General features: G+C 42.9%; 2 protein-coding genes across 3 annotated transcripts; one reads left to right on the top strand and one right to left on the bottom strand.

The window, feature by feature from the left end:
- Window positions 1-20,783: 20,783 nt before the first annotated feature.
- On the top strand, window positions 20,784-45,883 carry gpr161a (G protein-coupled receptor 161a). 2 transcript variants are annotated; one of them, XM_039014818.1, is made up of 6 exons: window positions 20,784-20,998; window positions 24,527-24,935; window positions 26,874-27,607; window positions 28,413-28,520; window positions 29,338-29,457; window positions 44,642-45,883. In XM_039014818.1, exons 2-6 carry the CDS (start codon window positions 24,571-24,573, stop codon window positions 44,917-44,919), a joined length of 1,605 nt encoding a protein of 534 aa, XP_038870746.1. In that variant the 5' UTR covers window positions 20,784-20,998; window positions 24,527-24,570; the 3' UTR covers window positions 44,920-45,883. The 2 variants fall into 2 exon arrangements, with proteins under 2 accessions (XP_038870746.1, XP_038870747.1); XM_039014819.1 differs by lacking the exons at window positions 20,784-20,998; window positions 24,527-24,935 and adding an exon at window positions 26,619-26,732.
- A 4,714-nt stretch (window positions 45,884-50,597) lies between these two features.
- On the bottom strand, window positions 50,598-129,499 carry LOC120063983 (DDB1- and CUL4-associated factor 6-like). Its single transcript, XM_039014294.1, has 18 exons — window positions 129,087-129,499; window positions 103,757-103,818; window positions 93,598-93,690; window positions 89,208-89,393; window positions 88,903-89,016; window positions 88,530-88,665; window positions 86,850-87,061; window positions 83,607-83,700; window positions 82,814-82,936; window positions 82,189-82,506; window positions 73,310-73,535; window positions 68,815-68,927; window positions 68,172-68,574; window positions 60,864-61,002; window positions 57,917-58,073; window positions 52,086-52,174; window positions 51,554-51,659; window positions 50,598-51,114 (listed from the first exon to the last, which is right to left on the bottom strand). The coding sequence occupies exons 1-18, from the start codon at window positions 129,175-129,177 to the stop codon at window positions 51,056-51,058; spliced, it is 2,721 nt and encodes a 906-aa protein (XP_038870222.1). The 5' UTR covers window positions 129,178-129,499; the 3' UTR covers window positions 50,598-51,055.
- Window positions 129,500-141,557: the final 12,058 nt, after the last annotated feature.

Below are 141,557 nucleotides of genomic sequence, written 5' to 3'. Positions count from 1 at the left end.
GTCCTAGATGATGGAGGTCAAATGTACCCCTTTCCCCTGAAACACCCACAACACTTGGAGATTTGAGATGTTGGTTAGAGATGCCTTGCCCTATAAAAAACACTCACATATTTTGAGTTTGCTATTCACAAGAAGCATTGCCTGATGTGAACCATGCCCTGAACAAAAGAGATCTCAGAAAACCTAATATTAAGAATTGTTGACTTGCATAAAGCTGGAAAGGGTTACAAAAGTATCTCTAAAAGCCTTGATGTTCACCAGTCCACGGTAAGACAAATTGTCTATAAATGGAGAAAGTTCAGCACTGTTGCTAGGAGTGGCCGTCCTGCAAAGATGACTGCAAGGAGCACAGTGCAGAATGCTCAATGAGGTTAAGAAGAATCCTAGAGTGTCAGCTAAAGACTTACAGAAATCTCTGGAACATGCTAACATCTCTGTTGACGAGTCTACGATACGTAAAACACTAACAAGAACGGTGTTCATAGGAGGACACCACGGAAGAAGCCACTGCTGTCCCAAAAAAACATTGCTGCACATCTGAAGTTTGCAAAAGTGCACCTGGATGTTCCACAGCGCTACTGGCAAAATATTCTGTGGACAGATGAAACTACAGTTGCATTGTTTGGAAGGAACACACAGCACTGTGTGTGGAGAAGACAAGGCACAGCACACCAACATCAAAACCACATCCCAACTGTAAAGTATGGTGGAGAGAGCATCATGGTTTGGGACTGCTTTGCTGCGTCAGGGCCTGGACAGCTTGCTATCAATGATGGAAAAAATTAATTCCCAAGTTTATCAAGACATTTTGCAGGTAAATGTTAGGCTATCTGTCCGCCAATTGAAGCTCAACAGAAGTTGGGTGATGCAACAGAACAACGACCCAAAACACAGAAGTAAATCAACAACAGAATGGCTTCAACAGAAGAAAATACGCCTTCTAGAGTGGCCCAGTCAGAGTCCTGACCTCAACCCGATTGAGATGCTGTGGCATGACTTCGAGAGCAGTTCACACCAGACATCCCAAGAATATTGCTGAACTGAAACAGTTTTGTAAAGATGAATGGTACAAAATTCCTCCTGACCGTTATGCAGGTCTGATCCGCAACTACAGAAAACGTTTAGTTTTTAAATCCAAGGGTTCACATACTTTTTCCACCCAGCACTGTGAATGTTTACATGGTGTGTTCAATAAAGACACGAACACGTATAATTATTTGTGTTATTAGTTTAAGCAGACTGTGTTTGTCTATTGTTGTGACCTAGATGAAGATCAGATCAAATTTTATTATCAATTTATGCAGAAATCCTGGTATATCCAAAGGGTTCACATTTTTCTTGCCGCTGTATATAAGATACCCCTCTTCTTCCTTCATGTTTCCTTCCTAACATTCCAACACCACTCTTTGAGAGCTTACTATGCCCTCTATTGGTGGAATTGTACATTGACGCACAAATATATGAGAGATATGAAAAAATATGCACATCCAACTTATCAGGAGCAGGACAGAAAAACGTATCAAAGAAAAAAGGAATGCCCGCAACTGGTATGCTCCCAATGTGATTTAATAAGACACACAAAAAAGACAACGATTCGATCCAAGTTGGCTCTTTGTCAAGTCAAACACCACTGTGAAACACACCCACTTAAATAACATTTCGAGGCATTTACATTGGGTCAATTGAATACATCCAGTCAATTGAATACATACGATACATTAACGTCACAATAAATATTACAGACATATAGACATATGGAAAAACCATGAATACAAGTAATATAGGTGTGCAATAAATATTAAAAACAGGTGAGACAAATGCATCAATCATTTTGCATACAATATTATATAGGGACATTTTTTTTTAAAGCCACCCCCTGAGAGCAGGACACATTTTATTAAACCACATGGTGCTGTCTAGTTTGATCATGGCTATATCTCCATTTTTTTAATTTATTAACCTTTATTTAACTAGGCAAGTCAGTTAAGAACAAATTCTTATTTACAATGACGACCTACCCCAGCCAAATCCTAACCCGGACGACACTGGGCCAATTGTGTGCCGCCCTATGGGACTCCCAATCACGGGCGGTTGTGATACAGCCTGGAATCAAACCAGGGTCTGTAGTGACACCTCTTGCACTGAGATGCAGTGCCTTAGACCGCTGCGCCACTGAGGAGCTCAATGGTTCATACATTCTTATGGTTCATTCATTCTTCAAATTGAAGAACCCCTAAAGGAACCCCTATAGGTTCTTAAAAGAACCCCTTTCTTCTTCAAAGAACCCCTTTTAATGGATCCTCAAAGAACCTTTTGAAGAACCTTTTGGAGTTCATTTTTGAACTGCCCCCCGTTATTATTTTTATTAATGACAATAATATGCATAACAATAACAATAACACAATATTTTAGTTCTCAGTGTTTATTAGGATTTTAGTGGAAAAGCAGAATAAAAATATCTAAATATGAGGTAAACTCTCAGTAGAGCCCCAAGTCCAATGGGTTTATCCTCTGGCATGTTGATGTTAATGTGTTGATGTTCTCTGTATCCATAGCCAGAATGATTTTGCAGTGATGGTGATTGAACAGTTTTCCTGTTTTATTCATCAGAGGTGTAGGGAGGGTGAAGAATAATTGTCATTATACAGATGATTAACAAAATATCCACATGACAGTATTCATACATTGGTTTTTGTGGTGAATGTGAATGAAACAGTAAGGTGTTGGTCCATTTACTCTGATGTGATGTGTAATAGTCTGGACATACAATGTCTGGACCTACAATGTAATGTAGGTCCAGACAAGGCGAAGAGTGAGTGGGCAAAGTAGCTGATACGTCAAAGTTACATTGTTTACAGTGAATAGAATAGAATGTTAGAAGTCATGATGTAAAAATAGGACCTTTAGAATGTTGAAGACATCCCATGAAAGTGGATTACCTTGAATAAGTTTAATAAAAGTTTAATAGTTTGTTTGTGTTGAACAAATGTTATGGTAGTTGAGGTAGAAATAAATTACTTGAGCGAAGTAGCGAAATATTACTCAGCGAAAAGGTTGAGTAAGTTAGAATTTTGTCCACAAATGTACTCATATTTCTATTATATGTAAATCAAATCAAAGTTTATTTGTCACGTGCGCCAAATACAACAGGTGTCGACCTTATAGTGAAATGCTTACTTACAGGCTCTAACCAACAGTGCAAAAAAAGGTATTAGGTGAACAGTTTATGATTAGTGAATGCCATAATGTAGTTATTTTGTGTGGCAGTTAAATCACATATTTCAGCACAAATTACTACACTCAGACTACCACCACAGAATATGTCAACTGTAATAATAGAGTACAAAAGACAAGGAGGCATTGGTGAAGTTATACATAAATAAAACATGTTCATGAAGTCCTCTCTGGGCTGGAGAGGATAAGTGGGAAGAGGGACCAACTGGCCAGGGCAGCCCTTCCCTCAGAGCACCTATGCCCCCGAGGGGACACAGTCAACAGAGCATAACATACATCTGAGTTTCATTATTTAAAATGCAAATAACAGATGTTTTAACATGAACATGTGTTGACCATCAAAATGCAATTCTGCTTTCACAACACATCACATTTTCCTCATGGTATTCCGCGACCATTTTCTCAACTCCCCCCGAAAATCTCTACAGCAGCCGCCATTAAACGTTAATTTACAAACACACGCAACAACTGTAGTTTAGACATTTTCGGTCGAATTAGAGTTGTGTAGCCTATTCGGTTGAGTCAGTATGTCTTTATTTACTCCACACAAATGTTTGAAATCAAAACAAGGTAGTCTCCAATCCTACTTCCACGTTCAAGTCAAGGAATGAAAACTCCTTGGTTCTAGTGGGTGGCGAGCACAGAATTGCACATCAGCGCCGCTAGCTGGATGGGGGTTTACTAATGTGCAATGCAGCCTACAGACCAGTACTAAAGGTAAACGATAACTACATGTAAACAAACAGTGGTAGGTTAGTTTAGTGGGTTGGAGTGAGCGGTGTGGCATAATAAGTCTTATGTGCTCCCCCATTATTATAATTTGAAAGTTCGGAAAGGTTCCATGGCAGTTAGCTAAATTAGGTGATGCGGTTACTAAAACAGCTGTACCTCTTGATTGGTAGTAGATCATTCTGCTCTGATTCCAGATTTAAATAGCAGAGAAGTAGACCAAAAGTAGTTGATGCGATTACTAAAACAGCTGTAATTTTTGTCCCATTAATAATTAGAATATGTAAGAAATCTTGAGTTGTGCTTTGCCTTCAGCAAGTACACCTAATAATACTATGAGAGAAAATCCAGAGTTGTGCTTTGCTTTCAGCATAATATATATATATGTGATAGAGACAAGTACAGCCACACGACATCTAAAAGGACATACACCGACAAATGATCTATGCATCCATCCAAGACCACATGCATCTATAGAGATAGAACAGTTCTGTGCCATTTAACTAGGTTTCCATACAATTGGCAACAGATTTTCAGGCGAATATTCTAAAATCTTTATAAAAACAATATGTGCATTTTCCCACCAGAGATGTGTTTCCATCAAATTGACTTGTTGGGGATACCGAATAAATGTACCGAATAAAAAAGACAAGTAAAATGAGTTTCAAATCACATTTTCAAATCTACTGATGATTTTGTCACAAATTGTTTTTGCGTTATATAGCCTATTTGCAACTTTTTTTTGCTGCTCCCACATGATATAGTAATGATAAAAGTGTACACCACTGAAAGTAGAGACTGGGTAGAAACTCGTAGGGTGTTTAATATAATTTTGGTGGGTGCTATGCTGGTCGTAAGGTTCCAAGGCCACAATAAAACTAAATTATGAATGAGAATGTCATGGTACTTTTAGTGCCAAATTGGAGAATAGTTTGCCTCACTTTGGCTCTGCCCCTACCTACATATACTCATTGTATTATTTATGTTGCTGCTAATGGGTTTAGGGATCGTTTCCTTGACACAGATTGAGCCTAGTCCTCGACTTAAAAACTAGAACAATGGAGATAATTCATTGAAAGGGCTTTTTAGTCTAGGACGAGGCTTAATCTCAGTCAGGGAAATCTGCCCTTAGTGTACTCAAGGGTACTCTTTACTTTCATCTAGTTGTTTTCTAGACATCTCCTGCTGCAATGTATATAGTGTTGCATATGATTGTATCTGTTTTTGCCATTTTACGGTTGTTTTGCTCGGTTCTTGAGAGTATACTATATACTAACACTACATTTAACACGTGTTCTAGTAGAGATACATTTATAATAGACTAGTGTGGCAAAGGGTCAGAAACCTTCCGGTAAATTTCCTGGATTTTTCCAGAAATTTTCCATTGGGAAGTAAAGCCCGGGAATTTTGAGAAATATGCTTAAATTCATCAAAACAATTAGCTTATAATAGGGAATCTTTTTTTTGTGGGATACACATCAAATTCTAGGTCTTGTGGCTTATTTTGGTTTAATTCAATGGAATTGCAACCCTCTGCATGCACAGTGCATTCTTCCATCACATGTACAGCTGATTATCAAGATCTTGCACACTAATGAGATGCTATTGAGCCCACACTACTACACTGAGCCAAGGACTACATGCTTTCTGGTAAGTTTTGATAACAATACTTGGTGGGGTGAATATATTTTATATGACATACATGATTTTTTGTTAAGTAGTAAATAGTAGCCTACAGAAAAGTGTGTTTAAATTATTTCTAACTTGTTAACAATTTCTGCTAGTTAGTTTTTGCTACCATGTGGGTTTTAGCTTGCTTGAGCCTGCTAACTAGATTCCAAGATGGCGTAGCAGTGTGGACGTGTTTGCCGTTGTGTCGTGTAAATTTGATGTTTTTTCCGTCTTTTTTGTATATATTTCAATCTCTTTTTCCATTTTTAAATTAAATATACATTCCGGCAACCCGCCTCACCCAATGTGATATGGATCTGCTATTTTTAGACCTTAAAGCTAGAACCTACATCAGAAGCTAGCCATCAGAAGCTAACCAGCTAATTAGATACTAGCTATTGAGTCATTGTTAGCCACTGCTAGCGGCCTTTACCTTTAGCTCAGACTCCAGACGCTTTTAGCCTGGATAATACCTGCCAGTCTGCACAGCGTGATATCAACCCTGAGCATATTGGACTGCTTTTCTCCACTCGGCTACACAGCTGATGCCTCCCGGACTCTTCACTAACACAACTAGAAGCCACTACATCACCAGATTTCTGCCGTAAGCTCTGGACTTTTGCATCGGATAATCGCAGCTAGCTAGCGGCTACCAAGTGGCTATAGTGGCTAACGCACTTGTCCCGAAGCTATCACCAGTTAGCCTCGAGCCAGGTGCATCTCCGGGCTAGCAAACAAAATTACTCCAGCTACAATTGGCCTGGACCCTTTGTCGACACGGAGCCCAGCCGATCCATCACGATTGGTCTGCTGACGTAATTCCGTCCGATGTGCCCTCAACCGGACTTTGCCGGACGTCCTTCAGCTAGCCCCGTGCCTGTTAACTTTATGAACACTGTGTTTCCCGCTTGCTAGCGTAGTAACAACTACCTAACGGCTTCCCTGTTTCATCTATTGCTGTTCGCTGGACCCTACAACCACTTGGCTACATAGCTGATGCCTGCTGGACTGTTCATTAATCACGCTACTCCATTTTGTTTATTTTGTTTATCTGTCGGCCCCAGCCTCGAACTCAGGCCATGTGTGTAGTTAACTGACCCTCTCTGCCCATTCATCACCATTTTACCTGTTGTTGTTGTCTTAAGCTGATTAGCTGTTGTTGTCTTACCTGTTGTTGTCTCAGCTAGCTCTCCCAATCAACACCTGTGATTGCTTTATGCCTCGCTTTATGTCTCTCTCTAATGTCAATATGACTTGTATACAGTTGTTTAGGGTAGTTATCATTGTTTTATTTTACTGCGAAGCTCCTAGTCCCACTCAACATGCCTCAGATAGCTCATTTTCCCCACCTCCCACACATGCGGTGATCTCACCTAGCATAACTAGTGCCTCCAGAGATGCAATCTCTCTTATCGTCACTCAATGCCTAGGTTTACCTACACTGTACACTCACCCTACCATACCCCTGTCTGTACATTATGCCCTGAATCTATCCTACCATGCCCAGAAATCTGCTCCTTTTATTCTATGTCCCCAATGAACTGGATGACCAGTTTTGATAGCTTTTAGCCGTACCCTCATCCTACTCCACATCTGTTCCTTGGGTGATGTAGAGGTTAACCCAGGCCCTGTGTGTCCCCAGGCGCTCTCATTTGTTGACTTCTGTAACCGTAAAAGCCTTAGTTTCATGAATGTTAACATCAGAAGCCTCCTCCCTAAATTAGTTTTACTCACTGCTTTAGCACACTCCGCCATCCCTGATGTCCTTGCCGTGTCTAAATCCTGGCTTAGGAAGGCCACCAAAAATTCGGAGATTTCCATCCCCAACTACAACATTTTCCGTCAAGATAGAACTGCCAAAGGGGGAGGAGTTGCAATCTACTGCAGAGATAGCTGCAAAGTTCTGTCATACTTTCCAGGTCTATGCCCAAACAGTTCGAGCTTCTAAGTTTAAAAATGAATCTCTCCAGAAATAAGTCTCTCACTGTTGCCGCCTGTCATAGACCCCCCTCAGCTCCCAGCTGTGCCCTGGACACCATACGTGAATTGATTGCCCCCCATCTATCTTCAGAGTTCGTTCTGTTAGGTGACCTAAACTGGGATATGCTTAACACCCCGGCCATCATACAATCTAAACTAGATGCCCTCAATCTCACACAAATGATCAAGGAACCCGCCAGGTACAACCCTAAATCCGTAAACATGGGCACCCTCATAGATATCATCCTGTCCAACTTGCCCTCCAAATACACCTCTGCTGTTTTCAATCAGGATCTCAGCGATCACTGCCTCATTTCCTGCATCCGTTATGGTTCCGCAGTCAAACTACCACCCCTCATCATTGTCAAACGCTCCCTAAAACACTTCTGCGAGCAGGCCTTTCTAAATCGACCTGGCCCGGGTATCCTGGAAGGATATTGACCTCATAAATAAGCATTCCCCTTTCAAAAAATGTTGGTTTTTGGTTCACTCCAGACCTGACTGCCCTCGAACCGCACAAGAACACCCTGTGGCGTACTGCACTAGCATCGAATAGTCCCCACGATTTGCAACTTTTCAGAGAAGTCAGGAACCAATACACACAGTCAGTTAGGAAAGCAAAGGTTAGCTTTTTCAAACAGAAATTTGCATCCTGTAGCTCTAACTCCAAAAAGTTCTGGGACACTGTAAAGTCCATGGAGAATAAGAGCACCTCCTCCCAGCTGCCACTGCACTGAGGCTATGAAACACTGTCACCACCGAAAAATCCACAATAATCGAGAATTTCAATAAGCATTTCTCCACAGCTGGCCATGCTTTCCTCCTGGCTACCCCAACCCCGGCCAACAGCTCCACACCCCCTGTAGCTACATGCTCAAGCCTCCCCAGCTTCTCCTTCACCCAAATCCAGATAGCAGATGTTCTGAAAGAGCTGCAAAACCTGGACTCGTACAAATCAGCTCGGCTAGAAAATCTGGACCCTCTCTTTCTAAAATTAGCCACCGCCATTGTTGCAACCCCTATTACTAGTCTGTTCAACCTCTCTTTCGTATCGTCCAAGATTCATAAAGATTGGAACGCTGCCGCGGTCATCCCCCTCTTCAAAGGGGGTGACACTCTAGACCCAAACTGTTATAGACCTATATCCATCCTGCCCAGCCTTTCTAAAGTCTTTGAAAGCCAAGATAATAAACAGATCACTGACCATTTCGAATCCCACCGTACCTTCTCCGCTGTGCAATCCAGTTTCCGAGCTGGTCATGGGTGCACCTCAGCCACGCTCAAGGTCCTAAACGATATCATAACCGCCATCGATAAAAGACAATACTGTGCAGCCGTATTCATCGACCTGGCCAAGGCGTTCGACTCTGTCAATCACCGTATTCTTAAAGGCAGACTCAACAGCCTTGGTTTCTCAAATGATTGCCTCGCCTGGTTCACCAACTACTTCTCAGATAGAGTTCAGTGTGTCAAATCGGAGGGCCTGTTGTCCGGACCTCTGGCAGTCTCTATGGGGGTACCACAGGGTTCAATTCCCGGGCTGACTCTTTTCTCTGTATGTATCAACAATGTCGCTCTTGCTGCGGTTGATTCCTTGATCCACCTCTACGCAGACGACACCATTCTGTTTACATCTGGCCCTTCTTTGGACGCTGTGTTAACTAATCTCCAAACGGGCTTCAATGCCATACAACACTCCTTCCGTGGCCTCCAACTGCTCTTAAATGCTAGTAAAACTAAATGCATTCTTTTCAACAGATCGCTGCCCACACCCGCCCGCCCGACTAGCATCACTACTCTGGACGGTTCTGACTTAGAATATGTGGACAACTACAAATACCTAGGTGTCTGGCTAGACTGTAAACTCTCCTTCCAGACTCAAATTAAGCATCTCCAATCCAAAATTAAATCTAGAATTGGCTTCCTATTTTGCAACAAAGCCTCCTTCAGTCATGCTGCCAAACATACCCTCGTAAAACTGACTATCCTACCGATCCTCGACTTCGGCGATGTCATTTACAAAATAGCCTCCAACACTCTACTCAGGAAACTGGATGCAGTCTATCACAGTGCCATCTGTCTTGTCATCAAAGCCCCATATACCACCCACCACTGCGACCTGTATGCTCTCATCAGCTGGCCCTCGCTTCATATTTGTCGCAAGACCCACTGGCTCTAGGTCATCAAATAAAATAAAATGTATTTATATAGCCCTTCTTACATCAGCTGATATCTCAAAGTGCTGTACAGAAACCCAGCCTAAAACCCCAAACAGCAAGCAATGCAGGTGTAGAAGCACGGTGGCTAGGAAAAACTCCCTAGAAAGGCCAAAACCTAGGAAGAAACCTAGAAAGGAACCAGGCTATGAGGGGTGGACTGTCCTCTTCTGGCTGTGCCGGGTGGAGATTATAACAGAACATGGCCAAGATGTTCAAATGTTCATAAATTACCAGCATGGTCAAATAATAATAATCACAGTAGTTGTCGAGGGTGCAGCAAGTCAGCACCTCAGGAGTAAATGTTAGTTGGCTTTTCATAGCCGATCATTAAGAGTATCTCTACCGCTCCTGCTGTCTCTAGAGAGTTGAAAAAGCAGGTCTGGGACAGGTAGCACGTCCGGTGAACAGGTCAGGGTTCCATACCCGCAGGCAGAACAGTTGAAACTGGAGCAGCAGCACGGCCAGGTGGACTGGGGACAGCAAGGAGTCATCATGCCAGGTAGTCCTGAGGCATGGTCCTAGGGCTCAGGTCCTCCTCCGAGAGAAAGAAAGAGAGAAAGAATTAGAGAGAGCATACTTAAATTCACACAGGACACCGGATAAGACAGAAGAAGTACTCCAGATATAACAAACTGACCCTAGCCCCCCGACACAAACTACTGCAGCATAAATACTGGAGGCTGAGACAGGAGGGGTCAGGAGACACTGTGGCCCCATCCGATGATACCCCCAGACAGGGCCAAACAGGAAGGATATAACCCCACCCACTTTGCCAAAGCACAGCCCCCACACCACTATAAGTCTTTGCTAGGTAAAGCTCTGCCTTTTCTCAGCTCACTTGTCACCATAACAACACCCACCCATAGCACGCGCTCCAGCAGGTATATCTCACTGGTCATCCCCAAAGCCAACACCTCATTTGGTTGCCTTTCCTTCCAGTTCTCTGCTGCCAATGATTGAAACGAATTGCAAAAATCGCTGAAGTTGGAGACATATATCTCCCTCACTAACTTTAAGCATCAGCTATCTGAGCAGCTTATCGATCGCTGCAGCTGTACACAGCCCATCTGTAAATAGCCCATCCAACTACCTACCTCATCCCCATATTGTCTTTATTTACATGTTTTTGCTATTTTGCACACCAGTATTTCTACTTGCACATCATCATCAGCACATCTATCACTCCAGTGTTAATTTGCTAAATTGTAATTACTCTGCTACTATGGCCTATTTATTGCCGTACCTCCTTACGCCATTTGCACACACTGTATATAGATTTTTCTATTGTGTTATTGACTGTACTTTTGTTTATCCCAAGTGTAACTCTGTGTTGTTGTTTTTTGTCGCACTGCTTTGCTTTATCTTGGCCAGGTCGCAGTTGTAAATGAGAACTTGTTCTCAACTGGCCTACCTGGTTAAATAAAGGTGAAATTAAAAAATTTAAAATAAACTGAGGAGTGTTAATTCACCTGTTTCCATACATGTCTAATTTTAAAACATTTATCTTACAAAGGAGTTGTTTAATCTAACTGCTTAACTATTTATCTGTACTTGGAATTGTATTTGTTGTTTATTTTACTCATTTTTTTCTAATCTTTACAGGAAAATGCCACGGGCACTATCTGGTGTGTGGAGACATTTCGCTGCAGCTAATGTAGAAGGTAATGCTGTGTACATTTGCAAATACTGTGCCAAATCATTTGTGAAGAATGCAACAAAGATGCAGAATCATCTGGCCAAGGGCATAAAGTCCCTCTACTTCTATTCAAAATGAAAATTATGAATCAGACACCTTATCGATAGCAACAGCTCGTGGTCCTCCTGGAATCAGAAGTTTTTTTCACGCAATGGAGGAACGTAGTCAGAGAAATGCTGATGAATGTCTTGCTCAAGCTGTGTACGCAACTGGTTCACCTCTGATGCTCACAGGCAATGTGTATTGGAAGAGATTTCTGAATGTTCTTCGCCCAGCATACACCCCTCCAACCAGACATGCTTTATCTACTAATTTGCTGGATGCAGAGTTCAACAGAGTTTAAGTGAAGGTCAAGCAAATCATAAAGAAAGCAAACTGTATTGCAATCCTCTCTGATGGGTGGTCGAATGTTCATGGGCAAGGAATAACTAACTACATCATCTCCACCCCTCAACTAGTATTCTACAGGAGCACTGACACAAGGGACAACAAACACACCGGTCTCTACATTGCAGATGAGCTGAAGGCAGTCATCAATGACCTTGGACCACAGAAGGTATTTGCACTGGTGACAGACAATGCTGCGAACATGAAGGCTGTGCTGCTCATGTATTGAATCTGCTCCTCAAAGACATCATGGCACTGAAAACAATGGATACACTCTACAAGAGAGCCAAGGAAATGGTTAGGTATGTGAAGGTTCATCGAGTTACAGCAGCAATCTACCTCACCAAGCAAAGTGAGAAGAATAAGAGCACCACATTGAAGCGGCCCAGCAACACCCGTTGGGGTGGTGTTGTCATCATGTCTGAGAGTCTCCTGGAAGGGAAGGAGTCTCTCCAAGAAATGGCCATATCACAGTCTGCTGATATGGACATCCCCATCAAGAGGATCCTCCTAGATTATGTATTTTGGGAGAGAGTGGTAAGCAGCCTGAAACTCCTGAAACCTATAGCAGTAGCCATTTCACAGATTGAGGGAGACAATGCCATCCTGTCTGATGTTCAGACTCTGCTTGCAGATGTAAGAGAAGAAATCCATACTGCCCTGCCCACTTCATTGTTGCTCCAAGCAGAGGAAACTGCAGTTCTGAAATACATCAAAAAGTGTGAAGACTTCTGCCTGAAGCCCATACACGCCACAGCGTACATGTTGGACCCCAAGTATGCTAGCAAGAGCATCCTTTCTGGTGCAGAGATCAACTAGGCCTGTGGTGTCAACACTTCCGTGTCTCACCACCTTGGCCTGGATGAGGGCAAGGTTCTTGGCAGTCTGGCGAAGTACACTTCCAAGCAAGGGCTTTGGGATGGAGATGCTATATGGCAATCGTGCCAACATATCTCATCAGTCACCTGGTGGAAGGGACTTTGTGGATCTGAGGCTCTTTCCCCTGTTGCCTCTATCATCCTCCAAATCCCACCAACATCAGCCGCCTCAGAGCGCAACTGGTCCTTGTTTGGGAACACACACACCAAAGCACGCAACAGGCTGACCAATACAAGGGTTGAAAAATTGGTGGCCATCCGGGCAAACTTGAGGCTTTTTGAGCCTGACAACGAGCCATCCTCAACAAGGTTGGAAAGTGACAGTGAAGATGAGACCTCAGAGTCTGATGTTCAAGAGGTGGACATTGAGGAGGTCCAGGGAGAAGACATGGAAGCCTGAGAGGAAGACAACCAAAGCTTTAGTTTCTATGTTGAAAACGTTTTTGGGAGATGTGATGGATCATTGGGGATCATTCAATATTCCCTTTCTTTTGTTGTTCAGTGAAATCATCCCATGTCAACTTATTTAATTAAAGTTCAATTCGTAACTAAATAGTTAAAAAAATATATATATTGGAACAATTTAATCATTTGCAATTATGTCTACTTATGATAAGGTAAAATGTTTATGTTTCTGTCTCCATATGATTTGGAAAATGTATCCATTGCAAAAAAACATTAATATCAATTTGCATATATTTCCGTTAATTCCCATATATTTCCGTTAATTCCCATATATTCCCGTTAATTCCCACGGAAAGTTCCCACCTCTGAATATTCCCCGAAATGTGCAAACCTAAATATGACTTGTACTGTCTACTTTAAAAAAAACTCTGTCAGTATGATATCTAGTGGCCTTTTTGGGTACTTCCAATTATCCACTGGTGTCTGATTATCCCTTGCTCTTTGTGTGGCCTAGTCTGCCCACTATTGTTTGTGGAGATACACTTGAAAACAAAAGATCAGGATTGAATGCATTGAGTTGCACATTCTACATGTTATTTTGGCTACTAAAAAATATACACTGAGTGTAAAAAATATTAGGACCACCTGCTCTTTCCAGGACATAGACTGACCACATAGACTGACCAGGTGAAAGCTATGATCCCTTATTGATATCACCTGTTACATCCACTTCAATCAGTGTAGATGAAGGGGAGGAGACAGGTTAATAAAGAAGGATTTTTAAGCCTTGGGATAATTGAGCCATGGATTGTTTAAGACAAAATATTTAAGTGCCTTTGAATGGGTTATGGTATTAAGTGCAAGGCGAACCTATTTGGGTGTATCAAGAACTGCAACGCTGCAGGGTTTTTCACACTCAACATTCCCGTGTATCAAGAATGGTCCACCACCCAAAGGACATCCGGCCAAAATGACACAACTGTGGGAAGCATTGGAGTCAACATGGGCCAGCATCCCTGTGGAATGCTTTCGACACCTTGTAGTCCATGCTCCAACGAATTGAAGCTGTTCTGAGGGCAAAAGGGGTGCTTCTCAATATTAGGATGGTGTTCCAACTCAGTGTATCCACAATAGGAGCCTTAAAACAGCAATAAAACTACCACTGCAGTGGTATAATATCATGTAAAGTGTGGTTTCAAGTAACTAGGGGCTGCAAGTAGCCTAGCAGTTAAGAGTGTTAGGCCAGTAACCAAAAGGTTGCTTGCTCAAATCCCCAACCTGATTAGGTGAAAAAAAATCTGTTGATGTGTCCTTGAACACGTAACTCTAATTGCTCCCCCTTAAATCGCTCTGAATAAGAGTGTCTGCCACATGACTCAATTATAATATTAATTTTCTAGTGCAATTCACGTCCATCCAAAAATGATGAAAACACACACACAAAATTATGAAAACACACACACGCTCTCATCATTGACCACACGCTTTTACCATATTGTATTGAGAACGGAGACCTGGTCATGATCTTCAATCTGCCCTCCTCAGGCATTGAGAATGCACGCCTACATCATCCATAACATTTATGTGTAAGTGAACCCGGTAATCTCTTTGTTGGTTCTGCCTGTAGGTTCGTAGCCTGGCTGACGCGACCCACATGACCACACAGCGAGGCAGAGTTGCAACTCATTGGTCTGGACAGGAGGCAGTTTGTTAATGCAATATTAGTTCAGAAATTGTGCAGACTCATTGATTGCTTCTTTTCAAATGTATTTATTTTTTCTGGGGGTTGAGACCTCTCAGTTGTATTGGAAGGGGGCGGCTTTCGGGGGCTGTGTGTGGCTGTGCCTGCGAGTGTTTAAGTGAAAGACATGAGGAGAACCAACCAGTAAAAACACCACCACCTTCATTATCAATGCATCGTGCTGACAACATCAAAACAGCCTTTCCATACTCTGAAGTCAGGAGGACTTAGAGTTTAGGGGCTCTATATTAACAAACCTAACGGATCTAAGGGTAGGCGCTAGCGCTATAGGTTCTAGGCTGTCAGAAATATTTTAGCTATTTTCACTATCAAAATTATTGTCACACTTGCTGGCGTTGGCTCGAAAGGGCTGGGTTTTGATTAATAAAAAGTTGTGGGTGCGTCCCTCATTGGCTTGGCCCCACGCTGGCTTATTAGAATGTGCTCCAATGGTGAAACGTGGTTGATTCATGTTGTGTATTTAGGATCTTTTATGTATTGCCTTGGAATCAACTCCAATTCCAATGTTATTCCATTATAGAACAATGTGGACTGCAAATGGTTTCAAGTTAACATATTTAGCAAAGATAGGTCTACATTTCGCTTTGCTTACAGAAACGAAATAACGAAATGTAGACCTGTCTTTGCTAAATATGTTAACTTGAACCCATTTGCAGTCCACATTGTTCTAAGTAATTGCATGGCTTCAATAGCATTCACACTGATATACAGTGCATTCAGAAAGTATTTAGACCCCTTCACTTTTTCAACATTTGCGTAGCCAGGCGCTAAAATACATCTTGGTTCTATTTGTGACACTTCACGCGCTGCAGGTCCCGGCTCGCTTGTGGAATTTCTTTCCTTCTTAATGCCTTTGAGCCAATCAATATTTTATATTAGAGATTTTTGAAATAGCCACCCTTTGCCTTGATGACAGCTTTGCACACTCTTGGCATTCTCTCAACCAGCTTCACCTGGAATGCTTTTCCAACCGTCTTGAAGGAGTTCCCACATATGCTGAGCACTTGGCTGCTTTTCCTTCACTCTGCGGTCTGACTCATCCCAAACCTCCTCCTCCGTGCTTTACGGTGGGAAATACACATGCGGAGATCATCCGTTTACCCACACCACGTCTCACAAAGACACGCTGGTTGGAACCAAAAATCTCAAATTTAGTCTCCAGACCAAAGGACAAATTTCCAATGGTCTAATGTGCATTGTGGATGTCGATTAAGGCAGCTCCCTGCACCTCTCTGATTCAGAGAGGTTGGGCTAAATGCGGAAGACACATTTCAGTTGAATACATTCAGTTGGACAACTGACTAGGTATCCCCCTTTCCCTTTTCCATTGCTCGTGTTTCTTGGCCCAAGCAAGTCTCTTCTTCTTATTGGTGTCCTTTAGTAGTGGTTTCTTTGCAGCAATTTGACCATGAAGGCCTGATTCACACAGTCTCCTCTGAACAGTTGATGTTGAGATGTGTCTGTTACTTGAACTCTGTGAAGCATTTATTTGGGCTGCAATTTCTGAGGCTGGTAACTCTAATGAACTTATCCTCTGCAGCAGAGGTAACTTTGGGTCTTCCATTCCTGTGGCGGTCCTCATGAGAGCCAGTTTCATCACTGCATTGAAGAAAATGTTCGGTATTGACTGACCTTCATGTCTTAAAGTAATGATGGACTGTCGTTTTCTTTGTTTATTTGAGCTGTTCTTGCCATAATATGGACTTGGTCTTTTACCAAATCGGGCAATCTTCTGTATAGCCCCCCCACCTTGTCACAACACAACTGATTGGCTCAAATGCATTAAGAAGGAAAGAAATTCCACAAATTAACTTTTAAGAAGGCACACCTGTTAATTGAAATGCATTCCAGGTGACTACCTCATGAAGCTGGTTGGGAGAATGCCAAGTGTGCAAAGCTATCATCAAGGCAAAGGATGGCTATTTGAAGAAACTCAAATATAAAAGATGTTTTGATTTGTTTAACACTTTTTGGTTACTATATGATTCCATATGTGTTATTTCATAGTTTTGATGTCTTCACTATTATGATACAATGTAGAAAATAGTAGAAATAAAGAAAAAATTAGTAGGTGTTCTAAAACTTTTGACTGGTAGTGTAAATAAGGTATTCCTGGTTTTTATTTTTTATAAATTTGCACAAATGTCTAAAAACCTGTCATTATGGGATATTGTGTGTACTGTAGATTGATGCGGGAAAAAAATATTTTATAAATTTTAGAATAAAGCTGTAACGTAACAAAATGTGGAAAAGTCAAGGGGTCTAAAAACTTTATGGATGCAGGTGCATCCTGATTCCATTGATCATCCTTGAGATGTTTCTACAACTTGATTGGAGTCCACCTGTAGTAAATTCAATTGAATGGACATGATTTGGAAAGGCACACACCTGTTTATATAAGGTCCCACAGTTGACAGTACATGTCAGAGCAAAAACCAAGACATGCGGTCGAAGGAATTGTCCATAGAGCTCAGAGACAGGATTTTGTTGAGGCACCAAAAAATGTCTGCAGCATTGAAGGTCCGCAAGTACACAGTGGCGTCTATCATTTTTAAATGGAAGAAGTTTGGAACCACCAAGACTCTTCCTAGAACTGTCCGCCAGGCCAAACTGATTAATCGGGAGAGAAGGGCCTTGGTCAGGGAGGTGACCAAGAACCCAATGGTCACTCTGATAGAGCTCCAGAGTTCCTCTGTAGAGATGGGAGAGCCTTCCAGAAGGACAACCATCTCTGCAGCACTACACCAATCAGGCCTTTATGGTAGAGTGGCCAGACGGAAGTTACTCCTCAGTAAAAGGCACAGTATAGCCCACTTGGAGTTTGCCAAAAGGCACCTAAAGGACTCTCAGACCATGAGAAAAATATTCTACTAAAGGACACCAATAAGAAGAAGAGACTTGCTTGAAACAAGAAACATGAGCAATGGACATTAGACCGGTTGAAATCTGTCCTTTGGTCAGATTTTTGGTTCCAACCTCTGTGTCTTTGTGAGACGTAGAGTAGGTGAACGGATGATCTCTGCATGTGTTGTTCTAACCATGAAGCATGGAAGAGGAGGTGTGATGGTGTGGGTGTGCTTTTCTGGTGACACGGTCTGTGATTTACTTGGAATTCTAGGCACACTTAACCAGCATGGTTACCATAGCATTCTGCAGTGATACACCATCCCATCTGGTTTGCGTTTAGTGGGACTATCATTTGTTTTTCAACAGGACAATGACCCAAAACACACCTCCAGGCTGTGTAAAGGCTATTTGACCAAGACAGAGAGTATTCGAGTGCTGCATCAGATGACTTGGCCTCCACAATCACCCGACCTCAACCCAATTGAGATGGTTTGGGATGAGTTGGACTGCAGAGTGAAGGAAAAGCAGCCATCAAGTGCTCAGCATATGTGGAAACTCCTTCTAGACTGTTGGAAAAGCATTCAAGGTGAAGCTGGTTGAGAGAATGCCAAGAGTGTGCAAAGCTGTTATCAAGGCAAAGGGTGGCTACTTTGAAGAATCTAAAATAGATTTTTGATTTGTTTAACACTTTTTTGGTTACTACATGATTCCATACGTGTTATTTCATAGTTTTGATGTATTCACTATTATTTTACAATGTAGAAAATAGGTCAAATAAAGAAAAACCCTTGAATGAGTAGGTGTGTCCAAACTTTTGACTGGTACTGTATGTGGGATAATAGCGGACGAAATTGCCACTCCTCTTTGCCACATCTTTAATTTAAGCCTACTAGAAAGTGTGTGCCCTCAGGCCTGGAGGGAAGCTAAAGTAATTCCGCTACCCAAGAATAGTAAAGCCCCCTTTATTGGCTCAAATAGCCGACCAATCAGCCTGTTACCAACCCTTAGTAAACTTCTGGAAAAAATAGTGTTTGACCAGATACAATGCTATTTCACAGTAAACAAATTGACAACAGACTTTCAGCATGCATATAGAGAAGGACACTCAACAAGCACAGCACTTACACAAATGAATGATGGTTGGCTTAGAAAAATGTATGATAAAATGATTGCGGGGGCTGTCTTGTTAGACTTCAGTGCAACTTTTGACATTATCAATCATATTCTGCTGCTGGAAAAACTGATGTGTTATGGCTTTACACCCCCTGCTATAATGTGGATAAAGAGTTACTTGTCTAACAGAACACAGAGGGTGTTCTTTAATGGAAGCATCTCAAACATAATTCTGGTAGAAGCAGGAATTCCCCAGGGTAGCTGTTTAGGCCCCTTGCTTTTTTCAGTCTTTACTAACGACATGCCACTACCTTTGAGTAAGGCCAGTGTGTCTATGTATGCAGATGACTCAACACTATACACGTCAGCTACTACAGCGACTGAAATGACTGCAACACTTAACAAAGAGCTGCAGTTAGTTTCGGGAATGGGTATCAAGGAATAAGTTTGTCCTAACTAAAAGCATTGTATTTGGGACAAATCATTCACTAAACCCTAAACCTAAACTACATCTCGTAATGAATAATGTGGAAATTGAGCAAGTTGAGGTGACTAAACTGCTTGGAGTTACCCTGGATTGTAAACTGTCATGGTCAAAACATATTGATACAACAGTAGCCTATAACAAAGCGCTATTCTGCATTCTTAACAACACTATCAACAAGGCATGTCCTACAGGACCTGGTTTTGTCGCACCTGGACTAATGTTCAGTAGTGTGGTCAGGTGCCACAAAGAGGGACTTGGGAAAATTGCAGTTGCCTCAGAACAGGGCAGCACGGCTGGCCATTAAAAGTCCCCGGTAGAGCTAACATGAATGACATGCATGTCAATCTCTCATGGCTCAAAGTGGAAGAGAGATTGACATCATCATTACTTGTTTTCGTAAGAGGTGTTGACAAGCTGAAGGTACAGAGCTGTCTGTTTTAAATACTAACACACAACTCGGACACCCATGCATACCCCACAATACATGCCACCAGAGGTCTCTTCACAGTCCCCAAGTCCAGAACAGACTATGGGAGGCGCACAGTACTACATAGAGCCATGACTACATGGAACTCTATTCCACATCAGGTAACTGATGCAAGCAGTAGAATCAGATTTAAAAAGCAGGTAAAAATACACCTTATGGAACAGCTGGGACTGTGAAGTAACACAAACATAGGCACAGACACATGGATACACACACGATAACATACGCACTATACACACACATGGATTTTGTGTTGTAGATATGTGGTAGTTGAGTATGGGCCTGAGGGCACACACCTAGTGTGTTGTGAATTCTGTAATGAATGTATTGTAGAGTATTTGTATAACTACCTTAATTCTTCCAGACCCCAGGAAGAGTAGCTGCTGCCTTTGCAGTAAATACAAATGTGATATTTCAATGTTTTATTTTTAATACATTTGCAAAAATGTCTAAAAACCTGATTTTGCTTTGCCAGTATTGGGTATTGTGTGTAGATTGATGAGGGGAAAAAACTATTTAATCAATTTTAGAATAAGGATGTAACGTAACACATTTTGTAAAAAGTCAAGAGGTCTGAATGCTTTCCGAATGCACTGTAGCCAATATGCTGTGATAATGTATTAGGCCTACTTACTGCTCAAATGTCATTCCTACAGATATAAACGTTAACGAAACTAACCAAATGTGTAGACATAGCCTTATCCGCTAGTTAGCCTATTTTTTATTACAGCAACAAACATATTGTTTCACTCGTCGACGTAGGCTATTTGTATCATGTTGAACGTGAAAGCAAATGCAACTGTCTTGCATAAAAACTATCTAAGAACGAACTAACTCAAGTAACACCCATAACAGACCACCCACATACTGAGAAGGGGGACCCGCCAGCAAGGACAGAGAAGACTGAGTTCATTCAGTAAAGGCTAGTGGAGGACGCCATTGAAACCGAGACCTGACAGACTTGAAATTTGTAGCGAAAGGATAACTATGAAATGGGGAAAATTCAACAACTATTTCTACGTTGAATTAAAGTTGTAGTGCCAAGGAACACAACATTCGTTGCCAGTTCGTAGGAGATGACGGTCCTCAACGCTGTTCTAGAGGTGAGAAGATAATAGTAGTGGAGGTGGGGTCTGCCAGGACAATGGAGAAAGTTTAGCTAGCGAGTTAGTAGAAGCTAGCTAGAAACAGGGTCAAAGGGGGACGACGGTATTCAAAACCTTTAAATATTAGAAATTGTGTAAGTAGCTAGCTAGGCCTTTATAGGTTATTGAAGCGTATGTATGTTGTCATTTGTAACAATGAGTGAACAGTGTCTGTGTCAATCATGCGAAACTCGTGTTTTTTTTTTGTCTACGTTAACCCCTCCCCCAGTGCTGTCTGTATAAATAATTATTTTACAAACTCCAAAAACAACTGAACGACCTTTTCTTGACAGCAAATGTAGTTAAAGTAGTACATCTGGAAAGTTTTGGGTTTAATATTTTAAGGGGTGACCTGAGCTGTTAGAGTTTTGTTGACAGTAAATAACTAGGCTGCAGCTATCTAATTCATAAACGCTAATTATCTTTACTGCCTATAGCCAATAGTATCAAAGATTTTTATAACTAACCCAAGATGGACCGTAGTCTGTAATTTCCAATGGGAGCAAATGAGTCAGTGGGCAGAACAAGCAAGGAGGTGGGCGAGATCCTATTGGTGCGTTGTAGCATGTATTTCCGTTAGGAAGTGCATATCTGCAGTAACTCGATTCGCCCTTGCATTCCTTAAAAAAAAAAAAAAAATGGGCAAAGGGTAAAGTCTACAAAAGGTAGGCGACTCTGTTCGTAACATATTCTATTTTTGGGACCAGACAACTTTATTGAACCCAAACGTTTCATTGATGAGCATAATGTCGGCCAAAATCTCTCGCTCCATTTTCTCCCACTGCCAGCCACTGGGCTTCCTCTCATCACCATATATGGTGGTGAGTGGAATCGCCAACCGGATGTTTCAGATTTCTCCATACTTCAGATTTATACATTGGGTGAAACATCTGGCTCATTGTTCGAGCTGTGATAGTATCTTCGGTCCATGCGAGTTTTGTTAACAGCCTCGGCGCTCGGTAAGGTTTTGGAAACATAAGGAACGTACCGTATATCAGCGATGAATCATTTTCAAAAAACAAAAGGTTAAATTACTACACACATTTTATAGGGTTAGGGTTCCCACATGGCAGTGTTTCAGCGTTTGTTTACGGAAGACCGAATCAACTACCTGTGTTCATTGCCCATCTGTCTCCGAACACCTGTGTGTAAATGGAAGACGGACGCCACAAACGTGTTGTCACTGAAAAACACAGTCGACTTCAACAGTGTTAACCGGTTAATTGTATAATTTGCATTTGTGGAATTATTTTGATGTGGTATCGAAATAGAGGGCTTTATGTTTCTAGAACTGTACCGCAATTGACAATCGATTCATGTTTAGATGGAGTATTTTGCTGCCAGAGCCAATTCGCCTCTAAACAGAACATGTAAGGTCCTTGGACATAAGCAGTAACGTTAGTCTCCTTTAGTTCACTATTAGGCTGTAGCTTACTCTGAAAATTGTAAGCCTAGCTTACTCTGTAAATTGTAAGCCTAGCTAATGCAACACGTACAAAAGTAACTTGTCTAACTACATAGACTCCCGCTGGCACTCCCTGTATATAGCCATACAATTTTATAACTAGGTATTATTTTTAGGTCACGGAATGAAGGAAAACAGTTTCATCTAGTCCACAGGGTGTGTAAGTTTATTCTGCATTCCAGCTGTGCAAGTCTGGATCTCTGGTCTGGACTCAAGGGATCAAATCCTTATCTTGTTGTCTTTGCTGTCTGGCTGTGTTTCCATGCCATATTATCCCATTTAATGTAAGAAACCACGGCCCGATAGCATCACTGGGGGTGAGCTCCCAGCCATCCCAAAATTGCCAAAGACTGTTGAATAGCTAACTACTGCCTCCCTCACCCACAAACCATCAGCACTGACTCAATGTTCATCCACAGGTATTTACCCACACAGACACGCACCTACACTGACACTTAGTATGCCAAACATTAGGAACACCTTCCTAATATTGAGTGTCCCCCCCAGAACTCTACAAGGTGTCGAAAGCATTCCGCAGGGTACTGGCCATGTTGACTCCAATGTTTCTCAAAGTTGTCAAGTTGGCTGCATGTCCTTTGAGTGGTATAACATTCTTGATACACACGGGAAACTGTTGAGCGTGAATAACCCAGCAGCGTTGCAGTTCTTGACACAAACCGGTGAGTCTGGCACCTACCATACCCAGTTCAAAGGCACTTAGATCTTTTGTCTTGCCCATTCACCCTCTGAATCACACAATCATGTCTCAAGGCTTAAAAATCCTTCTTTAATCTGTCTCCTCCCCTTCATCTACACTGATTGAAGTGGATTTAACAAGTGACATCAATAAGGGATCATAGCTTTCACCTGGTCAGTCTATGTCATGGAAAGAGCAGGTATCTTTAATGTTTTGTAAACTCAGTGTACACATACACACACTCATCACCATGCACACATCCACTTATGCTGCTGCTATATTGATTATTATTATCATTCATATTTATCTTGCTACCAGTCACTTTTTACCCCTGTTTACATGTACATAACTACCTCAATCACTCCATTACCCATGCACATTCTGATAATGGTACTGGCACTGACCTGTATATAACTGCATTCTCAATTTTTTTGCATTTCTCGTGTTTTATTTAAAAAAAAATATTACTGCTCTGTTGGGATGAGCTCGCAAGTAAGCATTTTATTGCCTGGCTGCCCAGACTCCTTTCTCTGGCCAAATGCTACGCCACAGACATTCGTTTATTCTCTGCAATGAGTCTGGCTCTGAATACCTGCACGACCCTTCACCGAATGTAAACACATTCCTGGCCGTCTGATTGGTCCAGAATCCGATGGGTTGGACCAGAGACAGAACACGCGTGGGTGTGGTGGTTTGAAAATATTTGATTGGCTTTGATACTCTGATTGTTTAGAGACAATCCAATCGCTGATGACTTACAATTGTACAATGCCCCTCGTCTTAACAATAAACAACTTCAATGATGGCAGTCTCAGACTAAAGTATGTAGCGAACGACAGAGCAGCTGAAGAATTTAGTGTGAGTCTTCAGGCTAAGCATTTCACTGTTTTACACCTGCTGTAAGCTGTGCACGTGACAATAAAACGTTGAAACCTGAATAAATCTAACTAGACTACAGTATTTTGTACTGTTACGTTGGGCACATTCGTGTAATTAGATTGACAAATGTATAAACAAACATGTATAAATGTCAGTCCAGTCAGTCTCTCTTTGTTTTCAGTTTAGTGAACTAATCTGGCTTCTCTTCTTCCCCATACATATACAATGTGCATAGCTTACGCACTAGCTAAACAATGAGAGCAAGGGGGAGAGAGAGTGTTTGTGTGTGTCCTAACCTAACCATTAGAGGATAAAATGCAAAACTGACCTTGGGTCAGTCTGGGAAAACTACATTTGAACCCTTGAGGCTTCAACCCCGACTAACCTCAACTCCAAGCCTGTGGTTGTGTGCAGTTCATTCTAACCCTATCTTCTCCCCTCCTAGTCCCCCGGTATGCCCTGTCTCCTCCGGCAGCCCAGCGTCTCACCATGAATGCTAGCGGGAATGTCTCCACTGCGGGAAACGCCACAGCTGCGTGGGACGCTGGTGGGGGCCCGGTGGTGCTGGAGTCAGTGTTCATCGTCACCATCGCCCTCCTGGCCTGCCTGGGAAACTTCCTCATCGTGGCCACCCTGTACCGCAGGCCCTACCTCCTCACACCCAGCAACAAGTTTGTGTTCAGCCTGACCCTGTCCAACCTGCTGCTGTCAGTGCTGGTGTTACCCTTTGTGGCGGTGAGCTCAGCGCGGCGGGAGTGGGTGTTTGGTGTGGTGTGGTGCAACTTTACAGCCCTGATCTACCTGCTCATCAGCTCGGCCAGTATGCTCACCCTGGGGGCCATTGCCATTGACAGGTCAGTGATAGTACCCCTACACTAGGATGGCTGCTTGCAAGGTACAGTATGTTTGTTGGGGATGTTGTGCTGGAGGTGTTCACTTTGGACCCGTTCCGAAATGGACCTGTGGTTTTCCCACCCGGATCCGATATGCATAAATACGTTTTTAAATATAGAGACCCGTTCTGTATATACCTGATCAGATCCAGACCTGGCCCGATCCAAGCCAAGTGAGGGAAGCAGCAGATAAAGCACGAGAGGAGGGAGAGGTGCTGCTCTAGCAGGCGGGGGAGGGGCCATACTGTCAGCGAGTGAGACGGGAAGAAGGGAGAGACGAGAGACAGCAACCATCCAACAAGCTGACTCGCACTATAGTAGACTAATAGGTGCCATATCTACACTGAACAAAAATATAAACACAACATGTAAAGTGTTGGTCCCATGTTTCATGAGCTAAAATAAAAGATCCCTGAAATTTTCCATATACACGAAAAGCTTATTTCTTTCAAATGTAGTGCGCAAATGTATTTAGATTCCTGTTGGAGAGCATTTCTCCTTTACCAAAATTATCCATCCACCTGACAGGTGTGGCATATCAAGAAGCTGATTAAACACCATGATCATTACACTGGTGCACATTGTGCTGGGGACAATAAAAGGCCACTCTAACACAGATGTCTCAAGTTTTGAGGGAGTGTGCAATTGGCATTCTGACTGCTGGAATGTCCTCCAGAGCTGTTGCCAGAGAATTGAATGTTAATTTCTCTACCATAAACCGCCTCCAATGTAATTTTAGAGAATTTGGCAGTACGTCCAACCGGCCTACCAACCGCAGACCACGTGTGTGGCGTTGTGTGGGCGAGCAGTTTGCTGATGTCAACGTTGTGAACAGTGCCCCATGGTGGCGGTGGGGTTATGGTGTGGGCAAGCATAAGTTACGGACAACCAACACAATTAGCATTTTATCGATTCCAATTAGAATGCACAGAGAGACAGTGATGAGATCCTGAGGCCCATTGTTGTGCTATTCATCTGGCGCCATCACCTCATGTTTCAGCCTGATAATACACGGCCCAATGTCGGAAGGATCTGTACACAATACACGGAAGCTGAAAATGTCCATGGCCTGCATACTCGACAGACATGTCACTCATTGAGCAAGTTTGGGATGCTCTGGATCGAAGTGTACGACAGCGTGTTCCAGTGCCCGCCAATATCCAGTAACTTCGCACAGCCACAGCCATTGAAGAGGAGTGGGACAACATTCCACAGGCCACAGTCAATAGCCTGATCAACTGTATGCGAGAGATGTCGTGCTGCATGAGGCAAATGGTGAGCACACCAGATTCTTATCCATGCCCCTACCTTTTTTGTAAGTTATCTGTGACCAACAGATTTGTATCTGTATTCCTAGTCATGAAATTGTTGCATGTTGCTTTTATATTTTTGTTCAGTATAGGTTATTTAACATCCAATACGTAGTACCGGTCTTGACTGCATCAAACCAGGAGGAGCTAGTTAATATTAGCTAGCAAGGCTAGTTGAGGCTGCAGTCGTGCGCTTTCTCATCAACTCCATTCAGAAAATTAAGTAGAGGCCTACCTGTTGGCTCTTGGTTGTTGTAGCCCATCTTTTTCCTTTAACTTTTAATTATATCTTAATTCCATCTTCCATTAAGCATCTCCTAACTTTTGCCAGACACGGAGGCTCTGTGACCGTAGCCTAAAAATCCCTGTCACTTCCTGGCTGGTTGGTTGTTATGCTGCTCATCCCCGGGACATACTTTCTTGGTGGAATTTCCTTGCACGTAAAAATGTATGTAGGATTCCCTAACTGCGATGTTTATTTCTCTCCATTGCCTCACGATCTATCATATTGTGTGCAATAATTTTTAAATATTTTTTTACACTGATAGAATGTATGGATTTGATAATGTCATTATCATTGTGCCCACAGGTACTATGCTGTACTGTACCCCATGATCTACCCCATGAAGATCACAGGCAACCGGGCGGTGGTGGCAATCGCCTATGTGTGGCTGCACTCCCTGGTGGGCTGCCTGCCACCCCTCTTCGGCTGGTCCTCCTTCGAGTTCGACCGCTTCAAGTGGACATGCGTGGCGGCCTGGCACCGCACCCCTGCCTACACCGCCTTCTGGGTCACCTGGTGCAGCCTGCCGCCGCTGCTCGCCATGTTGGCATGCTACGGCGTAATCTTCCGCGTGGCACGCCTCAAGGCCCGCAAGGTGCATTGTGGGACGACGGTGGTCGCGTCTTCAGAAGAAACGTCATCGGGGGCTCAGAGGAACGACCAGCGTAAAAACTCATCTACGTCCACGTCGTCCAATGGAAGCCGGTGGAGTTTAGTGTATGCTGGGAGCCAGTGCAAGGCTTTCGTCACCATTATGGTGGTGATCGGGACCTTCCTGGTGACCTGGGGCCCCTACGTGGGGGTGGTGTGTACGGAGGCCCTGTGGGGTCAGGGCAGCGTGTCCCAGGGCCTGGAGACCCTGGTGGCCTGGCTGTCCTTCTGCAGCGCCGTCTGCCACCCGCTCATCTACGGCCTGTGGAACAAGACTGTGCGCAAGGAACTGCTGGGCATGTGTTTCGGGGATCGCTACTACCGCGTGGAGTCGTTCGCCACACGCCACCGCACGTCACGCCTCTTCAGCATCTCCAACCGCATCACAGGTGAGCAGGGGGAGGGTGCTGGTGCTGTTAGGTTGAGGCTGAGGATGGATGAGGTTTGAACTGGCTTTGTGTGCTGAAAACCAGCACAATCTTACTGGTGCAACATAAAATCTTGTTCTGTTGTGTTCTTTGTTGTGCTGTATGGCTGACCCTGCTATTGTGTTAATAGTTATGTTGACTGTGTTACATTGTGTTGTGGTGTGTTGTATGTAGGGCTGTGACGGTCATTACGTATGGGCATTCCCATTCAAGTCAATGATGGCATAATGGGTGGACTGGCTGCTATTGCGAGTGTACCGATAAGAGTAGAGCAGGAAGTATACCCATCAATATGTGCTGTGATTTGTTGATTCAACTGAACATCATTTGAATTAACATTCTACATTACCATGGAAATTATTGCGTCACAATACCAGGCAGCCATTGCGAGGGTAAACTACCAGTCAAATGGCCAGGGCTAGAGGTTCCAAGCCGTTCTATTCATTATATTTCTATGTGTGCTGCTGCAGGGATAGGGGCATTGCCTAGGCAACCGAAAACTCCTTGCTTATTTCAGTAAGGAGAAAAAAAAAAGTTGAATCACGTTGGTAAGAGTCCATGTTACCGCAGAAAGGGACACTAACGCATGAATGGGCGGCTGTCCCGTCTTCAGTCAACCAATTGTGGAACAAACACCTATGACGGTTATTTTATTTTCATCACTGTCTTCATCCATAACCGTTGGTTATTCGATTATACATAATTGTGCCAGCCCTAATTGTATGGCGTTGTATATTTTACTCTGCTGTTGTGTTTCTTCCTGCAGACCTGGGTATGTCCCCTCACCTGACGGCCATGTTGGTGGGAGGAGGGCAGCTCCTGGCCCCCGGCAGCAGCACTGGAGACACCGGCTTCAGTTTCACTCAGGACTCATGTGAGTGGCGCACACAGGAAGCTGGCAAAGAAACGACACTGTTTCCATAAGACGATTCAAACAAGGCCTTTAAGTCCTAGTCAAAATGCAGTGTCTGAATGTACTGAACAGTACAGATATAGCTGGGGCATATTCATTGTGGAAGCTGTTTACCGTTTAAGAACCAAACAGGGTCCCTCCCTTTTTCATTTGCTTCCGTTGAATAAATGTTTTGCAACATAATGAATACGCCCCTGGTCTTCCAGTACCTTTTAAAACTGCCCCCATAGGGCTTTATTGCTGATAAATATTGTTTAGCCTAGTTCTCTGTTGTATCATCATCATCCCTTATCTGTGTTCTGATCAGCCCAGATTCCTGGTTTGTGGCTCATGTCTTGGCAGAGGGTAGATGGTAGGGTGTGTACTGTATTATCATGTGTAATCATCTGTCATGTGTGTGTGATGCTCCTCATTGGTGCAGACTCAACAGGTGTCATCACAGGTGTCACAGGTGTCACTTTTTTTCACATTTACATTTTTTTGTCATTTAGCAGACGCTCTTATTATTTTCATACTTTTTTTTCTCATACTGGTCCCCCGTGGGAATCGAACCCACAACCCTGGCATTTCAAGCGCCATGCTCTATCAACTGAGTTACCTGATTTAATACTATTTTGAGTCTTTCGGATTCGTTTAGAGAAGACACACATTGTAAGTACAATAGGATTTATTTTCTTTAGTGTCTGTCTGCTATGCATCTTTCGGTTCCTTAATCTCTACTGAAATACTGCACTACAAAATACTGAATGTCATGAATCCCCCCCCTTTCCCCATACAGGTACAGACGTGATGCTGCTTGACAACTTCTCCACAGATGGCTCCTCCCACATTGGAAGCGTGGCCGTAAAGAGGCGGAGCTCGGTCACCTTTGAAGACGAGCAACAGCAGAATTCCAAAGGTACCTGTCCGTTCTCACTCGAGAATGAAACGTTTGGGGGGCTGCTGCAGTTCGAACAATATTGTGCTTATTTCCCTCGCGGCAGTCAAGCAATTGTATTCCGTCAAGAGTCAAAGTAGTCCGGTGGCGGTCGCATCTAGACCTCGATTCAAAGCTATCAATAAATCATTTTATTTGTATGCCAAGCAATCGCAACTGTACATTGTTTGAAGCACACTTTTTACTAAGTTTCTAAGGGTGTTTTCACATATAGTCCTCTTTTAAACAAACCGATCTCAGTCTTCTTTAAAGTGAACTCTGGGGTAAAAAAATATAAAAGAACTCAGTTCTCTTTGCCTTTGAATGAGGACTCAACTCTTTTTCCAGTGCACTTCAACTGTTTTGTGGACCGAGTCCTCTTTGCATTCACATTGCTATGTTTTTCCAAGATGCACTCTAAGTTTTTACAAAGATCAGGACAAGCCTTTCAATCAGAATGTGTTATTGAACAGCTAGATATACCTACTTACATTTTGGAAGCTAGTAGATTGCATTTAGTCAAAATATGAGCCATAATAATTGTAATCAGAAGATACTATTAACATGTAAATGTGATTGTTAACAGAACAAATAGCAATAGAATGACTTTCGAATAAATAATGCTGTAATTGAAAATTGTACACCCAAGGTAGGCTACTGCCCCTTTAAGAACTAGAGATTTTGTACCCTTTTTATGATTCTCAGCAAATATGTTGTCTTCTCACCCTATTCAAACCCCAAAATCAATATACAGTTTATGAAGCTCTCTTAGCCTATAGATCACATATTGCAAACAAATTATCTAAACAAAAAAATCCACACACTTGGAATTTCTATGCGTCCTTGATAATCAATATCCAAAAACCAGAAACGTTTTTTTCTGTGAACCTGCACATCTTTTGTGGCACCAATGTGAGGGGTTATGGCAGGGGAAACGGTGTTGCAGTAGTCTAGTGTGAGGGGTTATGGCAGGGGAAACGGTGTTGCAGTAGTCTAGTGTGAGGGGTTATGGCAGGAGAAACAGTGTTGCAGTAGTCTAGTGTGAGGGGTTATGGCAGGGGAAACGGTGTTGCAGTAGTCTAGTGTGAGGGGTTATGGCAGGAGAAACAGTGTTGCAGTAGTCTAGTGTGAGGGGTTATGGCAGGGGAAACGGTGTTGCAGTAGTCTAGTGTGAGGGGTTATGGCAGGGGAAACGGTGTTACAGTAGTCTAGTGTGAGGGGTTATGGCAGGAGAAACAGTGTTGCAGTAGTCTAGTGTGAGGGGTTATGGCAGGGGAAACGGTGTTGCAGCAGTCTAGTGTGAGGGGTTATGGCAGGGGAAACGGTGTTGCAGTAGTCTAGTGTGAGGGGTTATGGCAGGGGAAACGGTGTTACAGTAGTCTAGTGTGAGGGGTTATGGCAGGGGAAACTGTGTTGCAGTAGTCTAGTGCGAGGGGTTATGGCAGGGGAAACGGTGTTGCAGTAGTCTAGTGTGAGGGGTTATGGCAGGAGAAACAGTGTTGCAGTAGTCTAGTGTGAGGGGTTATGGCAGGAGAAACAGTGTTGCAGTAGTCTAGTGTGAGGGGTTATGGCAGGGGAAACGGTGTTGCAGTAGTCTAGTGTGAGGGGTTATGGCAGGGGAAACGGTGTTACAGTAGTCTAGTGTGAGGGGTTATGGCAGGAGAAACAGTGTTGCAGTAGTCTAGTGTGAGGGGTTATGGCAGGGGAAACGGTGTTGCAGCAGTCTAGTGTGAGGGGTTATGGCAGGGGAAACGGTGTTGCAGTAGTCTAGTGTGAGGGGTTATGGCAGGGGAAACGGTGTTACAGTAGTCTAGTGTGAGGGGTTATGGCAGGGGAAACGGTGTTGCAGTAGTCTAGTGTGAGGGGTTATGGCAGGGGAAACGGTGTTGCAGCAGTCTAGTATGAGGGGTTATGGCAGGAGAAACAGTGTTGCAGTAGTCTAGTGTGAGGGGTTATGGCAGGGGAAACTGTGTTGCAGTAGTCTAGTGTGAGGGGTTATGGCAGGGGAAACGGTGTTGCAGTAGTCTAGTGTGAGGGGTTATGGCAGGGGAAATGGTGTTGCAGTAGTCTAGTGTGAGGGGTTATGGCAGGGGAAACGGTGTTGCAGTAGTCTAGTGTGAGGGGTTATGGCAGGGGAAACGGTGTTGCAGTAGTCTAGTGTGAGGGGTTATGGCAGGGGAAACTGTGTTGCAGTAGTCTAGTGTGAGGGGTTATGGCAGGGGAAACGGTGTTGCAGTAGTCTAGTGTGAGGGGTTATGGCAGGGGAAACGGTGTTGCAGTAGTCTAGTGTGAGGGTTTATGGCAGGGGAAACGGTGTTGTAGTAGTCTAGTGTGAGGGGTTATGGCAGGGAAAATGGTGTTGCAGTAGTCTAGTGTGAGGGGTTATGGCAGGGGAAACTGTGTTGCAGTAGTCTAGTGTGAGGGGTTATGGCAGGGGAAACGGTGTTGCAGTAGTCTAGTGTGAGGGGTTATGGCAGGGGAAACGGTGTTGCAGTAGTCTAGTGCGAGGGTTTATGGCAGGGGAAACGGTGTTGCAGTAGTCTAGTGCGAGGGGTTATGGCAGGGGAAACGGTGTTGCAGTAGTCTAGTGCGAGGGGTTATGGCAGGGGAAACGGTGTTGCAGTAGTCTAGTGCGAGGGGTTATGGCAGGGGAAACAGTGTTGCAGTAGTCTAGTGTGAGGGGTTATGGCAGGGGAAACTGTGTTGCAGTAGTCTAGTGTGAGGGGTTATGGCAGGGGAAACGGTGTTGCAGTAGTCTAGTGTGAGGGTTTATGGCAGGGGAAACGGTGTTGCAGTAGTCTAGTGTGAGGGGTTATGGCAGGGAAAATGGTGTTGCAGTAGTCTAGTGTGAGGGGTTATGGCAGGGGAAACTGTGTTGCAGTAGTCTAGTGTGAGGGGTTATGGCAGGGGAAACGGTGTTGCAGTAGTCTAGTGTGAGGGGTTATGGCAGGGGAAACGGTGTTGCAGTAGTCTAGTGCGAGGGTTTATGGCAGGGGAAACGGTGTTGCAGTAGTCTAGTGCGAGGGGTTATGGCAGGGGAAACGGTGTTGCAGTAGTCTAGTGCGAGGGGTTATGGCAGGGGAAACGGTGTTGCAGTAGTCTAGTGCGAGGGGTTATGGCAGGGGAAACAGTGTTGCAGTAGTCTAGTGTGAGGGGTTATGGCAGGGGAAACTGTGTTGCAGTAGTCTAGTGTGAGGGGTTATGGCAGGGGAAACGGTGTTGCAGTAGTCTAGTGTGAGGGTTTATGGCAGGGGAAACGGTGTTGCAGTAGTCTAGTGTGAGGGGTTATGGCAGGGGAAATGGTGTTGCAGTAGTCTAGTGTGAGGGGTTATGGCAGGGGAAACGGTGTTGCAGTAGTCTAGTGTGAGGGGTTATGGCAGGGGAAACGGTGTTGCAGTAGTCTAGTGTGAGGGGTTATGGCAGGGGAAACGGTGTTGCAGTAGTCTAGTGCGAGGGTTTATGGCAGGGGAAACAGTGTTGCAGTAGTCTAGTGCGAGGGGTTATGGCAGGGGAAACGGTGTTGCAGTAGTCTAGTGCGAGGGGTTATGGCAGGGGAAACGGTGTTGCAGTAGTCTAGTGCGAGGGGTTATGGCAGGGGAAACGGTGTTGCAGTAGTCTAGTGTGAGGGGTTATGGCAGGGGAAACAGTGTTGCAGTAGTCTAGTGCGAGGGGTTATGGCAGGGGAAACGGTGTTGCAGTAGTCTAGTGTGAGGGGTTATGGCAGGGGAAACGGTGTTGCAGTAGTCTAGTGTGAGGGGTTATGGCAGGGGAAACGGTGTTGCAGTAGTCTAGTGTGAGGGGTTATGGCAGGGGAAACGGTGTTGCAGTAGTCTAGTGTGAGGGGTTATGGCAGGGGAAACGGTGTTGCAGTAGTCTAGTGCGAGGGGTTATGGCAGGGGAAACGGTGTTGCAGTAGTCTAGTGTGAGGGGTTATGGCAGGGGAAACAGTGTTGCAGTAGTCTAGTGCGAGGGGTTATGGCAGGGGAAACGGTGTTGCAGTAGTCTAGTGTGAGGGGTTATGGCAGGGGAAACGGTGTTGCAGTAGTCTAGTGTGAGGGGTTATGGCAGGGGAAACGGTGTTGCAGTAGTCTAGTGTGGTGCGGGAATAATGACAAGGGAACCTGGGGAGCTTTGCGTTCGCATTGTCCTAAAAAAGGGACCGCCTGAGACCACCTCTCTAGATGTTCTCAGTTCGATTCGCTTTGGGGGTTCTTTTGAGGGGTCTGAGTTCCTTTGGAGTGTTCACACTGCACAAAAAAGTAAGTGTACCTCACTGAGTTCACAAAAATAGGCTTAAAGGGACAGCTCCAATAACGCCCCTATGGTGAACGAGAGGCTTGTAGAATCATGATTCTTTCAAGTTTTTAGGTCGCCGGTAGGGGGTCCTGTGTGCTTTGGGCATTACTGAATCAATTTTAAATATTTTTTATTTTATTTCACCTTTATTTAACCAGGTAGGCCAGTTGAGAACAAGTTCTCATTTACAACTGCTACCTGGCCAAGATAGAGCAAAGCAGTGCGACACAAACAACAGAGTTACACATGGGAGTTATACATGGGATAAACAAACGTACAGTCAATAACACAATAGAAAAGTCTATATACAGTGTGTGCAAATGTAGTAAGATTAGGGAGGTAAGGCAATAAATAGGCCATAGTGGCGAAATAATTACAATTTAGCAATTAAACACTGGAGTGATAGATGTGCAGAAGATGAATGTGCAAGTAGAGATACTGGGGTGCAAAAAATAAATAACAATATGGGGATGAGGTAGTTGGGTGGGCTATTTTCAGATGGGCTATGTACAGGTGCAATGATCAGTAAGCTGCTCTGACAGCTGATGCTTAAATTTAGTGAGGGAGATATGTCTCCAGCTTCAGTAATTTTTGCAATTCATTCCAGTCATTGGCAGCAGAGAACTGTAAGGAAAGGCGGCCAAAGGTAACGTAAAGGTAAAGGTAACGTAAAGGTAATGGCGGACTGAACGAAGTTATGTAGAGCACCTCAAGATAAAACATAATATTCGAAATATCTGCTAAATTAGACTAAAATATTAGCACTAAATAATCTGGTGGGTGATAACCTTCAATCTGGATAATAACACAAAACAAATCCTAAGATTAGAGACATTTATCGACAAATATTACGAAAACAAGCAACACCCAAACATGACGGAGAGTAAGACAGGGGAACCGATTCAAAAACGAAAACGTGACTCCTCAACCGACACGGATGATTTAATATTCTCACCACCGGGAATGGTAAAGGTCGAAACCGATCTGTTAAAATCAATAAATGACAAACTGGGTATACTTGAATTAGTTAGTAAAGATATAAAAGAGTTGAAGGCAAGCCTAGAGATGAGTGATGAAAAAGCTGCGACATTGGAGAAGGAAACACACGCGCTAAAAGGGACAGTCAATAAAATTGAAACCGAAATGAATGAAATTAAAAAGGAGAACACCGTTCTGAAGGAATGCTTACTAGACATACAAACTAGATCCATGAGAGAGAATTTGGTACTTACAGGTATCCAAGAGAAAGAAGGAGAGGTTCCTGAATCTGTAGTTAGAGAGTTCCTTTTTGCAGCGCTTCAGATTCCACGCGAAGTTATCGATAAGATCCAACTTGAACGTGTACACCGCCTCGGACAGAGAGGGCAGAGGTACGAACGCCCAATCGTTGCCAAATTTGCTTCATTTAAAGATAAAATAATGGTTAAAAGCCTGGGTAAAAGACTTGCTGGGACCAAAATTGGCATGAATGATCAGTTTCCGAAAGAAATTGCAGAACGGCGCAAAGTTCTGTATCCAATTTTCAAAGAAAATAGATTAAAAGCGAAACGAGTAGCTCTCGTCGTTGATAAACTATATATTGATAACCAGTTGTTCAGAGACACAAAGACTACTCCATGGTTATTTTAAAAATTACAAAGTTCTCATAGATGAGGAAAATAAACACAATTCAAGCCCGGTTATTGATTGTAACAATACAATACAAAATATAGCTTTTCTATAAATCTTCATATATAACTAATTGAACACAAGCACTATTTCTACATAGTGAAGATAAAAACTAAGTAAACAGAAGGCACAGTATGTGTGGATGGTGTGGTGTGTGTTTATTTTTATTTGTTATGTTTGGAAAGTTGAGTGAGTGAGTAATGAAATAGTTGCATATCCCAGAGCCAGTGTATTGCTGTGGGCCGGGTATGAGAGGGCTTTCAATGTTGTTCAGATGATGGATATACTTTTATAATGAATTATACGTCTTATTTATTTATTGTCCTATCATGGGGAACTACATTTTTTAAATAAATTATATCTAATTATTTATTATCCTATTTTAATGGTACGGTCCATGGCCCTATACCCTAGACACCCACATGAATGGCCCAGATACTAAGGAGAAGTCCCTAACTGTTTTATGTGCATGCTGTAAGCGGTCTGTATGCAGCCAAAATGAGGTCAGGGACCAAGAGCAGCACTGCCCCCTCAAGATTCTGAGCCTGCTTGGCAGGGTTGGTCCTGCAAAGCCAAAGCCCCCTAAAGGGAGAGCATAATAAACAAGGAAATTCTCAAAGCTGCTAATGAGAACCTTGACGACCTTGTACCTAGCCGGTGGGGATTCCGGTGGGGTGCCCCCACCCAGGCAGTGGCAGTGCTGGCAACACTAGCTGCAGTAACCCATGGGGAGGGGGTCACACTCGGACATTCAGAGAGGGGGTATATTATTGTGGCCCTGGTGGCACGAAATCAAGTCGGACTGCATGGAGATGCTTGGGAACATGGTCAAAATGGATGACCGTATTGTGGGTGTTTCAGGAAGAAGGTGTACATTTGACCTCCATCATTTAGGATGTGACAATGGTAAATAAATCTCTACATTTATGCTCATTTTTTGCGCGGTCTTGCAGGCCTTCTCATGCAGCTGCAACTGCAAGTACATTTGTAAATCATGATCCATCTTGAGTTGGGCTCTGGGATGGTGCAATTGTTGAGAGGGTGAGCTTATGGTTGTGTGGGGGTAAGGGCTGAATGTGTGTGGGTGTATGTGTGTATCCCACAACTGTTGCGAAGGAAGAAGTAAAAGATGTTAGGGACTATAGAGGATGATTCACAGCAATATGTAATAAAAATAGAGGTGAGGGCGATGGAAATGCATTTGGCAATGGATCTGCTTCGGTTCGGTGGATGGCGCTGTGTGCACTTTTCGAGGATGGATCCCAGTCGGTCCGGGGCTGTGCGATGCGGGGGGTCGGGGGTGGTCTGCCGGTCATTGGGATGACAACCCAACTCGAGATGGGGGCTTTTGGCGGGTGGAATAGTGGGGACCAATTGGAGGTTTGCTTAGTGGAGATGCAAATGTCATGGTACAACTATATAGACACTCAATCATTATGTTACTTTTTAATAGGACGTTTACAAACATATATTTTGATAAAAATAATTGAAAGGTGTGTCTCATTATGGTAAGTGGTGAAATAAGTATAGCCAGTTACAATTGTAATGGCTTAGCAGATAATAAGAAAAGACGATCAGTATTTACCTGGCTAAAAGAGAAGGATTATAATATCTACTGTTTACAGGAAACCCATTCGACAGTTTTAGATGAAGTTTTGTGGAAAAAGAACTGGGGGGGCGAAATATATTTCTCCCATGGGCAAAGAAATTCAAAAGGGGTGATGGTTTTAATTAATAATAACTTTGATCCAAATGTGCAACTTGTCCAAACAGATCCTCAAGGTAGATGGATTATTTTAAATATGTTATTGGACAATAAACATATATGGCTTATTAACCTATACGGTCCGAATAATGATGATCCAAGCTTCTTTGACAATATATATAAGAATGTATCAACTCTACAAGCAACACTAGACTCTATTATTATAGTGGGAGATTTTAATACGGTCTTAAATACCTCTATGGACCGGAAAGGAAATCACACTACAAACTATCACCCTCAGGCACTTAAGGAAATCAGGAATGTCATGGATATATTGGAATTAGTGGATATATGGAGACTTAAATACCCTGACCTAGTGAGATATACATGGCGGAGGCTTAATCAAGCTAGTCGCCTTGACTACTTTCTTATATCATTCTCTCTGGCACCAAAAGTTAAAAAGTGTTTGATAGGGGACAGAATGCGGTCGGACCATCACATAATTGGCATATATATTACTCTTACAGAATTTCCACGTGGGCGAGGATATTGGAAATTTAATAAAAGCCTACTAGATGATAAATTGTTTAGAACTAGGACAGAAGAATTTATAACTGACTTTTTTAGACATAACATAGGTACAGCAGAACCCCATATTGTATGGGACACTTTTAAGTGTGGCTTTAGAGGCCATGCAATTCAGTACTCATCTATAAAACAAAAGCAATTTCGATCAAAAGAGTCCATATTAACAAAGGAAATTGAAGGACTAACAGTACAGTTAGATAACAATAAAAACGGTACCATAGAGGCACAGAATAAGTTAGAGGAAAAACAAAAAGAAATGGAGGAACTTATTCAAGAAAGATCCAGTGTAATATATTACAAAAATAAAGCGAACTGGATGGAATATGGGGAAAAATGCACCAATTTTTTTTCAATCTTCAATATAGAAATGCTACCAAAAAAAACGTATTAAAACTTGTTACAAATGATGGAGTCACGCATGATTCACCAAATGATATTTTGAAAGAGGAAGTAAAGTACTTTAAGAATATATTTTCGTTTCAGGCTCCTCCATCTCCACTAACTGAAACTAATTGTATGGATTTTTTCCCTAATAATAATGTAAAATTAACATCTGTACAGAAAGACTCATGTGAAGGCCTAATTACAGAGGAGGAACTACTTGATGCAATTGGGGCCTTTAAGGATGGGAAAACTCCAGGACTGGATGGCATACCAGTGGAAGTATACAAACATTTTTTTGATATACTCAAAGGACCATTATTAGCTTGTTTTAACCACTCCTATATAAATGATAGATTATCAGACACGCAACAAGAAGGTGTGATATCATTATTACTGAAACAGGACCCAAGTGGTATATATAAAGATCCAGTCCATTTAAAAAATTGGAGACCTCTTACACTTCAGTGTTGTGATGCAAAAATCCTAGCAAAATGCTTGGCGCATAGAATAAAAAAAGTTTTGTCAGATATTATTCATCCTAATCAGACAGGTTTTTTACATGGACGATACATTGGAGATAATATAAGGCAAGTACTGGAAACAATAGAACACTATGAAATATCGGGGACACCAGGCCTGGTTTTCATAGCTGATTTTGAAAAGGCTTTTGATAAAGTACGACTGGAGTTTATATATAAATGCCTAGAATATTTCAATTTTGGGGAATCTCTTATAAAATGGGTAAAAATTATGTATAGTAACCCTAGGTGTAAAATAGTAAATAATGGCTACATCTCAGAAAGTTTTAAACTATCTAGAGGAGTAAAACAAGGTTGTCCACTATCGGCATATCTATTTATTATTGCCATCGAAATGTTAGCTGTTAAAATTAGATCAAACATTAATATTAAGGGATTAGAAATCCAGGGCCTAAAAACTAAGGTGTCATTGTACGCTGATGATTCATGTTTTCTTTTAAAACCACAACTAGAATCTCTCCACGGCCTCTTAGAGGATCTAGATATATTTGCTATCCTCTCTGGATTAAAACCAAATTATGATAAATGTACCATATTACGTATTGGATCACTAAAAAATACACATTTTACATTGCCATGTAGTTTACCAATTAAATGGTCTGACGGTGATGTGGACATACTCGGTATACAAATCCCAAAAGAAAGAAATGATCTCACTCCAATAAATTTTTATAGAAAGTTAGCAAAAATAGATAAGATCTTGCTACCATGGAAAGGAAAATACCTGTCTATTTGTGGGAAAATCACCCTGATTAACTCTTTAATCATATCACAGTTTACCTATTTGCTTATGGTTTTGCCTACACCTAGTGACCTGCTTTTTAAATTATATGAACAAAAAATATTCAATTTTATTTGGAACGGCAAGCCAGATAAAATTAAAAGGGCCTATTTATATAACGAATATGAATTCGGAGGGCAGAAATTATTAAATATTAAAGCATTAGACCTCTCACTAAAGGCATCACTCATACAAAAGTTATACTTAAATCCAAACTGGTTCTCTAGTAGATTGGTACGAATGTCTCATCCTATGTTCAAGAAGGGCCTTTTTCCCTTTATTCAGATTACACCTGCTCACTTTCGGTTGCTTGAAAAGGAAATAATCTCCAAATTATCTTTATTTTTTAAGCAAGCCTTAGAAAGTTGGTTGCAATTTCAGTTTAATCCACCTGAAAGGACAGAACAAATAGTACAACAAATCTTGTGGTTAAATTCAAATATAGTAATTGATAAAAAAACTGTATTTATCGAAGAAATGTTTAAAAAAGGTATAATTTTTGTGAATGATATCATAAATAGGACTGGTGGAGTAATGTCACACATGCAGCTAACGCAGACATATGGAAATGTCTGCTCTACCCAAAATTACAACCAATTAATTGCAGCATTACCACAAAAATGGAAGAGGCAGGTGGAAGGGGATAAAAGTAAGGAACTTGTATGTCGGCCTTATATTAAAGAACATAAATGGTTAAAGAAAAGTGTGATAAATAAAAACATATACCAATTTCATTTAAGGACCAAAAAACTTACAGCTGTGCCATATAAATTGCAAAATAGTTGGGAAGAGATTTTCGATGTACCCATTCCATGGCACATGGTGTATGAATTGATACGCAAAACAACGCCGGATTCAAAACTTCGAATTTTTCAATTTAAATTATTGTACAAAATTCTTGCAACTAATAGAATGTTATATATATGGGGGATACAATCTTCCCAGCTCTGTAGATTCTGCTGTGAGGAGGCAGAGTCATTAGACCATTTATTTTGGTATTGTCCGCATGTAGCTCGTTTTTGGTCACAGGTCCAGGAATGGTTGAAGAATTGCAACATTTGCGTAGAACTAACGCTACAGATAGCAATACTGGGGGATTTGAAAAGCCATAGTCAATCAATCAATAATATAATAATTATTTTAGCAAAAATGTTTATTTTTAATTTACAATCCGTGGAAGCTATGAGAATAGGAAGATTCAAATCTTTTGTGAAGCATCACAGCACAGTTGAAAAATATATGGCAAATAAAAATCCGAAATGGATGATGTTGGAAGATAGATGGGAAAGGTTGAGTGGAGCTGAAGGGTGGGACTAATAACAAGATAAACAATGTAGGGCATACGGGATCTGTGAAATGTGTATAGGTGCGGAGCTATTGTGAAATAGCACAGTTACAAGTGGAAATCAAACTGGATGGACAACAGAAATAGAGGAAGGACTAAGAACAAACAAGAGAGAACTATTATAAAGTAGACTGTGTCTGTAAAATGTGTATAAGATGTATAAATTGAAGGTAAAAACAGAAATGTTTATCAGTTTACTCCAATTGGGGGATCGGTGGTAGGGTTTGCGGGGAATAATAATAAAGGTATACTCTTTAAAAAAGTATGTATGTCTATGTAGGTATGTGTATGTATATATGTGTATATGTATGCATACGTGAATGGATATATATATTTACCCAAAAAAATATGGGGGATTGGAAATGATGCAGACAATTACATTGGAAGCAACATTCTTTCCGCAATATTAAGCTGATCCACCCCCAAAAAAAAAAAAAAAAAAAAGGAAAGGCGGCCAAAGGAGGAGTTGTCTTTGGGGGTGACCAGTGAAATATACCTCCTGGAGCGTGGGCTACAGGTGGGTGCTGCTATGGTGACCAGTGAGCTAAGATAAGGCGGGGCTTTACCTAGCAAAGACTTATAGATGACCGGGAGCCAGTGGGTTTGGCGACGAATATGAAGCGAGGGTCAGCCAACGAGAGCATACAGGTTGCAGTGGTGGGTAGTATATGGGGCTTTGGTGACAAAATGGATGGCACTGTGATAGACTACATCCAATTTGCTGAGTAGAGTGTTGGAGGCTATTTTGTAAATGACATCGCCGAAGTCAAGGATCGGAAGGATAGTCAGTTTTACGAGGGTATGTTTGACAGCATGAGTGAAGGATGCTTTGTTGCAAAATAGGAAGCCGATTCTAGATTTAATTTTGGATTGGAGATGCTTAATGTGAGTCTGGAAGGAGAGTTTACAGTCTAACCAGACACCTAAGTATTTGTAGTTGTCCACATATTCTAAATCAGAACCGTCCAGAGTAGTGATGCTAAACGGGCGGGCGGGTGCGGGCAGCGATCGGTTGAAGAGCATGCATTTAGTTTTGCTTGCATTTAAGAGCAGTTGGAGGCTACGGAAGGAGTGTTGTATGGCATTGAAGCTTGTCTGGAGGTTTGTTAACAGTGTCCAAAGAAGGGCCAGAAGTATACAGAATGGTGTTGTCTGCGTAGAGGTGGATCAGAGAATCACCAGCAGCAAGAGTGACATCATTGATGTATACAGAGAAAAGAGTCGGCCCGAGAATTGAACCCTGTGGCACCTCCATAGAGACTGTTAGAGGTCCAGACAACAGGCCCTCCGATTTGACACACTGAACTCTATCTGAGAAGTAGTTGGTGAACCAGGCGAGGCAGTCATTTGAGAAACCATGGCTGTTGAGTCTGCCGATAAGAATGCGGTGATTGACAGCCTTGGCCAGGTCGATGAATACGGCTGCACAGTATTTTCTTTTATCGATGTCGGTTATGATATCGTTTAGGACCTTGAGCGTGGCTGAGGTGCACCCATGACCAGCTCGGAAACCAGATTGCATAGCGTAAAAGGTACGGTGGGATTCGAAATGGTCGGTGATCTGTTTGTTAACCTGTCTAGGAACCCCTCGCCAACAGCCAATGAAATAGCAGGGCGCCAAATACAAATCAACAGAAATCTCATAAATCAAATTTCTCAAACATACAAGTATTAGGCACCATTTTAAAGATACAATTCTCGTTAATCCAGCCACAGTGTCTGATTTCAAAAATGCTTTACAGTGAAAGCTCCACAAACGATTATGTTAGGTCACCACCAAGTCACAGAAAAACCCAGTCATTTTTCCCGCCAAAGAGAGGAGTCACAAAAAGCACAAATAGGAATAAAATGAATCACTAACCTTTGATGATATTCATCAGATGACACTCATAGGACTTCATGTTACACAATACATGTATGTTTCGTTCGATAAAGTACATATTTATATCCAAAAATCAAATTTTACATTGGTGTGTTATGTTCAGTAGTTCAAAAACATGCTATGATTTTGCAGAGAGCCACATGTTGCACCGTCAACATTAGTCTGAAATAGCATTATAAATATTCACTTACCTTTGATGATCTTCATCAGAATGCACTCCCAGGAATCGCAGTTCCACAATAAATGTTAGTTTTGTTCGATAATGTCCATCATTTATGTCCATTTATGTCAAAATAGCTTCTTTTGTTAGGGAGTTTGGTAAACAAATCCAAAAGCGCGTTCAGGTCCAGTCGGACGAAGAGTTCAAAAAGTTATATTACAGGTCGAAGAAACTTGTCAAACTAAGTATAGAATCAATCTTTAGGATGTTTTTATCTTAAATGTTTAATAATGTTCCAACCGGAGAATTCCATTGTCTGTAGAAAAGCAATGTAACGAGAGATACCTCTTATGTGAAATGCGCGTGACTGAGAACGAGGCTGCTGGCAGCCCCCTTAGTCAAACAGCTCCCATCCGGCCCCCCTTCACATGAGAAGCCTGAAACAACGTTCTAAAGACAGTTGACATCTAGTGGAAGCATTAGGAAGTGCAACATAACCCATATCCCACTGTGAATTCGATAGGGGCTGAGTTCAAAAACTACAAACCTCAGATTTCCGACTTCCTGTTTGGATTTTTTCTCAGGTTTTTGCCTGCCATATGAGTTCTGTTATACTCAGACATCATTCAAACAGTTTTAGAAACTTCAGAGTGTTCTCTATCCAATACTAATAATATGCATATATTAGCATCTGTGACTGAGTAGGGGGTAGTTCACTCTGGGCACGCTATTCATCCAAAAGTGAAAAGGCTGCCCCCTATCCCAAAGCAGTTAAAGAACAACCAGGCATCCTCAACTGACGGAATGAGGTCAATATCCTTCCAGGATACCCGGGCCAGGTTGATTAGAAAGGCCTGCTCGCTAAAGTGTTTTAGGGAGCGTTTGACAGTGATGAGGGGTGGTCGTTTGACCGCGGACCCATTACGGACGCAGGCAGTGAGGCAGTGATTGCTGAGATCCTGGTTGAAGACAGCAGAGGTGTATTTAGAGGGCAGGTTGGTCAGGATGATATCTATGAGGGTGCCTGTGTTTACGGATTTAGGGTTGGACCTGGTAGGTTCCATGATAATTTGTGTGAGATTGAGGGCATCTATCTTAGATTGTAGGATGGCCGGGGTGTTTAGCATATCCCAGTTTAGGTTACCTAACAGTACTCTGAAGATAAATGGGGGGCAATTAATTCACATATGGTGTCTAGGGCACAGCTGTGGGTCTATAACAAGCGGCACAAGTGAGAGACTTATTTTTGGAAAGGTGGATTTTTAACAGTAGAAGCTCGAATTGTTTGGGCACAGAACTGGATAGCATGACAGAACTCTGCAGGCTATCTCTGCAGTAGATTGCAACTTTGGCCCCCTTTGGCAGTTCTATCTTGGAGGGAAATGTTGTAGTTGGGCATGGAATTTTCAGAATTTTTGGTGACCTTCCTAAGCCAGGATTCAGATGCGGCTAGGACATCAGGGTTGGCGTAGTGTGCTAAAGCAGTGAATAAAATAAACTTAGGGAGGGAGGCTTCTGATGTTAACATGCATGAAACCAAGACTTTTACGGTTACAGAATTAATGAAATTAAAAATTATTAAAATTAATTAATGAAATAAGTTGAAAAGATTTGAGCCAGTAAAAATACTCAAATTTCCCGTCACTAGTACATACGTTCCACTTAGGCATTTGAGCAAACAGACTTCTGTGTAAATGTGTTCAATATTTATTGGAGCAATTTTGCATCAGGTCTTCATCACCATTCATTGTAATAGTGCTGTAACTATTTAATGCAAGGATGACCCGATAACTCAATTTCTGTTCCTTTTCCTCTCAGCTGCAGAGAGTACCACCATCCCTTCTACTGTCCAGGTCCAAGTAGAGATACACAAATCTCTGGACACCTTCGCCTCCTGCCTGGCCAGGGCCATCGAAAGCGACGCTAAGCTCACCCTCTTTGGCGAGGACACACCCCTATCTGGGGTGTTGTTTGCGGCTGCGGCGAGGGGGGCACAGAGGCCCCGATACCTTGACGGTCAGAGACTGAGGCTGGAGAGCATCGATGAAGGGATCGTCAAAGACGACAGAGAAGACCAAGAGAGGGAGAATGCATAGAACAAATATCCATTTTCTTCTTTTAGGTACCTAAGAGTTTATGGTACATTGGGCATTGCATACTTTATAATCTTTGAACTCAGTACGCACAGTGTATATATTTAAAATAGACATTTATAACAATGCAAGGCTTCTGCCAATTACAGTGCATGCCTCTGTATCTATTCTCATGTGAATAGATACTTCACATCAACAAGTGGGCCCAATGACCAATTTTCATACGTTGAAATCTTAAATAGCAATAGACACACTAAGGACATTTTTGGACCAAATGCGTGCCATATATTGAGTGCCTTGCTAGTTGTACTATATATACACCTCTGTTAAATAGGAAGCCTTAACTACTGTATCTTGACGGTTCAATGTTTGTATTTTAATTTGAAAGCTTTTGTTTATGCCTATGATAATATCTTAAGCCACTTATTCCATATTTTCTTTCCATGCTTAAAGTCTGCCTCTTGCTGGTGTGAACAGATAAGTCTGTTGTGTAGTTTTAGACGGTGGGTGCGTTCAGCAGGGAACAACGTTGTGGAACATTCATATAGAAATGTGTTATGTAGAACAAACATGCCTCAATGACATGTCAAGTAAGGGATCATGTTAGTTCTATTCGTGACATTTCTATCTGCAACGTTTCACAACATTTGCCAACTGAACGTGGCCAGGTATTCCCGGGAGGAGAACTTCCTGGTTCTCAGTAGCTGTAATGCTTTTAGAGCAGAGGACCAACTTCCTGTATACTATAACATTTCACAGTACGGCATGTGAAAACATACCCTAGAAGATAAAGTACATTTGAATGCGCTTGAATAATGCAGTACCCAGAGTATGAATCCGTCCCCTTCTGATTTGTATGTTGTTTTGGAAAGCCGTGACTTATCAAGTACACTATATATATACAAAAGTATGTGGACACCCCTTCAAATTAGTGGATTCGGCTATTTCAGCCAAACCCGTTGCTGACAGGTGTATAAAATTGAGCACACAAACGTGCAATCTCCATAGACAAACATTGGCAGTTGAATGGCCTTACTGAAGAGCTCAGTGACTTTCAACGTGGCTCCGTCATAGGATGCCAGGAGAACGCTACCTGCCCCAATGCGTAGTGCCAACTGTAAAGTTTGGTGGAGGAGGAATAATGGTCTTGGGCTGTTTTTCATGGTTCGGGTTAGGCCCCTTAGTTCCAGTGAAGGGAAATCTTAACCTTACAGCATACAATGACATTCTAGACGATTCTGTGCTTCCAACTTTGTGGCAACAGTTTGGGGAAGGCCCTTGCCTGTTTCAGCATGACAATGCCCCCGTGCACAAAGCGAAGTCCACACAGAAATTGTTTGTCAAGATCGGTGTGGAAGAACTTGACTGGTCTGCACAGAGCCCTGACCTCAACCCCATCAAACACCTTTGGGATGAATTGGAATGCTGTCTGCGAGCCAGGCCTAATCGCCCAACATCAATGCCCGACCTCACTAATGCTCTTGTGGCTGATTGGAAGCAATTCCCAGCAGCAATGTTCCAATGTCTAGTGGAAAGCGTTCGCCGAACATGGGAGGCTGTTGTAGCAACAAAGGGGGGACCAACTCCATTTTAATGGCCATGATTTTGTAATTAGATTTTTGACGGGCAGGTGTCCACATACTTTTGGTCATGTAGTGTATCTCTCCTGTCAGTATTACTCTACAATGGTCCTAGTGTGGGTGAGCTGCAGGCTTTGCAGGACTGTGGTATTTTATCAGACTGACAAAGTCAAGCACATAATAGGACAACATGAAGCCACTTACAGTATTACTGTATTTTTCAAAAATGTTACTCTGTTGGTTAGGATTTCTGGTACATGTCATGTGGGCTCTCTATGTCCCTGTAGCGAGGGACACCTAACCTGATCCCAGATCTGTAAGTGCTGCTTTAGTCAACGCCTCTGACTGTGCTCTCAAGCACATACTGATCTGAAGCCAGGCTAAGGTTACCATCCCTTGTTCAAACACTATAGTTATCATCACATATCTAACACGTTATACATTCTGAATCACTTCACTAGAGCACCATTTCTCACCCTGAGAGAATAACTGTCGATCCTATTAGCAATTTGGGGTGTTTACCTCAGTTTATTAGGTGCACGCATCTAGTACCGGGTCGGGACCCACCTTTTGCCTCCAGAACAGCCTGAATTCTTTGGGGTATAGAAACATTGCTCAATTGGTATCAAGGGATCTAACGTTAGCCAGGAAAGAAATCCCCACACCATTACACCACCGCCACCAGCCTGTACCGTTGACACCGGGCAGGATGGGACCATGCACTCATGCTGCTGACACCAAATCCTGACTCTGCCATCGGCATGACTCAACAGGAACCGGGATTCGTCGGACCAGGCAACGTTTTTCCATTCAATTGTCCAGTGTTGATCGCGTTCCCACAGGAGCTGCTTCTTTTTGTCTTTAGCTGATAGGAGTGGAACCCGGTGTGGTCATATTCTTCAATATCCGTGACAAGAACCGACGAGTTGTGCGTTCCAAGATGCCGTTCTGCACACCGCTGTTGTACTGCGCCGTGATTTGACTGTTTGTGGCCTGCCTGTTAGCTTGCATGATTCTTGCCATTCGACCTCTCATCATCGAGCTGTTTTCTCCCACAGGACTGCTGCTGACTGAATTTTTTTGTTGTTGGGTCGCACCATTCTAGGTAGACCCTAGACACTGTAGTGCATGAAAAACCAGAATGCCGGCCATTTCTGAGATACTGGAACCGGTGCGCATGTCACCGACGATCATACCACGCTCAAAGTCGCTTAGGTCACTTGTTTTGCCCATTTGAACGTTCAATCAAACAGTAACTGAATTTCTCAATGCCTGTCTGTCTGCTTTATATAGCAAGCCACGGACATGTCAGTAGAAGTGAACCATTTATGAAAAGGGTGTTGTACCTAATAAACTGGCCCTCGTGTATATCTGTATTTATCTGTGTGTCACTGTCCCAGTATGGTACTGCATTGTTAGAGCAATACTCCAGAACGTAAGGTATTGTACACTTTTGATTTCCACTAAGGGCTGGATTCATTCCATATCGCAGAAGATTAGCATTTACAGCGTGATTTAAATTCAAAGGCAGTGTTCCCGCATTCGCAGAGACTGCATACACGGTAAACGATGCATATGTTAGCTCAATCGGAAATTACCTTTACATTTTAAAGCGGATCTTCCGTGATTTGGACTGAATCCAGCCCTAAGACATTTTGTACTGTTGTATTAAAGTTTTTTTATACATAGCAGAAGCTTTCTGTGTTTTAGTTGGCTGGGTAACAATATTTCTATCATTTTGCTCACTGCCATGACTCCCAGATTCAGTTTAGTCTTGCAAATGTCTTGCAATACTCTGTAACCAAATACATTTAATCACAAAGTCCTTTTTATGCACGCTTAGACAAAAACAACAGAGCCCTGCATGAGGGTCAAATCTGGAGGACTAGGTGATCTCTCTCTGAGGCTGACGTAAGGTTTTTAAACGGGTCAACACTCGTAAGGCCGCAGGCCCAGACGGTATTCCAGGGAGTCTTCAGGGCTTGCGTAGACCAGCTGGCAGGCTGGCAGACATTTTCAACCTCCTCTTGTCCCAGTCTGTAATCCCCACGTTTCGAGCTGATTACCATCATTCCTGTCCCCAAAAACTCTTAAGGCATCCTGCCACAATGACTACCACCCTGTAGCACTCACATCTGTACTAATGAAGTGCTTTGAAAGGCTGGTCATGGCACACATCAACTCCATCATCCCAGACACCCTGGACCCACTCCAATTTGCATACCACCCCAACAGATCTACAGACAACGCATTCTTAATTCTTAACTCTGCCCTCTCCCACCTAGAATGTGAGGATGCTGATCGACTACAGCTCAACATTAAACACCATAGGATCCTGAACTTCTTGACTGGCCAACCCCAGGTGGTAAGAGTAGACAACGCCTCTGCCACGCTGACCCTCAACAAGGGGGCCCCCAAGGGGTGTGCGCTTAGCCCCCTCCTGTACTCCCTGTTCACACACAACTGTGGCCATGCACGACTCCAACTCAAAGTTTTCTGATGTCACGACGGTGGTCGGCTTGATCACCAATGGCGATGAGACAGCCTACAGAGAGGTCGTCAAACACCTGGCAGTATGGTGCCAGGACAACCTCTCCCTCAACGTCAGCAAGACCAAGGAGCTGATTGCGGACTTCAGGAAACAGGAGCGGGTGCACACCCCCATCAACATCGAGGCTGCAGTGGAGAGCGTCAAGAGCTTCAAGTTCCTTGGTGTCCACATCACTGATGACTGGTCCTCTCACTCCAGCACAGTCATGAAGAAGGCACAGCAGTGCCTCTTCTCCCTCAGGAGGCTGAAACGATTTAGCACAGATCCTTAGGAACTTTTACAGCTGCTCTATCGAGAGCATCCTAACTGGTTGTATCCCCCTGGTATGGCAACTGCAGCGCCCCTCGACCGGAAGGCCCTACAGAGGGTGGTGCGGACGGCCTAGCGTATAACTGAGGGTGAGCTCCCAACCATCCAGGATGTACATGCCAGGTAGTCTTAGAGAGGCCCGAAAAATGTCCAAAGACTCCAGCCACCTGAGACATGGACTGTTCTCCATGCTCTCAGACGATACCGGTGCATCAAGGCTCAGACCAACAGACTCCTCAACAGCTTCCATCCCCTGGCCATCCCCTCACACCTACACTTCTGCTAAAATGATTATTGATTAGATGTATTACTACCACTACACTGCTTTTCATTGATTGCCATTAGTACATATCCATGCTATCCTGCTTCTGATTCCTATTACTCCTGTTCACCTGTATATATTAATATCCATCTGTTATCCTGCTACCGGCCACTTCTATTTTCATGTATATAGTGTACAAAACATTAAGAACACCTGTTCTTTCCATGACAGACCGACCAGGTGAAAGCTATGATTCCTTATTGATGTTACCTGTTAAGTCCACTTCAAATCAGTGTAGATGAAGGGGAGGAGACAGGTTAAATAAGTATTAAGCCTTGAGACATGGATTGTGTATCTGTGCCATTCAGAGGGTGAATTGGCAAGAGAAAATATTTAAGTGTCTTTGAATGAGGTATGGTAGTAGGTGCCAGGCGCACCGGTTTGAGTGTCAATAACTGCAACAATAATGATCCACCACCCAAAGGACATCCAGCCAAATTGACACAACTGTGGGAAGCATTGGAGTCAACATGGGCCAGCATCCCTGTGGAACACTTTCGACACCTTGTAGTCCATGCCAACGAATTAAAGCTGTCCTGAGGACAAAAGGGGTGCAACTCAATATTAGGAAGGTGTTCCTAATGTTTTCTACACTGTATATTACCATAAGTATTTCTATATTGCTGCTACCAGTCACTTTTCAGCCTTGTTTGCACGATTATTAATCCTGCTACCAGTCACTTTCTCTATTCCAGTATATAGAGTCCTCTCTTTTAAAATGAATTATACGTTATGGAGTAAACGGGCCATTCTGTGTTCGTGCTTCAGCCAACAGCTACACAAGCCATCTGTCCTGTAACCTGGGCGACATTCAGGATCCCTAAACTGTTGTGTGGATCCTTCAACAACGCCGAGAGGAGAGTTCAGCTGTCCTGTGTAATAACTGTTACAGGACAGAATCACAAGACAGGCATACGTAGACATTTTTCAACAACAACATGGTTTATTTAAAGCATAATTCTTATGTTTACATGCACAACTGCAAGTACAGTATATAAACATGAGTTCTCAGCCTTGCACTACAAATAAGAAATGTCACACCGTAACACTGATCAAAGCTCATCTGCTCCTGACAAAAATAATATTGCACTTTAAACATCCTCACGCACCAGTCATCTAAATAATATTCCCCACTTTATATATATTGCCTGGCTTTGCGCTTGCATTCACACAGTTATTTTTCTCGATGCAGTTCTCATACAGACACACCAGTAAGAAAGTCGTCTTAAAAAAGAAGAGGGCTACAAATGTAACTAATGCTCAGAAAAGGAAATATTCTACATAATACTTGTACAAATCTCAAGATCTTCAAGTGCTTTTTAGAGCAAAAGAAAAGTGTTCTTGTTTTATTTTTCAAATAAAATGGCATCTGAGCAGCTACTGCTCATCCTCGTTCTCCTGTCCAGAACCTTCTGAGCGGTCGCCCTCCAAGCGATCTGAGGAAAGGAAGGGAAAAAAGTGTGTAATAAACCCCTGGGTTATGTTCATTAAGGCACACGGAAAACAAAAATGTCCAGGTAATTCTACCCTATTTCAGACGGTTTTCTTCCATTTTGTGCCTAATGAACGCAACCTAGATCACATTCCCTACTGTACCTAGCTTGTGAGGTCTGTAGTGGAAGCGTCATAACTGGGTGCTGGTAATTGAGTGAATGAACCAGTTAATCTCCCGGTGGTAAGCGGTTTACTCAGCCCAGGCTCAAGGGTCCCAAAGTACATCGATAAGAACATAAATACTTCCACATGCACTTTCTATTGGTTCATTGGCCAACTGCTTTTCAAACGACCATTTGAACCAATTCGCAAAAGCCACAAAATATAGTTAATATCACTAAACTACGAGCAAAATGTAACTGAGTGAATGAGCATATGTACCCGTTCTTATGTGATTAAGGGAGGCCAGCATTCGCAGCATGAAGGATGCAGGGACTGTGATGGTGTTCCTGGTTTCCTCTAGCATCAACTCGTTACGCGTGATCACCTACAGAGAGAATAAGTGTGAGAGAAAGAGAGAGGGTGAAAGAAAGTGAAATATACCAGTGAACCTTGTAGTTGACCTCTGAATTCATCATCTCTGTTGTGTCAGAAGCATCAAAGAGAATGAATGTGGTTTCTATCACTGACGAGTTGGGAGTGGGACTGGTGAGAGAGGGAGCAGGGGTGAAGAAGGAGAAAGAGAAAGAAGAGGGCATGGGGAGGAGGAGGGAGAATAGAGAGAAGAGAACAGAGAGGGATATGTAAGCCTCCTGGGGCAAGGCGTCTCCAGTCAGCTGTTGTGACAGCTCATGGAGAAGAGAGGAAGTCCCACACAGTGGGGAATCCACTCCCTCTACTGGATGACAGAAGTGCACCCCAGTCTACTTGCTCATCTGCCATTAAGATTGAATAAATAATTTACCAAACATACCTCGTCAGCTAGGACTCTGTTAAACGATGGCGACACCTCCAGAGGTGACCAGATCTTGATGTCGTAGTCGATCCCTGACGAGGCAAGAACTGGAACAGACAGGAGACGCAAACTATTGGCAATAAGGTACGATACAGTAAAAGGGGGATACCTAGTCAGTTGTACAACTGAATGCATTCAACTGTAATGCATCTTCCGCATTTACCCCAACCCCTCTGAATCAGGTAGGGTGTGCGATGTTATTGGCTCTCTACACAAGGCTGAAGATGTAGCTAAACAAACTCACTGGGATCGTAGGGGTGTGGGTGTAGTGGTGAGACAAGGGTAGGTGTGTGTGTTACTGGGGTCGCAGGGGTGTGGTTGAGGTGTATCTGTAAGACTAGATGTAGGGGTAAAACTAGGGTAGGTGTGTGTTACACTGTTATTGCAATGCGTATGCCTAAGAGTGGTTGGGTAGGCTGAGATTTAGGACAGGGTGGACACCAGAGCTTGCGGACAGGCTGTATGAAGGCAACGCTGCCGAAAGGCTGCCTTAAGACTGGCAAGGGGGAGAGTTGAACAGAGGCAGCTGCTGTCAGTGTGTATGTGTTGCGCGCTTTCTCCAAGTTGTAAAAACAAGCAGAGCAGAAACTGGCTACTCTTTAGTTGACTGATGTAGCTGGCAAAGTAACTGCTGTTTGACTTAACAGAAAAAAAACGAAACTAGTGTTTATTCCCAGTGCTGAGCTAGTAGTGTAACAGATATGTAACGTTAGCTAATGTTTCACCCCCTCTCGACTGAAGTGAATGAATTAGCTAGCTAGTAGCTACCACAGGCAGTTCAGCTCTAGCCTCTAGCTAGCTCTCAAACTCTAGGTGGCATTCTGCCTTCTCCCTACAGTTTTAAGCAATTTGCGTCGCCCATGACTACCTCAAATCAAATTTTATTGGTCACATACACATGGTTAGCAGATGTTAATGCGAGTGTAGCGAAATGCTTGTGCTTCTAGTTCCGACCGTGCAGTAATATCTAACAAGTAATCTAACAATTTCACAACAACTACCTTATACACACAAGTGTAAAGGAATTAATAAGAATATGTACATATAAATATATGGATGAGCGATGGCCGTGCGGCATAGGCAAGATGCAGTAGATGGTATAGAGTACAGTATATACATATGAGATGAGTAACGTAGGGTATGTAAACATTATATAAAGTGGCATTGTTTAAATTGACTAGTGATACATTTATTACATCCAATTTTTTATTATTAAAGTGGCTAGAGGTTGAGTCAGTATGTTGGCAGCAGCCACTCAATGTTAGTGATGGCTGTTTAACAGTCTGATGGCCTTGAGATAGAAGCTGTTTTTCAGTCTCTCGGTCCCAGCTTTGATGCACCTGTACTGACGTCGCCTTCTGGATGATAGCGGGGTCAACAGGCAGTTGCCCGGTGGTTGTTGTCCTTGATGATCTTATTGGCCTTCCTGTGGCATCGGGTGGTGTAGGTGTCCTGGAGGGAAGGTAGTTTGCCCCTGGTGATGCGTTGTGCAGACCTCACTACCCTCTGGAGAGCCTTACGGTTGTGGACGGAACAGTTGCCGTACCAGGCGGTGATACAGCCCGACAGGATGCTCTCGATTGTGCATCTGTAAAAGTTTGTGAGTGTTTTCAGTGACAAGCCACATTTTTTCAGCCTCCTGAGGTTGAAGAGGCGCTGTTACGTCTTCTTCACCACACTGTCTGTGTGGGTGGACCATTTCAGTTTGTCCATGATGTGTACGCCGAGGATAGGTGGGTGCTCCCTCTGCTGTTTCCTGAAGTCCACGATCAGCTCCTTTGTTTTGTTGACGTTGAGTGTGAGGTTATTTTCCTGACACCACACTCCGAGGGCCCTCACCTCCTCCCTGTAGGCCGTCTCATCATTGTTGGTAATCAAGCCTACCACTGTAGTGTCATCTGCAAACTTGATGATTGAGTTGGAGGCGTGCATGGCCACGCAGTCATGGGTGAACAGGGAGTACAGGAGAGGGCTGAGAACGCACCATTGTGAGGCCTCAGTGTTGAGGATCAGCGGGGTGGAGTTGTTGTTTCCTACCTTCACCATCTGGGTGCAGCCCGTAAGGAAGTCCAGGACCCAGTTGCACAGGGCGGGGTCAAGACCCAGGGTCACGAGCTTAATGACGAGTTTGGAGGGTACTATGGTGTTAAATGCTGAGCAGTAATCGATGAACAGCATTCTTACATAGGTATTACTCTTGTCCAGATGGATTAGGGCAGTATGCAGTGTGATTGCGATTGTCGTCGTCTGTGGACCTATTGGGGCGGTAAGCAAATTGGAGTGAGTCTAGGGTGGAGGTGATATGATCCTTGACTAGTCTCTCATAGCACTTCATGATGACGGAAGTGAGTGCTACGGGGCAATAGTTGTTTAGCTCAGTTACCTTAGCTTTCTTGGGAACAGGAACAATGGTGGCCCTCTTGAAGCATGTGGGAACACCAGACTGGGATAGGGATTGATTGAATATGTCTGTAAACACACCAGCCAGCTGGTCTGCGCATGCTCTGAGGACGCGGCTAGGGATGCCATCTGGGCCGGCAGCCTTGCGAGGGTTTACACGTTTAAATGTTTTACTCACGTTGGCCGCGGTGAAGGAGAGCCCGCAGGTTTTAGTAGCGGGCCGTGTCAGTGGCCCTGTATTGTCCTCAAAGTGAGCAAGGAAGTTGTTTAATTTGTCTGGGAGCAAGACGTCTGTGTCCGCGACGGGGCTGGTTTTCTAATAATCCGTGATGGACTGTAGACCCTGCCACATACGTCTTGTGTTTGAGCTGTTGAATTACGACTCTACTTTGTCTCTATACTGACGCTTAGCTTGTTTGATTGGCTTGCGGAGGGAATAGCTACGCTGTTTGTTTCCGGTCGCCTTGTCATGACTAAAAGCAGTGGTTCGCACTTTTAGTTTTGCGCAAATGCTGCCATCAATCCATAGTTTCTGGTTAGGGAAGGTTTTAATAGTCACCGTGGGTACAACATCACCGATGCACTTGCTAATAAACTCGCTCACCGAATCAGCGTATACATCAATGTTGTTGTCTGAGGCTATCCGGAACATATCCCAGTCCACGTGATCGAAGCAATCTTGAAGTGTGGAATCCGATTGGTCGGACCAGCGTTGAACAGACCTGAGCACAGGCGTTTCCTGTTTTAGTTTCTGTCTATAGGCTGGGAGCAACATGTGAACTACAATCCCATCACTGTGTTTTAACGTTTAGAAATGTCAATAATCCTCGCTTGCGATACAGCTTTCGAAACCTATGGCCCTTGTCTTTCATCAGCGGGAAAGAATCCTTCAAATCTGAGATACCTCCTGCAGCCCTTTTGATACTGGAGACATTAGAAGAAACTCTAAGATAGAATTTATAGCAACTAAGCAATGCATTGCCATTAATTGGAAGGTTGGTTATCCTCCCACAATGTCACAACGGATAACAGAAATGTCAAGTTATGTATCACTAGATTGGATTAATTACAAGATTAGTCGTATGCTGGAAAATCTGCATAAAGTCTGGATGCCTTATATGGAATACAGTACGACAAAAGGAGTCTGTATTGAAAACATGCCCACGTCAGGGGAGATACCTATTTAGGCAATCCCTAGCTGCTGGGCTGCTCAGTCCTGGCCCTGTGGGTCTGACGTCCTGTGGGTAGTCGCCTTGGCCTAACACACCTGAAACCAATAATGAATGTCTCAGTAAGATCCTAAAGCTGAGTGGGGTGTGTTGGGTTGGGGCGCTGCAGGGCGGTGGACCCCTAGCGGCAGGAAGGGGCGACCCAGCTAAATTGAACAAAAATATAAACGCAAAATGTAAAGTGTTGGCCCCATGTTTTATGACTGGAAATAAAAGATCCTATACATTTTCCATACGCACAAAAGGCTTATTTCCTGTTAGTGAGCATTTCTCCTTTGCCAAGATAATACATCCACCTGACAGGTGTGGCATATCAAGAAGCTGATTAAACAGCATGATCATTACACAGGTGCACCTTGTGATGGGGACAATAAAAGGTCACTCTAAAATGTGCAGTTTTGTCACAACACAATGCCACAGATGTCTCAAGTTTTGAGGGAGCGTGCAATTGGCATGCTGACTGCAGGAATGTGCACCAGAGTTGTTGCCAGAGAATTGAATGTTAATTTCTCTACCATAAGCCGCCTCCAACGTCGATTTAGAGAATTTGGCACTATGTCCAACCGGCCTCACAACTGCAGACCACGTGTAACCACGCCAGTCCATGACCTCCACATCCGGCGTCATCACCTGCGGGATCGTCTGAGACTAGCCACCAACCTATAGGCCCTACATGACCCCAATGCATTTAAGAATTACACCAGGTCTGGGAAAGTAGAAATGCTGTTCGGGTCAGTGTATTTTTGGCCAACTGGCCCAACCGGGCCACTGAGGAAAAAAGTTAACGTTGGACCCTGGCGTGTTTCATATGCAGCCACGGAGTGGAGGCGCATAGGCTATTTACTGTGCTTTGATTGACAAACATCAAGCTTTAATATTTGTATTTATTATGGATCCCCATTTCCTGCCAAGGCAGCAGCTACTCTTCTTGGGGTCCAGCAAAATTAAGGCAGTTTATACAATTTTAATAAACATTACAATACATTCACAACACACTGTGTGCCCTCAGGCCCCTACTCCACCACTACCACACATCTACAGTACTGAATCCATGTGTATGTATAGTGCGTATGTTATCGTGTGTGTGTGTGTGTGTGTATGCATGTAGTATATGAAATGTGTTGAACAGACTGAATAAAGTCGATCTCATATCTTTGCCATCCATAAATCATACAACATAATTATATGTCCATGGTATCGCATCGGGACAAGTAACCTAAATATAGAATATAGTATTTTCGAAATGTAGTCCATCAGGACTTGCCAGACAGTAACATTAAAGTAAATTACTTGTCAGTAGCCTACCGAAATCGCATCGGTAAGAGCCGTTCATTTGGCTTCCTAATTTGCATACTGGTAGTCTTTTGGGCGATTATCTGCAGATAACTTATGAAAACATTCAATGAAGACGGTGGAATTCTTCTCATTGCAGTGGAGAGTGCGCCTCACTCTGGTCCAAAATATGACAAAAGAAAACAGATTGAATTGTTTTAAAATATATTGATATAGGTCTACTGATTTAAATCAAAGTGTTGACAACGGAGTAGTCAATTGCTACTTTCTGTGTAGCAAAGTCCATGTTTAACACCTGCTTCATTCTTCAATCATACCTGTATTGCAGATAGCTGACAAAATACCTCTTCAAGGAAGCCTGAAGCCTGTGGAAGTCAGCAGACTCTTAAGGACTATTTAAGTGCCGAGTGCAGTCAAAATTACGTTTATCCTGTGTTTTATATCATATTGTACAACAGCTGATAAAACTAACACTGTAAAAGTGTGAACAATTTAATCAGTGTTATTTTCTGGTAGTTGCAGTTTGAAAATACAATCTAGCATTGGAATGTACCAGAGGCCACCAAAACAGAGATTGTTCGGCATACATTTCTTAACACGGGCCCTGGAAGCATGGTTGGCTACTTTTACTAATTGGCTGGCTACTCCAACTGGTTGTGGAAATCACCGAGAATGTGTTTGTTTCTTATGATTCTATGCTTGATCTTATGTTTGTATAAAAAAACATTTGCATGCTTATACATTGTGTATGTTAACTATTATTTTTACTATGTTTTGTTACTTTCCCTAGGCCATTGCTGTAAATAAGAATGTATTCTCAGTCAACGGACCTGGTAAAATAAGGAATACAAAATAAATACAACTCACTGGGGTCGTAGGGGTGTGGCTGAAGGCAGTTTACTACGTGATTGTCGGCCTCCAGCAGCATCAGGTGCTCCCCCGTGTGTCTGTCCCAGATGAAGATGTGTCCGCAGTCTGAACCGCTCATCACAAAGTTGTTTCCCCAGAAACACGACTCCTTAATCTACAGAGAACACACAAATCATTGGCGTAGATAAATGAACGTTAAATGCTTTCAAAGCATCTCGAAACGTACTTATATATAGTGTGTCTGTGTGTGTATATGTATATGTATATATACACAATGCATTCAGAAAGTATTCAGACCCCTTCTTCCACATTTTGTTAAGTTACAGCCTTATTCTAAAATTGATTAAATACATTTTTTTCTATCAGGTTGGATGGGGAGTGTCGCTGCACAGCTATTTTCAGGTTTCTCCAGAGATGTTCGAAAGGGTTCAAGTCCAGGCTCTGGCTGGCCCACTCAAGGACAATCAGAGACTTGGCAAACTCCAAGCAGGCTGTCATGTGCATTTTACTGAGGAGTGGCTGCAGAGGTGGTTGTCCTTCTGGGAGGTTCTCCCATCTCCACAGAGGAACTCTGTCAGAATAACCATCAGGTTCTTGGTCACCTCCCTGATCGAGGCCCTTCTCTCCCGATTGCTCAGTTTGGTTGGGCGGCCAGCTCTAGGAAGAAACTTTTTCCATTTAAGAAAAATGGAGGCCACTGTGTTCTCGGGGACCTTCAATGCTGCATAAATGTTTGGGTACCTGTGCCTCGACACAATCCTGAGTTGGAGCTCTACGGACAATTCCTTCAACCTCATGACTTGGTTTTTGCTCTGACATGCCCTGTCAACTGTGGGACCTTATATAGACAGGTGTGTGCTTTTGCAAATCATTTCCAATCAATTGATTTTACCACAGGTGGATCCAATCAAGTTGTAGAAACATCTCAAGGATGATCAATGAAAACAGGAGGCACCTGAGCTTAATTTCAAGTGTCATAGCAAAGGGTCTGACTGTTTTCACTTTGTCATTGTGGGCTATTGTGTGTATATTGACGATAGACAATATTTATTTAATCAATTTTAGAAAAAGGCTGTAACGTAACAAAATGTGGAAGTCAAGGGGTCTGAATACTTTCCGAATGCACTGTATATATACACAGTACCAGTCATTCAAGGGTTTCCTTATTTTTACAATTTTCTACATTGTAGAATAATACTGAACACATCAAAACTATGAAATAACACATATGGAACATGTAGTAAACAAAAAAAGTGTTAAACAAATCAAAATATATTTTAGATGAGAGATTCTTCAAAGTAGCCACCCTATGCCTTGAGGACAGCTTTGCACACTCTTGGCATTCTCTCAACCAGCTGCATGAGAAATGCTTTTCCAACAGTCTCGAAAGAGTTCCCACATATGCTGAGCACTTGTTGGCTGCTTTTCCTTCACTCTGCGGTCCAACTCGTCCCAAACCATCTCAATTGGGTTGAGGTCGGGTGATTGTGGAGGTCAGGTCATCTAATGCAGCACTCCATCACTCTCCTTGGTCAAATAGCCCTTACACAGCCTGGAGGTGTGTTTTGGGTCATTGTCCTGTTGAAAAACAAATTATAGTCCCAAAAAGCGCGAACCAGATGGGACGGCGTATCGCTGTGGTAGCCATGCTGGTTAAGTGTGCCTTGAATTGTAAATTAATCACCGGTAGTATCACTAGCAAAGCACCATCACACCTCCTACTCCATGCTTCACAGTGGGAAACACAAATGCAGAGATCATCCGTTCACCTACTCTGCGTCTCACAAAGACACGGTGGTTGGAATCAAAAATGTCAAATTTGGATCCCTCAGACCAAAGGACAGAATTCCACTGGTCTAATGTCCATTGCTCATGTTTCTTGGCCTAAGCAAGTCTCTTCTTATTGGTGTCCTTTAGTAGTGGTTTCTTTGCAGGAATTCGACCATGAAGGCCTTATTCTCGCATTCTCCTAACAGCTGCTGTTGCGATGTGTCTGTTACTTGAACTCTGTGAAGCATTTATTTGGGCTGCAATTTCTGAGGCTGGTAACTCTAATGAACTTATCCTCTGCAGCAGAGGTAACTCTGGGTCTTCCTTTCCTGTGGCGGTCCTCATGAGAGACAGTTTCATCATAGCGCTTGATGGTTTTTTTCAACTGCACAAAGTTATTGACATTTTCCGCATTGACTGACCATGTCTTAAAGTAACGGTGGACTGTCGTTTCTCTTTGCTTATTTGAGCTGTTCTTGCCATAATATGGACTTGGTCTTTTACCAAATAGGTTTATATTCTGTATACCACCCCTACCTTGTCACAACACATATGATTGGCTTAAATGCATTAAGGAAAGAAATTCCACAAATTACCCTTTAACAAGGCACACCTGTTAATTGAAATGCATTCCAGGTGACTACCTCCAGATGCTGGTTGAGAGACTGCCAAGAGTGTGCAAATCTGTCATCAAGACAAAGGGTGACTACTTTGAAGAAACTCAAATATAACATATATTTTGACTTGTTTAACAGTTTTTTGTTAACGACATGATTCCATATGTGTTAATTTTTTTTATTTAACCAGGCAAGTCAGTTAAGAACAAGTTCTTATTTACAATGACAGCCAACCCTGGCCAAAACCCAATGATGCTGGTTCAATTATTATTCTACAATGTAGGCGACTCCGGAATACTGGCCTTCTAGGCAGAGTTCCTCTGTCCAGTGTCTGATCTTTTGTCCATCTTAATCTTTTATTTTTTAATGTTGAACAATTATTGTCACAGTTCTTTAGAGAGTCCTAATAGAATCTTTCTCTATATCTGGCCCATGATGAGTTTGTTGCTCTTCGCATGATGTTTTCAGTAGGGGCTCAGGTAGAAGTGAGCTGATCTAGAATCAGCTGTAAAAGAGGGACCAGAAGTAACCGAAGTCGGAAGTGAAGATTAGCGTACCATAGTCCTGGAGTTGCGGTGTCCCTTGTAGACCATTTTGACTGAAGGTCTCCTGATATTCTGGGTCTCGCTCTCCTCCATCTCTCTCCTCTCCTTCCTCCGACGAAACAACTCCTGGATACGGGCCGCAGCAGAGCGTCTGTGACACACGCCGGAAGACGCAGAGACACAAAGAGACACACACAAGTTATATACAGTATTGACAGTTAATATCTTTCACTCTATATCTGCAGAGAGGGAAGTGAATACTAAGCATCATGCTGATTCACCCCCGGATAATACTGAAGCGACCAAAACATCACATGGGAAAAGAATCAGCTTCAAGCTGCAAATACTCCACATGCCAAGCTAACTGACCGTCACCTGTCTTATACAACCCTACATATACTGTAGATAGGGCAATGTGCTTATTTGACTTCTGACTGTAGCCTATCTATCTATCTATCTATCTATCGATCTACAGAGTGTACAAAACATTAAGAACACCTTCCTAGTATTGAGTTGCACCCCCACCACCCTTTTTTCCCTCAGAACAGCCTCAATTCGTCAGGGCATGGACTCACAAGGTGTTGAAAGCGTTCCACTGTTGTGTCAAGTTGGCTGGATGTCCTTTGGGTGGTGGACCATTCTTGATACACACAGAAAACTGTTGAGGGTGAAAAACACTGCTGCTTTGCAGTTCTTGACACAAACTGGTGCGCCTGGCACCTACTACCATACTCCGTTCAAGGGCACTTAAATATTTTGTCTTGCCCATTCACCCTCTGAATGGCACACATACACAATCCATGTCTCAAGGCTAAAAAAAATCCTTCTTTAACTGGTCTCCTACCCTTCACCTACACTGATTGAAGTGGATTTAACAAGTGGCATCAATAAGGAATCGTATCTTTCACCTGGATTCAGCTGGTCAGTCTATGTAATGGAAAGAACAGGTGTTCTTATTGTTTTGTACAGTGCATTCATGTATCCAAGATGGCGTAGCAGTGTAGACGTGTTTTTGTTTCGTCCTCTCGTGTACGTTTGTATTTTTCGTATTTCTTGTATATATTTTAATTTTTTTTCTATCTCTTTTCGATTTTTAATTCGATTATACCTTCCGGTAACCTACCTCACCCAATGTGATACGGAATCGCTATTATTTTTTAACTTTGGAACACATTCAAGAACCCCCAGTAGCTAACCAGCTAATCAGCTACAAGCTATTTAGTCATTTTTAGCCGCTGCTAGCAGCTTTTACCTTCTGCACAGACACCAGCCCTGTTATTAGCCTGGGTATTACTCACCAATTTACCAACATCGGACTGTCTCTCCACAACAACGCCGGATTCCTGCCGTAATCCCTGAGCCACTACTTCTGATCCTCACAGCTAGCTTGCAGCTAGGGCCACTGCCACGAAGCTAGCACCAGTTAGCAAACACAATTCTACAATACCTCTTTCGCCATCGCCATCCGGCTTGGATTCTCTGTCGACACGACCACGTCTGGTCTGCAGACGAATACCCCATCCGCTGTGCCCTCAACCGGCCTCCGTCTGAGCAGACCCCCTCCGTCTGAGCAGACCACCCCCCGGGCTACTAACTTTAAACGCCGCGTGCTAGCGTAGTGGCGGCTTCCCTGCTCCATCTACGGCTGCCCCCTGGACACTACGATCACTTGGCTACATAGCTGATGCCTGCCGGACTGTCCATTAATTCACGGTACTCCATTCTGTTTATTTGTGTTTTATCTGTCGGCTCTGTGTTTTAACTCAGGCTCTGTGTGTAGTTAATCCAACCCCCTCTGCCTAGTAGTCGCCATTTTTACCTGCTGTTGCTGTGTTAGCTGACTAGCTGCTGTTATCTCACCTGTTGTTCTAGCTAGCTCTCCCAATCAAGACCTGCAATCACTTTATGCCTTACTGTATGTCTCTCTCAAATATCAATATGCCTTGTATACTGTTGTTCAGGCTAGTTATCATTGTTTTGGTTTGCAATGGACCCCGTAGTTCCACTCTCCGTACCTCTGATACCTCCTTTGTCCCGCCTCCCACACATGCGGTGACCTCACCCATTGAGACCAGCATGTCCAGAGATACAACCTCTCTTATCATCACCCAGTGCCTGGGCTTGCCTCCGCTGTACCCGTGCCCCACCATACCCCTGTCTGCACATTATGCCCAGAATCTATTCTACCACGCCCATAAATCTGCTCCTTTTATTCCTTGTCCCCAACGCTCTAGGCGACCAGTTTTGATAGCCTTTAGCCGCACCCTCATCCTACTACTCCTCTGTTCCTCGGGTGATGTGGAGGTAAACCCAGGCCCTGCATGTCCCCAGGCACCCTCATTTGTTGACTTCTGTGATCGAAAAAGCCTTGGCCTCATGCATGTCAACATCAGAAGCCTCCTCCCTAAGTTTGTCTTACTCACCGCTTTAGCACACTCTGCCAACCCTGATGTCCTTGCCGTGTCTGAATCCTGGCTTAGGAAGGCCACCAAAAATTCTGAGATTTCCATACCCAACTATAACACTTTCCGTCAAGATAGAACTGCCAAAGGGGGAGGAGTTGCAATCTACTGCAGAGATAGCCTGCAAAGTTCTGTCATACTTTCCAGGTCTATGCCCAAACAGTTCGAACTTCTAATTTTAAAAATGAATCTCTCCAGAAATAAGTCTCTCACTGTTGCCGCCTGCTACCGACCCCCCTCAGCTCCCAGCTGTGCCCTGGACACCATCTGTGAATTGATCGCTCCCCATCTAGCTTCAGAGTTTGTTCTGTTAGGTGACCTAAACTGGGATATGCTTAACACCCCGGCAGTCCTACAATCTAAGCTAGATGCCCTCAATCTCACACAAATCATCAAGGAACCCACCAGGTACAACCCTAAATCCATAAACATGGGCACCCTAATAGACATTATCCTGACCAACTTGCCCTCTAAATACACCTCTGCTGTCTTCAATCAAGATCTCAGCAATAACTGCCTCATTGCCTGTATCCGCTACGGGTCCGCGGTCAAACTACCACCACTCATCACTGTCAAAAGCTCCCTAAAACACTTCTGCGAGCAGGCCTTTCTAATCGACCTGTCCCGGGTACCCTGGAAGGATATTGACCTCATCCCGTCAGTTGAGGATGCCTGGTCATTCTTTAAAAGTTACTTCCTCACCATATTAGACAAGCATGCTCCATTCAAAAAATGCAGAAATAAGAACAGATATAGCCCTTGGTTCACTCCAGACCTGACTGTCCTCGACCAGCACAAAAACATCCTGTGGCGAACTGCAATAACATCGAAGAGCCCCCGCGATATGCAACTGTTCAGGGAAGTCAGGAACCAATACACACAGTCAGTCAGGAAAGCAAAGGCCAGCTTTTTCAAGCAGAAATTTGCATCCTGTAGCTCTAACTCCAAAAAGTTCTGGGATACTGTAAAGTCCATGGAGAACAAGAGCACCTCCTCCCAGCTGCCCACTGCACTGAGGCTAGGCAACACGGTCACCACCGATAAATCCGTGATAATCGAAAACTTCAACAAGCATTTCTCAACGGCTGGCCATGCCTTCCTCCTGGCGACTCCAACCTTGGCAAACAGCCCCGCCCCCCCCGCTGCTACTCGCCCAAACCTCCCCAGCTTCTCCTTTACCCAAATCCAGATAGCAGATGTTCTGAAAGAGCTGCAAAACCTGGACCCATACAAATCAGCTGGGCTTGACAATCTGGACCCCCTATTTCTGAAACTGTCCGCCGCCATTGTCGCACCCCCTATTACCAGCCTGTTCAACCTCTCCTTCGTATCATCTGAGATACCCAAGGATTGGAAAGCTGCCGCGGTCATCCCCCTCTTCAAAGGGGGAGACACCCTGGACCCAAACTGTTACAGACCTATATCCATCCTGCCCTGCCTATCTAAGGTCTTCGAAAGCCAAGTCAACAAACAGATCACTGACCATCTCGAATCCCACCGTACCTTCTCCGCTGTGCAATCCGGTTTCCGAGCCGGTCACGGGTGCACCTCAGCCACGCTCAAGGTACTAAACGATATCATAACCGCCATCGATAAAAGACAGTACTGTGCAGCCGTCTTCATCGACCTGGCCAAGGCTTTCGACTCTGTCAATCACCATATTCTTATCGACAGACTCAGTAGCCTCGGTTTTTCTAATGACTGCCTTGCCTGGTTCACCAACTACTTTGCAGACAGAGTTCAGTGTGTCAAATCGGAGGGCATGCTGTCCGGTCCTCTGGCAGTCTCTATGGGGGTACCTCAGGGTTCAATTCTCGGGCCGACTCTTTTCTCTGTATATATCAATGATGTTGCTCTTGCTGCGGGCGATTCCCTGATCCACCTCTACGCAGACGACACCATTCTGTATACTTCTGGCCCTTCCTTGGACACTGTGCTATCTAACCTCCGAGCTTCAATGCCATACAACACTTCTTCCGTGGCCTCCAACTGCTCTTAAACGCTAGTAAAACCAAATGCATGCTTTTCAACCGTTCGCTGCCTGCACCCGCACGCCCGACTAGCATCACCACCCTGGACGGTTCCGACCTAGAATATGTGGACATCTATAAGTACCTAGGTGTCTGGCTAGACTGCAAACTCTCCTTCCAGACTCATATCAAACATCTCCAATCCAAAATCAAATCTAGAGTCGGCTTTCTATTTCGCAACAAAGCCTCCTTCACTCACGCCGCCAAACTTACCCTAGTAAAACTGACTATCCTACCGATCCTCGACTTCGGCGATGTCATCTACAAAATAGCTTCCAATACTCTACTCAGCAAACTGGATGCAGTTTATCACAGTGCCATCCGTTTTGTTACTAAAGCACCTTATACGACCCACCACTGCGACCTGTATGCCCTAGTCGGCTGGCCCTCGCTACATGTTCGTCGTCAGACCCACTGGCTCCAGGTCATCTACAAGGCTATGCTAGGTAAAGTGCCGCCTTATCTCAGTTCACTGGTCACGATGGCTACACCCACCCGTAGCACGCGCTCCAGCAGGTGTATCTCACTGATCATCCCTAAAGCCAAAACCTCATTTGGACGCCTTTCCTTCCAGTTCTCTGCTGCCTGCGACTGGAACGAATTGCAAAAATCTCTGAAGTTGGAGACTTTTATCTCCCTCAACAACTTTAAACATCTGCTATCCGAGCAGCTAACCGATCGCTGCAGCAGTCCATCGGTATATAGCCCACCCAATTTACCTACCTCACCCCCCATACTGCTTTTATTTATTTACTTTTCTGCTCTTTTGCACACCAGTATCTCTACTTGCACATGATCATCTGATGATTTATCACTCCAGTGTTAATCTGCTAAATTGTAATTATTCGATTTATTGCCTACCTCCTCATGCCTTTTGCACACATTGTATATAGATTCTCTTTTTTCTACCATGTTATTGACTTGTTTATTGTTTACTCCATGTGTAACTCTGTGTTGTTGTCTGTTCACACTGCTATGCTTTATCTTGGCCAGGTCGCAGTTGCAAATGAGAACTTGTTCTCAACTAGCCTACCTGGTTAAATAAAGGTTAAATAAAAAATAAATAAAAATAAAAATATTCAGAAAGTATTCAGACACCTTTACTTTTTCCACATTTTGTTACGTTACAGCCTTATTTTAAAATGTATTCAATCTTTTTTCCCCCCTCATCTACACACAATACCCCATATTGACAAAGCAAAAACAGGTTTTTAGAAATATTTGCAAATTAATAAAAAATTAAAAACGAAATACAGATTCGAAATTGAGCTCGTGCATCCTGTTTCCATTGATCATCCTTGAGATGTTTCTACAACTTGATTGGAGTCCACTTGTGGTAAATTCAATTGATTGGACATGATTTGGAAAGGCACACACCTGTCTACATAAGGTCCCACAGTTGACAGTGCATGTCAGAGCAAAAACCAAGCCATGAGGTCGAAGAAAGTGTAACGTCTGGAGGAAACCTGGCACCATCCGTATGGTGAAGCACGGTGGTGGCAGGAACATGCTGTGTGGATGTTTTTTCAGCGGCAGTGACTGGGAGACTAGTCAGGATCGAGGGAAAGATGAACAGAGAAAAGTACAGAGAAATCCTTGATAAAAACCTGCTCCAGAGCGCTCAGGACCTCAGACTGGGGAGAAGGTTCACCTTCCAACAGGACAACGACCCTAAGCACACAGCCAAGACAATACAGGACTGGCTTCAGGACAAGTCTCTGAATGTCCTTGAGTGGCCCAGCCAGAACCCGATCAAACATCTCTGGAGAGACCTGAAAATAGCTGAGCAGTGACGCTCCCCACCCAACCTGACAGAGCTTAAGAGGATCTGCAGAGAAGAATGGGTGAAACTCTCCAAATACAGGTGTGCCAAGCTTGTAGCGTCATACCCAAGAAGACTAGAGGCTGTAATCGCTACCAAAGGTGCTTCAACAAAGTACTGAGTAAAGGGTCTGAATACTTATGTAAATGTGATATTTCCGTTTTATTTATTTTTTATACATTTGCAAAAAATGTTGCTTTGTCATTATGCGGTATTGTGTGTAGATTGAGGGGGGGAAAAAATAGTTCAACAATTTTAGAATAAGGCTGTAACCTAACAAATGTGGAAAAAGTCAAGGGGTCTGAATACTTTTCGAATGCACTGTATATACAGTATGTACACATCTTTATCCTATCAATCTTGTTGTGTGCAAACAATGAGTAAGCTAAGTACTACACTTAGTCTAAGCTGGCTATATTACCAATAGACATTATCTACATTTTCTCCAGGGATTGTAGGGCTTCATTCATTCATTCATTGGCTGTTGCATCACTGGTGTTGCCTGTTACCCTGGTGATATCACTAGGTACCTGCCAGGGATGATGACGCTAATAGCTCTCCTCTTAGCAAATGGTGGTGGTGATACACACATGCATATGCATGCTCACACGATTAGTGTTTGTTTCGCAACAGTGCCCACACACAAGGCTTAATAATGCTGGTGAAAACTACAAACACCACGCCTTCTAGGTATAGACGTACAGTAGTCTCAGGGGGTTGCTTGGACTCATGGTAGCTGTAGTTTTGGAAGTTACACGTTTTTCTATGAGCACTGCACTCCTTGCAGGTTAGATGTTTTAGTTGTCAACACACAGATGTTACCTGATCATCCTATCGCCTACCGCTGATCCTCTGAAATTTGATCTATGTGCATAGCAGAATCATCATCGTAATAAACCACACAGAAGAAGAGAAAAGGAGTCCTCACAACAAGGAGAAAATATACATCAAAATAGTGTGTGTGTGTGTGTGTGTGTGTATATGAACTGCCGTGCTGTAGTCGTACCTCTGTCCCTGTCCTCCTCTGTACCTCGCTGAGGGAATAAGAATTGGGTCGTCATCACTGTCGTCTGAATCCTGGTTGCTGCGGGAGGGTTGGCTCTGCCCACCCGGTCCCGTTGGAACCCCCTGCCCCCCTGGTCCTGTTGGACCCCCATGCCCCCCCTCCCCAGCAGGCTGCTCTCTCCTGCACCCCCCAGAGGTGTCCTCCACACCCACACCCTGGCTCCTCTCCAGGGGCGAGGCAGTCAAACTCTCCCCCACAGAGGAGACTTGTGCTGGGGCCTGGGTGGGCATGTATCTCTGGGTGCTGGAAGAGGCGGCGGAGGCACCCCCAGCCTCACACACTGGGTCGGTGTGAGGAGCAGCAACCCTGCTCTGGCTTGAGGGCTCTAAACCAGCCACAGCTGCTGGTATTGAAGGAGGAGAGAGAAAGCGAGAGAGATGTGGTCAGTATGAGGCTCAATAACTAAACAGTTGTCTAGGTCAGGGCAATATGTCAGAAACTAAGTGGACCTAATGCTGTTTTCGTGTGACCCACTGAATAAAACCCTCCAATGTTTGAAGTCATGCCCACCAGATCAGTGCTACACATGGCATCCCATAGAGTGCAGTAACAATCATGGCCACTAGGCCGCTCTAGTCCTCACCCTGCGCTGAAGCAGAGCTCTCTGCCGAGGGTCCCTCTCTGGTCTGGACGGCCCCTGCTGCCTCTGACTGCTTGGGCCCTCCACTGCCCCTGGAACTGGAGGCTCTGCTGCTCCTAAAGTGTGTGTGGGGGGGAGGGGGGGTGAGTCTTTCTTAAAGAACACCTGAGAAACATGGTCACCAAAATGAGATTGTGGATTTATTTGATGAGAAAAAAATCAGAACATCAAGGGTCAGTTTCCCTCGATGTTTGGTATGTTTGTAATTTCATCAAGAATTTTTTATATCAAAAAATATATATAATAATTGTAATTAATAAAATAAATAAAGTGTAATTTAGTCCTAGTTAGGCAATGGACTTACCAACGGAATCCTCGTATTATATATTATATATATATATATATATATATATAATACGTAGTCGTATTATATATATACAGTGGGGAGAACAAGTATTTGATACACTGCCGATTTTGCAGGTTTTCCTACTTACAAAGCATGTAGAGGTCTGTAATTTTTATCATAGGTACACTTCAACTGTGAGAGACGGAATCTAAAACAAAAATCCAGAAAATCACATTGTATGATTTTTAAGTAATTAATTAGCATTTTATTGCATGACATAAGTATTTGATCACCTACCAACCAGTAAGAATTCCGGCTCTCACAGACCTGTTTTTCTTTAAGAAGCCCTCCTCCTACTATACAGAAATAGTAGTTTTGGTCCGGTATTTATTTCCTGGATTGAGCTATTGTACAAATCCCCCCAAAGCATCTATACGAACAAATGGACTGATCTTTGAATAATTTAAGTTATCAAGAGGGACAAGCCAGGGATCACCTTTGTCTAGTTATTTATTTTATTCAGCCACATCATAAATAATTAGAACTCATGGCTCAAACTGGGGCATATAGATTGGTGGAGATCAACATGTGATATCATTGTATGCAGATGACATTTAACTTTATTCATCTGAACATTCTCTGTCATTTCTTTCACTACCATTGGACACATATGGTTCTGTATACAGATTCAAAGGGAATTGGGGGAAAACTAAAATAATGCCCATTTCTAATCATGACTTCTCAAGCTTAGAAAGTACATTTAAGGGGAAATGGACAAAGAAACATGAAATACCTGTGTGTACTGATACCAAGCAATCTGGAGGAGGCATACAAAATCAACCGTTTTAACAGATTGGATTCCATGTTCAGATTGAGATCTCTCCCTATATGTTAGGTATTATTATTTTTTAATTGTACATTTATTTAACGAGGCAAGTCAGTTAAGAATAAATTCTTATTTACAATGACGGCCTAAAAAAACAGATGTTTGCCTGGCTGCACAATTCCATTGACATTCCATGTCACACATGTTAATGTATTCATTCCTTAAGTATTATCCACAACATGTGATGTTGAGATGAGTCTTTACATATTTTCTGTCTCATTGACTATACATTATGTAAGGTGTTGATACACTACATAAACAGCTACAATGAAAATAGTGTTGATCAATCCTCAAGCTTCTTAGTGGGCATGAATTCACAATACATACAAATCTAAACAAAACAATCAATCCCTTGTGTTCTTCGTTACCCTCTTCCCCTTTGGTGCTTCCTACATAAATCTGTCCTGTACTGTTGCACAGGTGAGATAGCAACTTTTTTGGTGCCTCCGTAGTGGCCATTCTCTTTTAATGCAGGTTATTGATCAATGACTATGTCTCTATGCAATACAAAGAAATATATATAGTCTTAAGCAGACTTACTTGCTCTCTAGTCAGCCACAAATGTCCTATTTTAAGTAAGGTGAGTTATGAAGGAGAGAGAAGAAAAAAAACCAGTTGAAGTCGGAAGTTTACATACACCTTAGCCAAATCCATTTAAACTCAGTTTTTCACAATTCTTGGCATTTCATCCTAGTAAAAATTCCCTGTTTTAGGTCAGTTAGGATCACCACTTTTTTTTAAGTATGTGAAATGTCAGAATAATAGTAGAGAGAATGATTTATTTCAGCTTTTATTTCTTTCATCACATTCCCAGTGGGTCAGAAGTTTACATACACTCAATTAGTATTTGGTAGCATTGCCTTTAAATTGCTTAACTTGGGTCAAACGTTTGGTGTAGCCTTCCACAAGCTTCCCACAATAAGTTGGGTGAATTTTGGCCCATTCCTCCTGACAGAGCTGGAGTAACTGAGTCAGGTTTGTAGGCCTCCTTGCTCACACACGCTTTTTCAGTTCTGCCCACAAATGTTCTATAGGATTGAGATCAGGGCTTTGTGATGGCAACTCTAATACCTTGACTTTGTTGTCCTTAAGCAATTTTGCCACAACTTTGGAAGTATGCTTGGGGTCATTGTCCATTTGGAAGACCCATTTGCGACCAAGCTTTAACTTCCTGACTGATGTCTTGAGATGTTGCTTCAATATATCCACATAATGTTCCTCCCTCATGATGCCATCTATTTTATGAAGTGCACCAGTCCCTCCTGCAGCAAAGCACCCCACAACATGATACTGCCACCCCCATGCTTCGCGGTTGGGATGGTGTTCTTCGGCTTGCGAGCATCCCCCTTTTCCCTCCAAACCTAATGATGGTCATTATGGCCAAACAGTTCTATTTTTGTTTCATCAGACCAGAGGACATTTCTCCAAAAAGTACAATATTTGTCCCTATGTGCATTTGCAAACCGTAGTCTGGCTTTTTTATAGCGGTTTTGGAGCAGTGGCTTCTTCCTTGGTGAGCGGCCTTTCAGGTTATGTCGAAATAGGACTCGTTTTACTGTGGATATAGATACTTTTGTACCTGTTTCCTCCAGCATCTTCACAAGGTCCTTTGCTGTTGTTCTGGGAATGATTTGCCCTTTTCGCAATCTCTAGGAGACAGAACGCGTCTCCTTCCTGATCGGTATGATGGCTGCGTGGTCCCATGGTATTTATACTTGCGTACTATTGTTTGTACAGATGAACGTGGTACCTTCAGGTGTTTGGAAATTGCTCCCAATGATGAACCAGACTTGTGGAGGTCTACAAATTTTTTTCTGAGGTCTTGGCTGATTTCTTTTGATTTTCCCATGATGTCAAACGAAGAGGCACTGTGTTTGAAGGTAGGCCTTGAAATACATCCACAGGTACATCTCCAATTCACTCAAATGATGTCATCAGAAGCTTCTAAAGCCATGACATCATTTTCTGGAATTTTCCAAGCTGTTTAAAGGCACAGTCAACTTAGTGTATGTAAACTTCTGACCCATTGGAATTGCGATACAGTGAATTATAAGTGAAATAATCTGTCTACAAATATTTGTTGGAAAAAGTTACTTGTGTCGTGCACAAAGTAGATGTCCTAACCGAGTTTCCAAAACTATAGTTTGTTAACAAGAAATTTGTGGAGTGATTGAAAAACAAGTTATAATGACTCCAACCTAAGTGCATGTAAACTTCCGACTTCAATTGTACATACAGGCTTGAAATCATTGGCCACTTTAATAAATGGATAACTAGTCGTTTTAATAATTCCACTTTAATAATGTTTACATATCTTGCATTACTCATCTCATATGTATATACTGTATTTTATACCATCTACTGCATCTTGCCTATGCCGCTCGGTCATCACTCATCCATGTATTTATATGAATATATTCTTATTCCATCCCCTTACTTAGATTTGTGTGTATTAGGTAGTTGTTGTGGAATTGTTAGATTACATGTTAGATATTAATTGATAGATATTGCTGTACTGTCGGAACTAGAAGCACAAGCATTTTGCTACACTCGCAATAACATCTGCTGACCATGTGTATGTGACCAATCAAATTTTATTTTACAATGACATTCTCGACGATTCTGTGCTTCCAACTTTTTCAGCATGTCAATGCCCCCGTGGACAAAGCGAGTTCCATACAGAAATGGTTTGACGAGATCGATGTGGAAGAACTTGACTGGCCTGCACAGAGCCCTGACCTCAACCCCATCAAACACCTTTGGGATGAATTGTACGCCGACTGCGAGCCAGACCTAATCGTCCAACATCAGTGACCGGCCTCACTAATGCTCTTGTGGCTGAATGAAAGCAAGTCCCTGCAGTAATGTTCCAACATCTAGTGGAATGCCTTCCCAAAAGAGTGGAGGCTGTTATAGCAGCAAAGGGGGGACCAACTCCATATTAACAACCATGATTTTGGAATTACATGTTTGACGAGCAGGTGTCCACATACACTACATGGCCAAATGTATGTTGATCACTTTAAAGAATGTTTGGTATAGTGGCCGTTTTGTTTGTTTGTTTTTGTTTGTTTTTGTGTTGTGTTTGTAAGGTCTTATAAAAATTATAATAATAAAACAAAGTCACAACAAAAAAAATCTCCATGGAGCGTGCTTTTCATTCCAGCAGTAGGCTTAACCTGGTCTGTGAAATCAGGTCTGTGAAATCAGCTCATAAAGTTGTGCTTCTGGCCTTTTAAGCTGGAGTCAGAGAGTCGCTTGCTCACCACTCGTCAGTGAAGTCCAGTTTGATGGTGCTGGTGGTGGTTCCCTCTGTGCTGTAGTGTAAACTCAGGACTGGTTCTGCTGTGCTGGCTCGGCTACCTCCTGGTCCAGTACTGCTACTGGGTGCCCCGGACGAGGTTCCAGCTACACTGGCAGATACAGACTGGGTTTTCACCTTGATTGAACTCCCTCCAGCACTTCGCTCCAGACTCACAGCTTCTGATGCTCCTGAGAGACAAAGACAGAGAAAGCGAGCGAGAGCAAGAAAGGGAAGTAGAAAAAGATAGATTATTTAATAAAGTGGAATATATTAGCTTTATATATGACAATAGTTTTGTCTTTGAGTGGCTCCTGGTTACCAAAGTAAAAATCACTACTAGCCTCCATACATTTTCAACCCAGTTATTCATCGTAAGACATTGGGTACATTTGAGACTTTGTGATAAAACAATAATCATTGGTTGCTTTTGAACTAGTGTGTAGACTAAAAATATTTTAGCAAATAGATAAAACCACTTTGTATTCCATTTCAGTGTTAGCACTTTGCAGAATGTAGACTGTAGTTGTGTTGGTTAAAAACATGTCAACTAGATTATATTTGATGTTTTTTACTATATAGGACAATATAATATGATGACAACATGCAGCATTGTTATTTGAGGTAGGTCAATGGCAATGCAAAAAACCCACAGCAAATTTGCTGGTGTTAAAATCTTGGTGTTGAGGTAAAAATAAAGTGTTGCGAGTGTTATATCGGAGTGTTGTTCAAGTGGGGTTAACCTGTGTGATTGAAATTGACGCCACATGCGGTGAATAAATTAAGTGTTATTTGAATCACAGTGGAATCGTTACTCTACTGCGTCAACTCTGAGTGAAAAAGATGTGGGAGGGCCCTGATGATCATATCTCCCAGGATGCTTTGTTGCAGGTTGCTTTTTAGAATAGTTTGTTTAATATCTATGTTTCTGCAATTACATTGATTAATAGATCTTATAATACACAAAGATAAATAACACATTTTACTTCACTAATTCAATCTGTAAGTGGTTGGACTTATTTCACCCATTATTGAGATGGTTGTTCCAGTTTATATGGTTTAGGTAGTCTAATTTATCTATCTTCCCTACCTTGACAGACATTCTAACTGCAGATTGCGGGTGATTAAAAGTTCCATTTGTTTAATATCCTAGATCTGAGTGGATTCCAATAGGAATTATATAACACTTTGCAAGCCAGCATAATGTGACTTGCCAATGTTGCCTGCAAACCAAAAGTTTCAGACCACTGTGTTAGGGTAAAACTAGGCTGTCAAAGTATTGCCTTATGATAAAAGTAATGTATTGTCATAAAGAATTGTATTTTTATGATAAAATATTCACTTAGGCATTCACTTGCTGAAGGCTACAAGACAATGCCATCGAATGCAAGAATTATGTCTCTGTCAATAGCAAACACAGACATGGGTGGTACTGGTAACTTAAAAATTCACTCAAAAGGCACCCTGTGAAATAAATATGCAAATAAGGCTTTACACCACAGTCTTATATCACAAAAAAATTGTTACGGTAACACCACAGGTGTTAATTCCCTAACCCTGAGGAAGTGTAACAGCATCAACTCTAATAAAGTGTTAATTTAAGTCGGAATTCATAACACCCATAATGTTAGGAGACCCAACACTCTTGGGGTGTTGGTTTATCAACACTTTGAAAAGTGTTAGTTTAACACTATTCAGTGGGTCATATACAGTGCATTCGGAACATATTCAGACCCCTAGACTTTTTCCACATTTTCTTACACTACAGCCTTATTCTAAAATTGATTACATTTGTTTTCTTCCTCATCAATCTTCACACAATACCCAATAATGACAAACCAAAAACAGGTTTTTAGAAATGTTAGCACATTTATTAAAAACTTTAAAACTGAAATATCACATTTACATAAGTATTCAGACCCTTTACACAGTACTTTGTTGAAGCACCTTTGGCAGCGATCACAGCCTCAAGCCTTCTTGGGTATGACGCTACAAGCTTGGCACAACTGTATTTGGAGAGTTTCTCCCGTTCTTCTCTGCAGATCCTCTCAAGCTTTATCAGGTTGGATGGGGAGCATCACGGCACAGCTATTTTTACGTCTTTCCAGAGATGTTCGATCGGGTTCAAGTCCGGGCTCTGGCTGGGCCACTCAAGGACATTCAGAGACTTGTCCCGAAGCCACTCCTGCGTTGTCTTGGCTGTGTGCTTAGGGTTGTTGTCCGGTTGGAAGGTGAACCTTTGCCCCAGTCTGAGGTCCTGAGCAGGTTTTCATCAAGGATCGCTCTGGCCTCCTGAGTGGCGCTGTGGTCTAAGGCACTGCATCGCAATGCTAGCTGTGCCACTAGAGATTCTGGGTTCGAGTCCAGGCTCTGTCACAGCCAGGCCGCAACCGGGAGACCCATGGGGCAGCGCACGATTGATCCAGCGTCGTCCGGGTTAGGGGAGGGTTTGGCCGGCAGGGATATCCTTGTCCCATCGCACACTAGCGACTCCTGTGGCGGGCCTGGCTGACACGGTCGCCAGGTGTACGGTGTTTCCTGCAACACATTGGTGCGGCTGGCTTCCGGGTTAAGTGGGCATTGTGTCAAGAAGCAGTGCGGCTTGGTTGGGTTGTGTTTCAGAGGACACGCGGCTCTCGACCTTCGCCTCTCCCGAGTCCGTACGGAAGTTGCACCGATGAGACAAGACTAACTACCAATTTGATGCCATGAAACTGGGGAGCAAAAAGGGCAACGCACAAAAAAAATACAATAAAAAGGATTGCTCTGTACTTTGCTCCATTTATCTTTCCCTTGATCCTGACTAGTCTCCCAGTCCCTGCCGCTGAAAAACATCCCCACAGCATGATGCTGCCACCCCCATGCTTCAACGTAGGGATGGTGCCAGGTTTCCTCCAAACGCTTGGCATTCAGGCCAGAGAGTTCAATCTTGGGTTCATCTGACCAGAGAATCCTTTAGGTGCCTTTTGTCAAACTCCAAGCAGGCTGTCATGTGCATTTTACTGAGTAGTGGCTTCTGTCTGGCCACTCTACTATAAAGGCCTGATTGGTGGAGTGCTGCACAGATGGTAGCCCTTCTGGAAGTTTTTGGAAGGCACTTCTCCCCCAATTGCTCAGGTGGCCAGCTCTAGGAAGAGTCTTAGTGGTTCCAAACTTCTTCCATTTAAGAATGATGGAAGCCACTGTGATCTTAGGGACCTTCAATGCTGCAGAAATGTTTTGGTACCCTTCCCCAGGTCTGTGCCTCAACTCAATCCTCGGACAATTCCTTCAACCTCATGACTTGGTTTTTGCTCTGACATGCACTGTCAACTGTGGGACCTTATACAGACAGGTGTGTGCCTTTCCAAATCATGTCCAATCAATTGAATTTACCACAGGTGAACTCCAATCAAGTTGTAGAAACATCTCAGGGATGATCAATGGAAACAGGATGCACCTGAGCTCAATTTCAAGTCTCATAGCAAAGGGTCTGAAAACTAATCTAAATAAGGTATTTCTGTTTTATATTTTTTATAAATAAAAAAATTCTAAAAAGCAGTTTCGCTTTGTCATTATGGGGTATTGTGTGTAGATTGATGAATAAGGCTGTAATGTAACAAAATATGGAAAAGGGGAAAGGGTCTGAATACTTTCCAAATGCACTGTATATTCAAAGAGCGCCTATATGCTGCAGGAGTGGTCCTTGAGTTGCCTTTCCTCCCACAGACACGTTTCCATAAAATCCCCGTTCGCTTTGTCATTATGGGTTATTGTGTGTAGATTGATGAGGAAAATGTTTATTTAATACATTTTAGAATAAGGCCGTAATGTAACAAATTGTGGAAAAAGTCAAGGGGTCAAGTCAAGGGGTATATGAATGCATTTACAGATGCACAATCGAGAGCATCCTGTCGGGCTGTATCACAGCCTGGTACAGCAACTGCACCGCCCTCAGCCGCAAGGCTCTCCAGAGGGTAGTGAGGTCTGCACAATGCATCACTGGGGGAAAACTACCTGCCCTTCATGACACCTACAGCACCCGATGTCACAGGAAGGCCAAAAAGATCATCAAGGACAACAACCACCTGAGCCACTGCCTGTTCACACCACTACCATCCAGAAGGCGAGGTCAGTACAGGTGCATCAAAGCTGGGACCGAGAGACTGATAAACAGCTTCTATCTCAAGGCCATCAGACTGCTAAACAGCAATCACTAAATCAGAGAGGCTGCTGCCTACATTGAGACCAAATCACTGGCCACTTTAATAAATGGATCACTAGTCACTTTAAACAATTCCACTTTAAATAATGCCACTTTAATAATGTTTACATATCTTACATTACTCATATCATACGTATATACTGTATTTTATACCATGTATTGCACATTGACGATGCCGCTCGGTCATCGCTCATCCATATACTTATATGTACATATTCTCATTCACCCCTTTAGATTTGTGTGTATTTAACACTGTGTTAAAATTCTGATCTCAAATATGCTGTGCATATTCAGTCCTCTGTGCTGCATTGTACGCTCACCTCCTAGTGACTGTCTTGTTACACAATAACATTTTCGTGTAGGTCTACTACACACAGTTCACACTGACAATGTGCAAGGCATTCCATACACAGAGGAAGAGTGGAATGGTTTCAATCGTCCCACACCACAGGAGCAATACATACAATGTATCATATACTTTCAAAAACATGAGGTGCACTTGATTTAACTTGCCCATCACAATGGTACCAATAGGACAGCGACCACCCTGCACGCCGGTGAAGCTAAATCAAGTGGACCTCAAGCATTTGCCAGTGTTTGACCCAGATCTGAACCAAAACATCACACAGGTGAGTAGGAAACAACACAAATATACAGGGGTCAAAGGCAAGCCTCTCAAACTACCACCACACTCAATAGTTCATCACAAAATGGGGCTTGGAATGTCATTGTATCCTAGGGTATATTGTGTTAATGTTCTGTGAAATAAGCCAATACAGGAACGATTGCATTGAGAAGTTAATGGTCTGAGCGTGAGATGATTTACAGCCCGGCTGTGACTGAGTGAAAAGCCAGAGGAAGAGGAGCAAGATTGTGTTATGAGTCCAAAATAAAAACAATACTTTATTTTTATTTAACCTTTATTTAACTAGGCAAGTCAGTTAAGAACAAATTCTTATTTTACAGTGACGGCCTACCCCGGCCAAACCCTAACCCAGACGACGCTGGGCCAATTGTGCGCCGCCCTATGGGACTCCCAATCACAGCCGGTTGTGATACAGCCCGGGATCGAACCAGGGTCTGTAGTGACGCCTCTAGCACTGAGATGCAGTGCCTTAGACCGGGAGCCCAATAGCTGGCGAATGACCAAACATTATCTCAAGCTATAGGTTCAACAAGAGAGCCTTGGAGAAGATATCCAACACAAGCCTCCGCCCTGGGGACTGGGTTGGCAAAATGTGACTAGAATGCATGCTTAGTGAAAATGCTCTCAGGTAAAGATGGTGGAGGGGCAAAGTGCACACCGGAAGTCTCATGCGAATATATTTTTTTAAATGCCACACAGACGAGACAGAAAGCACAGAGGAAAACAGAGATACAAAAGAAAGAGAGAAAGAGAGGAAGAAACTACAGGGATACAGGGAAAGAAGGAGAGAGTTTAGGAGGGAGGGAGAGAGCGACAGCGAGAGATAGATAGAAGGGAGGAAAAGAGAGGAGAGGAGACGCACCCTGCTGCTCATCCAGAGTCATGGATCCCAGCTGTTTGTTAACCACAGATGAGGGAGAATCTGGAACACAAATAAGACTCACTAAACAACGGGCATAGATGTTGGAGGTCACACCAGAGGTCATATGGTCACGCTCAGGTCAAAGTTCAAACGCTGCTTAAAGTGGACCAAGGCCAAGCAGGAAGAAGAGTTAACAAACACGGCTACATGAACAGACAGTGTTGTTTGTTGCAACGCTGGGAAGCACTAGGAAGGACAAGTTGATATTGATATGGGAATAGAACAGCAGCAATTGCCCTAGACACAGCTTGTGGGAGATTGAACACAGACTGTAGAGTGCCACACGTGCAGAGCTGAAAAATATATCACACGCGCGATTCAAGTTTTGATCTCAATGGAAGATTTACACAGTAGTTTAACTTATTCACGCATCTCAAGTTACTCTCACAGGGCTGAGTGAGACCTAAGTCACGGTCTGATGGACCTCACAGTAATACTAACATCCACTCACTCCATGCCTGTTAAGCGGATACCAGTGGCAAACCACACTGACCAAAACCCATGTCATGCCCAAACACCCGTCACCTTACGTGAACAGTAGTCAGTCATCTCAAAAAGGGCATCATGCAGAGATTCATCATTGGTAAACCTTTTACTCCACCTCAAATTAGATTCATAGACTTCACCAAAAAAGGTGTTACCGGTACATATTGATTGATTCCCACCCCAATGTCACATGGTCTGATGCCAGTGCATTCCACTGCAATTCAAGCTACGTACGTACACATTACAGCGCTGCGTTAGGCAAATCGTAGAGGATTGAGAATGAACATTGTTATTTCACCTTAATATGAAAATACCAACTGGTGTGCACAAAGTAGCTTCATCAGTGTCTACAGTAAACCCAGACATTTCACAGCACCGACAAGACCTTGCGCCATTACTGAAGCACAAATGTTCAGGTCCAAATATGGACATATTTCGTTTAAGTACAAAGAAAACTAAATCATTGTTGCCACTTACATTATATACTGTATGTATTCTCATATTTCAACACTATAAGAATTCTACAACCATAACACAAGCCAAGGCCCTTTGAGTGTCTGGATGGGGTTAAGTGAGTTGGAAAGTGATGTGTACCAGACGGAGTGAAGACGCTTAGTACAACATGACATTAATAGACCATGGGGTGTATGCATCAATCGTTACATCAGCTCCTAGAAGATCTGAGACAAAGGCTGTAGAAAGATCAGATCTTAATCTTAACCATCCATAGTCGTAGTCAATGTTCCCTCGCCATTTTTCGGCACTGATGTCAGGTCTGCTGAGCACAAACTTAAACGTCGTGAAAATTCTGTGCAACTTCTGGCGCGTTTACTGTGAACACTGAGGCTGTACCCGCTTTGAGTTACAGTTATAACAGTGTCCAAGTAGGCTACTGTGGCTATTTGATCATAACGTATGCCTATCTGAGTGGCCTACCATCAAACACAATGGAGAATACGCACCCCATAACATTTTTACATTGAAATAGCTGTTCTATCATTCAGCCTACAGTAGCAGCCAATGTGTGGTGTTCAATATAGGCCTGCATTCCATTAGACTTTTGGAAAAAATATGCAGGGCTTGACATTAACCTGTTTACTCACTTGTCCTTCAGACAATGAAAATGCGTTGTTTGATGCAAGAAACCACTTTACAAAATAAAATTAGCTTAAAAAAACTAGCTTATTCAAGCCTGTCTCAAAATACAACACTGACAGACAGAAAAAAATGCTCTTTACCAGACTTGCTTTTCAAAAGATGTCCAGAAATGCACACATTTTGTAGGAAGCAACCACTGCACCATTGCTGACTAGAAATGAGCTATATCTGGGCTAATAACCCACTAGCAAAGAATATGAACAAATGTGCACACGTGGCTACATGCAGCTCTAGCTTTGATCTCAAAACAAGCGCATCTACTATCGACCACTCATGCTGTAAACACAGTCCGGTTCAAAGTGAATGGCACAGATCCATATATGGCAATGGTCTATTTGCATATAGGGATACTGCAGCTCTGATTGGTTATACCGCACTGGCAATATACACCTGCAATAACATCTGCTGAACACGTGTATGTGACCAATAAAATATGATTTGTTAAAGGGAAAAACTAGAAAGTTGAGTGAAGTTCAATCTCGTGCTTCTCTGCGCGAGCTGATATTTCTTCTGCATGGCAGTCCCTGGGGAGCTGCGTGCCAACCACTTCATATTGCTTTTGATGCCAATGGGGTGAAGAAGCAGTGTTCCACAGCCAGAGGGTGCCAAATACCACACCGTACAGGGGAGCTAAAGGCGGGACTACCCAAGCAGCAAAGGGGGGGTTGTGCATGTTTGGTGGGAAGGGGTTTGGGTGAGGTGTATATGAGACTTAGGAAAGGGAATTTGGATAGAGGGGGTGGTGAGTTAGGGAGAAGAGAGAAAAGGGTGTATGGGTGTGGGGATTGGAGTAGGATTAAGACGACCCCTAGACAGATATAAGGTCAGATTCAGTAGGGTAAGATGATCCTGGATCTGTACGGGCAACGTTCGACCGAAAGTATGGGGATATTAAGTGGAAAGCAGGAAGGAGAGGGGTTGGGGTGGCAAGTAACCTGTAGGGGGGGGCGTCTCGGTGGCAGCGCCAACAGCAGCAGCAGCCCCCCTTGATTGGATCTCAGTGGCTGCGGTGGAGGAAGGGGTTTGGCTCTGTCCTGGGGGGTCGGCCAACAGGAGCAACCGCTGCAAACGCCTACACACTAGATTTACCGGCAGCCGGTTAGGGCCGTACTCTGACAGAGAGGTAGAGAGACGAGAGGGATAGAGTGAATGGAGGCAGAAGACAAGAGAAGGAGGAGAGGTAAACAAAGGGAGACAAAGGGAAATAAAAGGAAAGAATATGGTTGAAAAAGGAGAGGGTAAGGCTGCTGCTTGAGTGGCACGGCTCCCACACACCAATAGACGGTACACACACACACACACACGTGTTTTGGTCTGCTTGTGGGAGTCTACTATGAGTCACCGGTTAGCTCCCCTCAAATCAAATATGATGACTCGCCCCTCTTATGGGAGTACTCAGTGTGTGTGTTCTCTCCACGCAATTCTTACCAGACAGTGCAATCTCTGTGGTGGGTGTGGGTGTCACAGCCATGTCTGCCTGACTCCTCTGTTCTGAGTCTAGGGAGGAGGTGAGGGAGGAGGGGAGCACCGAGCCCTCCATGGACGAGCAGGTTGACGCGGGAGGTGCTGTAACTGTTGACGATGACTCTGAGGTGGACTTGGGGAGGGGTACAGGTACAGAGGCGACAGCTGGGGCCTCTGTTTCCATGGAGCCCTCTAGGGATCTGGCTTGTTGTGGAGGGGGTATTGTAGGGAGCGTTGGGATGGTGGGTGTTGTAAGAGCCCCCTCTATACGGGGAAGAGTGCCTGGAGGAGACAAATGGAGCAGATGTTTTTTTTGTCCTACATTTACAGAGGTTTTTTTCTGAAGCATGTCTTTTCAGTGTTACTTCAAGGAGAATTTCCATCTTCAGACAGTTCTATTATATTGTATTCTATTTCATTATTTTGTATTGAATTATTTCCCACTTTAAAAAAAAACATGGGTGCAAACTAAGCTCCAGAAATAGTGTCCCAAACGAACAACTAAGGTCTGATCCTAGATCTGTGGCAACGGGCCAACACTAAGTACCATTTAAGCTGGCCGCCAACCACTACCGTCCCAGTGTCTCACCTCTTGGGCGTGTCTGAGAGCGCGTGGTCCCCCGGCTGCTCTGGGCCTCGCTGGCCTCCTCGAACCAGCGGGACAACATGTCTGACATCCTCTGCATCAGCGATACGTTCTGGCTCTGTTCTCCTGGGGGGAGTGGGGGGGTCAAAGGTCAGAGATCGAGTTGGCATGGGACATGACTGGTCGGCATTTCTCAGCACAACATTTCCTTGAAAATCCACAAAGTTATTGTTGTTGTTGCCCCCTTTACCATCGGTCCAGAGAATCCTCGTATCAGGGTATAGCTTGTACTATAATGCATAAGTCCCTCAATAGCTAACAGCGGAGTACCAATCCACTGCATCATCCAGACATTGACTAATTGGGGAAAAAAGTTTGCTTCTCCTTCATCTACAATACCCTAAGATCTCTAAAAGTCTGTGATAGCGAGAGGCAGCTTTATCACAGTCCCAGCTGGGCCCGTAATAAGTTGTGAGTCAGTGAAAGCTAAAGCTAACGAGATCCCCATAGACAGAGATAGGCCCTGTTAGCCTCATTAGCAATGAGAGGGAGAGGCTCTGGGTGAGAGATTAGAGCTCAGGCTCTCAGAGGAGATGGAGGAGACGTAGAGAGTAATCAGGCTGTGTGTGTGTGTGTGTGTCAGGGAGAGAGAGAGAGAGAGAGAGAGAGAAAGAGTAGAATGTGTGTGTCTGTGTTCAGTCATACCAATTAAGAATAACAGAGAGACTGAGGAGGCAATAGAGAAGAGAGAGAGGGAGACTATGTGTTTGTTGTGAGAGTGATTGTGCACTCTTACCGTCCCGCTCTCTCTCGCTCTCAGGGCGAGCACGGGGTCCAGTGTCAGACCAGTCACCTCGTAGACGAAGACGCTTCACTGGGGGTTGCCGCAGCTGTGGACACACACACAAAACATTAAGCATAGTTAAAAATAGCCATGGCACAGTCCCAGTCACTCCCCCACACAGGAAAACAGGCCTAGAGCCAGGGACCTGGTCACCCAACACTGGTGCCTTAACTCCTCCCCTGGGGACAGATAGAGAGAGGGACAGCCAACTTCAGTAGAGAGAGATGAAGGGAGAGCGAGAACGTGGGAGAGACAGAGAATCACAACTGTGTGGAGAGTTAAATAAATAGAGCGAGAGGGAGGGGGTGAGAGAAGGTAAAGAGCTGAGGGGAGCTGAGGAGAGGAGAAAAAGACAGGCGAGATAGTGAGAGGGCTGAAGGTGTGACAAAGAGTTGCACAAGTAGGGTTGCAGGAGTAAGATTATGGGTGGAGGAGGAAGAGAGCATTAGAGAGAGGTAAAAAGATTCCTTGGCAGGCCCTACAGTCCCCGTTCTGGTCTATTTCAGTGGGGTGAGTGGTGGAACATTGCCTGCATCGGTAGCTGTATTTAGAAAGGCATGTGGGAGCAGAGCCGGGTGACAGTTGCGACAGCTGAGGAGACTGGCACCGTGATCTAGCACATCCAGAAAAACTGGTTCCCCCCAAGCTCTTACTCTTAACTTGGCCCACGTCCTTACAGAGGCTGTGTTTGTTTGTGGGAGTGTGTGTGTGTGTGTGTGCACCACTGAGTTTATGAGCAGAATCTTTTCTTGTCTTCCTTCCCCTGGAATCTAGTGTGTGCTCCTTCGCTCATCTCCTTTTAATTTTATTCTCCCTCTTAATCCTCCTGTTCCCTCTCTTTCTTCCTTCCCCTCTTCCTCGCTCTTTATGTCCTTCCTCAGGCCTGTCAGGGTTGTTTGTTCCTCTCACTGCACCAGCTGCCACCGCACAACACATTAACAGAAGATGCCCTGAGAGCACTTCAGTCACTCAACACAAAGCCAGCTATGTCTGTTTACAATCAACATCCCCTTGGTTTGAGAGTGGAGGGGGAGCTAACATTCAGGGTTGGGTAGGTTATTTTCTAAATGTAATCCATTACAGTTACTAGTTACCTGTCGAAAATTCGAATTAGTAACGTAACTTTTGGATTACCCAAACTCAGTAACGTAATCTGATTATATTCCATTACTTTTACATTACTTTCCCCTTAACAGGCATTAGAAGACAAAAATGTATGCTACCAACTGAACGACATCTATTGCAGGATAAATCAATGTTAAAGTTTACATAGCTGGCCATATATGGATGTTACATTTTACTTTATGGGTTGGTTATGTAGGCTTCTTCTAACCCATCACGTTCTACTACATAGAATAATATGACTAAATTATATCTTTACATTAAAAACCAAGGTCTATCAGAATTCTAGTCATTCCAATAAATGTTATACCCCTTGATCTTCAAGAATAGGATTTGGAAATATAGAAGTATAGATTAGCTAAATTGTTTAACCTGAGCATGACCCCAAAACTAAGGACTTATTAGCCAGCCCTACTCTGTTGTTTATGATTTTGTTGTCATGGAGGACTGATTGGGCTCATTGATTCGAGTTGAAAAATAAATGTTGTGCTCATGGAATGGCATGCTTTGAGTACTACTGAAAAGTGCTATTTACATGTGAAAATGAATGCCATATGCTGCATTTGCTATAGACCTATTGTTTACCTTTCTGTTGGTGACACTTTGAAATCTTGATAATATGCAGCTGTTTAAAGAGCAAATCCACAGATGAACCAATAACAAAACGGTCACCTGTTTTGGTAAAAAGCTGAGGGATGGGCCTGGAGAAATGTAACCAACTCAGATAAATAGACAGAGCTATGGATGCAAGGACTGACCATCCATGATATAGAAATTATTGTTTGAACCATGTTATGAGGCTATACAGTGTTTGTTTACATTTACAATGTTTACAAACATTTGGGAAATACAAGCTTATATTTTGGGTTCTCATGGAGTGTGACAGTTGTACTAAGCTCATAAGTTATATTCTTCAAGAATCAATGGATATATATAAATCCAAAAATATCAAAAGTGTGCAAGGTTGAGCATATGTATACAGTTTTAGATTGAGCAATAAAAACCTTACTTTTATTCCATAGGCTGGGATCCGCACTTTGCAGCTGTTGCAAGAGCGCATTTTTCACTGGCTGTCCACTGGTTTCAAAAACAATGATTGATAGGCAGCTTAAACGTCTTCAATTCAACCATTATTGGGTTCAAATACACATTTAGATTTGTGAACATCCATCCACAACAACCACAATCCGTAAGGCGCAAATAGCTAAATGAAACAGCAACAGTGGGATTCACATCAATGCGCTATCTAGATATCAATAATAAGTGATATCCGTATCGCCGTAGACTACACCACTGCTGTCATCCTTACCTCCAAGCGTTTATTTAAGTTGGATCATCTTTGAATGCTGACAGCAGTTGAACCATTGGAAGACATAGGTTGGACTGGAGCCTACAAAGCCTATTCCTGCTCTTTTCCCACAATCCATCAAACACATTCGGTGTGTCATCGTAGGGGTCTCTGACTTGTGGTCAGACTCTCTCAGGTGGAACAAACTTAAACTTGTGCCTTTTTGTAATGCTGATTTGAATGTCGTGCCAAAGTTTTTTCCCCCGCAAACATCCTTTCTGAATTTAAAGTAATCCTCGAAGTAATCCTCTAGTTTTTCAAAAGTATCTGTAATCTCATTACAATATTTTTGCTGGTAACGTAACGGCTTACATAAAAACGGATTACATTACTCCCCAACCGTGCTTACATTAGAAGCCTATGTCTTGTCTGGCCATGTGTGTGTTTATGCTCCCAGCAAAGTCCAATATGGACAATAAACAACATGGTACCGTGATAAAATCCCCCACTGACTCATGTAATTGCTCTTTAATATTTTTAACACACAGAAGGAGAGTGTATGTAAAAATACTGAAGTACGTATACACACTTTCACAGTGGGGCAAACACAGTGTGTGTGTATCCTAGCCTGGCTGTGCATAGAGAAGTATACACCTTTCATATTTAACAAACTAAAACGGTGGCGTCTCTTCCCTTCTCTCCTCACCTCCTCCCTCCTCTCCTCCTCCCTCCTCTCCTCCCTCCTCTCCTCACCTCCTCCCTCCTCTCCTCCCTCCTCTCCTCACCTCCTCCCTCCTCTCCTCGGATGGGCCCTTCAGCTCTCGGGCCTGGTCATTTTTGGGGTCAAACAGGTAGATGTAGTCTGAAGAGTAGCTGACCAGCACCTCCTGTCCGTCCCCGCTGTAGCAGAGCGACGTCACGCGACATAACTTGTTGGACAGGTGGGCGGGGACAAAGCGCACACACATGCCCGTCGTTCCACGGCCCATGTAGTTACCTGAGGGAGGGGGGCAGAGAATTTAGTGAGACAGTCAGAGGCAAGTAGGGGGAAATAACATGGGGCAGAGTTAAACTAAACGAAGTCAGTAGTAGCGTAACTCCAAATGTTTCTATTATTTAACCTTTATTTTAACAGGAAAGACATATTGAGGTCTCTTTTACAAATGTGCCCTGTATATACACATTAGACCCTAACTATATATATCTATGTATACACATTAAAATACAAAATCACAGTCATGGGAACCACAAATGAAATATCACAAATCACCCAGAAAACAGTCACCAAACAATAATTTAATTTGCCCGAACATCAAGATGAAATGTATTTTGAATTTTGTTCCAGCAATACGGTGCATTAAAACTAAAAGCAGATTTACCAAGCTCGGTGGAGACCGTAGGAACCTCAAGAGTTAACCAATCCTATGAACGGATTAGGCAACTCCGGTATCTATACTTCAACAGCAAAGTTATATAAGACGGAAAGACGGACGTTTATGAAGTAGCGGCATGTAAACAATTAGGGAGTAATGTAGAGATCTACGGGTCTTTAGTGAAGTCCAGCCTATCTTTTGATACAGGATGCAGTGATGAGTATCAAAACTGGCACCTGTAACAAAACGAAGGGCACTGTGGTAGACGGCATCTAAAGGTTTAAGAGTAGTAGCAGCTGCACTTTGATAAATAATATCACCATAATCAAGAACAGACCAAAAGGTTCACTGAATAATCTGCATCGTACTGCTTAGAGAAAGGCACAATCTGTTTCTGTAGAAGAAGCCAACATTAAATCTTAACTTCTTAACCAGCTCATCTGTTTTTTAAACGTCAAATCCATGTCAATCCTAATGCCTAAGTATTTATATGCAGGAACACCTTCGATTGGAGAACCGAGAGTTTGAAAACAACATGCATTTCACTCGTTCGATGACGTTGGCTCCAATGGTTAAGGTTAGATCCTAGATCCTGTCTGTGTTCCACAATGATAGAGCATTCAGAGGATGCCAGACCGACACAGCCCAGCCATCTAGACTAGAGTGCACTTAATGGAACAGACATTCATCTTTCTCTAGCCCACAGGGCGATGGCAGCACTGAGACAGACACAGACAGACAAGACAGCCTCTAGTGCATTGCCCTCATCTGTCAACCCAAAGACCTGGCTGCCACAGTGTACTGCTGCACTCTGGAATAAGGGCAAAGTGAAAAGCAGTAGCAGGTGCTGGAGTATGGGTGATTGCACTGTCCCAACAGCAGAGTGGATAGGAGTATAGATATATCCATAGATACACTGATAGAATAATACAATATGACAGGGGAGTGTTGACTAACTGATCTTCCAGTCCATGAAATATCTATTGATAAAAATTCAGACAGACAGATGTACAACAAAGACAGACAGACATACGCAGAGCGAGAGAGATACATTTGGATAGAACTAAATGAGAGGACAGAGTTGTTTGTTACCCGTAGCCCTGGTGCCCAGCATGCGTCTGTCGTAGATGCGTACTGAGCTGTCGGAGCAGCCCACCGCCAGGTAATAGGGCACTAGCGGACAGATGGAGATGGACGTCGCCGCCCGCCGACAGTTTATCAAGATGTCCTGGTGAGAGGAAGAGAACGTAAACAACAACAGACTAGTTGGCTAAAATCAGCCAAACCGGCAAGATAAAAAGGTGTGATATAATATACAAATAAGAAGATAAAATAAGAAGGACATGCTGACAAATACAAGAGGCCAAATAATAGACCAATAAAGACAAACAAAAAGGAATGAGAGATAAATGCTGATTGTTGGCGTTCAAAATCAATACACATTAAAAAAAATTCCCTTCCTTACATCTTTGCAGTCCTCTTTAGTGCAGCTGGTCTTCATGCGCAAGTCAAACCAGCGCACGGTGCCGTCCTCCCCACACGACAGGAACGTGTACGGGTCGTTAGGTACCGTCATAATCTAACAGCAGAACAGGAGGAGAGAGCGCAACAAGAGGAAGGGAAAGAGAGAGAAAAAGGTGGGAGGATGTGAAAAAATAAACAATATTTGCATAGCTCCCTCAACCTATTTTCAATTAGCCACACAAAAAAAATCATCCTAGTCCCAACTTCCTGGTACAAAACAAGTTGAGAAACCCTTGTGTACAGTACCTCGTAGGCTGTTCCGTAGTGGCAGGTGAACTGGCACTGCCTGTTGATGTCGGGGCTCTTCTCTGTGTGGGTGTAGTAGATGATACCATCCCCAGAGCACGAGATGATCTGCTGGTCACTGGTCTGGGGCATGAACTTAGCACTGAAGATGTTTGCCCGGTGACCCGACCGTATGGTTGCCTTAACCTGGGGAGAGTTTCAGAGAGGAGAGTGTGTAGCAAGTTGCAGTGGTGTGTGTGGTTGGCTCTGTTGTATACGTAGGAAATGAAGGATATATGAAATCGGTGTTAAACATTTTTAAGTTAAATTGACTCTACTGGGAGCTATCTTAACACTCAAGAGAGTTAATACACTCCCTGGAGTTGATAACTGGAGTTCATTGGGACGGAGAACTTTTAACTCCATTAAGAGTAACCAGAGACTGAGTTAAATCTATGGAGTTATTCACAGATGTGGGAGAGGCCTCTGTCATATTTCCCAGCATGCTCTGTTGCGGGTAGATTTTTATTAATTGTTTGTTTCAAAATCGGTGTTTTCGCATGTACATAGATTTAAAAAAAATCTTATGTTACACAAAGATAAGAAAAATACATTTTTCAAAACTATTCCAATCTGTAATTGGTTGGATTTATAGCAACCGTTTGTGAGATAGTGAGTATACGTAGCCTTGATGTACACTACCTGACCAAAAGTATGTGGACAACTACTCGTCGAACATCTCATTCCAAAATCATGGGCATTAATATGGAGTTGGTCCCCTTCGCTGCTATAACAGCCTCCACTCTTCTGCGAAGGCTTTCCACTAGATGTGGAACATTGCTGTAGGGACTTGCTTCCATTCAGCCACAAGAGCATTGGTGAAGTCGGGCACTGATATTGGGAGATTAGGCCTGGCTTGCAGTCGGCATCCTAATTCATCCCAAAGGTGTTAGATGGGGTTAAGGTCGGGGCTCTATGCAGGCCAGTCAAGTTTTTCCACACTGATCTCGACAAACCATTTCTGTATGGGCCTTGCTTTGTGCACGGGGGCATTGTAATGCTGAAACAGAAAAGGGACTTCCCCAAACTGTTGCCAAAGTTGGAATCACAGAATCGTCTAGAATGTCATTGTATGCTGTAGCATTAAGATTTCCCTTCACTGGAACTAAGGGGCCTAGCCCGAACCATGAAAAACAGCCCCAGACCATTATTCCTCCTCCAACAAACTTTACAAACTTGACACTATGCATTGGGGCAGGTGTCAAAGCTCTCCTGGCATCCGCCAAACCGTGATTCGAAGCGTGATTCATCACTCCAGAGAATGCGTTTCCACTGCTCCAGAGTCCAATGGCAGCGAGCTTTACACCACTCCAGCCGACGCTTGGCATTGCGCATGGTGATCTTAGGCTTGTGTGCGGCTGCTCGGCCATGGAAACACATTTCATGAAGCTCCCGAAGAACAGTTATTGTGCTGATGTTGCTTCCAGAAGCAGTTTGGAACTCGGTAGTGAGTGTTGCAACCGCTTCAGCACTCGGAGATACAGTTCTGTGAGCTTGTGTGGCCTACCACTTTGCGGCTGAGCCGTTGTTGCTCCTAGATGTTTCCACTTCACAATAACAGCACTTATAATTGACCAGGGCAGCTCTAGAAGGTCAGAAATCTGAGGAACTGACTTGTTGGAAAGGTGGCATCCTATGACAGTGCCACGTTGAAAGTCACTAAGCTCTTCAGTAAGGCCATTCTACTGCCAATGTTTGTCTATACAATATAATTTGCCAGAATTTTATATAATTATGACATAACATTGAAGGTTGTGCAATGTAACAGCAATATTTAGACTTATGGATGCCACCCGTTAGATAAAATACGGAACGGTTCTGTATTTCACTGAAAGAATAAACCTTTTGTTTTCGAAATGATAGTTTCCAGATTTGACCATATTAATGACCTAAGGCTCGTATTTCTCCGTGTTATTATATTATAATTAAGTCTATGATTTGATAGAGCAGTCTGACTGAGCGGTGGTAGGCAGCAGCAGGCTCGTAAGCATTCATTCAAACAGCACTTTACTGCGTTTGCCTGCAGCTCTTTGCAATGCTGTTTATGACTTCAAGCCTATCAACTCCCAATATTAGGCTGGCAATACTAAAGTACCTATTAGAACATCCAATAGTCAAAGGTATATGAAATACAAATGGTATAGCGAGAAATAGTTCTATAATAACTACAACCTAAAACTTCTTACCTGGGAATATTGAAGACTCATGTTAAAAGGAACCACCAGCTTTCATATGTTCTCATGTTCTGAACAAGGAACTTAAACGTTAGCTTTTTTTTTTACATACTTTTACTTTCTTCTCCAACACTTTGTTTTTGCATTATTTAAACCAAATTGAACATGTTTCATTATTTATTTGAGACTAAATTGTTTTTATTGATGTATTATATTAAGTTAAAATAAAAAAGTGTTCATTGTTCATTCAGTATTGTTGTAATTGTCATAATTACAAATATAAAAATCGTCCAATTAATCGGTATCAGATTTTTTGGGGCCTCCAATAATCGGTATCGGCGTTGAAAAATCATAATCGGTCGACCTCCACATACTTTTGTACATATAGTGCATTGTATTTTCTTCCCTACTATGACAAGCATTCTGAATGCAAGTTGTGAATGATATCTTCCTGCAAGTTGACTTCCACAGAAATGTGATATCACATCGCAAACCACCATAATGTGACACATTAAGAAATATTCAAATAAGGCTTTACACTCTTATAACTCAAAGGAAATAAACTGGAGAAATGCACTCTGCTGTAGATGATTGTTAATTCAAAACAACACAGAAATGTGCAAAATGGCAAGGGAGTTGATTCAAAACAACACTGAAAAGAGTAAAATTTAATTTAAACAACACTGAAAAGAGTAAAGTTAAATTTAAGCAATTCTGAGAGTTGGATATTTACTCCATTTAGTGTCATTTTTAACTCCAAAAATATCCACACAATGACCAGAGTAGTGGGGGTGGTACCATATAACACCCAAAATAGTGTTACATTTGACTCCATAGGAGTTTAATTAACTCTTGCAATTTTACTGTGTATGAGCGTCTCAATAGTGTCTCCCTCTCCTGGTGTCCTCTTCATCTCCATTGAAGACCACTGGGATGAGTTGCTCCCTATGTCTTCTGACTCAAAGGCAAACCTTGATGAAACCTCTCCCATGCTTCATCAACTGAAGTCAACTCAATCACGCAAAAAACATTCTGGTCAGTTGAATTGTGCTCGACTAAGATGCTTATAAAATGTAAAGCTTTAAGATGTAACCTTTTGTGCGAGGCGACCAAATTCACATCAAAATGTGAGCTATAGATCTGTCATTCTACTTGAAAGCAAGTCTAAGAAGCGGTAGATCTGTTCTATGCGTGCTATTTCTATGCTTCTGGTTCTTATGTTTTTGCATCTTTTACTTTTGGTTTTGTACACCAGCTTCAAACAGCTGAAAATACAATATTTTGGGTTATTGAAAAGGTATTTCACAGCAGTGCAGATGGTACAATGATTCTCTACAATTAATTATCAGGTAGAACCGAAAACCAGCAAGCTCCGGACCTCGTAGGGTAAGAGTTGAATACCCATGCTCTATACTTGCTTGCTTGTTTTGTCACATAAACTGACGAAATGGTGGAGAGTAATCTGCATATTGCACCTTTAAGTGATTGGATAATAATTGTAAAATATAAGAGGGCTGAAAAAGGCTTACTTAATGCACGGCCGGGCACTGAAAAAAATAAAGCCAGCGCTTAATTGACCCAGGTCACTCATGTTTCATATCAACACTGATTTTGATTTTTAAGAATCCCTCCACAGCCAATTTATTTGACTGTTGATTAGGGTGATAGGTTTATAGACATCTAACCACTGTCTGCTTTTTTCTTTGTCCGTATTTATCGGCAAGACAGATCTTTCAGCAGGCATATTAAAAAATATATATGTTTTGTTATTTTATCTTTATTTAACTAGGCAAGTCAGTTAAGAACAAATTCCTATTTTCAATGATGGCTTAGGAACAGTGGGTTAACTGCCTTGTTCAGGGGCAGAACGACAGATTTTTACCTTGTCAGCTCGGGGATTCAATCTTGCAACCTTTTTCGGTTACTAGTCCAACGCTCTAACCACTAGGCTACCTGTCGCCACAATATAATGAGCACCAATAAAGCACTCTCTCTATAAATCCATTATCATTTAACCCAGGACAATCCTATTGTTATAACACAGTTAGCTACATGTTGGTGATTGTAAGGTCATCAGGTTAATCTGTATACAACAGAACTGGGTCAAATACTATTTCAAAATACACTTTTTGAACCCAGGTCTGGTATACAGTACATCAGACTCAAGCTCTCCTTACCTTTCTGTTGTATGGGTTTGTGATGACCAGGTTGGTATCGTCTGACCCTGACAGGATGTACTCCCCTGTATCGTTCCAGGATATGGTATTGACCTGATTGGGACAAAATACAGTGTGTGAGTTCACTCCCTGGAGCACATAACAATATTGTTAAAGTCTACAACTGTGGATGTTCCTAAACCAATCTAAGGTGTAACATCTGAATATGTCACTGTCCCTCAAATCAAATAGGTAACCAGGTGAACGGTCACCAAATTACAAACATGGAACTAGAATGGAACTAAAGGCGGTGAACGCCTTCTCTAGGCGTTGTGTCTTTGGGTCCTTAGATTATTATTTCACGCCTCCTCCCCATCCACCCCCCAATTTCCAAATAGTCTTTCTGGGTAACTTAATCCCCTGTCGTGTTTTATTTTCCCTCCCTTGTCGAGCAGATTTAAAACACTTTAAATGGTATTGCATTTTCACAGAATGGCTGTAATTTCGGAGAAACTGCTCACATCACTGTCCGATAAAATACACTATCTTAGTAAGAGTGGTGTGTTATGTGCTAAAATAACACACGTATGCTGTAACTTAGATATATGGTTGATGGTTTAGATTAGAAAGACACACACAAACACACCACACTATACAGACACAAAAGGGAGCTCATTCTAAATGTGGGGGACGATGTCATGCATTGGAAACAGACAGATTATCTTTCACTGATAAAGAACACTAAAGTCTCTCCAAAGGGGGTAAGAATCTTTTCCTGTTGTCACCACTCTGCTAACACTGTATGTCAGTGGTGGCCAAGACGCAATACAGCCACGCTATTAAATACTACACTGCTGTTAACTGGTATCAACCTAGAAAAGCACAACATTATACGTCACAGAACATTATTGTACAAATGTAGGCCTAGATTGAAAACTGTTATTTCCAATTCGAGAACTGGTTAATTAAAAAATATATATATATTCCTAATGTAAAGTAGCTTCAGAAAGTATTCATACCCCTGTTGTGGTACAGCCTGAATTCAAAATGGATTCAATAAAAAATAAAAAATCACACCCATCTACACACACACAAATACCCCATAACGACATTTGTTTTGCACATTTATTTAAAATAAAATGCAGAAATATCAAATTTATATAAATATTCACACCCCTGAGTCATACATGCTAGAATCCCCTTTGACAGTGATTACAGCTGTGAGTCTTTCTGGGTAAGTCTAAGAGCTTTGCACACCTGGATTGTACAATATTTGCACAATATTCTTTTTAAAAAGTTTTTAAGCTCTGTCAAGTTGGTTGTTCATCATTGCTAGACAGCCATTCCTTGCAATAGATTTAAGCCGGTTTAAGTCAAAACTAATTAGGCCACTCAGGAACATTCAATGTTGTCTTGGTAAGCAACTCCAGTGTAGATTTGGCCTTGTGTTTTAGGTTATTTTCCTGCTAAAAAGTGAATTAATCTCCCAGTGTCTGTTGGAAAGCAAACTGAACCTGGTTTTCCTCAAGGATTTTGCCTGTGCTTAGCTCTATTGCATTTATTTTTATCCTATAAAACTCCCTAGTCCTTGCTGATGACAAGCATACCCATTACATGATGCAGCCACCAACCTTGCTTGAAAATATGAAGACTGGTACTCAGTGATGTGTTGTGTTGGATTTGTATTCAGGACATAAAGTTAATTTCTTCTTCACATTTTTTGCAGTTTTACTTTAGTGCAATGTTGTTGATCCATCCTCAGTTTCTCCTACCACAGACATTAAACACTGTAACTGATTTAAAGTCACCATTGGCCTCATGGTGAAATCCCAGCGGTTTCCTTCCTCTCCGGCAACTGCGTTAGGAAGGACACCTGCATCTTTGTAGTGACTGGGTGTACTGATACAACATCCACAGTGTTATTAATAACTGCACCATGCGCAAAGGGATAATCACTGTCTGCTTTAAAAAAAATCCATCTACCAACAGGTGCCCTTCTTTTTGAAAGGCATTGGAAAACGTCCCTGGTCTTTGTACTTCAATCTGTTTGAAATTCACTGGTCGACTGATAATTTTATGTGTGGGGTACAGAGATGAGGTAGTCATAAAAAATCATGTTAAACACTATTATTGCACACAGAGTGAGTCCATGCATCTTATTATGTAACTTGTTAAGCACATTTTTACTCCTGAACTTATTTAGATTTGCCATAATAACAACGGGGTTGAATGCTTATTGACTGAAGACATTTCAGCTTTTCAATTTTTATTAATTTGTAAACATTTCTAAAAATATCATTCCACTTAGACATTATAGGATATTGTGTGTAGGCCAGTGACACAAAATCTCAATTTAATCAATTTTACATTTCAGGCTGTAACACAACAAAATATGGAAAAAGTCAATGGGTGTGAATCATTTCTGAAGGCACTGTAATTCTGTAAAGTTCTCATGCTCGTAATAGCCTAAACACATTCCAATTCACGTCATGTAATGATGTTCAGTGCTTCAAGCCAAGCACTCTCCATGTTCACCCCTCTCTCTTGCTCTCCCCACACCGTGAAATTTCAGTGGCATCTCCGCCCTGCACTTATCTGACCAATCAAACATGTAAATAACGATCTTACCAGTTCCACAGCAAGCTGCTCTATCGGCGCTAATTGGGGGAGTAAATGAATGAGCTAAATATAAAAACGATGTTGATTTCACAGGTTAAAAAAGGAACGATATGAAGTCTAACTGTTCTTTGGTTAGAACCAGCTCAGAACTTAATTTTCTTGTCAGAACTGAGCAAAACATAAATAGGGTTCTGCTCACAACGGAACAATGGGAAAATAATTTTGGTTCAGTCAGACTAGCCTGCCACAACAGCCATCTTTTTTGTTCAAGCAGACTGTAGCTTGATCTTAATATAGGCCTATCCTATCACTTGCATTACACATTCTTCTGCATGTTGTGTTGTATACGGATACTACTTGATCAAACTCTGTAGGAATACTGTGTGTCTGTCAGCCCTGCCCACCTAGTGTGCCACCTTCTGCTGCCCAGATGCCCCTGGCTGCCCAGGTCCCTACCACCACCCTCCACTCCCCAGCCTCAACCTGAGGGGTATACTACAAAGTAGGATCAATGAATTAGCCAGCTAACTTGCCTAAATATTCAGAAATTACTTTTAATTTTTTTAGAAAGATAAACTTGAAATAGGCATGGTCTAACTGACTCAACAACCAAAAACACATTTGTAAGTTTAGCTTTCTTAAATGAACCAGAAAACCAATAGTTATTTTTGGTTATTTATCCAAGTTAAATGGCTAACGCATTGATCCTGCTTTATAGTATACCCCTCTGGTCCTTCAGTCAGACTAGCCTAATTCTGAATCCGTCTGAAACCAAACCCTACAGTGGTTTCTTCTCCTAGCCCTAGTACCTTCTATGTTGTAGATCTATAAGAAGAAGAAAGTTGTGAGCAGCAATACGGCACAAGCTCCCCTGAACCCCCTTTAGAAACTCAGATCTGCATATGCCTACACCAAGGAGTAGGAACAAGGGCAAGGGGCTGTTAAAGAAATTGGTATTTTAGTCAAATAAGTGTAATAATAGCCTACATGACAATACAGTATGTATTAGTCTATTTCTGTTATCCAATACTTGTGTACAGTATGTTATCTACAGAGTAGATCTAAATGTATCTCTTCCATCGTACTCTTTCAACATCTGGCAATACAGGTTGTGTTGGGATTTGAGAAACTGAAAAGTGATGGCCCCCAGCACCAAACACAACATCTTGTCACTCGTACAGGCACAATAGGGGTTGTGAGTTAGAATGGCACAAGTGACATGTTGGAGGGCACTTCCCCCTCCATTACTTCCACGACTTCAGGTCTCCAAAATGAGATGGAGGACGTTAGTGACAGACAGGACCTCAGGGAGAGACAGGGGCTGGTGATACAGGAAGTGGAGCAACATTTAAAAATGGCTTCCTTACGTCTTCTTGTCCCTTTGCATTTTTCATATGATAAGGGTTGAGTAGGGGTGTGTGATATGCCATAAACTCCAAGCTACTGGTTTGAGAGAATAGAGCTAACGCAACTAGAAAGAACTCGCTAGGGCAATTATATGTATGTATGTAGCCTACAATCCGGGAATATTGCAGTAAATTGTATCAAATCAAATTTTATTTGTCACATACACATGGTTAGCAGATGTTAATGCAAGTGTAGCGAAATGCTTGTGCTTCTAGTTCCGACCATGCAGTACTACTATAACAAGTAATCTAACAATTTCACAACAACTACCTTATACACACATGTGTAAAGGATGGAATAAGAATATGTACATAAAAATATATATGGATTAGCGATGGCCGAACGGCATAGGCAAGATGCAGTAGATGGTATAGAGTACAGTATATACATTTGAGATGAGTAGTGTATGTAAACATTATATAAAGTGGCATAGTTTAAAGTGACTAGTGATACATTTATTACATCCCATTTATAATTATTAAAGTGGCTAGAGATTGAGTCAGTATGTTGGCAGCAGCCACTCAATGTTAGTGATGGCTGTTTAACAGTCTGATGGCCTTGAGATTGAAAAACAGCTTCTATCTCTCGGTCCCAGTTTTGATGCACCTGTACTGACCTCGCCTTCTGGATGATAGCGGGGTGAACAGGCAGTGGCTCGGGTGGTTGTTGTCCTTGATGATCTTATTGGCCTTCCTGTGATATCGGGTGGTGTAGGTGTCCTGGAGAGCAGGTAGTTTGTCCCCAGTGATGCGTTGTGCAGACATCACTACCCTCTGGAGAGCCTTACGGTTGTGGGCGGAGCAGTTGCCGTACCAGGCGGTGATACAGCCCGACAGGATGCTCTCGATTGTGCATCTGTAAAAGTTTGTGAGTGTTTTCAGTGACAAGCCACATTTTTTCAGCCTCCTGAGGTTGAAGAGGCGCTGTTTCGCCTTCTTCACCACGCTGTCTGTGTGGGTGGACCATTTCAGTTTGTCCGTGATGTGTATGCCGAGGAACTTAAAACGTTCCACCTTCTAAACTACTGTCCCGTCGATGTGGATAGGGGGGTGCACCCTCTGCTGTTTCCTGAAGTCCACGATCATCTCCTTTGTTTTGTTGAAGTTGATTGTGATGTTATTTTCCTGACACCACACTCCGAGGACACTCACCTCCTCCCTGTAGGCCGTCTCGTCGTTGTTGGTAATGAAGCCTACCACTGTTTGTCTGAAAACTTGATGATTGAGTTAGAGGCGTACATGGCCACGCAGTCATGGGTGAACAGAGAGTACAGGAGAGGGCTGAGAACGCACCCTTGTGGGGCACCAGTGTTGAGGATCAGTGGGGTGGAGATGTTGTTTCCTACCTTCACCACCTGGGGGCGGCCCGTCAGGAAGTCCAGGACCCAGTTGCGCAGGGCGAAGTCGAGACCCAGGGTCTCGAGCTTAATGAAGAGTTTGGAGGGTACTATGGTGTTAAATGCTGAGCTGTAGTCGATGAACAGCATTCTTACATAGGTATTCCTCTTGTCCAGGTGGGTTAGGGCAGTGTGCAGTGTGATTGCGATTGCGTCATCTGTGGACCTATTGGGGCGGTAAGCAAATTGGAGTTGGTCTAGGGTGTCAGGTAGGGTGGAGGTGATATGATCCATGATGAAGGAGGTGAGTGCTACGGGGCGATAGTCATTTAGCTCAGTTACCTTAGCTTTCTTGGGAACAGGAACAATGGTGGGCCTCTTGAAGCATGTGGGAACAGCAGACTGGGATAAGGATTGATTGAATATGTACGTAAACACACCAGCCAGCTGGTCTGCGCATGCTCTGAGGACGCGGCTAGGGATGCCGGCAGCCTTGCGAGGCAGTGCCGGCAGCCTTGCGAGGGTTAACACGTTTAAATGCTTTACTCACGTTGACTGCGGTGAAGGAGAGCCCGCAGGTTTTGGTAGCGGGCTGTGTCGTTGGCACTGTATTGACCTCAAAGCGAGCAAAGACGTTTAGTTTGTCTGGGAGCAGGACATCGTGGTCCGCGACAGGGCTGGTTTTCTTTTTGTAGTCCGTGATTGACTGTAGACCCTGCCACATACCTCTCGTGTCTTAGCCGTTGAATTGCGACTCTACTTTGTCTCTATACTGACGCTTAGCTTGTTTGATTGCCTTGCGGAGGGTATAGCTACACTGTTTGTATTCGGTCATGTTACCGGTTTCCTTGCCCTGATTAAAAGCAGTGGTTCGCGCTTTCAGTTTTGCACGAATGCTGCCATCAATCCACGGTTTCTGGTTGGGGAAGATTTTAATAGTTGCTGTGGGTACAACATCACCGATGCATTTGCTAATAAACTCACTCACTGAATCAGCGTATTCATCAATGTTGTTGTCCGACGCTATGCGGAACATATCCCAGTCCACGTGATCGAAGCAATCTTGAAGCGTGGAATCAGACTGGTCGGACCAGCGTTGAACAGACCTGAGCATGGGCGTTTCCTGTTTTTGTTTCTGTCTATAGGATGGGAGCAACAACATGGAGTCGTGGTCAGATTTTCCAAAAGGAGGCAGGGGCAGGGCTTTGTATGCGTCGCGGAAGTTAGAGTAACAATAGTCGAGGATTTTTTTCCGCCCGGGTAGCGCATTCAATATGCTGATAAAATTTAGGGAGTCTTGTTTTCAGATTAGCCTTGTTAAAATCCCCAGCTTACAATGAATGCAGCCTCAGGAAGGCAACCCTTGCACGGATTTCGTCTACCTTGTTGTCAAGAGACTGGACGTTGGCAAGTAGTAAATTCAGGAGTGGTGCGCGATGTGCCCATCTACGGAGCCTGACCAGAAGACTGCTTCTTCTGCCCCTCCTGCGGCGCCGTTGTTTTGGGTCGCCGGCTGAGATCCGATCCATTGTCCTGGGTGGTGGTCCAAACAGAGGATCCGCTTCGGGAAAGTCGTATTCCTGGTTGTGATGTTGGTAAGTTGACATCGCTCTTATATCCAATAGTTCTTCCCGGCTGTATGTAATAAGACTTAAGATTTCCTGGGGTAACGATGTAAGAAATAATACATAAAAAAAACAAAATACTGCATAGTTTCCTGAGAAAGCGAAGCGAGGCGGCCATCTCTTTTTGTTTGTACTATGCAGCAGTTTCATCAATTATTTATCTCTTTATTTTTCAAACAGAAGACTCCAAACAACTGAATGGACAGGATTAGAATGACAGAATCCTTGACCCAAGCCAGCATCAGGCTGCTTGCAGTGGTAGATTGAGTGACTGGCAGGCTGACAGTGTGACAGTGTGGGTGACTGGCCATATGGGTGCCTTGGGTTTCAAAAAGATATCAGCAGACTGGTCAGAGCTCAACACTCACAGCCACGCTATTAAATACTACACTGCTGTTAACTGGTATCAACCTAGAAAAGCACAACATTTGATGTTACAGAATTTTTTTGTACAAATGTAGGCCGAGATTGTGCAAGAAATAGGCTATTCACTGAAAACTTATTTTCAAATCTTGAGAACTGGTTAATTTAAAAAATATATACAGTTGAAGTCGTAAGTTTACATACACCTTAGCCAAATACATTTAACTCAGTTTGTCACAATTCCTGGCATTTCATCCTAGTAAAAATTCCCTGTCTTAGGTCAGTTAGGATCATCAGTTTATTTTAAGAATATAAAATGTCAGAATAATAGTAGAGAGAATGATTTATTTCAGCTTTTATTTCTTTCATCACATTCCCAGTGGGTCAGAAGTTTACATACACTCAATTAGTATTTGGTAGCATTGCCTTTAAATTGCTTAACTTGGGTCAAACGTTTCGGGTAGCCTTCCACAAGCTTCCCACAATAAGTTGGGTGAATTTTGGCCCATTCCTCCTGACAGAGCTGGAGTAACTGAGTCAGGTTTGTAGGCCTCCTTGCTCGCACACGCTTTCTCAGTTCTGCCCACAATTTTTCTATAGGATTGAGGTCAGGGCTTTGTGATGGCCACTACAATACCTTGACTTTGTTGTCCTTAAGCCATTTTGCTACAACTTTGGAAGTATGCTTGGGGTCATTGTCCACTTGGATGACCCATTTGCGACCAAGATTTAACTTCCTGACTGATGTCTTGAGATGTTGCTTCAATATATCCACATAATTTTCCCACCTCATGATGCCATCTATTTTGTGAAGTGCACCAGTCCCTCCTGCAGCAAAGCACCCCCACAACATGATGCTGCCGTGCTTCACGGCTGGGATGGTGTTCTTCAGCTTGCAAGCATCCCCCTTTTTCCTCCAAACATAACGATGGTCATTTTGGCCAAACAGTTCTATTTTTGTTTCATCAGACCAGAGAACATTTCTCCAAAAAGTACGATCTTTGTCCCCATGTGCAGTTGCAAACCGTAGTCAGGCTTTTTTATGACGGTTTTGGAGCAGTGGCTTCTTCCTTGCTGAGCGGCCTTTCTGGTTATGTCGATATAGGACTCGCTTTACTGTGGATATAGGTACTTTTGTACCGGTTTCCTCCAGCATCTTCACAAGGTCCTTTGCTGTTGTTCTGGGATTGATTTGCACTTTTTGCACCTAAGTACATTCATCTCTAGGAGACAGAACACGTCTCCTTCCTGAGCGGTATGACAGCTGCATGGTCCCACGGTGTTAATACTTGCGTACTATTGTTTGTACAGATGAACGTGGTACCTTCAGGCGTTTGGAAATTGCTCCCAAGGATGAACCAGACTTGTGGAGGTCTACAATTATTTTTCTGAGGTCTTGGCTGATTTCTTTTGATTTTCCCATGATGTCAAGCAAAGAGGCACTGAGTTTGAAGGTAGGCCTTGAAATACATCCACAGGTACACCTCCAATTGACTCAAATGATGTCAATTAGCCTATCAAAAGCTTCTAAAGCCATGACATCATTTTCAGGAATTTTCCAAGCTGTTTAAAAGGCACAGTCAACTTAGTGTATGTAAACTTCTGACCAACTGGAATTGCGATACAGTGAATTATAAGTGAAATAATCTGTCTGTAAACAAAATGACTTTTGTCATGCACAAAGTAGATGTCCTAACCGACTTGCCAAAACTATAGTTTGTTAACAAGAAATGTGTGGAGTGGTTGAAAAACAAGTTTTAAATGACTCCAACCTAAGTGTATGTAAACTTCCGACTTCAACTCTATATATATTCCTAATGTAAAGTAGCTTAAGAAAGTATTCATACCCCTTGACTTATGGCCATTTGTTGTGGTACAGCCTGAATTCAATAATTTTTTTCACACCCATGTACACACACACACACACACATACCCCATAACAACAATTTTTTTAGCACATTTATTGAAAATGAAATACAGAAACATTGAATTTATATAAATATTCACACCCCTGAGTCAATACATATTAGAAACACCTTTGACAGTGATTACAGCTGTGAGTCTTTCTGGGTAAATCTCTAAGAGCTTTGCACATCTGGATTGTACATTCGGTCTGTTCGTCACTCCCTGTATGTCTGTCCTCCATCAGTCCCTGTATGTCTGTCTGTCAGTCCCCGTCTGTCTGTCCGTCCGTCCCCCTCCGCCCGTCCGTCCGTCAGTCGGTCAGTCAGTCCCCATCTGTCCGCCCGTCAGTCCCCGTCTGTCCGTCCGTCCGCCCGTACGTCAGTCCCTTTCTGTCCGTCCATCCGTCAGGCCCTGTCCGCCGTACATCAGTCAGTCCCTGTCCGTCCGTCAGTCTATGTCCGTCCGCCAGTCAGTCCCTGTCCGTCTGTCTGTCAGTCAGTCCCCGCCGGTCTGTCTGTCCGTCAGTCAGTCCCCGTCTGTCCGTCAGTCAGTCCCCGTCTGTCCGTCAGTCAGTCCCCGTCTGTCCGTCAGTCAGTCCCCGTATGTCCGTCAGTCAGTCCCCGTATGTCCGTCAGTCAGTCCCCGTATGTGTCTGTCCGTCAGTCAGTCCCCGTATGTGTCTGTCCGTCAGTCAGTCGCCGTATGTGTCTGTCCGTCAGTCAGTCCCCGTCTGTCTGTCCATCACTCAGTCCCCGTCTGTCTGTCCATCACTCAGTCGGTCAGACTCAAGGTTTCACAGACAGACAGACAGACAGACAGAGGGGAGGGTGAATGGTGAAGTGCTCTAAAGATGAAAGGAGGGACAGATGTACACAGTGTACACCACAGACACAAACACACACAAGGGTGGGTAATGTGTACTTACACAGCCATCGTGGACATTGAGTGTCGCTTCGAGTTTCAGCCGCTGGACAAATTCTCTTCTGCCTGTGCACAAACAGAAGAAAGACATTCTTATCAAGTCACAATTGTTTAGCCATGACTTGTTACTTTCATTTATTTCTGGACTAATTCAGTCAGCATAAAAAATAACTGATGAATTCATGTCATCGACTAGGGTAGATGACAAAGCAATGGCCATACCCTATATCAGAAGTGTTGGAACCCATTTGTAAGGCTCCGTTTTCTTTTGCCATGGTTTGTTTTCATGGCTCAGCTCTCAGTATTTACAGAAGGAGCAGGGAGATGAATAACGTGTCACATTGATTGCAATGATTCTGTCTTTCTGTGGCTTATAATGTATTATTCATTTTGAAGGAAGCCTCCCTCGCATCTGCTGTCACCATCACAGGGAGAGAGGAAGAAGCAAATGAGTAGGCTGCCTATCCTGTCGTGAAATAGACTTATGTCATGAAGAAAGGTTCAGGTTTGGCAGTATTTTATGAATGAACTTGCTTCTAAACTTACACTGTATTAGGCTAAAAGATCCAGGTTTTAAAATAAAATCACCTCAAATTATTCAACTTGCCTTAGAATAGTGAGAAAAAAAAAAATTGGGCGAGAATTCATGCCATCAGGTAAAGCGATGACAGGCTAGAATCTAAAAACCATTCCTTGTATACTGCAATCGTAGAAGGCATGAAAAGGATGGCCTTAGTTCCATAATCCTCTATGACAGACTCTACTGTGCATTGACAGTACAAGGCCAATGTCAAAGGCAATAAAGTAGAATTACAGCAGACAGTCATTAACACTATGGCCTGCCTTTGTGACCTTGCGTGCCTCGTGCCAGTCCTGAAATGCTCATATAAAACGAACTAACACTGACGCTACGTATATTGTGTCGCCTAGCCAGATGAAATTTGAAGGTCCCATTCAATAACAGAGAGGCAAAGGTAAATAAATAGGTAATGTGATAAATAAGTAGGGCAGATTTTGTCCTACAGCTTGGTTCTAGTTCATTGCTGCTGCATTGCTGTTCAAACCAAACAGTAACAACGGTGTTGTCTCCATATCCCCTCCTTTGTCTTTCAACCTTCAGATATTTAAAGTCAAATGCCCAAAAAGACAATGAGACCCAGATAAACATGTCCCAACCCCTCTTTAATTTGCTGATAGGCAGGCATTGATGTCATGAGAAAGTAACGTGATGATAGATTTAGCTGAAACCATGGAGGCTACTTTGATCTTGCTAAATCTCATGGGTGAGGAAGACCGTGCAAAATATAGCCTTAAAATGTTCTATGATTAGCCTAGGCCTAACTATCCCTTGAAGTGTCTTTCTAGCTTTTTGTTGGGATTTAGATTCCACAAATGCTATGCTAGCCCCCCTGGTGGCCGCCCTTTTACAGTGCCAAATTTTGCCTCCAACTGGTATGATTACCTGTCCATTGACAATGACAGCTCTAGCAACACAGCCAGCCTAGTCAAGCTAAATGCAGCGCTAGGCAAATCCATACGCCACCTGCCCCACCCCTGGGCCTGCTAATCCTCACTCAAACGCCACTCAAAAAAAATCACAGGTTAGCTTGGCCCCAGATATAAAATACACATTTAGCATACAGGAAGCTCCAGACAGCATAGCCACATATAGCATCATGCTATACAAGCTAAAGTGACACCACATCCCAGTGTCACCAAACCCTAGAGAAGTGAATTGACCATGTGCCAAGAGGTCTGATTCTGCTTGAAGGAGCCATAGAAAAAAAAGACACCCCTTTCATTTCAGTGTTTCTCATTCTTGAGGTAGATAACACTAAAACCACTGGTATGGATGGAGATGTGTGTCAACATTTGCAATCCATCAGTGACTGAAACTGTCTGGGCCTCTGATTGAAGATGGTTGATATCCTGAATGGCCTGGTTAACACAGTGTCTGGCAATTCCATCAAGTTTGAGAGCAGAGGCATCTTTGACTCAATATCACATAGGATACCATGACCATAGCTTTGTTGCTACACACGGTGCACGGTGGTTGATACTGTAGCTTTTCAAGCATGTTGTAATTGTTATTCATCTTTGGGAAACAGAGAATGCAAAACATGCAGAAGATCACATCTCTCAAAGCCACTACTGATTCACTGAAATCATACATACATAATAAGCTAGCACTAAAGTAAATTGCCAAAATGATATAGCCTAATTAGCCTACTCCAATAAATAACATAAAAATAGGCTACTACACCAGAAAGCATGATTTGGCTACAGAGGATCATTAGCTTCTTTTTAAAAACGAAGCTGTGGATTGCTTTAAATCGCATTGTCTACAATAAGTAGATGATTGTTGAGTTGAGACTGTCAGTGAAAAGTAGAGGCCCAGCCAGGCACACCGCAATATTTTAAAATACAATCGCGGGAAAACAGTTTGGAAAGCAAATAGGTATTGCTGTAAAGAGAAGACAAGATTCTAATATGTCTTTAAGTTATCAAAATTCTCAACTGAACTGAGCGAACAGTATAGCCTAGGCCTACCTTTTTGGCACCAGCGGAGAGCATCGGCCATATCCCTGATGAGTGCTCATATTCACTCTTTATCATTGTTGGGTCAGTGCCACTTGAAAATTTGTTTTTGGACAATCATTTCCTCCTCCAGGTTACATGGACATCATATTGTATGAGTCTTCTCTTCTCTTAGGCCTTTTATATTGCTCCCGAGTGGCGAAGTGGTCTAAGACACTACATCTCAATACAAGATGCGTCACTACAGTCCCTGGTTTGAATCCAGGATGTATCACATCCGGCCGTGATTGGGAGTCCCATAGGGCGGCGCACAATTGGCCCAGCGTCGTCCGGGTTTGGCCGCCATTGTAAATAAGAATTTGTTCTTAACTGACTTGCCTAGTTAAATAAAGGTTACATATGGATCAGACAATGTTGTTTTTATTGATCTGTTTGTCAGTAGAGTAGTTTATCCTGTAATTTGTGTCAAAAATAAATAAATGTTTCACCTAATGTCTCCAGCCATAAAGTGTAGAATTTCATGAAATGTATTTATAAAAAGGCAAAAACAATTCCCCTGCAAAAAACATGAGAAACTCATTTGATATAGCCAGCCATGCATTGAACAGTCTTTGTTTGCATACAATGATTGAGTTATATTATTAGCCTAAATTATTACTATCCAATCCACTCATCACATTAGGAATAGTAGCCTACATAAGTCTGCAAATGCGATGATGCATGGAATGCTTTATTATAGGCCTAAAGTTGCATTTTTATCGTAACATACTAAATCAGCTTAAGCTTTGTCTCAATAGGCAATATCAACAAATCTGTGAGCATTACTAATTGAAGGGAGGCAGTGCATTCCTTACAGGGACAACTCCCTGATTCATCAACATGTCAGTCAACCGCAAAGGTTTGGCCAACATGACCCAACCTGAGAAATGACGTGGTACATGGTTTTATAGCAATCAAACACCAAGGATTATTATGAACACTGTGTTTCATAATCCTCTTGATAAGTGAATAATACATAACAGTATGATTCTATGGAGCTTGATCATTATTTTTCACCAGCAAGTGAAACATCCACACAATGAAACAGACTAAAAAGGCACGGACGGAGTGGTAGAACATTGTTGAAATCCATGTTAGCAGAGGGCAACACAACAGATAGGAATCAAATATAAGCACAGCAAATCAAAAACATTGAATATGATTTTCTATTGAGAAAATAGCCTAGGCATATAAAAGCAGTGTTTTCATCAGAGCGTCATCGATTTTTGTGAATGGTGCTCAAGGAAAAGCCTGGTTCAAGTTACAGGTCAGGGTCCGGACATGAGTGCACATATCCAGTACCCACACTACCAGAGAAAAACACCAGTGTTGTCCCGGTCCACCCACTTGGGATGCCAGTCAGTGTACTAGAGAGCCAAACCAGGAAGAGTGGCTTGTAGGAGGGACAGCTAAAGGTTAGTAAACAACCACTACAGAGCTGCAGGCAGTAAATAAAGATGAGCAGGAAGAAGGATTAAGTAAACCAATACATGTCCTCATTATAGAAACAGTAGATTGTTAGAATCATTTTGACGTTGATGATCCCATAACTGTAGCCTCCTCTGTCATACGCCTACTGTTTCATCTAAGATCATGTAGTCTGGTGTAGCACACTCATAGGACTCTCTCCTTGCATACACTGCAGCGGTTGAAAAAGTGGGGTTTCTTCTCTAGACCATTGACTTTAGATTAAGACCCAGGTCAGAGAGAGGCTTTCAATTCCAGTGCATTTCCCACTCAATCAGATTCCTTTCAGTGTCTCTCGGGAGTTATATTATGAGTAGCCCATTTCCCACTCAATCAGATTCCTTTCAGTGTCTCTCGGGAGTTATATTATGAGTAGCCCATTTCCCACTCAATCAGATTCCTTTCAGTGTCTCTCGGGAGTTATATTATGAGTAGCCCATTTCCCACTCAATCAGATTCCTTTCAGTGTCTCTCAGGAGTTATATTATGAGTAGCCCATTTCCCACTCAATCAGATTCCTTTCAGTGTCTCTCAGGAGTTATATTATGAGTAGCCCATTTCCCACTCAATCAGATTCCTTTCAGTGTCTCTCAGGAGTTATATTATGAGTAGCCCATTTCCCACTCAATCAGATTCCTTTCAGTGTCTCTCAGGAGTTATATTATGAGTAGCCCATTTCCCACTCAATCAGATTCCTTTCAGTGTCTCTCGGGAGTTATATTATGAGTAGCCCATTTCCCACTCAATCAGATTCCTGTCAGTGTCTCTCAGGAGTTATATTATGAGTAGCCCATTTCCCACTCAATCAGATTCCTTTCAGTGTCTCTCAGGAGTTATATTATGAGTAGCCCATTTTCCCACTCAATCAGATTCCTGTCAGTGTCTCTCAGGAGTTATATTATGAGTAGCCCATTTCCCACTCAATCAGATTCCTGTCAGTGTCTCTCAGGAGTTATATTATGAGTAGCCCATTTCCCACTCAATCAGATTCCTGTCAGTGTCTCTCAGGAGTTATATTATGAGTAGCCCATTTCCCACTCAATCAGATTCCTGTCAGTGTCTCTCGGGAGTTATATTATGAGTAGCCCATTTCCCACTCAATCAGATTCCTGTCAGTGTCTCTCGGGAGTTATATTATGAGTAGCCCATTTCCCACTCAATCAGATTCCTGTCAGTGTCTCTCGGGAGTTATATTATGAGTAGCCCATTTCCCACTCAATCAGATTCCTGTCAGTGTCTCTCAGGAGTTATATTATGAGTAGCCCATTTTCCACTCAATCAGATTCCTGTCAGTGTCTCTCGGGAGTTATATTATGAGTAGCCCATTTCCCACTCAATCAGATTCCTTTCAGTGTCTCTCAGGAGTTATATTATGAGTAGCCCATTTCCCACTCAATCAGATTCCTTTCAGTGTCTCTCGGGAGTTATATTATGAGTAGCCCATTTCCCACTCAATCAGATTCCTTTCAGTGTCTCTCGGGAGTTATATTATGAGTAGCCCATTTCCCACTCAATCAGATTCCTGTCAGTGTCTCTCGGGAGTTATATTATGAGTAGCCCATTTCCCACTCAATCAGATTCCTGTCAGTGTCTCTCAGGAGTTATATTATGAGTAGCCCATTTCCCACTCAATCAGATTCCTGTCAGTGTCTCTCGGGAGTTATATTATGAGTAGCCCATTTCCCACTCAATCAGATTCCTTTCAGTGTCTCTCGGGAGTTATATTATGAGTAGCCCATTTCCCACTCAATCAGATTCCTTTCAGTGTCTCTCAGGAGTTATATTATGAGTAGCCCATTTCCCACTCAATCAGATTCCTTTCAGTGTCTCTCAGGAGTTATATTATGAGTAGCCCATTTCCCACTCAATCAGATTCCTTTCAGTGTCTCTCAGGAGTTATATTATGAGTAGCCCATTTCCCACTCAATCAGATTCCTTTCAGTGTCTCTCAGGAGTTATATTATGAGTAGCCCATTTCCCACTCAATCAGATTCCTTTCAGTGTCTCTCAGGAGTTATATTATGAGTAGCCCATTTCCCACTCAATCAGATTCCTGTCAGTGTCTCTCAGGAGTTATATTATGAGTAGCCCATTTCCCACTCAATCAGATTCCTTTCAGTGTCTTCTCAGGAGTTATATTATGAGTAGCCCATTTCCCACTCAATCAGATTCCTTTCAGTGTCTCTCAGGAGTTATATTATGAGTAGCCCATTTCCCACTCAATCAGATTCCTTTCAGTGTCTCTCAGGAGTTATATTATGAGTAGCCCATTTGCCCCAAATCGGCTGATTCCTTCCTTGTGTGTCGAGGAAAACAAACACTAATGCCAGTGCTTTTGAACACTTCCTGTACTTTGATTTTAAAGCTTTGTTTGTGGGCTTTTTTTAATGAATCCTCCAATCTGTGCTCATGTCGTGTCCCAATTAAAACTGTCCCCCATGAAAAGTAACTGAAATTAATGGAGACCTGTGTTTGGGCGGAAGGAAGCGATGATGATGTTTGTTGTTCCGTGAAGCCCAGCAGGGTGTCAAGGATTATGATCAATTATTCAACTCCTGGCCCCGTCTCCCACCCACACACACACACCCACACTCTACATCAGTATCACCCACAATTTTTTGTAAGGTGGCCACTTTAGGTTGAGACAATCATTCAGAGTGCCACACAGATCTTTAAATTTGTTGTACTTTTTCTTCCAATTCCAAATTTAGAGAGCATATACAATTGATTTGATGTACAGCACATCACAAATATATACATGTGATATAGCCTATTTGATGTGTGTAAGACCCATATTAAGGGTTACCTCAGTAGTTGGATAAGCAAAAATGTCCATTCTGCTCCTTGACTGAATTCATTCTAAATGTATAGTCTGTTGTTGCAATCCTTGTGAGACAATCCAGGTGTGCATTGGTCAGTCTGTTTCTCTGTTTTTGTTTCACAATGTTCATTGTTGAGTCCCTTCTCCTTCCCTCACATGTTTGGGGCGCCGTCAGTGCACAAAGATGCCATATTTGACCAGTCAATAATACTATCAGCAAAAAATTTAACAAGGGCTTTCAGAATATCCTCTCCTCGTGTTGGACCCTGAAGGTGCAGTAAACATAAAAGTTCCTTTCTGAACGACTCGTTTTGAGGGAAACGGACACAAACACATAATTGGGCAATGTCACTTACATCAGTGCTTTCGTCAAGTGCAATACTAAAACACGGCGCCACGGATGTGTCAGTAATCAGTTGCTTACCGATGTCCTCGCCAATGTTTTTTTTTCTCACCTTTATTTAACCAGGTAGGCCAGTTGAGAACAAGTTCTCATTTACAACTGCGACCTGGCCAAGAGAAAGCAAAGCAGTGCGACAAAAACAACACAGTTACACATGGGATAAACAAATGTACAGTCAATAACACAACAGGGGAAAAAACACAATAGAAAAGTCTATATACAGTGTGTGCAAATGTAGTAAGATTAGGGAGGTAAGGCAATAAATAGGCCATATTGGCAAAATAATTACAATTTAGCATTAACACTGGAGTGATAGATGTGCAGATGATGATGTGCAAGTAGAGATACTGGGGTGCAAAAAGATAAAAAATAAATGACAATTTGGGGAATGAGGTAGTTGGGTGGGCTTTTTACAGATGGGCTGTGTGCAGGTACAGTGATCGGTAAGCTGCTCTGACAGCTGAAGCTTAAAGTTAGTGAGGGAGATATAAGTCTCCAGCTTCAGTGATTTTTGCAATTCGCTCCAGTCATTGGCAGCAGAGAACTGGAAGGAAAGGTGGCCAATGAGGAGTTGGCTTTGGGGATGACCAGTGAAATATACCTGCTGGAGCGCGTGCTACGGGTGGGTGCTGCTATGGTGACCAGTGAGCTGAGATATGGCGGGGCTTTACCTAGCAAAGACTTATAGATGACCTGGAGCAAGTGGTTTTGGCGACGAATATGAAGCGAGGGCCAGCCAATGAGAGCATACAGGTCGCAGTGGTGGGTAGTATATGGGGCTTTGGTGACAAAACGGATGGCACTGTGATAGACTACATATAATTTGCTGAGTAGAATGTTGGAGACAATTTTGTAAATGACAGCGCCAAAGTCAAGGATCGGTAGGATAGTCAGTTTTACGAGGGTATGTTTAGCAGCATGAGTGAAGAAGGCTTTGTTGCGAAATAGGTAGCCGATTCTAGATTTAATTTTGGATTGGAGATGCTTAATGTGAGTCTGGAAGGAGAGTTTACCGTCTAACCAGACACCTAGGTACAGTTGAAGTCGGAAGTTTACAAACACTTAGGTTGGAGTCATTAAAACTTGTTTCTCAACCACTCCACAAATCTCTTGCTAAGAAACTATAGTTTTGGCAAGTTGGTTAGGAGATCTACCTTGTGCATGACACAAGTAATTTTTCCAACAATTGTTTACAGACAGATTATTTCACTGTATCACAATTCCAGTGGGTCAGAAGTTTACATACACTAAGTTGAATGTGCCTTTAAACATCTTGGAAAATTCCTGAAAATTATTTCATGGCTTTAGAAGCTTCTGATAGGCTAATTGACATAATTTGAGTCAATTGGAGGTGTACCTGTGGATGTATTTCAAGGCCTACCTTCAAACTCAGTGCCTCTTTGCTTGACATCATCTTTGTGGCAAAATGGCTTAAGGACAACAAAGTCAAGGTATTGGAGTGGCCATCACAAAGCCCTGACCTCAATCCTATAAAACATGTGTGGGCAGAACTGAAAAAGCGTGTGCGAGCAAGGAGGCCTACAAACCTGACTCAGTTACTCCAGCTCTGTCAGGAGGAATGGGCCAAAATTCACCCAACTTATTGTTGTGGAAGGCTACCCGAAACGTTCGACCCAAGTTAAACAATTTAATGGCAATGCTACCAAATACTAATTGAGTGTATGTAAACTTCTGACCCACCGGGAATGTGATGAAAGAAATAAAAGCTGAAATAAATCATTCTCTCTTCTATTATTCTGACATTTCACATTCATAAAATATTCTAAGTCAGAACCATCCAGAGTAGTGATGCTAGTTGGGCGGGAGGGTGCGGGAAGCGATCGGTTGAAGAGCATGCGCTTAGTTTTACTTGCATTTAAGAGCAGTTGGAGGCCACGGAAGGAGTGTTGTATGGCATTGAAGCTTGTCTGGAGGTTTGTTAACACAGTGTCCAAAAAAGCGCCAGAAGTATACAGAATGGTGTCGTCTGCGTAGAGGTGGATCAGAGAATCACCAGCAGCAAGAGCAACATCATTGATGTATACAGAGAAAAGAGTTGGGCCGAGAATTGAACCCTGTGGCACCCACGTAGAGACTGCAAGACAACAGGCCCTCCGATTTGACACACTGAACTCTGTCTGAGAAGTAGTTGGTGAACCAGGCGAGGCAGTCATTTGAGAAACCAAGGCTGTTGAGTCTGCCAATAAAAATCCGGTGATTGACAGAGTCGAAAGCCTTGGCCAGGTCGATGAAGAAGGCTGCACAGTACTGTATTTTATCGATGGCAGTTATGATATCGTTTAGGATCTTGAGCGTGGCTGAGGTGCACCCACGACCAGCTCGGAAACCAGATTGCATGGAGTAGAAGGTACGGTGGGATTCGAAATGGTCGGTGATCTGTTTATTAACTTGGCTTTCGAAGACTTTAGAAAGGCAGGGCAGGATAACAGTTTGGGTCTAGAGTGTCTCCCACTTTGAAGAGGGGGATGACTGCAGCAGCTTTCCAATCTTTAAGGATCTCAGACGATACGAAAGAGAGGTTGAACAGGCTAGTAATTGGGGTTGCAACAATTGCGGCGGAGAATTTTAGAAAGAGAGGGTCCAGAATATCTAGCCCAGCTGATTTGTAGGGGTCCATATTTTGCAGCTCTTTCAGAACATCAGCTATCTGGATTTGGGTGAAGGAGAAGCGGGGGGGGGGGGGGGGGGGGGGGTGGCTTGGGCAAGTTGCTGTTGGCCGGGTTAGGGGTAACCAGGTGGAAAGGAAGGCCAGCCGTAGAAAAATGCTTATTGAAATTCTCGATTATCGTGGATTTATCGGTGGTGACAGTGTTTCCTAGCCTCAGTGCAGTGGGCAGCTGGGAGGAGGTGCTCTTATTCTCCATGGACTTTACAGTGTCCCAGAACTTTTGGGAATTTGTGTTACAGGATGCAAATTTCTGTTTGAAAAAGCTAGCCTTTGCTTTCCTAACTGACTGTGTATATTGGTTCCTAACTTCCGGAAAAGTTGCATATCGCGGGGGCTATTCGATGCTAATGCAGTCCGCCACAGGATGTTTTGTGCTGGTCAAGGGCAGTCAAGTCTGGAGTGAACCAGGGGCTATATCTGTTCTTAGTTCTACCTTTTTTGAATGGGGCATGCTTATTTATGAAAAAGAATAAAGAATAACCAGGCATCCTCTACAGACGCGATGAGGTCAATATCCTTCCAGGATACCGGGCCAGGTCGATTAGAAAGGCCTGCTCGCTGAAGATTTTTAGGGAGCGTTTGACAGTGATGAGGGGTGGCCGTTTGACCACGGACCCATTACAGACGCAGGCAATGAGGCAGTGATCGCTGAGATCCTGGTTGAAAACAGCAGAGGTGTATTTAGAGGGAAGGTTGGTCAGGATGATATCTATGACGGTGCCCATGTTTACGGATTTGGGGTTGTACCTGGTAGGTTCCTTGATAATTTGTGTGAGATTGAGGGCCTCTTGCTTAGATTGTAGGATGGCCGGGGTGTTTAGCATATACCAGTTTAGGTCACCTAACAGTATGAACTCCGAAGATAAATGAGGGGCAATCAATTCACATATGGAGTCCAGGGCACAACTGGGGGCTGAGGGGGGTCTATAGCAAGCGGCAACAGTGAGAGACTTTCTGGAAAGGTGGATTTTTATAAGTAGAAGCTCGAATTGTTTGGGTACAGACCTGGATAGCATGACAGAACTCTGTAGACTATCTCTGCAGTAGATTGTGACCCCGCCCCCTTTGGCAGTTCTATCTTGGCGGGAAATGTTGTAGTTGGGGATGGAAATTTCAGAATTTTTGGTGGCCTTCCTAAGCCAGGATTCAGACATGGCTAGGACATCAGGGTTGGCGGAGTGTGCTAAAGCAGTGAATAAAACAAACGTAGATGTCTTCTATGAGTCTTGTTATGGTCGAGTCTGAGAGTTGCAGTCCCTTAATTTGCTTTAAAATAGCTTCCTTGTTTGTTACATCAGCATACAATATATCGGCTGAGGCCAAAAAACTTTATTTGACAATCTCCGCGTCTGTGAAGGCCTTCTTGTTTCTCGCGAGTATCCAAGCAATCTCAAATGTTGCCTCTGTCATTTTCTCTGCAACAGTGCTAGATCCTTTGAGCTGTCCTTTGAGTTGCGCTATTTTGTTGTTGAGGTTGCTTTGTGGCGGATATGTTTTGTCAACATGGGCATGGTGTGACTGGAAATTTCACTCTAAATTTGCTTGCTTAAAACAATTGACTGCCTTCTGGCAAACAAGACAAAGTGAGCTAATCCCATTATCTCTTGGAACTTTGTGTTCTTCTTGAATCAACCCTATCCTTTTCTTAGCTACCGGAGCCACGTTAGCTAGCTGCATTTCTCCGCCGCCATCTTCCTGATTTTCCTGGTTCTCCGGGTGTTGTTTGTTCATAGCTGTCACGTTGTTTCCAGCTCTTCCCCCTCATTTTCATTGTCAATAGATTTACATTTCTATTTTACAATAAATCGATCCATGTCTACCAAACTGCAAAATTAGCTAGTATCAAACTGATATGTGTCGGTTGCTGTAGCTGAGCAGTTGCGTTCTATTTTGGCAAACGTTCTATTTCGGCCTGTCTGTTCAACAGCTGCGCTATACTGCTGTCCAGGGAACAATACATATACAGTATATATATATATTCAATGAAGTGATTCAGGCCTGCATTAAACACATTGAATTGAAATTGCATCATTGTTATGTATTATGAATGGAAAATAGGAAAATCACAGCGAGGCGCAAATTAAGGGCTCGCGGCAATGAGTACCATTGCTCTACATGCAGAGAACTGGATGTGTAGGAGGTAAAGCTATGTGTATGGGCAACGGTAACGGTAACAGAATGACGCTGAGACTCCGATTTTTGGCAGCATCATGCTGTGGTGATGTTATTCAGCGGCAGGGACTGGGAGACTTGTCAGAATCGAGGCAAAGAGTAACGGAGCAAAGTACAGAGAGATCGTTGATGAAAGGTCCGCAGCGCTCTGGAGCAGGTTGTCACGTTCGTCATTTGGATGAAGAGAGGAGGACCAAGGCGCAGCGTGATAAGAATACATTCTTCTATTTATTTAACGAAACGAAGAACACTTAAACAAACTATGCTAAACAACAAACGAACGTGAAGCTATATATTAAACAAGTGCATACCCAGGTAACTTACATATAGACAATAACCCACGATAACCCACGAAATAACGGAATATGGCTGCCTAAATATGGTTCCCAATCAGAGACAACGATAAACAGCTGCCTCTAATTGATAACCAATCTAGGCAACCATAGACATACAAACACCTAGACTAGTAAACACCCCATAAACATACAAAACCCCTAGACAAGACAAAACACATACATCCCCCATGTCTCACCCTGACCTAACCAAAATAATAAAGAAAACAAAGATAACTAAGTTCAGGGCGTGACAGGACCTCAGACTGGGGAGAAGGTTCACCTTCCAACAGGACAATGACCCTAAGCACACAGCCAAGACAATGCAGGAGTGGCTTCGGGACAAGTCTCTGAATGTCCAGAGTGGCCCAGCCAGAGCCCGGACTTGAACCCCATCAAACATCTCTGGAGAGACCTGAAAATAGCTGTGCAGCGACACTCCCCATCCAACCTGACAAAGCTTGAGAGGATCTGCAGAGAAGAATGGGAGAAACTCTCCAAATACAGGTGTGCCAAGCTTGTAGCATCATACCCAAGAAGATGCAAAGCTATAATCTCTGCCAAAGGTGCTTCAACCAAGTACTGAGTAAAGGGTCTGAATACTCATGTAAATGTGTGATATTTCAGCTTTTTCTTTTTAATAACTTTGCAAAAATTTCTAAAAAACTGTTTTTGCTTTGTCATTATGGGGTATTGTGTCTAGATTGATGAGTGAAACAAAACAATTGAATACATTTTAGAATAAGGCTGTAACGTAACAAAATGTTGAAAAAGTCAAGGGGTCTGAATACTTTCCAAATGCACTGTAAAATAGATTAAATTGAGATTGTGATCTGCACACTTGTCCGACCTGTGTTTATTTTATGCCTGCTACGTAAGAGAGACAAGAATTCATGATAAGAGGAGAACAGTTGCTTCGCGAGGCAACTACCTGAAAATACATTATCTAAGTGATTGATAGTTTGTATTCAGCAGTCATAAAAGTATGCCTTATTTACTTTGAAGAAGTACTAAAATAGTGATTTTTGTTCAAACAGCATAGGCAGCAGCTCTTTAGAGATGAGATGACTTCGAATAAAATAATAAAGTCATCAAGTAAAACAAATGTAATAAACACAACTGAAATATTTTATTAAAGTAATGAGAATAAATTATGGTTAATAAGTAATAAGCAGTAAATGGGCAGTCACTACCATCATGGAACTTGTAGTAATTGTTTCATCCTGTGTTGTTACAGCGTTCAACCCACATAATGCATTTAAAATGAAAAATAATAATAACGATACTTTTTAATTTTTTATTATCGAACGGAAACTGAACCAACCTCAGAAAGCACTAATCGCTCAGCACTACTTACACGGAACCCAAACCGGCTGTGCGCGTGCGCCATCGTGTGCTATCGTGCATAATTGTATTTTGTCCCCCTACACCAAACGCGATCACGACACGCAGGTTAAAATATCAAAACAAACTCTGAACCAATGACATTAATTTGGGGACAGGTGGAAAAGCATTAAACATGTATGGCAATTTAGCTAGTTAGCTTGCACTTGCTAGCTAATTTGTCCTATTTAGTTAGCTTGCTGTTGCTAGCTAATTTGTCCTGGGATATAAACATTGAGTTGTTATTTTACCTGAAATGCACAAGGTCCTCTACTCCGACAATTAATCCACACATAAAACGGCCAAATGAATCGTTTCTAGTCATCTATCCTCCTTCCAGGCTTTTTCATCTTTGAACTTATATGGTGATGGCATCTACACTTTCATAGTATTACCACGACAACCGGCAAAACAGTTCGTCTTTCAATCACCCACGTGGGTATAACCAATGAGGAGATGGCACGTGGGTACCTGCTTCTATAAACCAATGAGGAGATGGGAGAGGCAGGACTTGCAGCGCGATCTGCGTCAGAAATAGAAAGGAGTTCTATTTTAGCCCTTGGCATCGCAGACGCTCGTTGGCGTGCGCGAGCAGTGTGGGTGGAATAATTGAATAACATGGATTTCTAAATTAATTTTGCGACGCTGGCGCAGTGTCCGGTCTGGTCAGCATGTTACTGTAGTTCAATAACCAAAATAGATTTTTTCAAACTGAAGGTGTTAACGCTTCACTTTTTCTATATTTTCTTTTGTTACAAAGTGGAATTAAAATGGAAGGAATTTTCATATTTGGTCAACGATCTACACAATTTACTCTAATGTCAAAGTGGAAGAAAAATTCTAACATTTATGAAAAATAAGACCAATATATTTTTATTAGATAAGTATTCACCCCCCTGAGACAATACATGCAACTCAGTGCCTTCCTGAAGACAAACAATCTATACAAAACACTTCAGTCTGGTTTTAGACCCCATCATAGCACCGAGACTGCATTCGGAAAGGTGGTAAATGACCTTTTAATGGCGTCATACCAAGGCTCTTCATCTGTCCTCGTGTTCTTAGACCTTAGTGCTGCTTTTGATACCATCTCTTTTGGAGAGATTGAAAACCCAAATTGGTCTAGACGGACAAGTTCTGGCCTGGTTTAGATCTTATCTGTCGGAAAGATATCAGTTTGTCTCTGTGGATGGTTTGTCCTCTTGAAAAATCAACTGTAAATTTCGGTGTAATTCAAGGTTCCGTTTTAGGACCACTATTGTTTTCACTATATATTTTACCTCTTGGTGATGTAATTTCGGAAACATCATGTTAACTTTCACTGCTTTGCGGACGATACACAGCTGGACATTTCGATGAAACATGGTGAAGACCCAAAATTGCCCTCCCTGGAAGCCTGTGTTTCAGACATAAGGAAGTGGATGGCGGCAAATGTGTTACTTTTAAACTCGGACAAAACAGAGACGCTAGTTTTAGGTCCCAAGAAACAAAGAGCTCTTCTGTTGGATCTAACAATTAATCTTGATGGTTGTACATTAATCTCGTTAATCTTGATGGTTGTACAGTCTCAAATAAAACTGAAGAACCTCGGCGTTACTATGGACCCTGATCTCTCTTTTGACGAACATATCAAGACTGTTTCAAGGACAGCTTTTTTCCATCTACGTAACATTGCAAAAATCAGAAACCTCCTGTCCAAAAATGTATCCATGCTTTTGTCACTTCTAGATTAGACTACTGCAATGCCCTACTTTCTGGCTACCTGGTTAAATCACTAAATAAACTTCAGTTAGTGCTAAACACGGCTGCTAGAATCTTGACTAGAATCAAAAAATGTGATCATATTACTCCAGTGCTAGCCTCTCTACACTAGCTTCCTGTTAAGGCAAGGGCTGATCAAGGTTTTACTGCTAACCTACAAAGCATTACATGGGCTTGCTCCTACCTATCTTTCCAATTTGGTCCTGCCGTACATACCTACACATACGCTACGGTCACAAGACGCAGGCCTCCTTATTGTCCCTAGAATTTCTAAGCAAACAGCTGGAGGCAGGGCTTTCTCCTATAGAGCTCCATTTTTATGAAATGGTCTGCCTATCCATGTGAGAGACGCAGACTCGGTCTCGACATATACAGTGAGGGAAAAAAGTATTTGATCCCCTGCTGATTTTGTACGTTTGCCCACTGACAAAGAAATGATCCGTCTATCATTTTAATTGCAGGTTTATTTGAACAGTGAGAGACAGAATAACAACAAAAAAATCCAGAAAAAACGCATGTCAAAAATGTTATAAATTGATTAGCATTTTAATGAGGGAAATAAGTATTTGACCCCCTCTCAATCAGAAAGATTTCTGGCTCCCAGGTGTCTTTTATACAGGTAACGAGCTGAGATTAGGAGCACACTCTTAAAGGGAGTGCTCCTAATCTCAGCTCGTTACCTGTATAAAAGACACCTGTCCACAGAAGCAAGCAATCAATTAATCAGATGCCAAACTCTCCACCATGGCCAAGACCAAAGAGCTCTCCAAGGATGTCAGGGACAAGATTGTAGACCTACACAAGGCTGGAATGGGCTACAAGACCATCGCCAAGCAGCTTGGTGAGAAGGTGACAACAGTTGGTGTGATTATTCGCAAATGGAAGAAACACAAAAGAACTGTCAATCTCCCTCAGCCTGGGGCTCCATCCAAGATCTCACCTCGTGGAGTTGCAATGATCATGAGAACGGTGAGGAATCAGCCCAGAACTACACGGGAGGATCTTGTCAATGATCTCAAGGCAGCTGGGACCATAGTCACCAAGAAAACAATTGGTAACACACTACGCCGTGAAGGACTGAAATCCTGTAGCGCCCGCAAGGTCCCCCTGCTCAAGAAAGCACATATACATGCCCGTCTGAAGTTTGCCAATGAACATCTGAATGATTTAGAGGACAACTGGGAGAAAGTGTTGTGGTCAGATGAGACCAAAATGGAGCTCTTTGGCATCAACTCAACTCGCTGTGTTTGGAGGAGGAGGAATGCTGCCTATGACCCCAAGAACACCATCCCTACCATCAAACATGGAGGTGGAAACATTATGCTTTGGGGGTGTTTCTGCTAACTGGACAGGACAACTTCACCGCATCAAAGGGACGATGGACGGGGCCATGTAACGTCAAATCTTGGGTGAGAATCTCCTTCCCTCAGCCAGGGCATTGAAAATGGGTCGTGGATGGGTATTCCAGCATGACAATGACCCAAAACACACGGCCAAGGCAACAAAGGAGTGGCTCAAGAAGAAGCACAGTAAGGTCCAGAAGAAGCACATTAAGGTCCTGGAGTGGCCTAGCCAGTCTCCAGACCTTAATCCCATAGAAAATCTGTGGAGGGAGCTGAAGGTTCGAGTTGCCAAACATCAGCCTCAAAACCTTAATGACTTGGAGCAGATCTGCAAAGAGGAGTGGGACAAAATCCCTCCTGAGATGTGTGCAAACCTGGTGGCCAACTACAAGAAACATCTGACCTCTGTGATTGCCAACAAGGGTTTAGCCACCAAGTACTAAGTCATGTTTTGCAGAGGGGTCAAATACTTATTCCCCTCATTAAAATGCAAATCAATTTATAACATATTTGACATGCGTTTTTCTGGATTTTTTTGTTGTTATTCTCTCTCACTGTTCAAATAAACCTACCATTAAAATTATAGACTGATAATTTCTTTGTCAGTGGGCAAACGTACAAAATCAGCAGGGGATCAAATACTTTTTCCCCCTCACTGTAAGTCTTTATTGAAGAAGTCTTCATCTCTTCAGTAGGTCCTATGATTGAGTGTAGTCTGGCCCAGGGGTGTGAAGGTGAACGGAAAGGCACTTGAGCAGCGAACCGCCCTTGCCGTCTTTGCCTGGCCAGTTCCCCTCTCTCCACTGGGATTTTCTGCCTCTAACCCTATTACAGGGGCTGAGTCACTGGCTTACTGGGGCTCTTCCATGCCGTCGCTAGGAGGGGTGTGTCAGTTGAGTGGGTTGAGTCACTGAAGTGATCTTCCTGTCCGGGTTGGCGCCCACCTCGAGTTCGTGCCGTGGGGGAGATCTTCATGGGCTATACTCTGCCTTGTCTCAGGGTAGTAAGTTGGTGATTTGAAGATATCCCTCTAATGGTGTGGGGGCTGTGCTTTGGCAAAGTGGGTGGGGTTATATCCTGCCAGGTTGGCCGTGCTTCTACACCTGCATTGCTTGCTGTTTGGGGTTTTAGGCTGTATTTCTGTACAGCACTTTGTGACATCAGCTGATGTAAGAAGGGCTTTATAAATAAATTTGATTGATTGATTGGCCCTGTCCGGGGGTATCATCGGACGGGGCCACAGTGTCTCCCGACCCCTCCTGTCTCAGCCGCCAGTATTTATGCTGCAATAGTTTGTGTTGGGGGGCTAGGATCAGTCTGTTATATCTGGAGTATTTCTCCTGTCTTATCCAGTGTCCTGTGTGAATTTAAGTATGCTCCCTCTAACTCTCTTTTCTCTCGGAGGACCTGAGCCCTAGGACCATGCCTCATGACTACCTGGCCTGATGACTCCTTGCTGTCCCCAGTCCACCCCAGTCCACCTGCTGCTGCTCCAGTTTCAACTGTTCTGCCTGCGGCTATGGAACCCTGACCTGTTCACCGGACGTGCTACCTTGTCCCGGACCTGCTGTTTTCGACTCTCTCTCTCTCTAACTCTGAATGATCGGCTATGAAAAGCCAACTGACATTTACTCCTGAGGTGCTGATCTGTTGCACACTCTATAACCACGGTGATTATTATTATTTGACCCTGCTGGTCATCTATGAACGTTTGAACATCTTGGCCATGTACTGTTAAAATCTCCACCCGGCACAGCCAGAAGAGGTCTGGCCACCCCTCATAGTCTGGTTCCTATCTAGGTTTCTTCCTAGCCACCATGCTTCTACATCTGTATTGCTTGCTGTTTGGGGTTTTAGGCTGGGTTTCTGTAAAGCACTTTGTGACATCGGCTAATGTAAAAAGGGCTTTATAAATACATTTGATTGATTGATTGATGTTAGAAACACCTTTGGCAGCGATTACAGCTGTGCGTCTTTTTAGGTAAGTCTGTAAGAGCTTTGCACACCTGGATTGTACAATATTTGCCCATTATTATTTTTTTTATTATTCAAGCTCTGTCAAGTTGGTTGTTGATCATTGCTAGAAAGCCATTTTCAAGTTTTGCCATAGATTTTCAAGCCGATTTAGGTCAAAACTGTAACTCGACCACTCAGGAACATTCACTGTCTTCTTAGTAAGCAACTCCAGTGTAGATTTGCCCTTGTGATTAAGGTTAATGTCCTGCTGAAAGGTGAATTTTCCCCCCAGTGTCTGGTGGAAAACATACTGAACCAGGTTTTCCTCTAGGATTTTGCCTGTGCTTAGCTGTATTTGGTATCTCTTTATCCTAAAAAACACCCTAATCCTTGCCAATGACAAGCATACTCATAACATGATGCAACCACCATGCTTGAAAATATGAAGAGTGGAACTCAGTGATGTGTTGGAATTGCCCAAAACATAACGTTTTGTATTCAGGACATAATGGTAATTTCTTCGTCACATGTTTTACAGTATTACTTAAGTGCCTTGTTGCAAACAGGATGCATGTACAGGCTTCCTTCTTTTCACTCTGTAATTTAGGTTAATATTGTGAAGTAACTACAATGTTGTTGATCCATCCTTAGTTCTCATATCACAACCCTTAAACTCGGTAACTGTTTTAAAATCACCATTGGCCTCATGGTGAAATTCTTGAGCAGTTTCCTTCCTCTATGGCAACAAAGTTAGGAAGGACGCCTGTATCTTTGTATTGATACTGGGTGTAAAAACGAATTAATAACCACCATACTCAAAGGGATATTCAGCGTATGCTTTGAAATATATATATATATATTTTTTAAACACATTTACCAATCAGTGACCTTTTTTTGTGAGACTTTGTGGTTTAATCTGTGCTTGAAATTCACTACTTGATTGAGGGACCTTACAGATAATTATATGTGTGGGGTACAAAGATGGGGTAGTCATTCAAAAATCATGTTAACCCCTATTATTGAACACAGCATGAGTCCATGCAACTTATGTGATTTTATTTGTTAAACTTATTCAGGCTTGCCATAACAAAGGGGTTGAATACTTGACTCAAGACAATTCAGTTCTTCATTTTTTATACATTTGGAAAAATGTCTTCAAACCAAATTTCACTTTGACATTATGGGTAGTGTGTGTAGATCAGTGGCACAAAATATCAATTTAAAATTCAGGCTTTAAGTATGGCTAGACGGTGCACTGTCGTCCTCTCAGCACATATCAAAGCTGCAGGCTAAAGTTAAATCTAGACTTGGTTTCCTCTATCGTAATCGTTCCTCTTTCACCCCAGCTGCCAAACTAACCCTGATTCAGATGACCATCCTACCCATGCTACCTTACAGAGACATAATTTATAGATTGGCAGGTAAGGGTGCTCTCGAGCTGCTAGATGTTCTTTACCATTCGGCCATCAGATTTGCCACCAATGCTCCTTATAGGACACATCACTGCGCTCTATACTCCTCTGTAAACTGGTCATCTCTCTATACCCGTCGCAAGATCCACTGGTTGATGCTTATTTATAAAACCCTCTTAGGCCTCACTCCCCCCATCTGAGAAATCTACTGCAGCCCTCATCCTCCACATACAACACTCATTCTGCCAGTCACATTCTGTTAAAGGTTCCAAAAGCACACACATCCCTGGGTCGCTCCTCTTTTCAGTTCGCTGCAGCTAGCGACTGGAACGAGCTGCAACAAACACTCAAACTGAACAGTTTTATCTCAATCTCTTCATTCAAAGACTCAATCATGGACACTCTTACTGACAGTTGTGGTTGCTTTGTGTGATGTATTATTGTCTCTACCTTCTTGCCCTTTGTGCTGTTGTCTGTGCCCAATAATGTTTGTACCATGTTTTGTGCTGCTACTATGTTGTGCTGCTACCATGTTGTTATGTTGTGTTGCTACCATGCTGTGTTGTCATGTGTTGCTGCCTTGCTATGTTGTTGTCTTATGTCTCTCTTTATGTAATGTTGTGTTTCTTGTTGTGATGTGTGTTTTGTCCTATATTTATATTGTATTTATTTTTTTATTCCAGGCCCCCGTCCCCGCAGAAGGCCTTTTGCCTTTTGGTAAGCCGTCATTGTAAATAAGAATTTGTTCTTAACTGACTTGCCTAGTTAAATAAAGGTTAAAAAATAAAACATTAATTTGGTAAAGTAAAGGGGTGTGAATACTTTCTGAAGGCACTGTATATCATGACACCCCATTCTTTCTGCAGACATCTTTGTAGATATTTAACAGAATTTTTTATCATTGAGACCTATTTACCCAAATTGGTCCACACGGACCAAAGCGGGTTTGTTAAAAAGTGTTTTCCTTGGATAACCTCTGTCGACTATTACATGTTCAGCTTATTTTTGTGTGGGGCTCCCGAGTGGCGCAGCAGTCTAAGGCACTGCATCTCAGTGCTAGAGGAGTCACTACAGACCCTGATTTGATCCAGGGCTGTATCACAACCAGCCGTGACTAGGAGTCCCATATGGTGGCGAACAATTGGCCTAGTATCGTCCGGGTTAGGGGAAGGTTTGGCCGGGGTAGGCCGTCATTGTAAAATAAGAATTTGTTCTTAAATGACTTGCCAAGATAAACATATCTTAGATGACTTGCCAAGATAAACATATCTTAAATGACTTGCCAAGGTAAACATATCTTAAATGACTTGCCAAGGTAAACATATCTTAGACGACTTGCCATGGTAAACATATCTTAGACGACTTGCCAAGGTAAACATATCTTAGACGACTTGCCAAGGTAAACATATCTTAGACGACTTGCCAAGGTAAACATATCTTCGACGACTTGCCAAGATAAACATATCTTAAATGACTTGCCAAGGTAAACATATCTTAGATGACTTGCCAAGATAAACATATCTTAGATGACTTGCCAAGATAAACATATCTTAAATGACTTGCCAAGGTAAACATATCTTAGACGACTTGCCAAGGTAAACATATCTTAGACGACTTGCCAAGGTAAACATATCTTCGACGACTTGCCAAGATAAACATATCTTAAATGACTTGCCAAGGTAAACATATCTTAGATGACTTGCCAAGATAAACATATCTTAGATGACTTGCCAAGATAAACATATCTTAGATGACTTGCCAAGATAAACATATCTTAAATGACTTGCCAAGGTAAACATATCTTAGACGACTTGCCAAGGTAAACATATCTTAGACGACTTGCCAAGATAAACATATCTTAAATGACTTGCCAAGGTAAACATATCTTAAATGACTTGCCAAGGTAAACATATCTTAGACGACTTGCCAAGGTAAACATATCTTAGACGACTTGCCAAGGTAAACATATCTTAGATGACTTGCCAAGATAAACATATCTTAGATGACTTGCCAAGATAAACATATCTTAGATGACTTGCCAAGATAAACATATCTTAGATGACTTGCCAAGATAAACATATCTTAAATGACTTGCCAAGGTAAACATATCTTAAATGCTTCATCAGAAACAAGCTTCTTGGGCTGTATCTTCTCTCGACGGAGAAAAAGCTTTTGATAGACTAGAATGGTCAAATCTCTAATCTGCCTTGGAAGATATGGGAATTGGCTCCAATTTCATTAATATGATTAAAATACTATATGCCAATCCCTCAGCCACAGTTATAACAGGCCATATATGCTCAGCTCTGTTCAGAATCACTAAAAGTAGTAGACAAGTCGATCCAACTTCGCCTTTTCTATTCTTATTATCCATGGAACCCCTGGCCTAGGGGGTTCCATCGTCAATCGAAGAAAATAACACTTCTCTAAAATCTACTGATCACTTCATCTCATTATGCACAGACAATATTTTACTATATTTAGACAATGTATCTCAATCGCTCCCAAACGCACTGAAGACCGTAGATACATTTTATTGCTTGAGATTAAGCTGAATTTACCTAACCAAAATCAGCCCTACTGCCTCTCAAGACCCCGATGGAGGAGTCCATCTCTACTTATGGAACCCCAATAGTTGCCTTTTTAAAAAAAATATATTTGGGAGTATATATATTTCCTTAGATAAAACCATAGCCACAAACTAACAAAATGCTCAAAATCAGTTAAATCTGGCCTTGGTAGATGGAATAATATCCCAGTTGCTTTAACCAGCAGAATATCTATTGTCAAAATGAATATAATGCCACTGCTGAATTTCTGTAGATCAATGCTTCCCATGGCTCCCCCTTCTGGCTATCGGGATTCAATTCATAGTCCAGTCTCAAAATGTACAGTACCAGTCAAAAGTTTGGACACACTTACTTATTCCTGGGGTTTTCTTTATTTTTACTATTTTCTACATTATAATAATAGTGAAGACATCAAAACTATGAAAAAACACATATGGAATCATTTAATAACCAAAAAAGTGTTTAACAAATCCAAATAAACTTTCTTTTTGAGATTCTTCAAAAGTAGCCACCCTATGCCTTGATGACAGCCTTGCACACTCTTGGCATTCTCTCAACCAGCTTCATGGGGTAGTCACCTGGAATGCAACTTAATTAACAGGTGTGCTGTGTTAAAAGTTAATTTTTGGAATGTCTTTCCTTCTTAATGCGTTTGAGCCAATCAGTTGTGTTGTGACAAGGTAGGGGGGTATACAGAATATAGCCCTATTTGGTAAAAGACCAAGTCCATATTATGGCTAGAACAACTCAAATAAGCAAAGAGAAATGACAGTCAATCATTAGTTTAGGACATGGTCAGTCAATAAGGAAAATGTCAAGAACTTTGAAAGTTTCTTTAAAGTGCTGTTGCAAAAACCATCAAGTGCTAGAGTTAGCACTTGACCCAGAGTTACCTCTGCTGCAGAGGATAAGTTCATTAGAGTTAACTGTACCTCAGATTGCAGCCCAAATAAATGCTTCACTGAGTTCAAGTAACAGACACATCTCAACATCAACTGTTCAGAGGAGACTGCGTGAATCAGGACTTCATGGTCAAATTGCTGCAAAGAAACAACTACTAAAAGACACCAATGAGAAGAAGAGACTTGCCTGGGCCAGGAAACATGAGCAATGGACATTAGACCGGCAGAAATCTGTCCTTTGGTCTGATGAGTCCAAATGTGAGATATTTGGTTCCAACTGCCGTGTCTTTGTGAGACGCAGAGTAGGTAAACGGATGATCTCTGTATGTGTAGTTCCCACCGTGAAGCATGGAGGAGGAGGTGTGATGGTGTGCGGGTGCTTTGCTGGTGACACTGTCAGTGATTTATTTAGAATTAAAAAGGCACACTTAACCAGGATGGCTAACACAGCATTCTGCAGCGATACGCCATCCCATCTGGTTTGTGCTTAGTGGGACTATCATTTGTTTTTCAACAGGAGAATGAGTCAACACATCTCCAGGCTGTGTAAGGGCTATTTGACAAAGAGTGATGGGAGTGCTGCGTCAGATGACATGGCCTCCACAATCACCCAACCTCAACCCAATTGAGATGGTTTGAGATGAGTTGGACCACAGAGTGAAGGAAAAGCAGCCAACAAGTGCTCAGCATATGTGGGAACTCTTTCAAGACTGTTGGAAAAACATTCCAGGTGAAGCTGGTTGAGAGAATGCCAAGTGTGCAAAGCTGTCATCAAGGCAAAGGGTGGCTACTTTGAAGAATCTCAAATATAAATTATATTTTGATTTGTTTAACACTTTTCTGGTTACTACATGATTCCATGTGTTATTTCATAGTTTCGATTTCTTCACCATTATTCTAAAATGTAGAAAATAGTTTAAAAAAATAAGAAAACCCCTTGAATGCGTAGTTGTGTGCAAACTTCTGACTGGTACTGTATAATATAATGATAGTTACTCATTTGATTAGCAACTGGGCAAATTGCAATAATCAATATTCCCAATGAGTAAGCCCAATAATCTATTCTGTCGAAATACAATCTTCAAATGACCAGCATTATTATTATTATTTATTTTGTAAGGACAAAAGGTAGACTGCAGATGGATATAGAAATGTACCCCTGGGCACCACCTACAACTAGTGTAACCTCTGTGAGGAAATAATTGGTTAATCAAACATCAATATCAACACAGGAATTGACAGAACTATAAGTAATGGTGTATCTTAGGTGTCGCTACCTAAAAAAAGGCATAGCTAGATGTGGCAAGCGAAGGGGTATTGTTACAAATAGCCAGCTGCCCAAGCGGAAAGGCAAGCAATCGTTGCAATGAAACAAAGTATCAACGCTAATGTTGTCTAAACTGGGAAACAAATTAGCGACAATGTTGTTGCAAGTTTGTATTTCACGTGTCAGCAATCTAATCGAAAATATAGTTAGCTAGCTAGTTAACTGATCGACGTTCACTAGCTGTAGCAAATTATTTTGGACCCAGTCAGGAGCTCTTACCTAAGTAGTTGATCCTGACAGCATTCGGTTCATTATATCCAATAGAGCGCTTGTTAACATCCCAAACCAGGTTACCAGAGCAGGACATCATGCTCGAACCTCCTTTTACTTAAAAATAGCATTGAAATACAGTTGTAAACCCTGCCTTCTGACTATCGCCTTTGGATGTTGTTTTGCTTGTTCTCTGTGGGGTCGTTGGGGCCGTTGCGACGTACAGTAGCTAGCTAGTAACGTCAGCATGGGCGCTAAGCTAACTCTAGCTATATCAAGCTTTTATCTTTATCGCCCCTCTTCACTTTGCAGCTTCTCTTCGGTCGCTATATTCTTCTGATGCTTGTTATTTGGATGGCTCTCTACTTCTCTGTCTTGTTGTGTCAAACCCTTCCTATGCAACCAATGAACTCCCTGGTTGAAACAACGCAATAAAGCAGGTTCTCAGTGGTATGTGAACCGTTCTATGCGTTGTATTTCTATGTTCGAGACTATTAATCGAGACCGTCAACATTGCAGCCGTATGACGAAGCACTCAAGGAGAAGACGCTAGTCTCTAACAATATTAGTTGAAAACCCAGCTGAGGCCATTATATATAATATAGTTATAATTGCACGATTATGTAGTAAAGTGTTATCATATTAATACTGGGTGTGAAGGTAGATTAACAAATGGTAGACTCTGGGGACCGTTCAGCAGGACGCAAAGTTTTGTAGCATTCAGATGAAACGCGTCAAGTTCCTTGGTGCGCACACATCATTGACAACCTGAAATTGTCCTTCCATACACAGCACAGTGTGGTGAAGGCGCAACAGTGCCTCTTCAACCTCAGGAGGCTGAAGAAATTCGTCTTGGCCCTCACAAACTTCTACAGATGCACCATTGAGAGCATCATGTCGGGGGCACTCTGCCTGCCCTCTAGGACATCTACAGCACCCGATAGCCGCCTGTTCACCCTGCCACCATCTACAGGGAGCTCCAAAAGTATTGGAACAGTGACACATTTTTGTTGTTTTGGCTCTGTACTCCAGCACTTTGGGTTTGAAATTATACAATGACTATGAGGTAAGTGTAGACTGTCAGCTTTAATTTGAGGGTGTTTTTATCCATATCAGGTAAACCATTTAGGAATTACAGTATTTTTTTGTTCATAATCCCCCCATTTTATGGGACCAAAAGTATTGGGACAAATTCACTTATGTATATTAAAGTAGTCAAAAGTTTAGTTCCATATTCCTAACATGACATGATTACATCAAGCTTGTTACTCTACAAACTTGTTGGATGCATTTGCTGTTTGTTTTAGTTGTGTTTCAGATTATTTTGTGGCCAATAGAAATTAATTGTAAATAATGTATTGTGTCATTTTGGAGTCACTTTCATTGTAAATAAGAATAGAATATGTTTCTAAAACACTTCTACATTAATGTGGATGCTACCATGATTATGGATAATCCTAAATTAATCCTGACTAATTATGAGTGAGAAAGTTACAGATGCACAAATATCATACCCCCAAGACATGCTAACTTCTCACTATTACAGGGGAGGTCAGCATAACAGGGGAGGTCAGCACTTTTGGGAGGTATGATATTTATGTATAATTTTCAAATCCAAAGTGCTTGAGTACAGAGCCAAAACAACAAAAAATGTGTCACTGTCCCAATACTTTTGGAGCTCACTGTAGGAAGAGACAGTACAGGTACATCAAAGCTGTGACCGAAAGACTGAAAAACAGCTTCTGTCTCCAGCCTCCGCCCATTACCCTGCTCTGAACTTAGTCACTGTTACTACCCGGCTCCCACCCGGTACTCTACGCTGCAACTTAGAGACTGCTGCCCTATATATATATATACGCTGCAACTTAGAGACTGCTGCCCTATATATATATAGTCATTGAACACTGGTCACTTTAATTATGTTTACATACTATATTCTAGTCAAGGCTCATCCTACCTACTGCTAACTACACCTACTGTCTATACACACCATTTCATATATGTATACTGAACAAAAATATAAAACGCAACATGTAAAGTGTTGGTCCCATGTTTCATGAGCTGAAATAAAAAATCCCATAAATTTTCCATTCACACAAATCTTATTTCTCTCAAATTTTCAGCACAAACTTGTTTACATCCCTATTAGTGAGCATTTCTCCTTTGCCAATATAATCCATCCACCTGACAGGTGTGGCATATCAAGAAGCTGATTAAACAGTGTGATCATTACACAGGTGCACCTTGTCCTGGGAACAATAAAAGGCCACTTCAAAATGTGCAGTTTTGTGTCACAACGCCACTGATGTCTCAAGTTTTGAGGGAGCATGCAATTGGCATGCTGACTGCAGGAATGTCCACCAGAGCTGTTGCCAGAGAATGTAATGTTAATTTCTATACAATAAGCTGCCTACAACATCATTTTAGAGAATTTGGCAGTATGTCCAACTGGTTTCACAACCACAGACCAAGTATAACCACACCAGCCCAGGACCTCCACATCCAGCTTCTTCACCTGCGGGATTGTCTGAGGGGGGTGGGTATGGGGGTGCTGAGGAGTACAGTTGAAGTCAGAAGTTTACATACACTTATGTTGGATTCATTAAAACTTGTTTTTCAACCCCTCCACAAATGTCTTGTTATTAACAAACTATAGTTTTGGCAAGTCGGTTAGGACATCTACTTTGTGCATGACACAAGTAATTTCTCCAACAATTGTTTACAGATAGATTATTTCACTTATAATTCACTGTATCACAATTCCAGTGGGTCAGAAGTTTACATACACTAAGTTGACTGTGCCTTTAAACAGCTTGGAAAATTCCAGAAAATCATGTCATGGCTTTAGAAGTTTATGATAGGCTAATTAACATAATTTGAGTCAATTGGAGGTGTACCTGTGGATGTATTTCAAGGCCTACCTTCAAACTCAGTGCCTCTTTGTTTGACATCATGGGAAAATCAAAAGAAATTAGCCAAGACCTCAGGTTTTTTCACCCCGGTGCTACACTTCCGCTCGGACGCATCTATCCTCTGTCTGTGGCTGAGACCCAGGCCATGGAGGATTACACTACCGTTCAAAAGTTTGGGGTCACACAGAACAGCGCAAACTGGCGCTAACCAGAATAGAAAGAGGAGTAGGTGTTTTGCGAGTACTATTTAATGAAGCTGCCAGTTGAGGACTTGTGAGGTGTCTGTTTCTCAAACTAGACACTCTAATGTACTTGTCCTCAGTTGTGCACCAGGGCCTCCCACTCCCTTTTCTATTCTGGTCAGAGCCAGTTTGCGCTGTTCTGTGACGGGAGTAGTACACAGCGTTGCATGAGATGTTCAGTTTCTTGGCAATTTCTCACATGGAATAGTGAGAATCACTTTTTATGTTAATGGTCCAAAAATGTGTTTTTCTTTCAAACAAGGACATTTCTAAGTGACCCCACACTTTTGAACGGAAGTGTACATTCAAAAGGCGCTCCAACTGGCTTTCACCCATGTCCCCTGCGTCGGCTGGTTTCTTCTTCGTGGCCAAAAAGTAGGGAGGATTACGCCCATGTATCGATTACCGAGGACTTGACATCACTAAGAAGTATCGGTACCCTCTCCCGTTGGTGCCATCGAGCAGCTGCGCGGGGCCCAGTTCTTCACCAAACTGGACCTGCAGAGTACCTACAATCTCATCTGCATCTGGGAAGGGGATGAGTGGAAGATGGCCTTCAGCACGATGTCTGGTCACTATGAGTATTTGGTTATGCTCTTTGGCTTAGCCAATGCTCCGTCAGTGTTCCAGACATTCGTCAACGAGGTTCAGGGACCTGTTCAGACGGCAGGTGATTGCATACATCGACGACATCCTGATCTTCTCGACCAACCTGAAAGATCACTTCACCCACGAGCAGTCCTGCAACGCCTCTTGGACAATCACCTGTTCGTCTAGGCGGAGTTGTGCCAATTCCACCAGAGGGCGGTATCCTTGGGTTACCAAATCAGCCCACAGGGAGCTGAGGATGGAGGATAGGAAGGTGGATGCGGTAAAGTCATGGCCAGTCCCAACCACCAACGGGTTACAATGGTTTTTGGGGTTTGACAACTTCTACCGCCGCTTCATCAGGAACTTCAGTGCCGTCGCCACCCCTCTCACCTCACTTAAGTGTGTGCCTCGTAGGCTGGCGTGGTCCCCCGCTCACCTCCTCCTCCTTGCTAAAACACCCATATCCCACACTACCTTTTGTGGTTGAGGTAGACGCATCTGAGGTGGGTGGGGGGGCAGTTTTGTCACAATGACAGGGTAACCCAATGAAATTATATCCTTGTGCTTTTTTTCTCTCCAAGAAACTGTCCTGCGCAGAGAGGAATTATGACGTTGTGGATCGATAGCTCCTGGTGGTGAAGAAGGAGTGGAGACACTGGCTGGAGGGCGCCAAGGAACCATATGTCATCCTCTTCGACCATCAGAACCTAGAGTACATACGGACAACGAGGAGACTGATTCCGCGCCAAGCCAGGACTTTTTTTCCCACCAGGTTCGACTTCACGCTGATTTATCGCCCAGGTTCTAAGAACATAAAGGCCAATGCTCGGTCCCGTATCTACGATTCGGGAGAGGTTCCTGTCCAGAGGGCACCCATAATCCCATCCTCCCGAGTCGTGGGTCCAGTGGTTTGGGATGTAGACGTGGACATCTGCCAGGCTCTAGAGGGAGCCCGCACCCCGGAATTGTCTTCCTGAGCGCATCTACGTGCCCACAGGGATAATGGATCGGCTTGATGGACCCCCAGAATGCTCCAGCAGGGAAGCTCCTGCCACTTCCTGTGCCTCAGGGACTTTGGTCACATATATCCATTGGTTAGTCAATCTTCCTCCCTCTGATGGTTTCACCCCCATTCTGGTGGATAGATTTTCCAAGTCCTGTCGATTTAGTTCCTGGTCTCCCCACTGCTCTCCAGGTTGCTGAGCCACTCTTCTGGCATTATGGCCTTTCGGAGGACATTGTCTCTGACCGTGGCCCCCAATTCACATCACGAGTTTGGAGGGCCTTCTTGGAGAAGCTTGGTCACGGTCAGCCTCAATTCCGGGTATCGGCCTCAGTCCAATGGGCAGGTGGAGAGGATGAACCAGGAGCTGGGGAGGTTCCTGAGGAGTCACTATCATGACTGGCAGGGTGAGTGGACACGATTCCTTCCCTGGGCAGAGTATGCCCACAACCCCCTAGGTTACTCCTCCACTGGGTTGACCCCCTTCCAGTGTGTTTTGGATTTTCCAGCCGGAGCGCGGCTCCTGGGGTAGATGAGTGGTTCTAGCGGGCGGCGGAGGTGTGGAGCTACACGCACGTGAGACTCCAGCGCACCGCCCATCGTCAGAAGGAACAGGCAGACCGCCACCGCAGTGAGACCCTTATGTTCCATCCTGGGGACCGCATCTGGCTCTCTACCACTCCAGCTGCCCTGCAAGAAACTGAGCCCCCTGTTTGTGGGGCCGTTCAAGGTTCTCTGGAGGTTCAACGAGGTGACATACAGGTTACAACTACCCAGTCACTATCGTATTTCACCCAGGTTTTATGTCTCTTCTCAGGCTGGTGGTTCCTGGTCCCCTAGCTTATACTGTCCCCCATGACACCACCCCACCCCCGGATAGTGAGGGGAGTCCGGCATACGCCGTCAGATCCCTACTGGACCCCCGACATCGTGGGGGTCGGCTCCAGTATCTGGTGGACTGGAAGGGGTATGGTCCAGAGGAGCGGTGTTGGGTTCCGGTGGAGGACATTCTGGACCCCAACAACATATGTGATTTACACCTTCGCCGCCCGGACCGACCCGCTCCTCTGTGTCGTCCCTCTGGTCGGCGTTGTCCTACGGCTGGAGCCGCGTGTCAGCGGTGGGGTGCCGTTACATCTTTTCCTGCTCCTCCCCTCCGGCATGCGACGTCACCAGAATAGTAACCACCGGTCCTGGGATTCATCATTACGCACACCTGTTAATCATTATGATTCACACCTGGACTTCATTACCCTCATTTCCTCCCCTTTTTATGTCACTCGCTTATGTTCACTCACCATTTGGTATTGTTCTTGTGTACCGGCTTGTAGACACATGGATTTGTCTCATTTTTGTTTTATTAAACGTTGCACCTGCTTCCCGACTCACCGCTCCAATATTACACAATCTGCCAAGTTCGATAATGTTTTCGTACTTATCATGGCCCTAGTGTATTCATTAATCCAAACAGTTGCTAAATGGAAGTTGGACATTTCAGGTGGGTCCCTCCCCGTTTTGTTTGCTAACGTTTTGAAACAAAATTGGTGTAATAAATAAACCCCCGGACTCCAGTACACTTTAACCAATGAGCTATACACTGTACAAAACATTAGGAACTCATGTTCTTTCCATGACATACTGGTGAAAGCTATGATCCCTTACTGATGTCATATGTTAAATCCACTTCAATCAGTGTATATGAAGGGGAGGAGACTGGTTACATGAGGATTTTGAAGCCTTGCCATGGATTGTGTATGTGTGCCATTCAGAGGGTGAATGGGCAAGACAAAAACTTTAGCTAAGTGCCTTTGGACGGGATATGGTAGTAGGTGCCAGGCACACAGGTTTGTGTCAAGAACTGCTACGCTGCTGGGGTTCACCTAACACCTTTTTTTAGCACTATTGGTTAGAGCCTGTAAGTAAGCATTTCACTGTAAGGTGTTGATTCGACACACGTGACAAATAAACTTTGATTTGATTTTCACACAAGTTTCCTGTGTGTATCAAGAATGGTCCACCGAGCCTCCCGGGTGGCGCAGTGGTCTAGGGCACTGCATCGCAGTGCTAACTGCGCCACCAGAGTCTCTGGGTTCGCGCCCAGGCTCTGTCGCAGCCGGCCGCGACCGGGAGGTCCGTGGGGCGACGCACAATTGGCATAGCGTCGTCCGGGTTAGGGAGGGTTTGGCCGGTAGGGATATCCTTGTCTCATCGCGCTCCAGCGACTCCTGTGGCGGGCCGGGCGCAGTGCGCGCCAACCAAGGGGGCCAGGTACACGGTGTTTCCTCCGACACATTGGTGCGGCTGGCTTCCGGGTTGGAGGCGCGCTGTGTTAAGAAGCAGTACGGCTGGTTGGGTTGGGCTTCGGAGGACGCATGGCTTTCGACCTTCGTCTCTCCCGAGCCCGTACGGGAGTTGTAGCGATGAGACAAGGTAGTAATTACTAGCGATTGGATACCACGAAAATTGGGGAGAAAATGGGATAAAAAAAATAAAAAATAAAAAAGAATGGTCCACCACCCGAAGGACATCCAGCCAAATTGACACAACTGTGGGAAGCATTGGAGTCAACATGGGCCAGCATCCCTGTGAACCGCTTTCAACACCTTGTAGAGTTGAAGGCTGTTCTGGGGTGAAACTCAATATTAGGAAGATGTTCCTAATGTTCTGTACACTGTTATATTAACGGTTTAAACCAATCATGTCCGGAGGATTGAAATAAATTGCATTAACTCGACAGAAATAAAGTTCTAAAACCAATAAAACAATATAATCTACCTCCGTCTCCTGTAGTTTGACGAAAGTAATTTGAATGTAATAATATCCTAAAAATGCAAAAGTATCTCAATCTTTATCTATCCAACAATCTTACCAACTCACCAAGCTTCTAAATCACACATGCCCACTTTGATTGGATGGACAATATGTCAGTTCATACTGCAAAAGCTTTGATTGGATGGAGGACGTCCTCCGGAAGTCGTCATAATTACCATGTAGGTCTATAGCTCTATTCACACGAGACTAGTATTACTATAGAACGTCGGTTATGTAATTATTACCCCAGTATTTACGGTGGACGATTCAGACGATTTAGTTTTACCAAACTGCCCCTGTAAAAAATAATTCCTCTTTCAAAATGTACTGTTATGACGGAAGCCTGTAGGCTCTTCAATGTGTGAAGACTTTTCAAATGTCTAGCCTAATATTGGTCTAATGGCCTTCAGTTCAAAGAGTCTAAATAATGCATATCAATAAGAACCATGAACGGTAACCTATGCAGACATTTAATTAGCTGATGTATTTGGCAATCTGTCAATTCATTGGCACAATATTGTCCACTTACACTTTTTAAAAGAGAAGAACTGCATTAGGAAAGCTTGACAAAACAGTTAATTCATCTGTAGGCTATGTGGATAGCACTTTATTATAAGCATGAATTTGTTCCTATGTTTTTACCCAAACTGGGTGCAGCACCTGTTTTAAACTCTGTAATATCCCTCAAAACACAGGGATGGCGATTCGCACGGGACAAGTATTATCAGGGGACCTGGGAGTTTGCTGAAAAACAGTAGGTTTTTAGGGCCGGGATAATAACCTTCCTGCCAAGTAAAAATTACTGACATGGCAGATTCTGACAGGTGTCGTAGCTGAATCAGAATTAGTTAGGTAACATAGATTAATAAGATGTTTTATTTATTTTATACTTATCATTAGAATGTCTTCTTTTGGACTATACTGTTGGCAGTTGCATTTTCCTTTCTCCTCTAGGGAAAAGTCACTTGGGGCCCAGAGAGGGGAGAGGTCAGGCTTGTCTTTTAATATCTGGTAATATGCAGAATATCAGAAAGGGAGAAGTCAGGTTTGAACATTGTCTTTCATAGGTGAATATATCTGTGAAACCATGTGAGGGCTCCACTATGTCTGTACTCCAGTCACTCCCTCATTTTCCCATTGGGGGGGAGGAGTATGGCATTGTCTGGAACCATTATACCACCCCTCTGATGTTGAACTTATCTTTCATAGTATATGACCTAGAGGTTCACTCCCCTTAGTGAGCTTCTCCAGGAGTGGGGAGAAGAGATGGGAGTATCTAGAATTGACAATTGATATATGCCATTGGATGAGGTAATGTTTTGGTACTACGAAGTACCAAGAACTAGAAGTAGAACCTCGCCCAAGAGACCAAACTGAATGATAATTTATAGCTAATGCTATCTGGCTATGGGATACTCCTCTTTCAAGTAAAAGGCCCTTTGTGAAGTTCCTAAGATCTGTGGTTCGTCATGTGAGTTGAGAGGGGTGTATCTTGGCTATAAAAGATACTAAGTATTCTTTTGTAAGCACTCTCAGAGAATTCATTTATAGACACTGAATTGATCTGAGAGTCAAAGGGCTATGGTGAAGCTCATATAATTAAAGATGGACTTTAAAATATAACTCTGACTTGTGTGTGGTTTGTAAACTCTCTTCATTTAGTAATACAGGAAATTACCACGACACAGGACTCAAATTATGGATGTGGCGATTTGTGCTCGTGCACACGATTATATTACCTGAGCTCCCCCAGTAAATATTATCCCATCGAATTGGGTTTATGGAAGGGGATGAGAAGCACGAGCCTCGTATATATATATATATTTTTTTTAAGTCTCGTATTAAAAAATAAAAAATAAATAAATAGCTTTAATCCGGCAACACCATGAGGGTGCTGATGAGACTACTGTAGACCTTCACTGCAAAAGTGTTTCAATCAGGTGTTTTTTAATTTAAGCTTTATTTAACTAGGCAAGTAATTTAAGAACATATACTTATTTACAATGACGGCCTACCCCGGCCAAATCTGAACAACGCTGGCCCAATTGTGCGCCGCCCTATGGGACTTCCAATCATGGCCGGATGTGATACTGCCTGGATTCGAACCAGGGACTGTAGTGACGCCTCTTGTACTGAGATGCAGTGCCTTAGGGCTCCCGAGTGGCGCAGCGGTCTAAGGTATTTGGTGACGTGAATATACAGTATTTGTGTAGTTTTATCAAAAAAGGATACTTTTTAAAATGTTTATAAATTAGTAATTTGCTGAAATTCACGAAGTTGGATTGTTCTCCCGTTCCTCCTCTGAGTAGCCTCCATAGTCTTTGAAACCAGACCCTAGGCTAGAGCATTTGAAAATTGTGGGAGGCAACACGGATGTCTAGAGAGACTAGTATACACTGATGACCGTGGTTGTTGCTGAAGTGGCCTTAGTCAAAAACCCTTGCTAAATATTTTGATGTATGCAACCAATAGCTACTATCTAATCTCGCCATTCTTGCTTATCTTAGTGTTTTAAACCCAAACAAATGGCAAAATACAGATTTGGCGCCTCTAAATCTGAATAGAGTTAGGTAGAACCAGCCAACTGTTTTGCAGATTTGTTATCCCAGTGTGTATAGATTATGGTACACAGTAGCTGGCTGCATGAGTGGGGTTGCAGTGCAGACATGGACATTGGTTGCAGGTCACGTGGAGCTTTGTGTGTGAGATGGGTTTTTGGAATCCAATAGGGCAACTCCACTATGACAGAGTGATGCTGAGACTCAGATGTTGCACTTTAAAATGTATGTCAAACAAAAAACAATGATTACAAAGTTAAACAAACCATACAACTATATGCAAAGACTACTTTAACAATTTCCACTGAATTTGGAAATGGTTTGTGCTTTCATTCTGTTACCGAACTTTGCATCTGCAGGTGTTTTTCAAGTATATGTTTTCCAGAATCTATAGTCCTTGTGCATAGAGCTGTATGGTTTGTTGAACTTGGCAGTGATTGGTTTTTGTTTGAAATGCATTTTAAAGTAAAATATCTGAGTCTCCGCATCAATATGTTACTGTGTTACTGTGGAATTGCCCAATACCAAAGAGATTGGTTGCCAAGAGTAGCAATTTCATTTTCAGAATTGGCATGGTTCCTCACAGAATGAGTGATTGCATGTTTTGAGGAAATCAATGTGACTACCTTCAAGGACAAAGAAAGTTGAGCGCAAACTCCTTGTCAACATTTGCGATCTTTGAACACTCACCTACACCCGTATATTTAGCTACAGCTGTTACTAACCTTTGTCCTTACAAAATCTGATATCCTTTCTATAACCTGTGCATATCTTGGGAGAGGACAGACTCACCATTGTGCACAGGTGATAAGATGTGTTATTATATGTTCAAGGGCAAGGTAAATGCCAATAAATACAAAGCCATTCTGAGTGATCACCTTCAGTTTATTTAAATAATTTATATCCTGATGGGAGTGGATGACAATGTACCCATCCACAGGGCACGAGTGGTCACTGAATGGTTTTATGAACATGAAAACGATGTAAACCATATGCCGTGGCGATCTGTCACCAGATCTCAACCCAATCGAACACTTATGGGAGATTCTGGCTGAGACGGCGATTTCCACCACCATCAACAAAACACCAAATTATAGAATTTATCTTGGAAGAATGGTGTCACATCCCTCCAATAGAGTTCCAGACCCTAGAATCTATGCCAGGCGTATTGAAGCTGTTCTGGCGGCTCGTGGTGGCCCAGCACGCTATTAAGACACTTTATGTTGGTGTTTCCACTATTTTGGCAGTTACCTGTATGTGCCTTCGGCAGACAAATATTGTGAAGGGACAAAGATGTAACACTGGTCTAACCTGTTGCAAAGTCCTACATAAGATGCTATCTGCTGTGTATCTTTTGCTGAACAGCATGCTGCTATGTTGTGGTTATCACTAGTTGCATTAGTTGCATTCTGGCAGCGTTACTTTTCGTATATAGGAGGGGGAAACCTTGCATAGATTCACTTTCAATGAATTCCTCATTATCAGGACCTTGTTGTGGCAGCCTGGCTTGACCATGGCTTGATGTTTCTTAGGAGAGGTCATTCAGCCTACTTTGGTTATAGCAGAACAATGAAAATAGTTCAGCCTACCAATCCACAACCATCAATCATATGAAGTATTAGGTGTCCTGCCCTGAACTAAGTCAGAGGAATACTCAGTGCAATAATGTTTCATTTTTAGTGTGCCTCTGACAGAGCACTTACTGACCTCTTGATCAGGATGTAAGTACTGGGGTTATGTCAAAGAGCAATTCCACCACTTTTCAACCTCATTTTAATGATCTCCGCCACAATACCAGTGTCTTCATTTGTGAAAATGGCACAGTTTTACGTTTTGTATAAACAAATATAAAGTTTTAAGAATTATGCCCGACAACCACATCAAAAGTTTAAACATTTTTCAAACACTGAGATTCCCGGTGACTTGGGGAGCAAGAAAATACCCTCCCTCTGGCTAGAAACTCATAGCAAGTTTAGAAAATCACTGTTTTTCTTACTTTTAATCCTACCCTGTGATGTCACAGAGAATAATGTTTTAGGACCATTCTTCTTTTTAACCACAGATCATAGAAACGTGCAGTCTTCACAAATGTAGACACTGGTATCCCAAGCATTTCGCTACACCCGCAATAACATCTGCTAAATATGTATGTGACCAATAAAATTTGGTATGGAGCTGAGGTTGGAAATTGGTTGAATTGCCCTTTTAAACAAGTCTATGGTAGTGGTAAAAGAGTGCTTCATGGAAGATTATAGTATGTTATAACGTGTTCTCACAACAAAGTCACTTTTTTGCAAAGAATTTTCATGGATTGTCTTTTCTCTCATTCCAGGTCCAAGGATTGTTTTTCTTCTGGGCCCCAA

The sequence above is a fragment of the Salvelinus namaycush genome, chromosome 19 (genome assembly GCF_016432855.1).
Source record: "Salvelinus namaycush isolate Seneca chromosome 19, SaNama_1.0, whole genome shotgun sequence".
NCBI lineage: Eukaryota > Metazoa > Chordata > Actinopteri > Salmoniformes > Salmonidae > Salvelinus > Salvelinus namaycush.
The sequence above is the reverse complement of the archived record's forward strand: the minus strand, read 5'-3'. Positions and strand labels throughout refer to the sequence as shown.

What these genes read in the sequence shown, in the direction of transcription:
- gpr161a (XM_039014818.1), top strand. Translation starts at nt 24,571, where the DNA reads ATGAATGCTAGCGGGAATGTCTCCACTGCGGGAAACGCCACAGCTGCG. An exon ending in GGGGCCATTGCCATTGACAG is followed by an intron (nt 24,936 to 26,873) that starts GTCAGTGATAGT and finishes TTGTGCCCACAG; the next exon opens with GTACTATGCTGTACTGTACC. An exon ending in CAGTTTCACTCAGGACTCAT is followed by an intron (nt 28,521 to 29,337) that starts GTGAGTGGCGCA and finishes TTCCCCATACAG; the next exon opens with GTACAGACGTGATGCTGCTT.
- LOC120063983 (XM_039014294.1), bottom strand. Translation starts at nt 129,177, where the DNA reads ATGATGTCCTGCTCTGGTAACCTGGTTTGGGATGTTAACAAGCGCTCT. An exon ending in CTGGACTTCACTGACGAGTG is followed by an intron (nt 68,928 to 73,309) that starts GTGAGCAAGCGA and finishes CACACACTTTAG; the next exon opens with GAGCAGCAGAGCCTCCAGTT. An exon ending in GAGCTCTGCTTCAGCGCAGG is followed by an intron (nt 68,575 to 68,814) that starts GTGAGGACTAGA and finishes CTTCAATACCAG; the next exon opens with CAGCTGTGGCTGGTTTAGAG.